Source organism: Ixodes scapularis, unplaced genomic scaffold, assembly GCF_016920785.2.
Source record: "Ixodes scapularis isolate PalLabHiFi unplaced genomic scaffold, ASM1692078v2 PGA_scaffold9__187_contigs__length_104089568, whole genome shotgun sequence".
Taxonomy (NCBI): domain Eukaryota; kingdom Metazoa; phylum Arthropoda; class Arachnida; order Ixodida; family Ixodidae; genus Ixodes; species Ixodes scapularis.
Window position 1 is genome coordinate 85308056 of NW_024609884.1, and position 117657 is coordinate 85425712.

Genomic DNA, 117657 nt, shown 5'->3' on the forward strand with positions numbered 1-117657 from the left:
TGTCTCTCCTTGTCGTATTTGCGCTGTTAATTCAACAATATGATCAACCAACTAGCCCACCAGATGATTGTGATGCAGTTTCTTTCTTCTTGGGTCATTGCTTCAGTGACACGGGCAAGTAGCTCTCTGACGTGCGCGTAGACTTCAAGGCGCTCGTCCTCGGGCATCATGCGGAGTTGGCGGAACTGAGGCCAGAGAAATGTGGCGGTCTTGTGGAGGAAAGAAATTTTCAGCTTCGTGTCCAGGAAGTGACGAGCACGGGTCTTGATCTTCTTGATTTCCACTGCCTCTACTGCAGACACCTGAGCGTTTTCAAGATGGTTCTTCAACCCGGAAGCGTAAAGCAGAACCAGAGGAAGTGTTGGACGTTTCTCCTCCTTGAGCGCGTCGCTAACATCTTTGGAGGGTTGCACGAACTCGATTTACTCGTTGAATGTTATCTTGTTCACGCTTTCCATCACTGGATTGTTTCTTGACTCCAGTAGAGCTTCTATCTCCTCGAACTGAGAGTAGATCGACGGACTTTAGCATGGAGGGAGGGGGGGGGGGGGGGGAGATACCTTTTGCGCACGCGGTTGTCAATCTCTTCTTTACGTCCGCGGGCACGGGAGGTTCAGGGCATTGAGATGATAAAAAAAGAAGAAATAAAGAATTGGGTTGTGTGTATGCTTACACAGCCTAGAACTGGGTCTGCCTCAACGGGCGGCGAGTCTCCCAGCTGTAGATGAGCAATTTAGCCAGTGCAGTAGAACCGCTAGCCTGGGGTCTTTATAACGTGCATTACGCAGTAGTAATACACGATCGCACGCCGGTACGATACTCATCCAGATCGAAACGGGCAGGGGTGGGGATTGAGCCCAGGATCCTGGGTTCTGCAGCGCGAGCTCTCGCTCCACGTGCTCCGAGCTGGTGTGTGCTTGCCCACTCGGCCACCGATCCCCCTAAAGAAGAAATACTTGCGCTGTTCGATGAAACTTTGCACATGTGACGAGTACGACTCAGATGAGATATCCCGGTTTTTGAACGAACGATACTGAACATGTCCTTTGGGCACCGACAAACTCAGAGTCCATGGCTGTGAGAAATTTTCCCCATGCATACACTACCAAAAAACGTGAATGTTTGAGCCACTTGTTTGATGGGGGGGGGATCGGTGGCCGAGAGCAATAATACAAAAAAGGGGGGGGGGGGGGGGCGGGATCGGCGTCAGAGTGGGCTAAGGTGCACACCCAGCTCGACGCGCGTGAAGCGAAAGCTCGCGCTGCAGAACCCAGGGATCCAACCCCAGCCCTGCCCGTTTCGATCTGGATGAGCATCCTACCGGCGTGCGGTCGTGTATTACTATTGCGTGATGCACGTTATAAAGACCCCAGGCTAGCGGTTGTACTGCACTGGCTAAATTGCTCATCTTCAGTGTAAACCAGTGTCGCCCCATCCTGGCAGACCGACCTTACGCTCTATAAACACTAAAACGTCCAATTTGATTTCTTTGGGTTTTTGTCTGATTTAAATGAAATGTACAGGGATTTTTTCTTTTTATGGTTGTGAACAGTACTGCCAAATTTCGTTAACCTGGGTGAAGTACAAAAAAGAAAAAAAAAAAGAAAAAAGAAATTGCTCATGTTTAAAGAAGAAAGTGGGCATGTCTGTGCAGGAAAACAATTGTTTTAAAATTACTTATAAATTCGTCGTTTTCATGTGTTATATTGCTTTAGGACAATTCAGGGCAGATAGTTATGGAGCTATATTTCTATATTATACCATCTTTCATGACAAAAAAGCGACAATCACAAGTACTGTTTTTTTTTTTTTTTAGATTTCCGTCCTTTGTTTAAAATTTTAGTTCTTGAGCATGAAAAATGATAAAAATTAGAAATACAGGCTCGTAGCTATTTTCCCCTTTAAATTTCACCCCAGGGAAACGCATAAAAATGAATCCAAGTTACATAATAACAAAATGATAGTTTTCCTAAAGTGAAATTTATGCCAGAAAGTGGAATGGAGAAAAATGCGTTCGAATTGCTCCAACCTCTACTTTTTCTTTAGCATCGGTGGACCGAAAATAATTTGTAAAGGGGGGCGGGGGGGGGGGGGGGGGGGGTGTCCCGTTCCGGCTGCCTTGTTGCTGTTGTGTGTTGCTCTATGTATTTTGTGTGTTTAGTGATGTATGTGTATCTAGCATGTAGCGCTAAAAAATCAAGGGAACATAAATATATATATATATATATATATATATATATATATATATATATATATATATATATATATATATATATATATATATTTAGGGTGTGCTGGTTAAAGAGAATTACAGGAAAACCCACGCAGCTGGGTGTTTTCACTTGAAATCGGGTAAGCTAAAAGAGTCTAATTTTTAATTTTGACAAAAAAAAATGTTTTGGGGGCATTTCTCACATGAAGGAGTGCGCAAACCGCATGTTCCCCAGATTTTTTGTTCTCGAGTTACGAAGCGTAGAAGCCGCGGTGGCAGAAATTAGTGTTTTTGAATGCCGTCGCAGTTCGCGTGTTTGACACTCTCTCTCTGCTGGCGCCAGTATTTTTTCTACACCATTTTAACTTTTTCTTCTCATTTAATAAATACTGTAAAGATACCTTGACGTATTCAAATACTTTTAGGAATTTGATTGTTTTCTAAAACAAATGTCAAACTCGTCACTCAGGTCGATTTTTAGTCAACTTTGGCAGGTCATTACTTTGTCTGTGTTTAAGGTAAATTTTCTTTTTTTGGCTCTATAGAAAGCCCAAAGCAAGCCCATTAGAGATATAATAATATCGTTATGATCTGTAGAAGAGCCGCTCCGCTACCTTCACGTAGACGTTGTAAGAAATAACTAATGTTGAGAGTTTGAGGTACATTTTCTCAAAAAACCCATTTTTGTAAATTTTTATTTGTTTAATTATTTTAGATATATTAGTCGACTACAAGAAAAAGAAAATCTAAAAATGTATTATTTCGGTTGTATGTCCTCTATTTGAGCCGCAATCGCGTGAATTGTGTGCTCATTTGACTAAAATGAGCACACATTTCACGAAGCTGTTCCCGCGAGGCGCACGCCGCCGCGCGGGAACAGCTTCGTGCCTTCCGACCCGGTCCACGCTCAACTTGCCCCGTCGTTGCCAAAAGAACGCAGAACGGTCCTGGTCCTAAAGTAATGGAAGCCTAAGAGCGCCAGGAAAGAAAACAACGTCTCGTAGAATAACGGAAACAAGACGAACACCCGCTCCCGTCGAAGCATTACAGTCGATGGAAAAGGGTGTGCCTGAGAAGGCTCAGAACCCGCACCGCCGTGACGCTGGCTCGAAGAAGCCTTTTCAAGAAAAATAATAGAATGGAAGAAGACGGACAGGGCCTCGGAAATACTGAGCACATCTTTTGGGACTGCCCGAGGAGCTAAAGTGAACGCGAGGCCGCCGTCGAATCACTACCGCCGCAAGCCAGACCGGGCCATCTGAGGGAATGGATCTTTCCAGAGGGTTCGTCGGATCACAGGAAGGCCATGTTAGACTCGCTGGTCGACTACATCAAGTCGGTCGGGTTTTCCCACTACATTTAACTCCTTCCGCCAACCCCTTCCCCTCACGTAAATGCCCTGTCACACTGAGGAGGCACGACAGCAACAGCAATACAACACGTTGTCCAACAGCCAGGCAACCCTTGCAAAAATGTGGTGATTTTCTGTTGAAAGGCTGTTGAAAGAAGTCATTAGGGGATCTAATATATCAACAACTTTTTATCTTACTTTCTCTAGATTTTCTGTTGACTTTCTTTTGAATATTGGTCCACTTTTTCAAACTAAGGTCAAAAGACTGTCTGTCGCCTCCAATATGCTTTTTCTGTAGCTTTTCAATTGAGAAGCTACAGCCGTTCAAAACAAAAAAGAATGCTTTACACCTTAGCTATTCATTCAACAAAGTTTTGGATGCTTACTACGGTTTTCGAATCTTCTCCAAAATAGCTATCGCAAATTAACAAAAAGAAAAAGCGCGATTTTTTTGTAAGGAAATGGTGTCCCTGTGGTATTTGAAGGCTCTACATACATTCCACAAATACACATTAGAAACGAACACAAACACCATGGAGCACTAAATACCTGAATCACAGTTCAGGTGACTGCTTCAGAGCCTTATATAGCCTACATTTTGAAGGTAATCAAACTCGCGCTGCGGAACCCAGGATTCTGGGTTCAATCCCCACCCCTGCCCGTTTCGATCTGGATGAAGATCGTACCGGCGTACGGTCGTGCATCACTACTGCGTGATGCACGTTAAAGATCCCAGCCTAGCGGTTGTACTGCACTGGCTAAATTTGTCATCTACAGCTGGGAAACTTGTCGCCTGTTGAAGCAGACCAAGTTCTAGGCGTTCTAGGCTGTATAAACATACACACACCTGAATTTTTTTTTTAGATAATCATTAGCCCGGTGATCACCTCAGCCCTTAATAAGGTTCCAAGTATCCGATATCCTTCTCGGAAGTCTGCCAAAGGGAAAACAGTGTTTTAAAGATCGGGGAAACTATCTCTTAATAAAAAGCATTGGTACAGCTAATAATAATTCGGCGCAGTCGCTAAAAGTTCATGCTCAAAAACGGCTCCTGGAATAAATGTTATCGCTTTTCTGCATAGCATCACTCAGGACGAAGGGAGTCAAGGCAGTTGCTCCACTTTAAAATAGTTAATTTGCTTTTCTTTACTACTTCACTTGTTTAATATGGTCAATAAAGCGACTATAGCCCCAAAGTGAAAACTGCAGGGCGTGTCTTTAGAACGCCTGGCCTCCAGCACGCGCCCCATGTCTTCCGTCATGCTTTGACTGCGCGCTCGCGGTCGAAATGCGCGAGACGCCGAAGCGTTGCCAAGGGTAGAAGGCTCTTGCTAGAGGCGGGACAACTGACGGCCCTCCCTACTGTTCTCACATTGTGAGAGACTCATGAGAAACTTCGTGAGTTTTGACATCTAGTCATTATGTACGATGCTCAATAACAAGTGAACGGAAAGTCTGTAGCTTTTCTATTGAGACTGGCTACAGATTAGGGATGCAAAACTATCGATACTATCGATAGTTTTCCCAAAACTATCGATAGCGTCGCAGAACTACCGATAGTCCACTGTCGATAGTACTAGCGATAGTTTTTCGCTAGTCGTCTATCGATAGTCTTTTTACTATCGATAGTCAAATATCTGGCGACTATCAATACTATCGATAGTACTATCGATAGTTTTGCACTTTGTAGTAGTATTCGCATGCGGAGCGAACACAGTTGCCGCACCGCCGCTCGCCTCCCTTCCTCCTCTCTTCGCTCAAACTCCCGTCTTCGTCATTACTGAAAGCTGAACCAAAGTTGGGATGATAAGTGCTTAAGCTACTTAATATCCCATTCGAAAAAAAAAAAAAAAAATCGAGAGAGAGAGAGAAGAGGGAGCGACGCAAACTACTAGTGTCGCAAAATTATCGAACCGTCGACAGTACATCAACAGGTTCACGATAGTCGACTATCGAAGTTTTCCGATATTCGACTATCGATAGTTTTCCGATAGTCGATTAATGATAATTTTCAAATAGTCCACTATCAATAGTACTATCTATTGTTTTTCGACAGTCGACTCTCAATAGTACTATCAATAGTTTTTCGATAGAACTCTCGATAGTCGACTATCGAGAAGCTATGGATAGTACTATCGATAGTTTTTTTTTACTATCGATAGTCAGATTTCGGGCGACGATCGATACTATCGATAGTACTATCGATAGTTTTGCAGCACTACTACAGGGTCAATTGAACATTTTCAACACGAAGGAAATAGAACGGCTGCAGTCTTTCCGATGACACTGTCAACAGGAAGTCAACAGAAAAAAAAACAACGTGAAGGTAATAGCGAATCAATAGCTCTTCTTATGACTCAAGCTGAAGAAAATCATCAGAAAAGTTTTGACACAAAATCAACAAACATTCTGTTGACCATGTCAACAGGAAGTCAAAGTCAAAAGAAAGTAATGAGAGTCAGCAAGTAGTCAACACGTTTTCAATAAAAAGTCAAAATAATTTGTATAGGGGGACTTGTTGCTCGCTCGCCGTGTTGTCCGACAAACCTGTCACATTGCGGCAACAGCAGCACAACATGGACGATAACGAAAATGTGGCCTCGGTATGGCAGCTTTCGGCAACAAAAACAGCAGCGACTTGCGTTGGACAACGCGTGTTGCCCTGATCGCTGGCTGAGCGAATTTTGGGCCGGCAACACAACACAGATAGCTTAGATGGCAGAGCTAGTTCTCTATCAACGTCTTTTTTACGAGCTTACTGAAATAAATGCTTGGAAAACGTTATTTAACAATAAGTAAGGCTGGCGTGCAGCTAAAATAATTTGACTAATCTTTATACTGCTTAGATACGGAAGGCGATTGTCGAAACGGTAACAGCTACGGTCACGAACGTTCAGACTGATGTTGAAATTAGAACTGCTGAGAGACCAGGTGACATTAGTGCTAGTGAAATAAGATGGCAGGCCTACTCACCCGCTGATAAAGTATAATAAAAATAATCCAGGAAAGCAAATAATAAAAAAATCGAAGCATTAAAACGACCACTCCAATCATGATTGTTAATGCTTGGAACTTGGAAACAGCCGCTAACAGACACCTGCATTGATTAAAAAATCTCAAGGACACTTTGGGGAATGAAGCGACCACATAGCAGGCGGTAGGCAAAGAGACAGCGTTGAAAAATATTTATTCCACCGATTGTTATGAAGGCCGATCGTGTCGGTGTCGCAGTTTTTAAGCACTGTCAGTTCAGCTGAACACCACGCTACAAAAGACGCTTTGGGGTTCTTCCGGTGCTAAGTTAATTTTAGAGTAGAAATAGAAATCGCATGAATGAAAGAACCGGGCAGAAACACTTAATGCGGTTGCGAAAATCCCGAACGTATATCAACGGTCTCACTTTCCTCGTTTAGGGCTATCTGCTTTGTCAGCGAATTAAGAACATTTTTGTAATATAAAGGGTGGAAAATACCTTCCGTGACAAGCTTTATAAATATAGTCACTGTTCGATGTCTTCCCGTGGTAACTTCCGGCCCTTCGAACGCACTAGTACTTTGCTGTAAATTTGCAAAGGTGTCAGGGGTTTTGGCATGGAGATTGGCCCGCCAAGCCCACTGTTTCTGAACGTGTCACGTGGTCCGGCACGCCGGTGCGGTACCTTAAAGTTCCACTGGAAAAAACCGCGACAACGAGGAGTATTGGAATGAGGAAGCTCAAGCGCTGCGCGCAAGGGCGGATAAGGGGGGGGGGGGGGGGGGAGGTTTTTCAATTCATTCATTCATTCATTCATTCATTTGTTTATTTTCTGTGCTCATGAACAGCTTGACGCCTTGGTAATGATGCACAGGTTAGTTACGAAAGTCTTAAAAGCTACGAAATTTTGGTTAAAAACATCAATATCTGCTCCCCTGAGGGTATTGTAGAAGTGTTGAATACGGGTCATGGGACTGGTTTGGATGATGTGATTAACAGGAAAAGTTGGAGAAACCCACAAAACTCGACTCGAATATTTACGCGTGCCTCGGTATGCAACGCCATTTTAGCTGCGAAGGTATGGTACGTGCTGCAGGTGCTGCACTATTCGCGAGTGAACATCCAGCGCATACACCGTGTTTTTGCTGTGTTTACTTGGAGCTCGACTTGGGAGAGAACGAGCCGAATTTATCTTTTCCGGCGTGTCAAGGATGGCGGGCTGGGTCTGTCGCATCTTTTTGTCAGACAACTCGTTAATAGGTTTTGCTTTCTAAGGGAACAAAGGACCCTTTTCTGGGTGATTCCACGTCAGTTCATGCAATGATGGTCCGGGTCATAATTTAGATCTTTTTGTTAAAATATATATGAAAGTCATGTTCTTGGGGGGAACATTCTGCTATATATGAACGCCGTAACAATTGTTTTCGCTGAGATATAAAATAAAGAAGCTCGAGGTGTGGACATTGAAAAGTTTTCACCATGCTACTTTGCAAAGTCGTTATTTCTTCATCAAAACGCTCATGTCACCATAACGTTTTTAATACATTTTACAGAAAATATACAACCCACACACAAAAAAATTAGAAATATCAATAAAATATTTTTATGCGAACAAAATTATCAAACATGACATAAAAAGCGTTTTAAAGACATATTCACTTTTTTTTGTTGAAAATCAACCATCTTTTATATTACTTCACAAAACATGTCAAAATGCGCGTCTTTAAATATTTGTTACGAATATATGAAGATAATATGCCCACCCTTAATTGTCTTCTTGATTTCTCAAAATGTGGCATGATTGGGCGTCGATATTTAAAAAAACTCCATCTTTTATTTTTTTTTTAACTCCCCTTGGCACTTTGCTGTGGCTTGAAGTAACTTGCAATGGCAAGACATTGAGTAACATATGACCTCCAAACGGGGAAAGCTACGACAAACCCTCACTAGGAACGAGCCGACGTCTTCGTCATAGCGGCTTTGCCGCACGCACCAAACATTTTGAGCGTTAGTTATGGCATGTAATTTATATTTTTCAAAATCTTTTTTTTTTTTTCAAAAGGGGTGAGTATAACTGACGCAAAAAGAAACTTTGAGCTGGAATACCATTAATTAGCTTACAATTCACAAAAACAAAACTGCCCCACTCTGCAAATTCGTTAACTATATGCATACATAGGCTTAAAACTTTCAGTTGCGCAAGTGGCCATGTATACATCCGGCCACTCGGCATATTGATGACTTCCACAGGTGAGATGCCTGGATTCCTCTCACAGGTTTTACGGTGGTCCACTCTGCTTGCTTCACCGCACGAAACTCTTGAACTCGTTCCGCAGAGAGGTGGAACATGCAGACATTTGTTATTTTTTCACGTAGCACTTCCACAGTCTTTATAGCGGTGACAATCGTTGAGTTGAGCGAAGACCTCAAGTTGGTGAGCGTTGCGTGGTGTTTAAGAACACCATCTACTGCATCACAAGCGCTTTTTTCGGTGTCCGGTGACTGAGAAGATCCATCTTGCCGAAGAGTACGGCTTCCGAGACAGTTCGTGCAATTGGAAGCGATTCTTGAAATGCGCCGCCGCTCCGTCTGATACAAAAATTATTTCAGAAAAGACTGGGTGATGTTGTTGATACAAAAATTATTTCAGAAAAGACTGGGTAGTGTTCATCAACATACTCGTCTATGGCCTCTGTGGCTAGAAGAGCGTGAGCTGTGTCATGTGTCATGTCATCGCTGACAACGGCAAAGCTTTACGTGCCTTGCGTGGACGTAACCACACATGTGACGAGAGACGCTTGAGTTTTATTTCGATGAAAACTGAATTTCGGTTGGGAAGATTACTGCCCGATTTTCCGCAAAATTGAAGTGGAACATCACTGCCTTGGTTGGTAAGGCGGTTCTTGTGTCACGTATCAGGATTCGTTCAAGGTCACGGATGGAAGAATGCCTCATATACGTTTCGCTCCACGACTCCAATTCCCGCAGGAAGGCGGAAGTGTCCATAACCTTTTTGACGAGTTCGCCGGCGTCCCATAACGCCAAACAGATCTATTCGTCGAGATGGAGTGACTGCAGCAAAATGCTCTGCATTTTTTGGCACTTTCCGCAACGGCGCAGGAAGCAATCGTTCTGTGGAGCGCTTGAGGTCGTCTTCAGTAAATTACTTCTTTGAGGCTTTTTTTATTGCCGTTAAAAGCAACTGGAAATTGACGCAATATATGCATGAGCACACCTCGTGCTCGGGACTCATTTTTACACATTTGGTCGTAGGGAATAAAATGTGGAGATGCCTAGTTCTCAATGGGGATGGTCTTTCCTAAACAGCTGGTAAGCTTCCTTAATAGAGTGGGTCATAAACCTTTTTACGACTTTGGTCTTGCTGTCGTTGATCATGGCTTTGACGACGTCCTTTTTGTTGGGGCTTTGAACAGAGCATGCGAGGTCGTCGCGTGTGTAGTACTCAATCGCAACCCCCACGTCTTCGGCATTCGCCTTTTTCCCTATGTAGAAATCAGGGGTTGCCCATACACCACCTTTACGCTTCAGTTTTCTTGTTTGATCAATGATGTTGGCAGTCGCTTCCGGCACCAGACGCAATATTTCTTTCTTCCAGATGCTTGGTGGTAGAAGCGTGTTCAATCGCTTGCGTTCCTGGTGGGAACTCCATGCCTTCAGTGCCTTCGCGGAACGCGTCAAACCACTCCGTGCAGTGCTCACAACTGCCTTCGCCGGTTTTCACGTCATAAATTCTTGACAGCTTTCTTCTAATCGAAGAACTCACTTGAGCTTATTTTTTCTTCAAATACGCTTCGCGCCTTATTTTTTTTAATGGTTTTACATAGTTTCAATAGGGTTCAGCCGACGGACTAGCAGCACACAAGTCTTAACTCACTTCAGACAGAATTTCATCAGAGTCCCGGAAAGAGGAGTTTCATGTACTCACGTTGTCAGGAGAAGCAATCTTACTTTTGAGGTACTTGTAGCAATGCTGGCATAAGAGCTCAGATTCGGTCACTGTTCATGCAGCCAGTAGCCTTTCCAACCGCACTTTGTTGAGTGCGGTTCAAAAATGGGACGTATACACGGCCACTTGCGCAACTGTGAGTTTTAAGCTTATATATGCATAGTTAGCGACTTTGCAGAGTGGGGCCATTTTGTTTTTGTAAATTGTAAGCTAATTAATGGTATTCCAGCTCAAAGTCCCTTTTTGCGTCAGTTATACTCACCCCTTCTGAAAAAAAAATAATTTGAAAAATATAAAATACATGTCATAACGAACACTCGAAATATTTGGTGCCGTGCGGCACAGCCGCTATGACGAAGACGCCGGCTCGCTCCGAATAAAGGTTTGTCGTAGCTTTTCCCGTTCGGAGGTCATATGTTACTCAATGTTTTGCCATCACAGGTTAGTTCAAATCACTGCAAAGTGACAAGGGGGAGTTACAAAAAAATAAAAGATGGAGTTTTTTTTTTTTTTTTTTTTAAATATCGACGCCCAATCTTGCCACATTTGGAAAAATCAGGTGCATTTCCGCGTTAATAACAAAACGACAATTAAGGGTAGGCATATAATTTTATATATTCGTAAAGAATATTTAATGCATTTTGATATGTTTTGTGAAGTATTATGAAGACTGGTTTATTTGCAAAAAAAAAAAAAACAAAAAAAACTAGTGAATGTGTCTCTAAAACGCGTTTTTATGCCATGTTTGATAATTTTGTTCGCATAAAAATATTTTATTGATATTTCTAATTTTTTGTGTGTGGGTTGTATATTTTCTGTAAAAATGTATTAAAATGTTATGGTGACATGAACGTTTTGATGAGAAAATGACGACTGTGCAAATTAGCATCGTGAAAACTTCTAAAAAAAAAATTGGGTTGTGTCATGTTTATATAGCCTAGAACTTGGTCTGCCTCAACGGGCGACGAGTCTCCCAGCTGTAGATGAGTAATTTCGCCAGTGCTGAAAACTTCTAAATTTCCAAGCCTTGAGCTTCTCTAGTTTATATCTAAAAAAAAAATGTTACGGCGTTCATATATAGCTAAATGTTCCTTTCAAGAACATGGCTTTCATACATATTTTTAACAAAAAGTTCTAAAATATGACCCGGACCATCATTGCATGAACTGACGTGGAATCACCTTACTGTGTTCAGTCATTCAGGTGCGGCTATGCATGAGCATTGCCCGAATTTATTGTCTCAACTGATATTCATTCCACTTATGGTTTACGCGGTTTTCTAAAAGAAGTTGTGTCTGCTTATCAGTTCTTGGCAACGCAGTTTCCGCTCGAGTACTACTTTACCACAGAATACATATACAGCCAATCATTGCGTTGCGCATAAACAAAATACCGAATAACCAGATCGAGAACACGATTCTCCATACAAACGAAATCTTCACAGACGGTATCTTCGCACGAAGACATTATCTCTGTCTTGTAAACAGCTGGAATCATGCTGTCGATCGCGGTGATTGGCAATCTGCGTGTCCCGCGGAAAAGCGAACCCCCAGGTTTTCTTCATAAACAGTGCGGCTCTTACTCGAGTAAATACGGTATTTGTCGAGTGTGTCGCAAAAGCGTTTGACCAAAGACTTGATTTTCCCATTTTTTTCTACTCCACTGTACCGCTGCTTGTACAGTGCGGGATGTGGTCAAGATGTTTTGAAGCGTACCAAGCAAATGAGGGTACCCCTCTTCACGGAATCTTTTTTCTTCAAACTACACAGCGAAACCCTGCCGGTCAAAGCTTTTTTTAGAGGGAAAAGGTATTCCCGTTGCATGGTCGGTAAACTGTTTACTTTGTAAAATGCCAGAGACGATAGAACACGTTTTTCTTAACTGCTGGGACGCAGTGTTTCTTTGGGACGTCCTTCAAAGGACCCTTAACACCTCACGGAATTCGTTATTTGCCTGTTGATGGAGGAGACAACATTGTACCCTGTGACATGATCATGCTGGTCGGTCTCAATAGCTTGTGGCGCTGCCGCCTGGCTGTGAGACACGCGGACGTCGACGTGCGTCCCGCACAGAAGTATTTTGTTGAAATCATTTATTTTTTAAAGAAATGTTTAAGGTTCAGCAGCCACCCGCGGACGTTTCACCACTTCTTGAGGAGCTGATGACCATCACAGGTCTGTGAAGGTGTTTGATGAGCTTGGTATTTGTATGTGCACAATAGCCTTTCAGGCTTTTGTTTTAACCTTTTATTGTATGTGTGATGTGTTTGCCACCTAAACAAAAAAAGACAATAAATTAAAAAAAAAAGAGAGGGGTACGGGTCCGGCGTCGCTGCGTTGTTGCTGTTGTGTGTGTGTGTGTGGGGGGGGGGGTGTTCTGCTTGTGTTCCGTGTATTCTGTGTGTTCATTGATGTATGTGTATCTACCATGTAGCGTTCATAAGTCGGGGGAGCTTGAAAAACAAATTGGCGCTTCTTAAACATTTTTTTTTCGTTTTGAGCGCCATCTGGTGGTAGCTATATTAATTACACGAGGGGAGAAAGTTTTCTCCATTGGGCGAAAAAACGGTGGCAATTTTCCTTTTTTCTTAGGGGAGGAAAATTCGGGCCCGTTTATATAGATATTTCGTAGCGTGAATATTCACTTAAAAAAAAGAGTAACTCACGTGTATCACATATTGCTATAAAAAGGAAGGAAATTTGCTCCTACAAGACGGGGAGGAAATTTCCTCCTTAAGAAGGGAGGAAAGTTGTCACTTATTTTTGCTCGTGGAAAACGTTCCTCCCTGACTAGGCAGATTTTTTCGGACGCGCACCAGTCACCTAGCTGTGTTTGGAGATTTATGTTTGTCCTCTGTCCCTCTTGTTCCCCTTCTCCAGGGTTATTTTCGTCATTCTTGTCCAGCTCGCTTGCACCTTTGCATTTAATTGCATTATAATCATAACCTTAAAATCGCAAACTTTACCCTTGTTGGTGTTAGACTGGTGGCAGCTGATAAAACCCGTTTGCTCTACTGACGTCTAACCCCTAGTTAGCTCAGTTCGTAGAGCGCTCCACTGGAAATAGAGAAGTCCCGGGTTCGATACCCGGGCCAGGCGGATTTTTTCGGTCGCGCACGGGTCACCTAGCTGTGTTTGGAGATTTGTGTTTGTCCTTCGTCCCTCTTGTTCCCCTTCTCCAGGGATTATTTCTGTCATTCTTGCCCAGGTCGCTTGCCCCTTTGCATTTAATTGCATTATAATCACAACTACCATCGTTGCTGAAAGGAGACGGCCCGTACGGCTCTGCAAAGCGGCGCGCATGTAAACAAATCGCTGGGGCGTTCTTCATGGCTTCAGGTATGCGGTGAGAGCCAACTTCCAGGAAGATACGTTTGAAGTAAAAGAGTGTCACCAAGGTCCACGTAAATACCTGTTCGCACTGGGAGAGAGAGAGAATTACTTTATTTTAAAACAACTCTTAGTCCGAGTCGTTGCTACCTAAGGAGCCTGGCTGGACCCCTGGCTGTGGTGCTGGGTCCGGTTGACAGGATCCCCTTATGTGTTTGATGTGGGCTACCAGCAATGGCCACAGGGTCGGGCGGAGTTCCTGGGGTGGAACGGTCCAGCTCTCCCAGGAATAGGGAATGGAAGATGGGATGTGAGATCGGGTAAGAATGTGGGGGGAAGAGAGGGCTCTAGGACATTCCCAGTAAGTGTGAAAGGCGTTGGGGTAACCGCCGCATACTTGACACGCCGGTTTGCCCGACCTGTTTTCAATGTGGTGCTGTATGGCGTCGTTGGGTAGCGTAAGTGTCTGTGCCTGACGGATCAGGGCTGCGTCCTCTCTAGTGTGTGTGTGGGATGGTGAAGGAAGAAGAAGCCTGTTAGCTTTGGCTTCTTTGAGCCGGGCGCGGCGTTGTTTCCGGTGTTCGGCTCTGGCCTCTCTGGGACAGTAAGTCTCTGGCCACCTAGTGGTATTGCTCGGTGTTAAATGGTCGCGAGCTAGTGCATGAGCTCGTTCATTGCCCTCTATCCCCTGGTGACCCGGGATCCACTCGAGGAGGACCTGAAGTGTAGGATGTTTGTGCATGTATTTAGTGAGTGTTGTGCGAGTGTGATCTGGGAGTATGTTTTGTGTGAAAGCTCGCAGCGCTCCCTGACAATCTGTGCGTATTGTGATGGTGTCAGTGTTGTGTGTATGTAGGCAAACGGCTTTTGTAATGGCCTGTATATCGGCGGCGATAGGAGAAGGTACTGCTGCGTGACTGCGGATAGTCTCGTTCCTCGGTCCCACAACAGCTGTGGTGGTCTTCTCTGAAGTATGTGCGGCGTCCACACAGTAGGTGTCGTTGTCAGGCGTGGCTAGATGGTTAGCACGTGCTTGTCGTCTGCCTGGGTGACTGTCCGCATTCATATTCTTGGGAACAGGTAAAACCTTTATGTTAGGAATAGAATCCCAGGGCGGGGGTGCTGGCGGGATGTCTGGTAGGTGCTTAATGTCATATCCCAGATCTTGTAGAATGGCCCGGCCTTGAGTAGACGTTGTTAATCGATGGTGTTGAGCTTCGTTATGGGCGTTAGTCTTTTCGTCTAGCGCGTTATGCATCGCGGCTGCGTCTATATCTGTGTTTTTGGCATACGGTGGGACTCCGAGCTGTACTCGCTGGCATCTACGTACCTTGGCTTCGAGTTTCTTCTGCTGCGTTTTGTTGAGGCGAGTGTAGGGGTATGCGTACATGATTCTCGAGTAAATAGTTGCCTCCATGATTTTGCCGATTTCGTGTTCTTTAAGGCCCGACTTGCGCTTAGTGATTCTGTTTATCATGTGTACGATCTGGTGTACCTGCTGCGTAGTGCGCTTCATCCATTCTGTACTGCTTCCATCTTGTTGCCAATAAAAACCTAGAATTTTTATGACACGTCTCCGTGGGATGTGAAGTCCGTCAAGATGTAGCTTGATGAGGTTTCTGGTGGATTCAGCCATCTTGTGGTAGGTGTTGAGGACTACAACGCATTCGGATTTCTCCGGGGAGCAATGTAGGCCAATACTTCGTGCATGTGCTGAAATGATGTCGAGGCCCTCTTGCACGGTCGATTCTTGCTCTCCGGCGTTTCCTTTCGTACACCAGAGAGTGATGTCGTCCGCGTAGATGGCATGGTTAAGGTTTAAGACCTGATTGAGCTTGTGAGGAAGGTTCTTCATTGCGAGATTAAAGAGCGTCGGCGAGAGTACCGCACCCTGGGGTGTTCCGCGATGTACTGGAAACGCATCGGATGGTTGGTTGTCCGGCCCCAGAATGCGGATAGTTCTGTCAGAGAGAAATTTTTTGATGTAATGAAGCATTCGTGATCCTGGGTTAGTCTCTGTCAAATTTTGTGAGATGGCGTTGTGAAAAACGTTGTCGAAGGCCTTTTTGATATCTACCCCTACTATGGTCCGGAGTTGTACTGCGCTGGGTGTAGCATAGACTTCTTCGTGTATCATCAGGGCCACGTCCTGGGTACTGACGTGTTTCCGAAAGCCTATGAGAGTGTGAGCCAGTTGATTCGTGTTCTCGAGATGCCATTCTAGTCTTGTGAGGACCATTTTCTCCATGAGTTTGCCTACGCATGACGTCATGGAGATGGGGCGTAAGTTCCCTGGGTCGTTGAGCGTTTTTCCCGGCTTGGGCAGCATGGTTACATGCGCTTCCTTCCATGCAAGCGGTATTTGGCCAGTCTCCCATACTCGGTTGATGATCTTTAGAAGTTCTGTTTGGTGGTTGTCTGGTAGATTGCGTAGGATGCCATATGTGATTTTGTCAGGTCCCGGGGCAGTGTTGCGCCGTAGCTGCTGTAGGGCCATTTGAAGTTCCGCTTGGGTAAATGAAGAGTTTATGCCCGTGTCCTCTGAAGTATTCGCAGCTGGAATGTCGATGGGCTATGGGTCAAAAGCTGGATAGAAAGTGTCCCTGATCTCCTTGATCAAATCTTTCATCGTACAGCCTGTTTGTAGCTGGTAGCGTTGCAGGGCGTGTCGTGGCTTCGCTTGGCCAAACAATGCTCGAAACATGTGCCACACCCTTGCGGTGTGCAGTTGCCCGTTCATTTCGTCACATAATTGGTTCCAATATTGCATTGCTAAGTGCTCTGCGTATTGTTGACTTTCTTGTGTAATCTGGTATACACTCCGTGCGACGCGACCGGCGCGCCGCCGTGCGGCCGTTACCGAAGGTAGGCAGTGAGAGCCCCTGCGAAAGGAAAACACGCCGCGTACATTGGGACGCATTGAAGTCGGAGCGGTGCGGTTGCGCTGGGCTGACAACATGAACTGCTGCGTCGTTAAGTGCTCCAATAGTTATCCGTCGTATCTCGTGGGGACGACGTTTCAGTTTTTCACCTCGCCGATGTTTTGTGGTACAGCGACAACGATGGAACCGTGCCGTACGACGCGAGAAATTTGATCTCCCGATCACGTCTGCCCCTGTGTCGGCACGGCTGACATATCCTACACTGCCGCTTTGCGCTCTGCGTTTGTTTTCGTACCAGTAACGCCTACGCGTGTCAGCTCGAACTAAAAGGCCATCCCACACTCGTGGGTATGCAGTGCGAATTCTGTTGAAGGAATGCCCTCCACAGAAGTTTCGTCCCCATTGTATGTGTCGATGATATTTTCGGACCAGTATGGCACGCAGTCTGGTACTTCATGAAGAAAGATTTGGACGGTACAAAAAATGACAAATATGAATTTAGGGAAAACTACAATGAAACTTGGAATCACTGGACAATCGATGTTTGAGTATTGAATTTAATGTGGTGTGCTTTCTTTTTTTATCAGCCTCCTTTTGGATGTGGAAACGCTGACACCCCGAGTGTTGTAGAAAACAATTTTTTTTCTCGACTTTAGAGCCACCTATCGCAAAGTTGTTCGAACTGGAAGTACCGTACTCTGGTCCCTTCATACCCAGGATTTAAAGTTTGGGGGCCTCAGGGGGCCTTGACCCCCACTGATTTTAACGGATGGTCTGAGACCCTCCTCCACAGCCCCAGAATTAGTGAAATCAAAATCATATCTTGGAATAAGATAGCTTGTTTTCAGGGATGTGATATTTCGGGTTGATGGTTGCAGGTACAGCGTGGACAGAGTAAGCAGTGTGGTTTATTTTATGTGCATCTATTACATCTCATCAAAACTCCCCCCCCCCCCCCCCTTTCTCCTACCTTCTTGTAGGGACCCCCCCTCAATTTACGGAGACTTTAAGCACTGTTCCTACCTGTAAAGTGTGCATCTCCCGGCCATGATGAGTAGTATTCTCTTGACAGCCTTTGACGGTCAAAACCGATTCCCATTTAGTTACGCTGCCCAAAAATATTTCCACCTGGTTAAACTATGCCACCTCTTTTAGATATAATAAGTGTTTTGTCAAGTTACGGTTGTCAAAGTACCTGCATGCGTGCCGAAAAATCAGCACCTCGCACAATCAAATTACTACACAACAGCTGACCGCAAAAGCCTTTGACGACCAAACCGCGTGTTAACCGCCAACTTGGTTTTTTCGGCTTTGAAGCCGCCTTTCGTAAAGTTGTTTCAATTGGAAGTACAGTGCACTAGTCCCCTCTTACCTGTAAAGTCTCCATCTCCCACAACGAGTGGTATTATCTTGACAGCCCTCTCACGGTAAAAAACCATTTTCTATTCAGTTACGCCGCCCAAACCTAATTTCCACCTGGTTTCCTTATGCCACCTATTTTTCGTATTATAACTGTTCTGTCAAGTTACGGTCATGTCCAAGAGCCTGTGTGCCCAAATCTGCACTTCGCACAGCCCGGTTATAACACATTTTGGGTCCAATATTGTATACTCCTGACAGCTTTATTCGTTCGAACCATAACTTTCACACCTGCTGTCTTAATAAAACTTGGCCCACTTAGTGCACAAACTTAGTGAACATCTCACTCGCCTCCAGATATCATCGCCCCAGCAGTCCTATGTTTACAGCGGCGAGCGAAACAAATTTCCCACTGAGAGCAATTCAGGTGGCGACTTTCTTGCTTTTCGGAAAATTGCTCAAACCCCTTTTTCGACCGCAACTAAAGAAATTACCTTTAATAACGACTCAAACTCCATATATAAGAAGCGGAGAACAGCTAAATGCCCTTCCTAAATCTGCCCCAGCAGGCATGCAACGTCATTCTTAACTTATCGGCTCGAAAAGCAAAAGTTTCGTCCGTGGGTGCTACCGCCGCCACAGCTCCGCGCGCGAAAAGGCGCCGCTGGCTGCTGAGCGCGCCTCACTGTCGAACGCCAGCTCCTCCGCTAGCGGCGCTACGCGCGCTTTTCAAAGCGCCCCCTATAGTTCCCGCACGGAGCGTATATTCTTTGCTGTATGTTTTGGTTATGCTTGTTCTTTTTCCAACGTTGGATTAAGCATCGTCGTTTAGTCCAAAGGGCTAGAAGATAGTTGTCGACATGGGAGTGGTCTTCAGTTTTGCATATCGTCTTCGTATGCTTCTGGATAGTAGTGTGGATGAGTCGCGTCCATTCCTCCGGGTCGTCGACGGGATCATCGCAGTCCTCAAGTTCCCTGCGGGCTTTGGGCCAGTTCACGATTTTTGTCCGGTTGTAGTTGGCACTCGGTGCTCCGCGTTTCTTACGCAGTTGGATTTGGATCTCCAGGATAAAATGGTCACTTCCCAGAGAATCTTGGGTGTTTTCCCATGTCGCCGGGAGATGGCTCCTGATCCACGTGAGATCGGGTATTGTATCTTGTTCTTGTGCCGTGTCGATTCTTGTAGCTTGGGTAGTATCGTTCAGTAGCGTGAAGTGCTGATTGCTTGTGAGGTTGTCTAGTTTGCGGCCTAGTGAAGTTGTTTGAGTATATCCCCATGCGACGTGGTGGCTGTTAAAGTCCCCCAAAAGAAGTGTGGTACGCTGCCTGCTGGGCCTGGCTTGTATAGATCTGAGTTGTGCCACGGTGAAGTCCCGTTGATTTGGAATCCAGTAACAGTTGACAATATTGAGCGTGTGTTGACCGATATCTGACCGTGTAGCAACGTGCTCAGCGGTGTGAGTATTGATGTGTGCCGTCTCTATTTGGATGGTTGGAATGGATTTTCTCACGTATGTGGTTGTCATGGTTGGGATGTTGGGTACGATTGTGCCTCTTTGCTTTTGACGGATACTTGGTTCCACAAAGTGGTTGTAGCCACGTATTGGGAAAATTCCTTTAGTTTCCTGGAGTACGATGATATCAGGCTCAGTCGCCGTGAGAATCATGTGTTGCAGCAAGTGCTCCTTCTTTCGACGTAAGCCTCTGCAGTTCCATTGACAGATTATGAGTGTCTGTGGTACTGTTGTGTGCTGAGGTGGTGTCGCTTGTGTAGGGTTATTTGTCATTCTGGTGTTCTACGGGCTGTATCGCGGGGCGTTTGTGTGGTTGCGCCTTCTCTTCTAGGGCCTTTATACGACTTTGAAGTGCCTCAAATTGTTGTGTGTAAGGGGCAAGTGTTGTGCTTATGACGTGTGTAAGCTGCTCCCTGATTATGCGTTCAAGAGTCTGCTCTACTGTTTGCTGGATTATCTGTTTGAGCTGGGCGGTGAAAGTTTCAGAGTATAGAGAAGAGATGGAGGTGGGTGGGAGGGAGTGGGTATTGGGTTGAAAGGTGGGAGAGCCGGACCACTCACAGGATCTGTCGCTGTTGATTGCGACGAATGGGGTTCGATGACCGGCAGGGTTGGCCATTCCTTCCGCAAAGTTTCAAATATTGGGGTCTCCGTTACTGATTCTTGAGAGTTGTTGCGGGTACGCCGGAATGGTGCCGACGCCACTCGGGCGGCTGATTTTTCCCATGATGGATTCATGGCTTCGGCGAACGTAACTTTAGGTTTTAAAAGTGGTGGTATCTTTTTCTTGGGGGTATGCCTGTCTTGCACGCCGCTGGTCCTGCTCTGGCTGCGATTGCGACTGAAGCTCCGACTCCTGCTTCTGCTTCGATGGTGAGATGCCAGCAGTGCGTAGCGATTGTTTGTGGGCAGGTCCGGCCAGTCTGTCAATGAGTCACGCTGGGGGGGTGGCCGGAGTGGCTGTAGTCGGCGTGGTTCAGCTATTCGCCCCGCGTTATTGTTAATTTCTGTTCTGCGAGGGCATTGAGGGTCTGTGGCAGCGTGTTCACCCTGACAGTTTATGCACTTGGTGTCACACTCGTGGGGGGTCGCGGACAGGTTCTGGGAGGGCGGAAACTTTTGGCCGCAGTTGGCGCAGCACACATATTCAGTTCGGTTTAGGCACACATCTGAGCGATGTTGCTGGCTAAAGCAGTAAAGACATAGCCTGTTCAGTGGTTTTGGAGGGTAAAGCTTGTAAACGCCGGAGGAAAAGATGGCGTACCTCGGGATAGTAGGGCCTTCTACCGTGAGGAGAACAGTGTACGTCGTGCCTAGCCGCCAGAAGTTGATGATCCGTCGGCCCTGGATGTAGAGTTCCTCTTTGATGGTAGCATCGCTGACGTCCAGATGCCGTGAATGACTGCCCGGGCGTTGTTGGGGTCCTTAGCTATGTATGTTGATAGCGGATGAAGTTTATCTTGAATTGCAATGTGCTGGAGAGCCATGATCTTTTCCGCAGCGGTGGGGCGGTAGGTGTCGATGGCTATCAAGTTTTGCGGGGCCCGAAGCTTTATGTAAGTGTCCAGCCGTTCTTGTTTGGTGAGTTGGGCAGTCGTACGTATCTGATTACTAATCACAATGAGTGGGATAGCAGAAGGGTTGAAATTGTCGGTGGTTTTCATTATGATAGTCATTGCGGTGGTTTGTCGAGGCGCCAATGCAACTGTTTTCTGCGAAGTCGTGCCTTCGTAGGTTTCCATGCTTTGAGGTGACGAGGCAATGGCAGCTGGATCGGTGACAGACATAGCGGTGGCGATAGCGGCGCTGATGGTATGCGGTGCGGTGCGAGCTTTTATCGCAGCTGTAGGTGAGTCGTTGGCGCTGGCTGCCGTATTCCCCGCGAGGTTTAGGGCGGTGGCACCGGCTGCAAGGGGTGTACGGTACTTTTTACGGTTTTTCCGAGGTCCGGAGCCTTGAAGAAATGGATTCCTGGGTTGCCGAAGGCGGTGTTTGACCCTGTTATCTATTTGGAGTTAATCCTAGGATCAGGACCCGGAATTTACAAAGTTTTTCCGGGGCATAAGATTCAGCGTTCTACAGCTGGGGCACTTCGTCTTCCTCCTCTCCTCTGTTCGCACTGGGAGCGGAACCGCACTGTCACCGCGTTCTTGGTAACCGCTTCTGGAACGATCTTTTACAACCGATGTTATGAAGCGCTGGGCCTCGGAGTCTAGACCAGGGGTGGCCAAACCGCGGCTCGCGAGCCGCATGCGGCTCTTTGCTGGTCCAACTGCGGCTCGTAGATCCCTCGTAAGGGGACCCCCCCCGCCCCTCCCCCCCCTTCCCGCATTTTCCCAGGAAAAAAGAAGGGATTTCAGGCAGAATGAAGTACGGCTCGCGGTTTGGCGGCCTTGTACCTCCATACGTACTGTCGTACAGCCTTGTGCACTCATACGTACAGTCAGACTCTAAACAGAATTTAAACTTGCGCCCCCCCCCCCCCCCCCCCCCCCCCCCGGTGGCTCTTAGAAGGTTCGTGGTTTCATTTGCGGCTCTTAGGCCTGGTGGCCACCCCTGGTCTAGACAATCGCAACAACGTGCTGACGTGACACTCGGCAGAGAAAGATTGGACCGCAATTGAGTCGCTTCCAAAAACTGCTCTAACTCGACATATGTTGGCGTACCATCATGTCGGAATAAAATGGACATCTAAAGTCGTGTACGTACCCATGTTGCGAAGGCAATCCATATGGTGTTTATTTGAACTCTATAACACAAAAAAGGAGATTGCATCGAGGAGAGTGTCACTTTTCGACGAGAGCGTTCATCGCCGCTGCATCTTAAAACAAGCTAAATACGACGCGGGAAAAGACTGGCCTTCTTACCCCAAAATAGAAGTCAGGGTTGAAACTATTCATACGAGAAGTGCCCACAAAGGTCGAATGTGCGTATTCCATTCATTAAGCTAGCCGGTCGCGTGCAGATGATCTTGTCCCGGGTCGTCGAAGTGTTTTGCTAAGCCTATAGCATTCCTAAATAGTCTTTGGTGGTCGCTTGGTCGGCGGGATCGTTGTCGTTGTATCTTTTTAGGGATCCATGGTTCTAGCGTTTGTTTCCGCCGCGGCGTTCAGTTTCAAGTACCTTTTGTTTTTCTTTCGTTTCTCTCGTTGGGACGCGCACAGAGAGCACATAAAAATGCACGTTGGTCGCGACGACGTTGGTCGCGATGACAGAAGCGAGCGATGCTGCTGGCGATGTAGATTTGATCATAAAAAGTGCGTAAAGCTTTGTAGCTGTCGTAGGCGTGGTCGTGGGATTTCATCGTACCGTACGAAAAACTTCCGATAATTTCGCTTCGTGAATGCACGTATCTCTTCTTAGGTTTTGCTGTAAGATCGTTTTGTGAGCAAACTTTGTTAACTGTTGCGGACGACGAAGACAAGACAGACGGGTCGTACAACTATACGACTCTAGGCCGAATCGCCTCTCGGCCATCATGGCCACTGGTGATGTAGCGGCGTGGCGGCGTCTTCCTTCTTGTTAATGTCGTCATACCCACCGCTCTCGTCGCGTTCGTTGGCGACCGTTCACTCGAGGCTGCTCCGCCGCTCCGCCGGCTCTGCGATATGCTACAGCCCTCGGGTACTTCGACTAAGCGAGATTGTAACACGTTGACGCCTCCAAGTGGCAAGACTCATAACTACGGTACGCTTGGCTTACGAGTCATGATGACGTCAAGACCGCGCCGGATCGACCGGATCTGCCCAGATGCATTGCGCTCTTCGACAGCTGATTTGTAAGCGCTCGCCGAAATCTAGGCATTTAGAACGAAAAATACAGCCATCCGCTTAATATATGACTATGCGACTATCAGTTACAGGCTTATCCGATCCTATTTGAGTTGTCTCTAGACGTTTTCTGTATATTTTAAGTTTCAAATCAAATCAAGTTTTATTTGTTGTCACATCTCCTTACACGACAACAGGGGACTTAGGACAAAAAGCTGCTGGGTAGCAGCTTGACGAAGGTCCCAGCCCCCGTGCAATTCGGAACAGCAAAAAGGTAAATAAAAAAAAAAACCAAAAAACAACTAAATGTTACATAAATGTAGACACATCTTATACAAATGTTTGGTGTAATGAGCACTTTAGGCAAAAAAAAAAAAGAAGAAAAACACAATACCCGGCAATAAACCACGAGAGCGGTCAGCAAATACACAAAGTACACAGGAAAAAAGCAACGCCAGTATTCAAGAAGTCATTGAGAAAAAATCAAATTTGCTAACCCTTTATGTGAAAGTGCCTCTAAATTTACTCTTTTACAGAGTGTTTAGTATGGTGGACAAATTAAAATGAAGCGTCTTATCAAGGTAATTTGTGCGGGATGGACGGATTACCCGGGGCTGATTTTGCCTAAGGTCGCGCAGGATGATGCGATGTTTTAGGTTAGCTAAGTGAATGTAATGAACGTTGTTTTGCTGAACAGCCCTACGATACGTTGTTAAAAGTTTAAACGCATATATTTGCTGAATTGTTTTTACTTTTAGGGCTTTAAATAATGATGCAGTGGGATGGAGAGAGGGAACAGAAGATATTGCACGTACAACCCTTTTTTGTAAAAGGTGATACTTTGTCAGGTTTGTTTTGGTTGTGGTGCCCCAAATAAGGTTGCAGTCACTTAAATCGGAACTAACGATTTATAAATAGTTAATTTAATATGAGTAGGAAATATTGTTTTAAACTTTGTTATTAAGCCAACGCTCTTGTGGATAGCTTTGCTTGGACATGATCTATGTGAGCATTCCAACTCATCTCTTGTGAAAACAACACACCCAGTATTTCAATACAGTTTACAAATTCAATTTGTTCATTATTTATTTTAAGACAAAGTGGATCGTTTATCTTTTTATTTCTAGGTTTAAACAAAATAGCCTTGGTCTTATTACAATTTAATTTTAATTTGTTGTTGAGTGTCCAGGCAGTAATTTGTTCTAACACTTCTTGCATTGCGGAAATGGAAGTGCGGATAAGGTCATGGGAAGAAAAAATGCTCGTATCGTCCGCGTAAATTACCAGTTTTACATCAATGTTTTGAACCACGTTTGCGATGTCGTTGATGTACAAAATGAATAGCAATGGTCCTAAGATGCTGCTCTGTGGAACTCCCGATGTTATGGCTAGCCTATCTGAATCAAAATTTGGAAAAGACACGTACTGATTCTTATTTAATAAATAGGATTTTAAAATATCATGCGCTATGCCTCTTATTCCATAAAATGGTAATTTTGCAAGTAAAATCTCATGAATAATTTAATCAAATGCTTTTGAGTAATCGAGGAAAACGCCCAGTGTTATATTTTTTTGCGTCGAATGCTTTTACGATGAGTTCTTTTTGATTCAGCAATGCCATTTTAGTAGATCGATGCTTACGAAATACAAATTGTGATTCAGAAATTAAAGCATATTTATCGAGATGTGTTAGGAGTCTTTGAGGTAGAAGTTTCTCGAGTGGTTTAGAAAATACAGGAAGAATTGAAATGGGCCTACAGTTGCATATGTCGAACATTTCACCGCCTTTATGTAGGACACTAACTTTTGATACCTGCATTTTATGTGGGAAAACCCCGGTTTCAAGAGCAAGGTTATGTATATACATGTCAGCACATGGTGCAATTTTATCAAATATCAATAACATATTTTATAGGCTTTATCTGCATGTTGTCGGCGTCAATATACTTTTACTATTTTTTAAGATTCATGATGGTTGAGCAGACTTATGCCTCATCAGTGGGTAACAAAAACATTGTATTCGTCTGCGACGATTTCATTAACACTAGGGTTTTTTTTTTATACAGGAGGGTGACACGCACGTTGACGTACCAACATTTGCAAAGAAATCATTAGAAGCATTTGCCACGGTGACGTCTGTTACTTGAGCGCCGCTTACTGTTACTTCACAAGGTGCGTTTTGAGGTGGCTTATGGTTTATTAAAGATTGGATTATCTGATTGGTGTTCTTTCCTGATTTGGGCACGTTCGTCTCCTGGATCGTACCCTCCATCGTTGTAATCTTCCTCTCGTGCTCGACTAGCCGGGCCCGATCGCGGACGGGAGCGTAGCCGTGGTCGTGGTCTTGCAATGAAGCTGTATCGTCTTGGTCACGGAGAACGAGAAGGGACGCGCGGGCGAGTCGATGCACCTCTTCGTTGCCGGGGATTCCTGCGCGCGCTGGAACCCAGGCTATTCTCGTAGTCGTGCCTCTTGCTAGTAGCAGTGAGGCGAGTACCTTGATGTTGCGCACTTCTCCGCTGGGGCTTCTTGATTTTCTGCATTCTTTTACCATTTCCTGAGAGCCCGTAAAAATCCGGAGATGCTCAGATGGGGGTTCTGGTAATGCAAGGGCCGTCTCGAGGGCAAGGCGGACTGCTGCAAGTTCTCCCTTTTTCACCGAGGTGCGGGCTGGAAGGTGCTTGGTTGCGCTTGTGCCTAGTGTTGGAAAGATAACGGCTGCAGTCTTTAGAGTGACTGGGCCGTCTATCGAAGCAGTGTCCGTGTATGCAGCCACGATCCCGCTCGCTCCTTTCCACGCTTCCGTCATCTTGATGTGTGCCCTGGCGAGGCGGTCTTGTTCCTTTTTGTGGCCCTTCCGCGTGCTTGGTTTATTGTCAGTGATTTCTGCATGATCTTCCCATGGCGGGAGTTCCTCTGGTAGCTTGGGTAGGTCTCCCGTACATCTCAATAAGAGTTCCAGGATCCTTTTCCCTTGTCGTGTGTGCTTAAGTGTTTCCCCGTGTGGCGACCGCGCGGGCAACAACAGTTTCGTGTAGGGAGTTAATCTGAGCGTGTTCGTTCAGTTTGCCCAGGGGTCAGAACTTGGGCAGGCCCGCGATTATTCTTTTTGCTTGGTTGTTCAAAGCTTTTGCCATTGCGCCTTGGTCAGCCAGTAGTGTCGAGCCCCGTAGCAGACACGCGAAACTACTAAAGCTTTGACCATTCTTCTGGCAATATCTCCTGTCACTCCGCCCCTTGCGCTACAGATGCGCTGAATGGCCTTAAGGGAAGAGTTGCAATGTTTTAGTGTGTCCTGGAGTCAAATGTCTGCCTTGCCGGTCTCCTCGATCGTGGTCCCTAATATCTTGACTGACGTGGACGGCTCTATTCGCTTACTGCAAGAACGAGGTTTAGTTGTTCTGCTATCTTGGCGAGACGGTGCCTTTTCGGTGCGATTACGGTGTAGTTGGTTTTCTCCAGAGAGGCTTGCATCCTTACCTTGCATAGGTGGGCTTCGGTTGTATATAGGCCCGCTTGTATAGCGTCTTGCTGTCTTGCAATGTCGTCGTTCTTGGCCCATATCGAAACGTCGTTTGCGTACACGGTGAAGCCCCAGTTGGGGATCTTTGCAAGTTCGTGAGGCAGGGATGCCATCGCGATATTAAAGAACGTTGGTGAGAGCACGGAGCTTTGTGGGACTCCCACTCGGTTCACTCTCTGTTCGCTGTCGTGTGAGCCGCAGCGTATCGAGAACGTTCTTCCCTCCAGAAAGTTCTTGACAAAATTCAGCGGCCTTCCGACTATGCCGAGTCTTCGGGCTTCGTTGATGACTGATCCGTGTGGGACCGAGTCAAAAGCTTTCTTGACATCAATCGCCACGATTGTTCTGATGGTTGCGCGGTTGGGGTTGATGTTCCGTATTACGTCAGCCGATATGAGGGCGAGGCTTTCTTGCGTTCCGAAGTACGGTCGAAACCATGTTTGTGCCGGGTAGCAGGTGACCGTAGATTCCAGATGCCATACGATGCTTGCAAGTAGCATTCGTTCCATCAACTTGCATGTGCATGACGTTGGAGAGATTAGTCTGTAGCTCGAGAGTGCACCTTTGTATTTTCCAGGCTTGGGAATCGGAATGACGAGGCAGTGCTTCTATTGCTCGGGAAGTTTGTCAGTTTCCCAGATCTGGTTGATCAGGTCTAGGAGTTGTTCTTTCGTGTTGTCTGGGAGGTTTCGTAGCATAGCCATGGTGATTTTATCTGATCCCGCGGTGCCGTGTGCAACTTCCCTTGATTCAAGGCGCTCTCGAGTTCTCCGCGGGTAAAGAGACTGTTCATATCGTGATTGGGAGCCAGAATTTCTTGATAGTAAGGGGAGGGCAGCCGGTTAGGTCAGGTTGAGGAAGGAAGAGATCTCCCGACATTCTGGCCAGCTGTTTCTCAGATTTGTCCAGTTTGAGAGCTAATGTCTGCGTCGCTTTTTTAGTCCTCTTTTTACCGAGCAAGGCTCGACTCGTAGCCAAGAGCTTCGTGATCGAGGTCTTGTCGAAAGTGAAGCACTGTAATCTAGCCAGCGGCGTGAGTATAGTTTTTGGGCGTACATCTTTGCTTCCACCGTCGCTCTAGTAATGGCTCGCCTGCCTTGTGGGGTTTTGTGCCCCTTTTGGGTACTTTTGCACCGCTTGCAGTCGCTTGGCTCAGAGGTTGAGAACAATGTTGTACACGTTCATTAAAAAAAGGAACGAAAGCTCGTTCCTCGTTCCTTCTGAGTTTTGGAACGAGTTCTCGTTACAAGTTCCAGCTGTGAAAAAGGAACTCGTTCCCGTTACAGTTTAAAAAATGGAACGTATCGTTACATATACGTTACATTTCTATTTTACTAATTAAGTCAAGCAGAGTTGTTTTTTTTTATCTATTTCATCAATAGGCAACATACGAGTTTGGGTGTCGTGATGGAAGGGCACCATGGAGAAGAAAACAAGCGGGAGCAGGGTTTCATTTGTTGATATATCCAAGTTAAAAATATCAGCTTTTAACCATATTCATGTTCTGTAGTGGACGATTCAGACAAGCCGAATTTACTTTTACCCCACATTGCGCGAGCGTTTTACAACAACCTCACACGTTTCAATTTAACAAAGTCCCTTGTAAGAACCTAACAACAGTTGCTTCCCGATGTTGCTGTCCGCAAGACGAGCAAGTGAAGGAGATCGAGGGTAGGGCTTTTGGAAGGTCAGTCTTGAAAACTACAAATACTTTTTGTGAAGGTTGGATTTGTTGTTCAGTTTGAAAGTGGAGGATAAGAGGAGGAATAAAGATTTTTTTTTTGTGTATCTTTTAAGTAATCAATGTTTGGGATCAGACTTGTACACGTTACTGAAAAATAGTAAGGAATTACATTTACAATTACTCGAGGCTAAATTGTAATTTATTACAATTACAATTACCCTCCCATGAAAGTAACTGACCGTTACCCCAAAAAGTAATCCGTTACTTTTGTGGCGGTACTTTTAACATTATTCTCCTCAAGTAAGAAACAAAGGGACGAGGGTTATTCAAGTTCTTATTGTTGCCACCTGTTCCATTTAATGACCTTGAGTAGTTTGAGCAACAGCTGGCTCTCGAAAATCTCGTCAGACATTTTGCGTTATTTCTTACTCAATATGTCGACTGCTACGCTGAACACCATTTGAGCTGAGGCACTGGATGGGAGTGCAATGTTGTTCCTCACGAATGCTTCATGCTCTGCATTGAGCTTTTTCAGCGAAGCGAGGGAACTACTATTTACCTCGAATCTAGAACAAAGCTTCGTCGTTGCAGCTGTTGCCTGCTATTCGAGAGATTTAGTAGATCCTTTCAATACCTTCGATAGCCGCGATAGCGGTACCAGATAACGATATGATGCATACGCAAAGACGGCGGTGAAGTATCGGATATCGTTATCGGAGTCATCGGACCGATCTACAAAAATTCTCCATTGTTTAAATCTCGGAACTGTAGAAGTCATCAATAGCAAAACATAGTTGTAACAATAAGGTGATAATTAAATAATAAATAAGGTTTGGCTCGATATTCTTCTTCCTTTGGTTCTGAACAGTTCGAGCCTCACTGGAGATGTTGGGGAATAAAAAAAAATGTTTTCAGTATATAAATATAAGTAATAAAAGAAAAAGGACACTCATAACAACAATTAATTAGAACGTCGATTAAAACAAGGAAATGTAAACGCACGTCTGCCGTGTGTACCTTTCTTGGTGCCATTCAAAAACGCACGGAGCACGGACCGATTGCAGTTTACTCCGGTGCTCTCCATATAGACGTCCGCTGATGCCACGGGCAGCAGAGGGTAGACTACTAAGTAAGCCGCGCTATGACCCCACTCACGAATTTCACTCTCTTCAAGCCCAAAATACCAAGCTTACGTCAGCCACCATTATGTTTTATTTGTAAAAATATCTGCTTGAGATAAGATGCGTCCTGCTGGGGCAAAACAGGACGAAGAACAAGAAAGGTAGACTATTGGTGAGGAGATCGAACTATAGGGGGCGCTGCGTTCACCAAAACAAATACCGCCTGCGTGGAAAACAACTCCCGCGTCCCAGTGTGCTGCCGTTGGCTGCCGTGTTGTTTCCGCGTTCCCTGCAGGTTTGTTAGAATATAGTACGCTCTTGTTGCGCACCGCAGTGCTCAGCGCATGCTTTAGAGCCTGAAATCAGGTTTCACCGCTTTTCTGCCGAAAAAAACAAACAAACTCAAATCGCAGTGGATAAGTAAGAGTAGGGAAGAACTTGAGTGCGGTCGACGTGGTGTGATCGTCACTTCTCAAGCGATGTCTTCCAAACAAATTACGCTAATGGACGAGGCATGTACGCGCGTAAATTACGCTTGCATCGACATCCGTTCAAACCGTACATTGTATTTCATAGGTAGTCGATATTCTGCCGGCAGGCGGCAGAACAAACCGAGCAACGAAAAAAATGGCCGGTAGTTGTTTTTATTGGGTTTCGTGTAAAAGGAATAGTCAAAAGAGGAACTTCCATTGCGTGAGTAACTGAGTCGATTCGTGTTTCGGCTGCCGAGCAGTGCGGACGCACGGATGGCGAGCTCCGATCGAGCGACGATAACGGTCGTTGCCGGCCGTGGTGACAGGGCGTTTTGTATCCCCGCTGATTACCGGATTCTGTTGCCGACGTTGCCGGCGGGCGATAAAACGAAGAACCAAGTTTATCTTCACTGCGACGTAAATGCCAGGCCGCTTCGAATTGGAGACTTCAAGGAACCGTTGGAAAAGGTCGACATGCTCAAAGAAGTTGCAGGGCTCGGCGTATGCCAGATGGGACACGTGTGGCTGTGCAGCCTGAAGAGTGCGGCGGCGAAAGAGCGGCTTCTCAAGCTGGGCTGGCTTACCGTCAAAGGTAAACTGTGCATTCCCGTGGACCCCAACAGGCAGGAAGTGCGGGTCAAGCTGCATTGGGTACCTTTCGACGTCCCCAACGACGTTCTCCGAAGAGCCTTGGAAGAGTACGGGACTGTCAACGAGGTGAGCAAGGAAAACTGGCGTGTGGATGGCTTCGAGGATATCGAGTCCACCACAAGGATTGCCAAAGTCACGCTGAAGGAGGGAATGACGCCGGACAAGTTGCCTCATCAGCTGAAGCTTAACGGGGGCACGATCCTTGTTGTCGTCCCTGGACGAGCGCCGGTTTGTCTGCGGTGCAGCAGGGCAGGACACATACGACGTGACTGCCGTGTGCCCCGGTGCGGCCAGTGCCGAGGCTTCGGCCACGTGTCCCAGGAGTGCGTGCGCTCGTATGCTAGCGCAGTAGTTAATCGAGCCACCAATGAAGATGACGAAATCATCATGGACGAAACAGAAACGGAGGAGGCGGCGACGCTGCCTTCGAGCCTACCGGAGACAACGGAGCAAGCTACGACAGGTGATACAACTAACGGTACCAACGCAGCAGAGGTGACGGCCAAGGCCTCGACGCCCGACGCTGAGGAACCTGGAAAGGAGACGCAGGCGACGACGGCGGGAGGCACAGACGCCGTGGACAAGGGTGACGTGAACGAGCCACTAATGGAACTGGACCTTGCGAATGTGAAGCGGCGACTGGATGATGAGACCAAGGACAACGAGGCACAGGAGCTACATCGCCCACAAGGCCAGTGGAAACAAATCGGAAAGAAAGGTCGTTACGCCACCAAGCTGCGGTCCTCGTCGCTGACCCGCGATGGGGAACTGTCACAGAGACCCTCTGCGCCATGAGCCGAGCTCTGCAGGAGCCAAGCGACAGGTAAGCACCAGGAGGTTGGTCTGTCGACACTAAAAACAAAAACAAAAACAAAAAAAAAATGGTAGGGCTCACGTCCGGGCTCCGTATTGGAACTCTGAACGTTAGGGGCTTAGCGGCACGTCGCCGCCAGTGTCAACTTAGTCGCCTACTCACGGAGAACGACCTGGACGTACTTGCTGTCCAAGAAACAAAAGTTGAGTGTACGAGTCAGACCGACCTCATGGTGCGACCGTTTATGTCGAGGTACAATGTATGTGTGAGCCACTCTGTCGGTAGGTCAGGCGGCTGTTGCCTGTTTTTGAAGAAAGCATCAGGAATCGTGGAGGAAAATGTTATTGCATGCGCGTCGGGTCGTTTTGTTATTTGTGACTTTTCTTTCTCCAATTTAAAGTGGAGGGTTATATGCATTTACGCCCCCAATGTGGAAAGCGAGCGATGCACTTTCTTTGAAAATATTTCCATTTACCTCCAGAGTGATAGAATCATGGTATTATTAGGAGATTTTAATTGCATCTGTTCACCTGAAGACCGATCAAACCGACCACACAACAGGGATAAATCCGGGGAGCAGCTAAATAATTTGGTTAAAGATTTCGAACTTGAAGACGTAGCGCAATGTACGTCAACCGGTAATCGTGTGATCTACACGCACCACCAAGGTAGCAGTCATGCGAGGCTGGACAGAGCGTATGTTTCGGTCGACATTGTGCCCGACTGTGGTAGTTACGCAGTCAGTTACGTGTCTTTCAGTGACCACAGCCTCGTGACTTTCACGGTGGGTCATTGCAATAACCGCTCTAGCTTCTCCTGGGAGTTATGGAAGCTAAACGCTAAGCTCTTGGACGATAAGCAGTTTACTGAAAAGGTTCAAAGTAGGCTGGAGCAAACAAGCAGTGTAACTGATAATGAAGTCTGCAGGGAGTGGGAATTATTTAAACAACAAGTGAAGCTTGATGCGATAGAGAGGGCATGTCAAATTAAGCGTGAAGAGCGAAAAGTAGAAAACAGTCTTCGCGCGGATTTACAGAGGCTGCACGTGGAGGAAGGAAGGACACCCGGAATCTTCAAAGATGATATAAGCAGCATAAAAGCGCAACTTGAACAAATAGACGAAGAGCGATATAAGGGGGCGATTGTTCGTGCCCGAGCAGAGAGGTTGCTTTTGGGGGAAGCGCCCACCAAACGGGCACTTGTCCTTGAAAAGAAGTATGCTAGCGGAAACCAGATAGCGGAAATAGAGTACGAAGGCACAATGACTAGCGATCCGGCCCTTATCCACCGTGCATTCGTTGAATACTACGAAACATTGTTCGACAAAAAAATACCAAAAAAGACGGGTCTTGATACAGAATTCCTGCCAAGTCTTCCACGGTTAGACCATGATGACGAGCAAGTTTTGGAAGAACCAGTCAGCGTAACAGAGATCGAGAAAGCGATAGATGAACTAAGCGCAGGCAAATCGCCGGGCCCGGATGGATTGAGCGCTGCATTTTACAAGAAATTCAAACCAGAAATAGCGCCGTTGTTGCATCGGGTTTTTAACGAGTCTTATCGGAATCATAGGTTACCGGGCTCCTTTTTGTGTACGCATACAGTCTTGATACCGAAAGGTAACGACGCCTCTAAGCTACGCTTCCCTAGCAACTATAGACCGATCACCCTTGCTAATGTTGATTATAAAGTTCTCATGAAGGTGTTAGCGAGGAGGTTGCAGAGTGTAATTTGGAAAATTGTAGGACCTCATCAAACCTGCGGAATTAAAGGCCGGAGTATTTGTACGAATATACACACAGCTAGGAGTGTGCTGGAGTGTTGTGATGCTGAGTATCGGGCAATCGCACTGCTCCAAATCGATTTGGAAAAAGCCTTTGATCGTGTATGTCATGACGTACTTTTTCAAGTTTTAGAGCACGTAGGAATCGGGTCTCTCATTCTCGAAGGAGTAAAAATGGCTTATTTAAACTGTTCAACAAAATTAATAATTAACAGAGAAGTCACTAAGCGGATAAACGTTCTTTCTTCAGTACGGCAGGGGTGTCCTTTATCCCCGTTACTTTTCGCGATTTTTTTGGAACCTTTCTGCCGCTACATCATTCAATGTAAGGACATTAGGGGTTTCACTTTGCACGAGTGCGAAGTAAAAATTTTAGCATATGCAGATGATATAGCTGTTTTTTGTTCAGACTCTAGAAGCGTCACAAGGGCGGTGGAAGCGACTAAGCGGTTTTGTGACGTCACAGCATGTGCGGTCAACTGGTCGAAGTGTTACGGGCTATGGCACGGAGAGTGGGCTTCTGCGCCAAACTTTTTTGAAAATATCCAATGGGCTCGGGAACCCCAAAAGTATCTAGGTGTCCCGTTAAAACATTATCGCGAAAATAACGACTACTGGCGGGAGGAAACTAATCAACTGAAGGCAACCGCGGAAAAGTGGGTAACGAAAGAATTGTCGATCTTCGCACGTGCGACGGTTTGTAACTTGTTCTTTATGTCGAAACTATGGTACGTTCTTCAAGTATTACATTGTTCTAGAGTCAATATTCAGCGAATTAACCGGGTGTTTGCAGTATTCATTTGGGCGTCTCAATGGGAACGGACTAGTAGAACCAATCTTTTCCTTCGACCCCGAGATGGTGGTGTTGGTCTGTGTCACTTCTTCATCCGTCAACTCGTTACACGATTTATGTTTGTGCGCGATCAATCTGACCCATTTCTGCGCACGGTAATACAAACAAAGCTCTTTGATGTGTTGCCCAGTTATGTGGTTTCGTCATGCCGTGTTCGTTGCGGAACATTGTCGCGTTTTTTGAGAGAAGTTGTATCATCGTGTCGTTTCCTTTTTGTACGGTTTTCTCGGGATTATTTGTCTGTTGTATCGCGCAAAAGGTTGACGCGAGATTTGGTGGATGTGTTAATGCCCTTGCCACGGTATAGGTCCATATACGCTGGAGCCCCCGGACAGGACGTGCTAAAACGTGTTAAAAAAGCGTTGGTTCCCCCTGGGGTTAAAACGTTCTTTTTTAAATTACACAGTGAAACACTACCCGTAAAAACTTTTTTAGAAGCTAAAGGAATAAATTTGTACTGGACAGTAAACTGCCAATTATGCAAGCAGCCAGAAAGTATCGAGCATGTCTTTTTAGATTGTTGGGATGCTTTGCTATACTGGGACGTGCTCCAGCGCACCATCAAAAAAGAACTACCGTTAACACCGTATGGGATTCGTTTTCTAACGGCAGACAGTGAACCGGTACCATTTGACACAATCCTGCTCCTGGGGCTCCACAGTATATGGAAAAGTCGAATGGCGGTACGTCATGCAGACGTAAACGCCCGTACTGTCCGCGAGTATTTCATTGACAGCGTTAAACGCCTCCGGGAATGCTACAAAAAGATCAACAGTGACCTTGAGTGGCTGCCTGTTCTGGATGAGCTGGCAACTTTAAAACCCTTTTAACTTCACTTACTCTAGCAAGACAGGCTAGATTTCACTCAACTTTTTATATGTGTGTTGTGTAACGCGTGTCTATTACCGTCCCCAACATACAGTTCTTCGCATTTATTCTGTATTGTTTTATGCAAACCTGGTAATAAAAAAAAAAAATTAAAAAAAAAAAAAAAAAAAAGCGTGAGTAACTGAGTGGAAAGGTGTCCGTTTCACGTGCCGTGGGTCCCAGGTTCAAATCAGGGTAGAACTTTTCTTTTTCTCGTGAAACCTTTGGCGATTAATATTTATCTTTTTTAGAATAATCATTGCCGTTCGAAACTCCCCGCAATTTTTTTTTCTCTCGAGTGGTAGTGCCGGCTGCCGGCAAAATATTCCCACCCTATTTCACGACAGGGCACAAAAGGATGTTCTTGATACGGAACACCGTTCCGTCGGAGTATCTTTCGAAGGAATCACGCGACCGGGTAGTGAGGCTTCGGAAGCCACCGAGAGGCACTGCTATCATTTGATCACTATTTTATTTAATGCTAGCTTTTACACTGGAACATATTAGGTAGCAGTATCAGTTCGATATTGTGATATTTACGCAATTGCGTGAATCATTTTGCGATTCCTATAATTTCGATTGAGCAATGCAAATGTGTGTATGACTAAGGCCTCGTCGTGCAGAACTCATTGATATTTCATCGTGAACCGTGCACCTTTAAATAACCGATAAATTAAACTGAAAAAGACAACTTCTTACATTTAATGCCAATATGCAGTCTAATTAGCCACATTCTACGTTATAATGTTCACCAGTGTGTTCTGTATTACGCTGCGCTCGGTTACGTGATCAGATTTCAGTACGTCCTCGCCTTCAACGGGGCACCTGTTGCTCTCGCCGATGTGGCTGGTGATCGTTGCAAGGGACATGGACACTGAAAAGCAATGCGTGTTGTTTCGTGAATACGGTTTCTCCAAGCTAGGAAGCGCACAAATATCGCCACACAGCGTCAGTCACGCACGACCTGGCGCGCGCAGCCGGAGCAACGCGGCCGATCGCGAGCGCCTACCCGTGGGTTGGTATTTGCTTCCAACGAGAATGCGGCTACGTTTAAAGCAAGATGAGACAAGCAGAGACTATGCTACCCCTACGCAGATGCTTTTCGAGCAGATAAATATTATCCACATACCTTTCACGAGCCTCAAGTCCTCGACCTCCATGGCTGAACGAATACTAGCGGCGGGATTGTTATTCCCGCAGAATAGTTCCGACGGCGGTCGCTAGCTAGCGCCACCGTTCGATCTTTTCCCCAATTACCATTTTCTAAGTGCTCGCAAAAAGCTGACTCACGAAAAGGGTAGGGTAGACGGAGCGTTGTCTCCTGCTGTGACATTATGAAAATGGTCGTGGCCACTATAACCGAGAAGGACATTGTTAGTTATTGTCAGTGCACTTACCTCCTCGAGCTTCTCGAAGAGGCGCACAATCACTTGGTGTCCTCCTCTCCCCGTCTTCGATCGCAAAGAAAAAACAAAGGGACTAAAAAAAGCGAAAATAACTTCCCCCCCCCCCCTTTTTTTTTGTTGTAGAATTGTTTATTTAGATTTTTTGACATTGATGTTAGGGTCTAAAAAAAAGATAGATTCAGGGGCTTGGTGTTGCAAAAAGAGGCTTTGCGGAACTGAAGAGCGCCAAGCCTCCCTTTGCGCTGTTCGATTCGCGTGACAGTGTCACTGCGCTCAACTTTACAAAAAAAAAAAAAAAAAAAAAAACTTCATTTGGAAGGGGGGGGGGGGGGCTGGTTCTGACAAAAAAAATGTAACGGATTACAAGGAATCCGTTACGTGAGAAATGTAAGGGAATTACTTTAAAATTACTCTAGAAAATATGTAATTATTCCGTTACTAAATTACTGATAAATGTAAGGGATTACAAGTAATTTCGTTACTTGTAATGGATTACGTACAAGTCTGTTTGGGATACAAGAGTGCGTTTGATGTCTGGGAACCTGTGGTTTTGTTGTAACTAGGTCTCTTTATGGAAGTTCAGAAATGGCTGTAGTAGGCCTTAGGTTTCTGGGTGTATGAGGATTCGTGGAACCAAAGAAAGTAGCTGAGTTTGAAACGACCCTCTTTCTTTGACTTTTCCTACGACTAAAAGTTTTGCTTTTTGTACCGTAGTTTCGGGCACTCAAAAATGAATCAATGTCCACCAGCTGTCCTGCACCCGAAACTGTTACCAAGCGAGGACCACACAAAATGATGGCGTCGTCTGAGGGGGAGATGGAAGCGGGTTCCTACTCCATATGTGGGCGCAAAAACAAATTGATCTGACTAACTTACTGACTGATAAGATTAGTAGCCAAAACGTTAACGAGATGCTGCACTTCGTGAAGATATTGTTTTTGTAATTTCAAAATTTCCCTGTTCGAAACAAAATAAAAATTACCCCACTGGACGAAAAAAAGGAACGCCGTTACTCTTTCCGTTCCAGTAAAAATGTATCGCGTTCCCGTTCCAGTTCCACCTATGAAAAATGGAACGGCGGCGTTCCTTCGTTCCTCCTAAAAGGAACGCGTTCCAGGAACGCCGTTCCTTGGAACGCCATTCCGTACAACACTGGTTGAGAAGGAAAATATCAGGGTTAGGAGCGTCTTCGACGTTTGTCTTGATTGTGGTTGCCTGCAGGGCGCTGTTGAGGAGGCTCTCGAAGCTGGACTCTTCTGATTTGTCTTCCCTCAGGGCGTCCCTGAACCTGTCCCAGTGAACCGTCTTGGCTACTCGTTTCTTTGTCATGTTCTTGACCTTCTTTGTGGGCGAGAACTCGAAGAGGATAGGGAAGTGATCACTACCCCATGGGTCCAGGAGACACTTCCATTTTCGATGTTTATCTACAGATTTGCCGTCCATGATAGATCTGGTGTCGTCCTTTTGTCCGGCTCCTCCCAGTCTTGTCTTGGTTGCTTTGTTGTTTGCCAATTGCAAACAGAATGTTTGCATCTCACCTATTAGATCTTCCGCTCCTGTCGAAGACTGTGCGTAGCCCCACGTTTGGTGTTGGAGGTTGAAGTCTCCGCCGTAGTGCTTCTGCAATCGGGGGTCTAGATCGTGCAGGTGAGCGATCCATCCCTGGTTTCTTGCATGCGTCTTGTCTCTAAGCGGTCTGTAGTAGATGGACACAAAAATGTGGTTCGTCTTCTGAACCTTTGCGCGAACTGCAACCACTTCTTGTTTTCATCACAGTACGGAGTAAGGTCGACCTGGTGTTGATACCACTCGCTCCTTGCGTAGACGATAGCTTTTCCTCGGAGGGAAGCCGAGGGGCCTGGGCGCTTGGATGTGATTGATGGACTGGAGTAGGCCGTGTAGCCGCTAAAGTTGATGCTTGACATGTTAGTTTCCTGAAGTAGCATTACGTCAAGACGTTCATTGGGCTTGTCCAGGAGTCGTATCCGAAGCTCCGCCGCCCGTTTGCGAAGCCCCGGACAATTCCGCTGGAGTACCTTAATCATTTTCCCATAAATAATTGGGCTGCGAATGCCCGTTGATGATTGGCGTATTCTCTGTACTTTTTCTTTTCCTCCTGTAGAGACTGGACGATGGTGTTGAGCCCGTTTAGCTCTACCTTGAGGAAGTTGCACGTGTTGTGCAATTCTTGTGCTTCTGCTGTTGGAGATGGTAACGGTGGTGGCGAGAGACCCTGCTTGACCTTGTTGGCCCATAGGTTCTCACTGGGCGGCACTGGGGTCTTGACGGCTCTGTTTGCTATCTCCTGTTGTTGTTGCAGATTCTGCTGTTCTCTGAAACTGTTGATGTCTCTCCGCACGCGTTTGTTGGTTTCCTGCCATGTGGGGCATTTGCGGTCGGTTCCGAGGTGGCCCTTCTTACATCCCTGGAAGTAGGGAGTAGTGTTGGTGCACTCAGGTCCCTGGGTCAGGTCTTTTGGTCTTGGATGGTCGGTTCCGCATATAGGGCATACTTCCGTATTCGGGCATATACCGAACTTGTGTCTTAGACGGTAGCGGTGCCCGCAGGTTACGGCTTTTGGTTTGAAAGGGGATACCCGCATGTACCTCTTGCCGTAAAGAACGGATTGAGGCTCTTCTCTCCGTCGAACGTGAGGACCGCCGTGTTTGACTTGCCAAGTCTTGGAGCGGCCACCACGTGAGGCTTTTCCGACTCAATTTCCGAGTTGAGGACGTCATCTTGCGGGTCCTCTTTCTGGGGAAATATGTCATAAATGACACCCTTGCTGTGTGTATTCCCATAACTCCTGAAGACTTGTATGGGGTTTTTTCTTTTCTCTTCACTGCCGATCTCTGTGATCTGCCCAAGAGTCTCGGCTAACTCTTTTAAATCTGTGCGGACCGAAATCGTGTTAGCCTTTTTTATAAGATGCATTGTGAAGGCGGTAGACATGTGAGTGCCCGTGAGGTGCATTTTGAGTATTGGAAGTAGGGGCTTGATCGAGATTTGTGATCGCGTCAAACGGATCTTATACAGTCAAACCTCATTATATCGAACACGGATATATAGAATTATTGCTTATATCGAATCGTTGTTTAACTGTCATAAGAATCACATGCATTTTAAATTTTTTATAGCAAACTCGGCCGATTAAAAAATGAATATATCGAACTCCGCAGCGCCCGAAAGCGTGCGCTCCGGAGACAGGCGGCAGACTTTCCCGCAACACATCAAGGGTTTACGGCGGGCTTTCCCGCGACACATTGGAGGATATCGGTAGCGCAGCAGGCGTTCGCGACTTTTAGAAGCGCATGTCTGCGTAAAGCTTTATGCCTATGGTGCCGGGAGCGCCATCCAGACTCGGCGGCATTCGGGCTCAGTCAGCTCAGTCACGCTTGTTGCGTAGCTAGTTTCGTTCTTCCTACGTTGCGTCAACCGTGCGTGGCGTACTAATGACATCAAACGCAAAGAAACGTACGTCGTTGGCGTTTGCGACGGAGCTTGAAATCGTCCGCCGTGTTGAAAAAGAAGAAAAGAAGTCCAGCGTTGCCGTAGCGTACAACATACCGCGAAGCACTGTGAGCACGCTGCTGAAGACGAAAGGTGACATCAAATCGAAGGCTGAACACAGCAAGCACTTCGACGCACGCCGTGCTCGGACACCGGCCTTCGAAAACGTGGAAAGATCACTTCACAAGTGGTTTATGGACGCGAGGGCTCGGAACATTCCAGTGTCGGGTCCAATGTTTCAACAGAAAGCAAAGGACTTGCTTTCTGTTCCGAGGAAGATTTGAAGAACCAGCTCTCAACAAACCATGGAGCGAATTTTCACATTTTGTGGGTGCTGTACCCCACAGCATGACCATCAACGATTGTGTCGGTGATGATGAAGCGGGGACCACGGCCGAACTAACCGATGTGGAAATCGCCGCAGAGGTCACCCGCCAGCTGGTTCCAGAAGAGATGGCTACCGAACCTGTCCCTTCAAACGCCGAGGACCTCGCTCCGCTCCCGACTTCGGACGAAGCTGTGGCCGCTTTGACGCTTTTACGCCGCTACTGTAGCGCAATCGACGGTAGTGGTCTGGAGCTGGTGGACTGTTTAGAGACCGTGGAGAGGGCTGTAATAAGGCATGCGATCAACTCCAAGAAGCAGTCTACGCTGCGGCAGTTCTTTTCGCCGGAATAAATAGACCACCTTAACGCTTCACGTGAGTAGTCATTTTTGCCGCTAGCTTTTTAGGGATTAAATCGCGCTGGACTTTCACGCGTTTTTGGTGCGATTTTGTATATCGAATTTTGGTTATATCGAATTATTTCACGGTCCTCGCACTGTTCGGTATAACGAGGTTCGACTGTACTCGTACTGCCAGCGCCGGATTGGCTTGGCTTACTCGGAAGTTTGCTGTGTCGGGTCCCCTCGGACCCGTTTCCTTTTCTTTTTATACGTCACCTGGGTCCAACCAACCGTGTAATCAGGTTCCTCTTGTGTAGCAGCTGGCACCTCTCTGACCGCGTTCGTTGGTGGTGCCAGTGTCACCGCAGGTATCGAACTGGCGCGCTTGTTTTCCACTGCATGCGGCGTTGTGTCTGGTATGGGTGTGGTGCCGACTGTGGCTGGCGCTTCTTGCGTTTTTTTTGTACCTAGAGGGTTTATCGGAGCTTTCTTTGAAGCTGATTTCTTCTTCTTCGGTTTGGTTAATACAATTTCGTGGGTTTCTCCAAGAATGACCTTGAATATGTCTAAATGGTTCTCTCTCGGGACACTCGCGAGAAGAGACCTTAAAGGAGCTGTGCAACGATATTCAATTGGAATGTTTTTCTCTCTACACGAGCTTAATGGCACACCTGGGACTCAAGGATGCTCACACGCAACGCCATTGTCAAAGAAACTCCTATGTTGCGGTGTAATTTCAAGGACAAAAGCGATCATTTTCATTCAATCTCTCCTTTGCAAAATTTGATGACGTAACTCGGGGATCGCAGTACACCCAAGTGACGATATTTGAATGCGGTTCATAGATTGGACCCGAGCATTGCGTGGGCACTCGACTTGGGCTCGTGACAATTGCTAGCTCGAGGAGCATTCGGGTTGTGAGCCGTGTCCAATCGCTGCAACGATGACAACAGCCGAGCCATAACAACGTCTGGAACTCAGCGCGTGTCCTGCGCTTTGCCAACCCCAGCGCGTGGCTATGATCAACACTGGCGGCATATAATCGGCTCCAGATCACGTGGCCGCTTGTTCTGGGTGCGAGTTGAGGGGGTGAACGCTGCTCGTTTTTCTTTAATTTTTTTCTGGGACTTCTATTGCGTGGGGTGAAAAACGAACGCCTGTTTCATAGGTCATTAACGTTAGGGATCCGTTTTAAGCGGTATTTGCGCAAAGTACAAAAATTGTTGCATCGCTCCTTTAAAGCTTGTTCAACTGAAAAAGCCGTGTTTGGAATTGTGGAGGGCTCACCGATGCATACAACGACGGGGCACTCCATCGTTGGCTTTTTCAGTGTCCGAGTGGCAAGACTTGCCGGTCCCGTCTCGATAGGGCCGGTTTCGGCGTTGCTCGCAATCTTGTCCATGGCTTCTGGCTGACTGCTTACATCGGCGGCTGGAACGTTGCTCGAAGTAGTGGGCCGTTCTTCTGGTCCTCCTGGTAAGAAAAACCCTCCAGGAAGGCCGAACAATGAGCCCGAAATTGGCAACTCGGTGCTGGTCATTTCGCTCGGGGAGCTCAGAAAATCGCGTCCGATCTCGTCGTAGCTTCTTCTTTCTCCAGGTTTCTTCACTGGTTTCCTTTGCTTGTGTTATAATTTTGTTTCAATCAGTAATGTAAAAGAAGACAAATATGTAATTTTGGGTTCATTAATGTATAAATATTCGCTTATTTTATTACTTTAGGTTTAATCTAAATTACTGTTCCAAACTGCTTTTTGTTTCTTAGTATTCTAGGGCTAAACTTTCGTGAGAATGGACTTTAATATTTTCCTTCCATTAGGTTATTATGTAGCCATAGTGGTTTATGGTCCGCTCAGTGATAGTGTCGCTTTATTTCCAGAGGTATACTTTCCCCTGTATTTCCTCCAATACACCTCTAAGTAATTCAAGACGAAGTCATATTCAGGGTCTCGCCTTGTTCACTCTATATATATAACAACCAACTCTATATATTCCACAACAATGATTGGCGGTACTTGAAGCGTCAATTTTATCAAGTGACTTTACCGCCAAAGTTCCTCGATAAAATTTACGCTTACAGGTACCGCCAACCACCGCGCAAGAGACGTGCCACGAACCGGTCCTCCGCCTCCATTCGCTTCCAAGTTAGGTTGTATTAGAACTGGGAGGTGTGCCGACCGCGTCGGGCTCTCCATAGGAGCTGGGTGTCGTGTGGCCCAATTCTGCCGCAGGGGTCTGGAGTGACGCTGCCTGTCGCAGCGGGGCCAGGAGGCCGGTCGGGCAGCGTTTAGCGATTCTGCGTTAGGACGGGTTGGTGTGACTATTTCTTCTTGTTTTGCGTTATGTGTGAAGCGATACAATATTCTGTGACTTCTAGCTATGCCGAAAAGACAAAGGACGCACAACGGTGTCAAATACTGTGAAGAAAAAACAAAGCGGTGGTGTTTTGTGCCGGGGTGCAACATGGGCTACAACACATGCATGCTAGGAGAAACACTCGTGTTTTTTTTTCGGACGCCGAGCGATGCGTCTCTGTTCGCGGAATGAGATCGTCTGATTTATTTATTTATTTATTGTACATACCCTCAAGCGCCGAAGCATTGTAGAGGGGAGGGGCAAAGCAAAAATAAAACAAACTGACAAAACAATAAAAAACAAACAACAAGAAATTGAAATATCAAAAACACACAGCCATTGGCAAAAGCGGCAAGCAATATATTTTACGGAAAAAAATAAACAAAATAAAATGACTCATGTTGGCTCACCAAACAGAAATGTAGACAAAGATTGGCGAAAAAGAGAATAATCAGGTGTAGTTGCGATATCTGCTGGAAGGTGGTTCCAGTCGTTTGATGTATGCGGGATAAATGAATAAAAAAAAGTGTTTGTTTGGCAACGTGTTAATCCAACTTTATTCCGATGGTCCAGACGGGAAGAGTAATAGCTAGGCAATGTAAAGAAATGGTCTCGCAGCGACTGATGATGATACACTTTATGAAACAGGCAAAGTCGAAAAAACTTTCTGCGCAATGACAAAGAGGGTAACAATAAACTGGATTTCATTGATGATATGCTAGCTGTTCGATTATAATTAGACAGAATGAAACGAACGGCGTTATTTTGAACTAGTTCGAGAGCTTTATGCAGAAACGTGTGGTTAGGATCCCAAATAGAGGCTGCGTATTCCAATTTTGACCGTACAAGAGTGTTATAAAGAAGAAGTTTTAAGTTAACTGGGGCCGTTCTGAAGTTTCGTCGTAAGTATCCTAACATGCGGTTAGCGTTGGCGATTATTATATCAATATGAGGCTTCCAGGTTAATGTCGACGATATAGTAACACCCAGATAACGGTATGAGTTTACAGATTCAAGTTGAATGTCGGTTAGTGTATATTTTGAAGGGCGTGCGCCTTGCCGGGAAACGCGCATTAGTTTGCATTTGTTAGGGTTTAATTCCATACGCTATTTTTTGCACCAAAGAGTAATATTATTTAAATCAGATTGCAAAATGCGTACGTCATCATCATCATGAACTTCCCGATAAATTACACAGTCATCTGCATATAAATGCATGGAGGAAGAAACACAACTTGGTAAATCATTAATGAATATTAGAAAAAGAAGCGGGCCTAAAACTGAACCTTGGGGTACGCCCGATACAACATCAGTCAGGGATGAATTAACGCCATTTAGAGTTACATATTGTGAGCGGTTGGTTAGAAAGCATTCCAGCCAGGTTAACAAGTTAGGATCTAGGCTTAATGAAGAAAGTTTAAGCATTAGTAACTTATGATTAACCTTGTCGAATGCTTTAGAAAAATCGAGAAAAATACAGTCAGCCTGATGGTTTTTGTCCAGTATAGCATGCAAACAATGGGTGAAATGAAGCAGCTGCGTTTCACAAGAAAATGAGCGACGGAAACCATGTTGAGCAGGAGCGAAAAATGAATTGGATTCTAAGTAATTGAAAATATGAGAGTACAAAATGTGCTCCATTATTTTACAAGGAATACTTGTTAGTGAAATGGGTCGATAATTTAATGGAGAATGCTTGTTACCGGACTTATGCAGTGGAACCACCTTCGCAGTTTTCCATTCTATTGGGAGCGTTCCACACTCAAGAGATTGCTGGAAAATTTTGGCCAAAAAAAAGGATGAGTACATTTTAGTTTGTCTTAGAAATTTTGAGTTAATATTATCGCTTCCACATGACGATGATACTTTCAAAGAATCAATTAACTTTACAATTCCAGTAGGTTCCATGGAAATTGGAAACATAGGGCTAAACTCACAACGTGGAACGTCATACGATACATTTCCATCAGCTACAGAAAAACTATTTGAAAAAACATTATTAAACACTGATGGATATTCTGCTGGAGGGATTAACGCCCCAGACTCATCGCTAAGAGAAATTAAGCCGTCGTCATTTATATTAACAGTCTTCCAGAACTTTTTGGGGTCATTCAACAATAGACACGGTAAAGTGTTCTTAAAAAAATTCTCTTTGACGTCAGATACAGCTCGGGAATATTCGACCTCAGCTGCAAAGTATGCTTCCCACCTATCAATCGTGTTACGTTGTTTAGCTGAACGAAAAAGTCGCTGTTTTTTATTGGAAAGACGTTTTAGGGTGTTAGTATACCAAGGTGCTTTAGCATCAGATTGAATACGCCTGACGGGTACATGCGCATCAATCAGTTCGTTTACTTTTAAACAAAATAATCTCCAATTTTCCTGCACGCTTCGCTGATCAAATTCTGGCAGATATGTGTCCAGATAGCTGCACAGTTTTCCATTAATAAGATCAAAATTGGCTTTATTGTAATCAGAAATAAGCTTTACTTTTTTACTATTGATTGGGGGAGCAACTTTGAGATCAAAATTTAACAACGAGTGATCACTTAAGCCTGGAAGATACGTATGGGAAGATAGAAGGTCAGGGTGTGTGGACAGAATTAAATCAAGTGTGTTCGCTGTATCATTGACATACCTTGTTGGTTTCATTACCAGTTGTGTCAAATTAAAACACGCACACAGATCCAAAAAAAGTTGACTCTGAGTTGAAACACGTTGAAAAGAAGGTGGGTCAGACCACATGATATCAGGAAAATTAAAATCTCCTAATAAAAAAATAGGAGAACTGGGATACTGACAAACAATAGAATTCATAACGTCATGTAAATCATCAATAAATGTCACTGCGCTGTTTGGGGGGCGGTAGCAGACGCCCAATAAAATTCTTGTGTTATTTAAAGTGATACAAGCCCAAACAATTTCTAGATTGGAAGGAACATCTACGCAAAATGAAGGTATGCTCTGTGATACGGCTATGAGTGTGCCACCCCCATGTCTACCATCTCTGTCAAAACGATATACATTATATGTTTTATCTCCTTGGAAAATTTCAGAGCTGCAGACATGTTTACTAAGCCATGTTTCCGTAAGAAAGATTAGGTCTGCGTTCGTTGAGCTGACAACAGAGTTAAGCTGATCTCGTTTATTCATAACACTTCTTATGTTAGTAAACGTAACTGAAACAGATGGAAAGAAAGTAACATGTTCGCCACCACTTCCTGCACGTAGCTATGACGCTTCTGACAGTGTCTGCGAATTCGAAGATGTCGCTGCCTGATTTTTACGAGCACGGGTGGAATACGCTTGTTCATTTGAACGTACTCGGTCACGGTCGCCCGGAATAGATTTGGCCACTCTTTCGCGTGTGTGTTCGGGCAGCCTGTCACCGTCCCTACCTCTTCCGGACTGGGAAGTGCTAGCAAGATGATCTTGTGCGTCGTTCACGTCATCAATCCCAGAGCCCGTAAGCTTACATCTTCGACAATTTACGTCATCCCACACATACACGTCCTGATTAATAACCAACTTATCATACTTAAGATATACTTTATCTTCGGGTTTTCTTTTATCTTTAACTGTAGCGAAAGCTTTTAAGCGAAAAATCTTCCGAGACTGAAATTTTCGTTCCCTTAAATTTCCTTGAGTTTCTTAGCAGCTCCATTTTTTCGTTAAAGTCAAACAAACGCAAAATTATAGGGCGAGTTTTGTTTGGTGTCTTTTTACCCAAGCGATGGATACGTTCGAGGCTGCTGACCATAATGCCCAGCTTTTCCTCAAATATTCCCGACAAGACAAATTCCCGGAGAGAACTTGGCGTTTCAGTTTCACGTTCATTTACCCCGTATACAATCAAATTATTCCGTCGACTGCGGTTTTCGAGATGCCAAGGAAAAAGAAGAAAAAGAAAACTAATGAAGATAAAAAAGAGTCGCCTGTGTGTCATGTCAAAGAATACAACTTTCTCCAAGTGGGATTTCTCTTCAATAAAGACAGGGGTTAAAGTTGCTCCATTTAGCTTGCCAGTCTTTGCGTTTATTTTCAAAATATACGTACTCACTAGATCAAATCAATTGAGATTTTTCTGGTCTATAAGCTTTTCCTGAGTATGCAAAAGTCAAGAAAAGCTATTTTCATTAATTCATGCTACAAAAAAAAGATGTAATAACACCAGAACAAAAATTAGGTATTTAAAGGCCTGCAAAATGTACAGCTCATAAAAAGGTAATTAAAAAAGCTTTGACACTAAAGTTGACAGGAAGGCATCTCATATCATATCATACTCGAAATTGGCTTTCTTAATAATACTGGCATGTTCAAGTTCATGTTCATGGCCCTCAAGCGCATTCCTAGGAATGTATTACATGAGGTAAAGTGCGAAAAAACAAAGTCTCAAACACTTTTGCAACATACTAAGAAAGTTTACAAATATTGTCACGAATGAAGGCAACGAGAAGATAAACAGTGAACTGAAAAAAAAGTTCAATCGCTAACTTGTGCCAAACTAAATGAAGGACGAGCGTCGAGACAGCAGAAAAGCGAGCATCGATTTGGCGGCGTAACAGCAAGCGAGAGTAAGACTGACTAGACAAGGTCACATGCAGATCCTTGTCTAGTGTGCTTCGACATCGCGAAAATTTGGCCCAGAAGGCTCGAGCATCGAGCGTTCGGGGTGAATGAACAGGCACTTTTGAGAACAAGACAAAATGATAAAAGTTACGCCCCGAGTAAGAATCAGTGCGAATCTTCTAGAATTCCGTGACCGAGCGCTGTTTGTTCGGACCTGCGCACGGCATTATCCCCCCCCCCCCCCCCTCCTTTTTTTTAAAAAGCGCACTGTCCCGATGCAACGCAAAAAGAAAACAAAACGGCCAAAAACATTACAGTGAGACGAAATAGACATGCAGCGTCACAATCCTAACGCGCGTAGAACGCCGAGTTAAACTACGTGGACCACTTCGGGTCGTGGCTGGCGGCATTCTGATGGTCGGGTTCCGTCGGGGAGCACCTCGTAGTTCAAGTCCCCAAGGCGGCGAATGACCTTGTAGGGCCCAAAGTAGCGTATTAAGTTTCTCGCTGAGGCCGCGGCGGCGAATGGGTGTCCACACTCTCACCCTGTCTCCGGGTTGAAACTCCACGTCGCGGCGGCGAAAGTTGTACTGGCCAGCTTCGACACGTTGTTGCTCCTTTATCCGAAGGCGGGCTAGCTGACGTACTTCTTCTGCCCGTTGGGTGACCCGCTGGGCATCGTCAGTGCCGTCGTTTGTCATGTCGTGGGGCAGCATGGCGTCGACCACCGTTGTCACCTTTCCGTGCACCAGCTGAAAAGGTGTAATCCCAGTGGTTTCTTGAACCACCGTTGTACGCAAACGTGACGTAGCGCAACTTCCATCCTACGTCTTGTTTACCTCGTCCACGTACATCGAGATCATCTCGGCGATTGTCTTATTTAATCCCTCTGTCAGCCCGTTTGTCTGCGGGTGCTATGCCGTTGCTCGACGGTGGTCGGTGTGGCTGAGGTGGAGTATCTCTTGTGTCAGTTGCGCCATGAATGATGAGGCTCGGTCCGTAATCAGGACTTGGGAGCGCCGTGTCGGAGGACGATAGACTCAACGAATAACATGGCTACTTCCAAAGCTGTTCCCGACGGGAGTGCTCTTGTCTCGGTGTACCGGGTGAGATAATCAGTGGCCATGATTATCCAACGGTTTCCCTGCGTCGATGGAGAGAAAGGTCCAAGTAGATCCATTCCCATCTGCTGGAACGGTGCAGTCGGGAGCGCGATCGGCTGCAGGAGGCCTGCGGCTTTGTCGGTGGTCTCTTCCGTCGCTGGCACTCGTGGCACGATCGTGTGCAGAGGTGGGAAGTCTTCGGGAGCCTGGGCCAGTAGTACTTCTTTCGGATCCTTGCGAGAGTTCTGCTCTAGCCTAGGTGACCAGATTTCGGGTCGTCATGGCAGGCTTGGAGGATCTCTTCTCGAAGGCCTGTAGGGATTAACAGGAGCCACGTCGAGTTGCTGTCCTCGAAGTTCTCTTTGTACACGGACGGACGGACAGCGAATGTTGCTAGGGCACGTGAAAAGGCTCGGAGAATCGTTCCCCCTTGTCTCTCCACGTAATAGATCAGTGTGCGAAGTTCAGGATCGTCCCGTTGGAGCGCTGCCATGCCGTTAACACTTTAGTTAACGCTCTTTGCGCGAAGAAAGCCATCGTCGTCCTCGTCTTTGGCGCAGCCGGTAGCTAACTCGACGAGGGCTCTGGACAGGCCGTCGGCGTCGCTGTGTTTGCAGCCTGAATCGTAGACCACGGTCACCTCGTACTCTTGCAGTCTAGGCTCCATCGAGCGAGGCGCCCCGATGGGTCCTTTAGGCTCGCTAACCAGCATAGCGAGTGGTGGTCGGTGACCACTCAAGGGCTCCCGTATAAGTATGGTCGGAATTTCGTGATGCGATCCAGACGACGGCCAGACATTCCTTCAAGGCCGCCGAGTAATTTCGTTGCGCGTTCGACAACATCCGACTACAGCGTAGGGGCGTAGGCTATCATGCGCTCTGTACCCTCTTGTCGTTGGACCAGTAACGCTCAAGTCCTTTATTGCTGGCGTCTTTGTGATCTTCCGTTTCGGGTGATTGGTCGAAGTGGCCGAGAATCGGTGGAGACCGGAGTCGTCGCTTTACTCTCTAAGAAATGCTTGCGCGTCTACTTACCCACAAAACACTCGAAGAGCCAGTCTCTGCGATCTACGAAATCGGCTCAGCGAATGATGAGGCGAAACATCTGTTTTGACCCAAAAATGAAGTCTGCGCTGTGGCATTGCGCAATGCAAGCATGACGCTTTGCATTGCGTAATGACACAGCACAGACTTCATTTTGATGTGTAAGCGGATGTTCCGCCCCATTATTCGCTGAGCCGATTTCATAGATCACAGAGATTGGCTATTTGTGTGTTTTGCGGGTAAGGAGACAAGCAGGCATTTCTTAGAGTGTAGCTCGTTCAATGCCCGGTTGTTGTTCTCCCCATTTGAAGTTTACGGCTTCTTTCGTGAGGTGCGTGAGTGGCACAGAAAGCTTGGTGAAATTCCGAACGAACCGTCGGTAGTTTACGCGCAAAGTCCCAGGAATATTCGGACGGCCTTTTTGTTGGTTGGCGGAGAAAATTCCCCTATATGCCGCGAGTCTTCTCAGTGTCAGGACGAACACCTTCGTTGCTCACAACGTGACCTAGGAGCTTCAGTTCGCCGTAGGCGAGGCACTTCGTCGGCTTGAGGGTTAGTCCCGAAGGCGTCGCAGGCGCTCGTCAAAGTTGGCCGAGAATACCACGACGTCGTTGAGGTAAACGAGACAGCTCTGCCATTTGAGGCTATGCCAGTACGGTGTTCATTACGCGCTGAAAAGTTGCCTGCGCCGTGCACAGTCCGATGGGCATCACCTTGAACTCGTACAGTCCATCGGGCGTGACGAAGGCAGTTTTCTCTCGGTCCTGTTCGTCGACTTCGATCTGCCAGTAGCCACTCTTCAGGTCCATCGACGAAAAGTATTGGGAGTGGCGCAGCCGGTCCAGTGTGTCGTCGAGCGAGGGAGCGGATACACTTCTTTCTTCGTCGCCGTATTGAGCCGCCGGTAATCTACACAGAATCGAAGCGTTCCGTCCTTCTTTTTCACCAGTACGTCTGGAGAGGCCCACGGGCTGCTTGACGGCTGGCTGATGTCGTCGTTGAGCATTTCTTGGGCTTATTCATAAGTGGCCTCTCTTTCCTTTGGGAAGACTCGGCACGGCGGCCGATGCACAGGGAGCGCATCCTCGTTGGTAACGATGCGATGTTTCGCAACTGTTTTTTGGCGCACTTCGGACGTTGTCGCAAAGCAGTCGTTGAATTCGGCGACAAGGTCTCTGAGCTCTCGTCGTTCCGTGGCACTAAGCTTGGCGTTAACGTCGAGCTGCGGTGGCGCTGTACTGTACGGCTGAGATGGCGAGGGTTCATTGGAGATCACGGCGATCTCGGCGGCGTCCCTTAGTTCCTCGACGTGGCCTACAGCGGCACCTTTCGTGAGGTGCTGCGCCTTGTGTCGAAAGTTCGTCACGAGTAACACAGCGCGTCCATCCTGCAGCTCTGTTACGCGCCTTGCGACGCCTCCTTCTCTTCCGAGAAGCAGCTGGACGTTGCCTTCAAGAAGAACTTCCCCGCAGGCGACGGCATCGGTCACGACGGGCACAAGAACACTCGACCGCGGCGGCAGGTTCACGTGGTCCGCAAGGACTCGGATGCAGGCTGGCGTCGTTTTTGAAGCCTCCGGAGGTAGGACGGGCTTCCGCAGCGTCAACCTGTTTGCTCCAAGGTTTATCACGGTACCGTACTCACACAGGAAGTCCATGCCAAGGATGACGTATCTCACACAGTCCTGAAGGACAACAAACTTGACTGGACTGGTCTCACCATGAGTTTCGACGCGAGCAGTGCACCTCCCAACAGGCGTGATGAGGAGTCTTCCGGCGGTGCGTATTTGCGGGCCGTCGCAGGGCATCGTGACTTTCCGAAGGCGGCGAGAGAGCTTCCCACTCAACACTGAGCAATCTGCTCCGGTGTCCACGAGTTTCGACACTTGACATCAAGCCATGTGACGTCATTTTCTCCACTAAATTTAGCGGGCAATGGGGTGGAGAGGAGTATAGGTGGAGTCGATGGGGTAGATGGGGTGGATAAGAGTGGAGAGCCCTGGAGGCAGAGCTCGAGAGGAAATGTCTGGAGGTTACTAGCGCTAAACCAAGAACGATATTTTAGTTGTACGTTTTTCTATATAGATGCCTATTCATGTTTATGTATTTAGTATTTCCTCACTTATATTCACATGTTTATTTTCCGGCCCTCGAGACTGTGACAGATCCCTAATCCGGCCCCTTAGCCGAAATGTTTGGAAAACCCTGGGCTAGACCATTGTGCTTTCGCGCAGTGAACCGTAGCACCGCTCAGGCAACCACCGAGCGACTACGGATGTCACACACGTTGCACACTCGTCCCCTTCTCTCCGCCATTCGAGCGTCGGCTCCGGCGAACACACATCCCGTAGATTGATTTACGAAATCACTGGTTCGCATTGAAACACGTTAACATTGCCCCCCGATACGTTTTCTACGAGCCCCAGCGATTCAAAATGTAAGCTGTCCCTTTACCACCATTTTCGTATAGGTGAGAAAGCTGTACTCCCTCGAACGCTCTAGCCTCCGTTTTTCTTGTGTTTTCATGGAGCTTGAAATTTTCAAACTTTCTCTCATAAAGAGATTCCTCTCATAACCAGAGCTTCAAGTCTGTAGTAAGTTGGAGTGCGGTAAATGATGAGGCAAGGGCCGTGGGATCTTATTAAATGCACCCCGAATCGATTCGAGTATACTTCTTGCCGCATCAAGAAAAAACAAAATTTTTCGCGCATTATTCGTGGGTTCCGCGAAGTATTTCTTGCATTATTTGATTGTGGAATGAAATAACGATGCTTTTGGCGCTTAAAACGTTTACGTCTTGATAAAATAACGTAGTTAATCTAAGATGCACCTACATATATCTTAATTTGACACACGAGGGGGGGAGTTAGTGGTGTTTTCTGACGAGCCGGACGTGTTTTTTCTTTGGTTCTTAGGGTGAATAGGGAGTAGTAAAGAGCTTAACAAAACCATGTAATCCCTCCGAATATTTTTCTTGCTTTAAGAGACATTTTACACCCATAATTCGGTAACGAAAGTGTTCTAGAGATTTACTCCTGTGGCAGCACCCATAGTTTGGATAATACATTATTCTTGATCGTATGATATGGTGCCGTAGATGAAGCACCGTTCGTTCTTGAAGGGTGTCACAAGGGTGCGGAAAATAGTTCCACGTAATGCCAACACCATTTTTGAAGGGTTTTCCACTGATATTCGCTTCGAGCAGCTTTCGCGTAGTTAGAAGTTGAACAATTATTGCCCGTGCTTTTTTTTTTTTTTTTTTTTTTTACTTTGCGATACGTTTCTTGAACTTAGGCGTGAAATATTCACGAGAGCAAAGCCTCTAACCGTTATAACTGCGGTCGTCTGCGAATGAGTGGGTAAATTGAATTGTCGAGTATAAGGCGGTGGAGAAATGAGCCGAGTCATGATTTCTCTTTCGTGCGTGATTCACTGCGTAGGAATTTGCGTTTCTGTACGTGTAGAGCTGCATGTGGGGCTTCTTGCTTGTAAACTTGTTGCTCGTAAAAATATACCTATGAGGCTGCTAATATAAATCTGATTATACCTTATTGCAGGGGTGGCCGAACCGCGGCTCGCGAGCCGCATGCGGCTCTTTGCTGGGCCAAGTGCGGCTAGCAAATCCCTCGTAAGGTGACCCCCCCCCCCCCCAGCCGCGCCTTTCCGCGTTTCCCCAGGAAAACAAAGAAAGGAATTCAGAATAAAGCACGGCTCGCAGTTTGGCAGCATTGTACCCCCATACGTACAGTCATACAGACTTGTGCCCCCATACGCAGAGTCAGACTCTGAACAAAATTTAAGTTCGTTCACCCCCCCTTTAGAAGTTTCGTGATTTCGTTTGCGGCTCTTAGGCCGGGTCAGCCTGGCCGCCCCTGCCTTATTGCAATATGCACTACTTATGATTGTGGTCTCAACTATACGCCGGAGCTGTGGAGGGGGTCTCAAACCACCCGTCAAAATCGCTGGGCGCTACGAGACACCCTTCGATTTTAAGCCCTGCGAGTTCCAACCAAGGCTACCGCAACCGAGGCTGCGCGCCATGTTCAGAGGCATCCCCTTGCATCCCGTCCGCCCTTTGCTCCCGATCCGCCGGGACGTCGTGCGTCGCCCCCTGGCGCCGCTCCTGCCTCGCGTGGGGAGCGCGCATGCCCGGCGATCAATCGGGCGGGCATGGCCACCTCCCTCGACGCCGCCGTCGGCCCAAGGAACGGCAGCAGATAGCGGCGGCCGGAACGTGAAGCGGCCCAGCGTCCACACAGACGTCTAGAGGTGAGCGGCATTTGCCTCGATAAGGTACAAGAAGTGACGCTGCGCGCGAGATCCGCCACTGCCGGGTCTAGGGCTATACGCGCGGACGGAGTCGCTACGCGCCGGGTTGTTCGCTTCCCTCGGGCGAGGCGTTGCGCCGGTGTCCATCCGAGTGTGAGGGGGGAGCTCGCCTTGGCGCTGCTTTGGCTGCGAGCCGGCAGCGCGGTTCTGGACTACGTGTCGACAGGGTTGCTCTTCCAACTTGGACGTCCGATTTGCTTGCGCGAACGCCAATCGCAACGTTTTTATGTGTGCGCGCTGTCAGTCGGGAGTTTCGGTTGGGGTGCCCTTTAGTTCGCCGTGGTGTTTTCTTTTCGGGGCTCGTTATTGGATAACTGATTTCATCGATAGACGCCGTCACTCCGATCCCGCGACAAAACGCTATCGATAACATTTCCTTCGATATGAAGTGGTGGCTTCACTGCTTCGCGCGAGTGTGCTGCAACGATGCATCCCTCTGCCGAGCCCGCAGCGTACAATTAACAGCGACACTGCTTTAATTATTTTCTTTTTCCTCGGTGGTTAGCGTTTTGTTCGAACTACTTCGCAATAGCAAATTAAGTAGGCTCACCAAAACTTTGAGTCTTGTTCGGGGTTACATGATCGAACGGAGATTTTGCGCTAGATAAGCTATGCCCAGTAAAAATGATTTGATTCCACAACCAGTTGATCGTTGCAACTATACAATTGTTAACGTTGTAGCACTAACTGCAGCGTAATCAAAGAAAGTGTTTCGTTCTAAAATGGTTGTGCTTCATACTCCTGTGTTTGTGCCTGTCTAATGTTTTTGTTGTTTTTGAAATCGTGTGCCTTCGGAACTAAACCATGAAATGGTATAAAAACATTCTGAAAACAATGTTAGCATATTAACACAACCTGAAAAATCAAGGACTGGACCCGTGACAAGATGAACTTACCTGCGAACTTGTATTTCACGATGCCAATCATCACATTAAATTTCCAAACATCAATTCGTCCTAGATTAATGCATATATTATCATTACGTTTGATCACTTAAATGCTTTCAAATACCTTCTAGTGTGAGATGTGTCCAGTAAAATGTGCAGAGCTATTAGGGCTCGTGCGCAATCGTAGCTCTAAAAATAATTTTAAGACTGCAATCGTCATTCTTTTTTTAATGGGATGGAGATACGAAACGCAATTTCGGTGCGCATGATCCCAGCTTTTGAACCAAAGGCTGTTTTGTGCTGGCTAGCAATTCCGGTTAGCCTATGCTGTTGTTGGAAGGACAAGTGCTGTTTCCAATTGACTCTTTTGTCGGATTACGTTGTCAGTCTACGAAGCTCTACGCATAACTTACTGCTCCGCGCGCAGTAGACTTTCCCTTTTTTAATCGACGACCTCTTCTCCCGAAAGTTTCGCTCAGGCTTGTATTTGTTTTGATTGACGTTTACGGCAACACATACTTTCTTTGCGACAGGCGTTTATGTTTTCGTGCTGGTTCGGAAATGTTGAGGACGCGACACGCGTGCGCACTCGTGTCACGCATGCTATTTAAAAATTATAAGTGATGTGCTGAAATTTTATACTCAAGTTTGATGCTGGGTGGATCGGTGGCCGAGTGGTCTGGCGCTCACCAGCTTGCCCATAACAAAAACGAACACGTTTGAGATATGTCCAAATACATTTAGAATGCATTTCAAAAATACCTCTTTTAATATGAAGTTTCTAAAAATATACGAGAAGTGTATTGATTAAATAGTTTGGCCTAGGGCGTTATAAACAAATGTTTATAAAGAGGCTGAAAAAATTATAGATCTAAGTAGACTCCTTGTACACTTCAGATATGTTGAAATAAATAAATTTAGTCTTAGTATGTTAGAAATTCATGTCGTACGCACTCCTCAGTATATCAAGTAAATACACTCAAAATATACTATGACTGTGATCAACACAGTAGTTAATGATATTTAGGCATTGAAATGTCTAAATAGCACTTAGTATTTTTTTAAATATTTTGAAAATACGTTTCTCTAAATATGAACTAAACGCATGTAAAATGGTTTTGAAACCCAAGTGGTCGGCTCTCGAGGCGTGATTGCTACGTCGCTGCTCTGCCTACACTGATGACATGTGCACTGCCATTCGAAACAAGTCTCTCCAGGCTGTACGCGGGATAAATAGACGAGTCCTTGTGCAATAGAGTGTCGTGACAACCTGGCAAGAGGAGTGCTCACCTCAAGAGGGGCGTAAGCAGCGGCGTAATGTCCGTCGACGCCCGCGTCGAGAACTAGGAAAAATATATTTGAAACACTTTTTAACACCCCAAACAAATATCTAATTAATTAATTATCAGGTGGACGCCATCTTATGGACGTCCTATTGCCTCACTATACTGCGAATTCCATAAATCGGCAAGCGCTGTTGCTGATATTTTCTCTTTTATAAATACTAAGATATTAAAGTCGCTTGAGCTTCTCCAAGTCCACAACCCCATCCATGTGTTGTGATCGTGGTGCACCGGTTCTTTATGAATGACAGCAATATAAACTAAACTTACGAATGAAAAAAATAATATATTCATTGCCCAGAAAAAAGTTCTCGCAACTCGCCAATATTTTTTTTTGGAAGGGTTGTGTACATGTAACGAAAACTGTAAAAATTCTTAATCAACGAAATTATACATGCCACGAAGATGCAAAAGTTCCCAAAACTAAATTTAAAAAAAAAAGACGCAAATTTAACATTTCAATTTATGATGTGTGTTATACGACGTAAAACAGAGGATCCTCAAACTTATCGGTTTGGTTTACTTTTGGGCCGGGCAGTTTTTTTGCAACTCCAAAAACTAGTCTTTGTGCAGCGGTCCTGTTCACTCGGTAATAACAGCAGAGTAGACGCTATCCGTGTTTTAGGCCAATCGTGTCTTCGGTTAGGGTCACTTATATACACTCTCCAAGCTGCCGATAGGGTAGAGCACGCCACCTGCCTAGAGGCTAAGGTCACGTAGATAGCACCCACTGCACTCTCAACTTTGGGACGAAGATGCAATAAGATACAAGTGAATAATCCTCTCTCCGGTGTGTTTTCAGCGCACACAGTTCGGTTCTTGAAGCAGCTCCGCTTTTCTACTACTCCTCCCTTTTTCTCTCTCTCCCTAAGCTGAAAGCGTAGTAGAAGGTGCGCACTCGCCGGACCAATCAACAGTAGACTTTTTATTGCTTGATTCCGCTCTCTGCCCACGGGTAACGGCAGGAGCGGGATCACGTGGTACAAGGTTGACGAATGGCTCAGCAGCGGCTCCCAATCCCTGAATGTCTGCTTGCCAGACATGTACGTAACGCGTTACAAGTAGCGAGTTATTTGTACACATCGCGACACTGTTAGCGCGAACACGACATCGGCGTATTTTCACATTTTACTTCTAAATAGTATTAGCGAGCACGAAGTTTTATCGCTTATATTATAGAACTAAATGAGCTCTTTCCGTAGCAATAGTAACATGGATGACATCCCTTGGTTTCAAAGAGAAAAACTGGAAAAACCAATGATCGCTTGTTCACGCTAACAGTGTCGCGCTCTGTACCTCGTTACTTTTTTTCGGTAACGAGTAACGTATTCAGTTACTTTTTTAAAAAAAGAAACGAGTAACGCATTTAGTTAGCTTTATAGAAAAGGAATGAGTAACGTATTTAGTCACTTTTAAGGCCAAGTAAGGAGTAACGTTTGAGGAGTATACGTGTGCTTCAACATTTAAACAGCCTCCTTTTATTTCTAGCCCGAGTATGCGTTTATTGCGACACAGGCAGATGGGCGACCCGGAAAACAACTCAACAGTATATGGCAGTATAGCAACTTTTATCGCTGAACACGCCAGTCGAACTCTACAGCTGACAATGTCCTTTACCCAGAGAACACGATAAAGTCTTTTGGTTGACCCGTCTAGAATCGTGTACAGACCGAACGTAAACCCTGAGGTTGCCAACGCGGGAAGGCACAGAATCTATTGTCAAGTTAGACCTTTAGAAGCAGAGAGAACAAACGAGAGGGCATACCAAATTCACCAGCTTTTCCTGTACCACAACACTGCCGTTCCTTTGAGTGCGTCAGTAGAACCACTCTTCAGCGTCGCCGGAGTTGTATTCGTCTGCTTCGTTGCAGGTTCGTCTGCTTCTTTCGCAGGGGTTGTGGTGAAGTCAGAACGCCGAGTTCTAATTGGTTAGGAATGAAGGATAGTGGGTAGACCTCAGGCAGCTTGCTTTAAGGTCTGTCGACTATCCTTTATTCAGAGCCATTTAGATGTCTTTCTGAGGTTACCGCAACTCCTGTGTGAGAACCAGACGACCTGCTTTCCGCAATCTCAATGAAGCGGGGAAACATAACTGATGAAAACATCGAGAAGCAGCTAGTGCTTAAATGTAACGAATTCTTAAAAGAATAAAAGAAACCATGAAACAAAAGCAATTGTGTATTTGGTCGTCAAAGTAACGAGGAAAGTAACTCTCTACTTTTGAGGTAAAGTAACACGTTTCTTTTGAGGATCAGAAAGGAGTAACGCTTTTTAGTTACTTTTTGGGGTAACGTATACATGTCTGCTTCTTAGTGACCTAGTTTCGTGCGTGCTGCGTCCTGCTTGGCTGCCCTACAATGTTTTCGAAGTCTACCAAAGCCATCGGTGTTCGGAAAGTCGTGCGCGTATATCGGCAACACGGGAAAGTTCTTCAAAGAAGCCAAAAACATTATTGTGATGTGTTTAGTATTCGGTTCGACAAATGACAGCTTGTTCCTCATCGCGTTGAACCTTCACGGAGCCATTCCTTCTCTTCTTTGTGTGGTTGTTCTGCAGTGCCTGCCGTCGACATATATCTCGGATTACATATTTCAAGTCTGCTTTTTCCATCGTTAGTGCACTGCACCCTTCTTCTTGGCGACGATTGACCGTTCTTCTTCGGGTACTCTTCCGAATTATCTCTTGAATCAGGCAGTGCCTATTCTCCCACCGCCAGAAAAAAAAAAATTTTTTTTTTCCGAAATTCTACCGGCAGTGGCCTGCCTATTAGCTGTTTGAAATCCACTGACAACAGCCGGTAGAATACTGACGTTCTTATTTTCCCGGCATTTCGTAGAAACACGTTTCATAGACAGCTTTTCGAGGATACACGTTTCATGAACATGTGTCGTCGACAACATGTCATCGGCACGACCCGACCCACTCGTTCACGCCGCCTCGCGGCGACAGTCCGCGACGGCTCATTACATAAATATTAGAGTGCTGATATTCGCATCGCTGCATCGTGTATGATATATGAAAATTTAAAAAAAAAACATATATATTGTCTGTGCATTTATAATACTATTTGAATGCACGGCGTCTATATTTATAGCTCGCTTAAAATGTATTTGCAATATAGTATATAAAATTGCATTCTTTATGCACTTAAAATGTATTCCGAATGTATGCTGAATGCTGCCATAGATGTTATTAATATGTAGTAAATATGTGTTAGATACATGTGGAAAGTATTTCAAGTACACTCTGGTTTCGCTAAGAGGGAGCGCATGAAGGGAAACCTCACGCTGCAGAACCCATGCATCCAGACTCGCAGAGTTCAATCCCCACCCCTGCCCGTTTCGATCTGGATGGGCATTGTACCGGCGTGCGGTCGTGTGTCACTACTGCGTAATGCACGTTAAGGACCCCCAGCATTGCTCATTTGCAGCTGCACCAGACGCCCACTGAGGCAGACTAATACCCGTGTCACAGAGGCAACTCGAATGCCATTTACAACGAATGGCATTTGAACGATCGGCCAATCAGCGCGCGACACTCCGAGCGTGGGGCGTTCCACGCGCGACACATCGCGAGCCGATTCGTTGTTCAGACGAATGTCATTCGTTGTAAATGGCATTCGAGTTGCCCGTGTGGCACGGGTATAAGTTCTGGCGGTATAAACATACACACACTAATTATTAATATTAAGTTTAACGCTTTCATATTTGTGTGTATCTAAGTTTCTAATTTGTGAGATCGTCTTTCGTTTTAATTTAAAAAAAGAGCTAAGGATATTTATGTATTCGGAAGCCACCTGCATTGCCTATGTGGCTATACACATTTAAACAAATTTCACAGAAGTACTTTTAAATTCGTACCTTTAAAAACGTTTTTCTAAATAGGAACAGTGGTGAAAAGCCAACAAACTGGAAATACTTATGCCGACAATCATTTGTAAATTTGCAGTTGCTATACACTGCGAGTTTCTAGTATTTTGAATGCCAGTACAAATCGGAATTAGCTGCCCTATAGGGCAAAACCTAAAACGCTTTCGTTTTTTTTTTGTTTTTTTTTCAGATCGGCAAGCTTTTTTGACATTCGCTGTGGGGCTTGCAACGATATTCAGTCGGAGTGGTTTTTTTTTGTTTTTTTTTTTAAAGCAAGGTTAATGGCATTAGTGGGGTCCCAAGGATATTCGCACACAACGCCACTGACCAAACATATTTTTTTTTTTTTTGTTTCGGTTTAATTCCAAGGATAATAGTGGACGTTGCCTTTCATCCTCTACTTTCCAAAACCTGTCGCACTGCTGGCCATCGCCCCCCCCCCCCCCCTCCTTTCTGTGAATAGATTTGAACGTGGCTCGTGTATTGAACACGAGCATTTTGTGAGCGCTTGGTTAGGGTCATGACAATCAGTGGCTCAACCAGCACACAGTAGTGGCTTCGGTCACATCGCTGCGATAACGGGATAGCTAAACCCTAACAATGTCTGGAATCCAGCGCGTGCTTTTCACTTTGTCAACCAGCGCGTGGCGATGATTAACATTGGCGGCCTATAATTGGCACCAGATCACGTGACCGCTTGTTCTGGCTAAGGTTTGACGGGGTGAACACTGGTCGGTTTTCTCTCTTCTTTTCTCGCGACTTCCGTTGAGTAGTGGGAAAAAAGAAACGCGTGTTTCGTAGTTTATAAGCATCAAGAAATGTTTCTAAGAAGTACTTACTGAAATCACAAAAATCGTTGCACAGCCCCTTATTTCTGTCATATTTAAAGTTATTGTTTTTTTGTTCTTCTTTTTTTAGTAAATTGCAATATTGTCTTCTCAACCTACGGAGTAGGCGCCGAAAGCGTCAATATATCGAATTTGCGATTCGAAAAATTTATCATTAAATTTGGCTAACTTTTTCTCAAGGGCGTCACCACCCTCAATATCGCGGCGCCGACGACGCCGTCTCGAGGTTAAGCCCTTGTGATACTGGCTGGTTAAGGCGCGGCGCAGCAGCTATCTGGGCAAGAAACGTGGCAGGGGGGGGGGGGGGGGGGGGAACTTGGTTAGACTTGGCTGGTGACTTGGCGAGCGGAAGCAAGCAGTCTTATGGCAGGCCATCAAGTTGCATGCTTAAAAGAACGGCGTTAAAAACGACAGGGAGTAGAGTGCCTTTATACAAACACGCGCTTTTGCTTGACCTCCTTGTTGATTGGTGACATCTCAGTCATTTTCCGCACAATCGTTGTTTTATGTCTTTTGAAATTCGCGAAAACTCAACGTTCTTATATCTATCACTTGACAAGCTTCACGAAAAAGCGGCGTTAGAAATCCGGTCTTGCACGCAAGCAGGTGCGGCGGACGTAGGGTTATTATAATGTACTCTAGATGTCCAACTAGCGCCAGTATCTATACGACTTCCGAAAGGCAAATTGAAGCAGACAGCATCCAGTCTACGTTGTGCGGTGCTCCTGTGCATTCCTATGAGACAACGCGCATGAATTTTGTCTCTTCGCCGGAAAATGACAGTAATAACTTCTGTCATTCGGGTCGTACAGAGTAGTATTATCTTTATTAACTTTGTAAAAGTGTAACTGTTTTAGTTGCAACATTTTTGTTTTACCAGTGAACGACGTTAAACTTCGCTATATTTCATGCCCAAACCTCTGTCCCCAGGAGGCATATAAAAATGAGCGAAGATTCTAAACAAAATGAGAATCGAAAGGAATGTAGAGTGTTTTCAGGGTTCGCCAGCATTCTGGTGATGCTTATATATTGCTAATATGCAAGTCCTGTAACATATATGAAAATGACCTTGTCCTGCATCTTTACGTGCGGCTAAAAACATTCAAATCGTAAAAACAAGTTTGTGGGGCATGAAAGGTGTGTCTTTTTTTTATTTCCTATCCGCCGGGCAGCATTTAGCGGGCACCTGTTCTCTGGCTTCTCCCTATCTTCAAAGATTTCGAGCGTGCAAGTGATGTTTTGAACGCAGAGCAAGCATATTCGCACATATTCATGAGCAGAAAGAATAAAGCAGGCCTGCATGCGCACGGAGTTACTGATCCAGTGTTACTGCGAAGTTCTAGCCGTTTGTCATAGTTTTCCACATGTCCTTCGTTCGTTTGGCACGTATATCCTCCATGCTGGAAAGCGCCGACGCCGTGTTCGCGCTAACAGTGTCCGAAAGTGCACATAAATAATATATGTACGCTGCCGTTTTAGCACCGTTTTTAATGCAATGAATTTGAAATGAAAATGCCGTAACTGACCAATTATTTCGTCTACGTGACTGAGAACTGTTCCAATCTACCTAGTGTATACGAACGAATTATTCGTGATGTTTGCTCTTTCAATCGAGCGCAGGGAGAAAATGCACTTGCTTTTTCCCATAGAAATGCATTACCGGAAGTCAATTTCCGACTGGTTGCGGTCGCGGTGGTGGCGCGTCGGTCGCACTTCCGGTCTGGGACTGTGGGCAGAAGTCCCGATGCCAGACGTGTACTTCTGCGTTATTTTGAAAGGAACCAGACAAAAACCTGCATTCTCGTCAAAACACCGCGACTGGAGCCGTACCAAAAGTGTCGAGAAAGGTTTGAAGGTTAGTTTTCACGTGCTCGGTGCGTCCGAGGATCTGCAGTTGCCGTGAAAAGGGAAAGCGTCGGACAACGATTGCTTGGGCGGGAAGCACTTTGGGTGGAATTCAAGGATAGTTGTGGTCATAAGATTTATTTGTTTTGTTCCAACATGAACGCCAAAAAACTGTCAAGTTGTGCGGACCACCTGCGGACTACGTTCAGTGCGTCTTCAAGTTCAAACGGCCGCCTGATCGTTCGAACTGTCGTCTGCTCTTTCAAACGTTTCTGCTTGTCGTCTGCTCTCTTAGTCGACGCCGGCCTGTAGACCAAATCTTGGCCCGGTATTTGCAATAAGAGGTAAGTGCAGGCCTCAATAGACTTAAATTTGAAGGTTGGTAAGCAGGCTCGTTGTAAACACTAGATACAAGCAGGTGCTGATCATTGTTACCAGTGACCATCACCGACTTGTTATCTCTAATCCACTTGGTCCAATTCTGCTTGCGATTTTCAGTATCGACGTCGACCATCTCAGCTACGGTTCACGCTTTTGCAGCCCGAGCGGCGTCGCGACTGAAAATTGCGAGCGAAATCTCATCATGCGAATCAGGCTTCAGCGTACATACTGCGGTGTCCACGCGGAATGAATCGCCACATGTTACATTATTCACGCGAAGTTTTGTGTCTAACGAGCCTCGGTAATTTCGCTGACGCCGCTCAAGTAGTCAGACATCACCAGGAAGACGTAGAATCAACAATTCGAACTCGAAAAAGGGCAGTGGGACTCACACCGACGCCGACAACATCGTATTCCAATGGTTTGTTTATGGGCGACGGCGAGCTTCTTGCCCACACCCCCATCACGCATGCGCTGCGCCGGTGGCGTCCGCTAGGGGCGCTCCGGTTTGTTTGTAAACATGAGTTGGTGTCAGGGTGTAAGATAGACAGGTGGGGAAACGGCCCATAGAGCCCTACCGCAGCGCCGTGACCGGATTGTGTACTCGTCTGCTTGCGGGTACCCCCGATTTGCGACAGATGGCGCTGCGGCGAGAGGAAAAAAATTGGAATCGAATTTGCATAGAACTTTATGGGAGAGTGCGCAAAATAAACCGAGAGCACAACATTCCTTCATTGAAAATCCACGAGAAATCATCTCCATCAGGTTAACCTGTCGCCACCGGTCGCCCACCCGGAGTGAGAGTTTGCGGTGCTCCACATAGATGGCGCTACAGAAAAAGAGAAACCCGAGGGGGACACAATCCGGTCGCTCGTTTGGCTCTCGTTTCCCCACCTGTCTATCTTACACCCTGGTTGGTGTGTAGCGCCATTTCGGCATCTACATTAGAATACCTCTATGCGGGCGGATAGCGTTCCAGCGCCACCGGCGCAAACACCTCCATGGACAGCGAAAAAGGACAATTTTCGAAGGACGCTCTTTTTAGTGGCGACTTTAGCTCAAAATCTATGTTTACCATAAGGACCCCGATGGGATTCCTTTCCACCGCAGGTCATCTGCATCCAATGTACCACCGATTCCGCAGCTTCTGTCTATTGGGCAGGTTGATAAGCGAGCGGCACCGAGCGCACGCGCCACGAAAAGGCACCAGGTGTTTTGGGAAACTTCTCAACTGACTTTTATCTAGAAACGTTGAGCAAACCTGTACGACTCAGCTCGAGTGCGTAGCCTTGGCTGATGAATAGACGCCACTTTACCGCACAAGTCCCGCACTGAGCGCGCTACACTCTAAAAAAACCCGTGCGTCTATCTTTCCCGCACAACACTCGGAAAGCCAATCACCGCAACTTACGGAGGCAGCTCAGCGAATGACGATGCCGAAACATATGTTCAGACCAAAAAACTCAGTCTGAGTTGTGACATTAAGTAATACAAATCGTCACGCTTGCATTGCTTAACGTCACAACCCAGACTGCGTTCTTTCGTCTAAACATATATTTCGCCATCGTCATGCGCTGAGCTGCCTCCGTGATTGGCTCTCCGAGTGTTGTGCCGCAAAATATAGACGCAGGGGCTTTTTTTTTAGAGTGATAGCGTGTCACGCCTTCGCTGGTTCACTCAGTGAAACAAACGATGTCTTCACCCTGAAACAGACAGGCATGTTTCGGTTCAGTTTTAAATCCGCGATCTTTGCAGCAGCTTTGCAGCGCGAGCTTTATCTACACGTGCTACCGATCCCCGAGCCACCAGCCATCGCGGTCGAATTCGAGCTCTAGAGGAAAACAACAGCAAGATAATCCCCGGTTTGAGGCATTTATACTTCATTTCAGCTTCGGTCCGAGCGCGGCCGATGTTATGAGCCGAAGGGCCAATCATACAGCAAAAGAGGCACAACGTCATGGCGTCCTCTCTGCAGTTGGTAGGACCAGCCGGTATTCGCCGTTTCTCTGTGCGTGCTCCTCTGCCGGCTAGTTCTATAAAGCGCAGAGAGCACGCCACGACGCTGCGCTTTTTGCGCTGTTTAATTGGCCCTTCGGCTCATAACCTATAGGCCGCGCTGGGACCGAAGCTGAAACGAAGTGTAGTACTAGTGTCGCCATCTCGTTTGACACGTTTAAAGTGAAATTAACAGGGCGAGTTTATTTACACAAATGCGCAAATACAACAATATTAAGGTTTCTCTTCATGGTCTTAAGATTAAGATTAGAGGCACCCCTACACTCTAATACCCTTGTTACACGGGCGCACTTAACTACAGTTAAGCTAAGCCACAGTTAGCGCACAATGCTTGCGGACAACACTCTGCGGCTATGCAGTCAAAGCTATCGGCGAACGTGCGCTTGAGCATCTTGAGGGCCCATCGAATCAGTGCACGCGCGCTTTTCACTTCTTCTGGAATAGCTGTCCGAGAGTATAGTGCGGTAACTGTGGTGCCACGTAAAAGCAGTTAAAGGTTAACCACGGTTAAGGGTGCCCATGTAACAGGGGTATAAGAGATGCTTGATCGTCTACTTACCCGCAAAACACTCGAAGAGCCTATCTCTGCGATATACGAAATCATCTCAGCGAATGATGAAGCGAAACATTGGTTTAGACCTCAAAATTAAGTCTGCGCTGTGGCATTACGCAATGCAAACATGATGCTTTGCATTGCGTAATGCCAAGCGTTTTATCACGCTTGTCTTCTAAAAATTTTACTTTCAAAAATGTCTCAAAACGCGCTCATATTAGTCAAAACCAGACTTGTACACGTTACTGAAAAAAAAGTAACCGATTACAATTACAACTACTTGACTGAAAAAAGTAACCGATTACAATTACAATTACAGGCTCCAAAAAGTGATCGAAAATTACTCTAAAGTAATCGATTACTTCGTACGTTACTTTCAACTTTTTTTATTACGGTAGCATTATGCTTGGAATCTCGCGCTCAATTGTTCCAAAAAAAAAAAAAAAAAAGTCTTCACCGTTTTTGTTTCAAGCTGAGTGAGTGACGCCAACACACCCAATCCCTATTGTGAAAAAAAAATAATAAAATAAAAAGAGCGTTGTTTATTTACATTAATCACAAGAGGCTGGATAAGGTAATATTTTACACCCAAACGTAGTCTCCGCTGTCAAAAAATAATAATAATAATGTACCCAGGAAACGAAGCATAGTGAAAAAATCGACTGATCCTCGAGGTTCCGTGCTTAGTGATTTCGAAAAAAAAAAAAAAAAAAAAAACACACACAAAAAAAAAAAAAAAACACGTTACTAGAGCAAGCTCAGTTTTGCAGCTCCCTATTCTCGCCTGCAGAGGCGAGTGGCCCATGTGGCGGTCACAAGAACTAGCGGCGCTGCAGTCGGATCTTGCTTCCCTGTCTCGCGCGTCGTCTACTACCACCGCGTTGAGAGCTTCCTTTTCTTTTTCTTTTCTTCTTTTTTTTTAGTTCCATTTGTATAATAGCAAAAAAAAAAAAAAAGATGATGCAGATGAAGTGTACTACACCACAGAGATCAGTCAGCGCATTGTGAGTGTTCTTTCTTTGAGTGTTCGAAATTTATTTTTGTGTGCGTCTGTCTTTCCTTGCGCTGTGAAGTGTTAGTATGAATCAAAAACTCGCCCAAGCTCACGTACTGCTATTCAAACTTGGCGGGCTAGACAATCCGGAAGCAAGTCTCGACTGCAGTGCTGCTACTTCTCATGACCGCCACTGAGGCCACGTCTCAGGCGGAACTGTGAAACTGAGCTTGCTCCAGTAACGTTGGCCCAGAGCTGAGTGACTCCAGCACATCTAACCGCTAACCCCTCCCTCCCCCCTTCCCCCGCCCCCCCCCCCCCCCCCCCAAAAAAAAAAAAAAAAATTGAGAAAAATTGTAATGGGGAATTTTGTAATCGATTAGACCAAAGTAATTCAATTACAAGGATCGTTACACATTAAAGAAAGTAATTAAAGCGTTACAAAATTACAGTAAAATGTAATCGATTACAAGTAATCCATTACTTGTAACGCGCTACGTACAATCAAAACGGTCATATTTCTGAATTTTATTAAAATCTCCACGCGTTCAAGGAAAAAATCCAAGGGCCATACAACCTTCATTACGTCTTGATAATTAACCTCCAAAAGAATGAGTACTCTCGTGCATTCCTGAAATTCAAGTTTGTGTAGCGAAATCTGCCCCTTGAGTGACGAGCGAGTGAATACCCCTTAATTTCGAGCATTTCTGTCCCTAGAAGAGCTGCATAGACACCAGGAAAACCCCTCTGAGTTGGTTGAATTTTGCCTTTATTCCAATCTTCAGGAGCCTGCAAAAGCGGAACAGTTACTTCTTGCGCGACGCTCTCTTCAAAGCGGATTTTTTCACGCCAGACTCCCCAGCCCCGTTGCGCTTTCTGGACCTCCTTTTCGCAGCAGGTTTCTTGCTCGCCCTGACTTCCCTGTTCTTCGCTGGGGATGACCGACCAGTTGTGGACTTGCTGCGCCTAGACCTTCGCCTCTTGCTCTTCCCTGCCGCCGCCGTCCTTGTCCTGGACCTCCTAGTCGTGGCGCTGGCACCTCTGGTCCCCGAGCGCGATGACAGGCGGCTCCTGGAGCGCCTCGACGTTCTTCGCTTCGCCGGAGTCGCCGAAGCCCTGTTCCTCTTGCGTCCCCGGGCTCGGGAGGGGAACGCCATGGAGGCGACCTCGCTTACCCCGCTGGTAGATGCGGTTTCCATGAGGAAGAATTCAGTCCGCCCGGCGTGGACTTCCTCTCTGTCGCACGTCTGGGCCTAGTTACAGCGGTCTCGCTTTCAAAACCGGGGACAGTCGAAGGACCTCTGCAAGAATACATGGGAACCACGACGGTCGGTCTCGAGACATGCGACATGACGTTTGAAACTGTTAAACTCTTTCACGCACAAACAAAAATAAAATCCACTTACTTTATCCGGCGTAACATAGAAAATTACTTTATCACTGTGAACAGCACACTCAAATATGGCGTCAAGTAAACACTTCCTATAGATTGAATTCATTGGACGCCAGTTTCTTGTTCGTGGTTCAAGCAAACTATATTCACGAATGGAATGCTCCGCGGGGATAAACTGAGGGAGAGGAGCAGCGGCGATGTCAGAGCGCCGAGCTCTGTTTGAGTGGATCATTGGGTAGGTGCAAAGGCCTTTCTCTCTCCCTACTGTCTCCCTTCAATCAGAAAGAACAAGAGCGTCGTCTGCTTCTCGCGCAAGGCCTGGCGTTCGAACGCCGAACATCAGGCCCTGCGCGCTCTCCAACCGGAAATTCGGAAGATCCTCCATTGACACCGAGAAAGCCGTCTGAATCAAATAAACTAGACTCGGGCCTGCCTATCATGCCAAGGCCTAGGCGGTCTTGGCATACGACCTCGGTCTACTTACGGACTGGCTGCTGCTTGCAAGCGGGCCGGAACCTCGCGGGCAGGCGACGTCGGGCGCCGAATTGAACGCGGAATCCCCTTGGATGTCGGCAAGGCGCGCCAAGGACGTCGCAGCCTCCTCTTCGGGACTGCTAGCCGGTCCGCGAGCTTCCAGCGGGCCCGAACCTGCGTCCGACCCCTGCGATTGCCCTCGTTCCGAATGCGACACTGGGCCCGCGGTACACGCGATCTCGCGCTCGCGCTTGTTGCGCCTTCGTCCTCTTCGTCTCAGATTCTCGGCGTCTCGCACAGCTTTGATCTGCGCAGCTTTGATCGCTTCTCAAGGTGCGCTCGCGCTAGCGCTCCCGTATATGTTGACACATTTGACTGCATTTACCACAAAAAGATATTGCGAATCGCCATGTGGTGATTTTTATGGCATTTCCAATAGTCAGGATACATTGGGATCCGCGGCTTCCCATATCCCTTCACCCCAAGATAAAAAAAAAAAAGAAAAAAGTTTTTACTATAAAAGATTCAATTTCGAGAAGCCTGCACATTAGCATGCCATAGAGGACGCATGCCATAGAGGACGACGACGCTATGCTGTGCAAAATATATGTAACACTATAGACGCCTCGCAGCAGCTGTGCATGGGAGCCGCCATGAGGCCCATAACTGACTTTCAGTTTTTGTGTTCGTCTTATTACATTTACTTCACTTCATCATTACCACATCATGGCAGGTTATTGCCATTTTAGGTTCTACTGTCTCCTTCTCTACAGCATGTCTTTGTGGGGGTTCGTCAACGCCCGCTTTAGTGGCTCGGCATATGGGAAAGACAAGAGGTCAGCAATAGACCCTTTCCGGAATTCAGTGCCATCTGGTGACTCAAGTGGCAGTTTATCTTTTACTATACTAATGGCGGCAATGAACCTGAGGTCTGCAGCATTTAATAGGGCTCCGTCACTTAAAGGTCAACGGTAAACGAGAATGTGCACTTCACGACAATTATTTTTCAATCTTTTTGAGTGTCGATGGCGAAACAAGTGCAGCCAGTCGAAACGAAGCGCCAACCCACATAGACGCCTTGATAGAGGCGTCTATGTGGTTTGATACATCAAGTGGCTTTGAAGCCGAGTGAGTGCTACTAAAAGATTGACTGGGACCGAGTTAGAAATGAACGCTTACGCAGCTCTTGCGTCCAATTCCTGCTTCACGCCGCGCTAACATCTGGAATGTATAGGCCTCGAATCATTTGCTTAGGAGCATCTTCAACGCCAATAGTGCAAAATGCACGCTGCAGAAGGTCCGTGCTCGGTGCAAGCCATGTATTTGAGAGACACAAATTATCCTTGTTAGGTGGAGCGTCGTGACGAACGGCGGGAACGTCTGGCACCACGAAGACCCGCTTTCTGGCGAGAGTGTTTTTGCAAACAAAGTGGTTTCCTGCACCACGCTTTCTGGTGTGTGCGGTAGATGCGGGGCCGAGCAACCTTTACAACGCAGTATGTTTTTAAAACTACCTAACCCCCTCCCCCTTTTTCTTTTTATGCCTGAGGGACTCCCTGTCCACCACTTGGGAGTGTTAATTCGATAATTATATTTTTGACATTTGTTAACAGTAATCCTCCCTTGATTTTATATTGCATACAAAAATTGTTAAGTTTAAACAAAATATGGTGCTGGTTGAAGCTTGGGGAAGAAGTTGAGAACGACACTCCCCTTCGGCTGTCCCCCTGAGGGGACTAGGATCTTTGTTTTCATGTATCTCTCCCGTACACACGTCGGATTGATAAGTCACATTTAGTCCTTTCAATTCTTCATGTGATTTCCCTACCCACTCCCCTTACGTCGGATTGATAAGTCACATTTAGTCCTTTCAATTCTTCATGTGATTTCCCTACCCACTCCCCTTAGTTTGTTTAAGCCTCTGAATACACCCCTACGCAAATCTTCCGCAAAACAATATAGACATATATAGTATATATATAGGGTGTTTTTTTAAGCTTTACAGATTTGTTTAAAAAAGCCGTGAAAGTTACACTTATGCGGTTTGTGCTTGTGAGTTATACGGCCAGGGGGACATAGTATAGGAGGCTAATCGTAACGATCACTCGACTAATTAATTAGAATTCGGTAATTAACTTTTTAATTAATGAAAATAGACATATGGTTCCAATTAGAAACTCGCTGAGCGTCATCGAAAACCACTAAATCAGTAATTATCAGAAATACTTTGAGCGCGTGAAAAACGTAGTAGTGCACTAAAGTTACCGCTCGTGGAGCAGGTACAAGGCTGGCGGATGCGGCAAGGCGCCCGCGCGATTTTTCCGTCTCTTATCTAGCCCCAGCCTTGTACCTGCTCCACGAGAGGTAACTTTAGTGCACTGCTACGCTTCTCATGCGCTCAAAGTCTTTCCGAATATCACTGATTTAGTGGTTTTCGACGACGCTCAGAAAGTTTCTATACTCCGTTTCACTTTACGTTGTACCGCAGACAAGGCTAGAAGCGCGAGCTAATAGCGTTGGGAGAGCTTGTGCCGCCTTGATGTGCCCTAGAGCAAGGAGCTCGCGCTTGTAGCCTTTTCTGCGGTACATCATAAGGTGAAACAGAGTATAATTGAAACCATATGTCTATCTTTAGTAATTAAAAAGATAATTAACAATTTTTAATTAATTAGCCGATTGATCGTTACGATTAGCCCGCTATACAATGTCCCACTGGCCGTATAACTCACGTGCACAAAGCGCATAAGTATAACTTTCACGACTTTTTAAAAACATATCTGTAAAGATAAAAAAAAAAAACCTGTGTATATATCTATAGTTATGGCCTTACGGGGTGTTTCATCTCAACTCAGGCATGGGTTTGGAGTCAAATTTTTAATTTGACGAAAAAATATTTTTTGGGGGGGAACTCTTTTGTGACAGGGAGTGTAAACCGCAAGTTCGGGATAATTTTAGTTCTTGAGTTATGCAATTTCAAGCAGCCGAGGCACAAACTGACCTTTCTCTCTCCTGTCGGGCGTGTCATGTTTAACTCCTTTCTCCTTTTTGCCTTTTCCTGTATAGTGCAATGTAACCTTTTCGGCCACCCTCAGAATAGGGATTATTTATGGTCAATAATTTTATTGTGATTATTTATCTTCACTTTGGTCTTAAATATTTTCAAAGTTTGACCAGCTCTTTCTATTGATAACAAATTTAATGTTTTGTGTGAAAGAGAAAGGGAAGTGTATTCTCGTAAAGCAAGGACTATTTCAAAATGTTTGCAAATTCGAGGTCAATTTTAAAACAAACACCTTTTATTTGGCAGTTTTGTTTCTTTAGCTAGCTATTGCAGTGTTTTGTAAGGTATAAAATAGAATATTTTGTTCGTATAGCAGCTATAAAAGCTTGAAGTCCGATTTTGTTTTGCTGTTTTGTCAGTAAATCAACTTACTCGCAAAAATACACTAATTCAAAATTTGTGCCTCTTATTTTTTTAATAGATACCTGTGAAGACACTTATTCTCTGACTAATAATTTTAACCCGATTATTTGTATGGAATATATTTTAGAAAATTTGCCAATATGACGTTTTTGGACGATATTTGTCAAAGTTTACCAGCTCTTCCGTGTGACCTATATATGAGGTGTCTTAAAGGAATACTGAGCCAAAGGATGAACTTCTTCCAAAACCGACGCGCCCCATCGCAGCGAAATACCACGCAGTGCACTCTGGGAACTAGTCGGCCACTCAGTTTCGGTTTCGACCGAGCAACTTCATCTCATGCTATCACACCGCGACCGAACGCGCAGCTTGCGTTTTCGATTATCTGACTTTTCACGAACGTACAATACACTCATTCTCGAGCGATACAAAACGAAGACCGGGGCACTTTTCTTGGTTCCCGAAACACCGGATATTATAAGTGCGTGTGCAAACCTAGTAAGACGTGGCTTAGTCACCTCACCCCACGAGTGCATCTTTGAGTTCAATCTCAATGATCCCGTCTAGTACCAGTGAACTAGAACTGAAATTTGGTCATCTGGAGCCTTACACGTGATTTGTTTGCCAAACGTCCGCTTCTTGTTACTTCATTTAGCGAAAAGCAAGCCGCATTTTCACAGGAGAATCAAAGTTGAGTCCAGCGTTGACGGATGAAATTTTAAGGAAACGCAATATATTCGACCTCACTACTGCACATAAGTTACTATGATGTCTTCCTCGTGTCATCATATATCTCCCACTCAAATTTTATGCTGATGGAAGATTAAGTTTTCGCAAACGCTGAGATCGGCTAGCTACGACGGAGGCCCTAACAAGCGTGTCCTACTCCTCGCTAAGCCTTTTTGGGCGAGCATTACTGACGTCCAAGATCTGTGCCTGAACGGTGTGTCTGAAATTATCTCGGCATACTCAGGCAGGAAGAAAGCAAACGCATAATAATTATTATGGCCATTAGCAACCGTCAACCGCGCTTTGAACAGTTTCGTTCGTTTGGTTCATGCCCGTCTGGCGCACTTCCGGCGAACGGTGCAACATTCTTCACACAAGTGCTCGACCTTTGTTTTCTTAAAACGGTCTGTATGTGCGAATGTGCCTATATGATTGGGCAGGATAACTTTATGCGCATACGCGATGTTGAATATTAGTGGAATGCAAGCGGGTGGGGACTTCGCTTCGTGCAGTGCTGCGAGTCAGTACAGATAAGAGAACACCAGCTCGGAGCACGTGGAGTGAAAGCTCGCGCTGCAGAACCCAGGGATCCTGGGTTCGAGCCCCACCCCTGCCCGTTTCGATCTGGATGAGCATCGTACCGGCGTGCGGTCGTGTATCACTACTGCGTGACGCACGTTAAAGACCCCAGGCTAGCGGCTGTACCGCACTGGCTAAATTTCTCATCTACAGCTGGGAGACTCGTCGCCCCTGTGAGGCAGACCAAGTTCTAGGCTGTATAAACACACACACAACCCAATTTTTTTTTTTTTTTTTTTTTTTTTTTTTTTACAGATAAGAGATAAGAAGTGAGTTAAAATTGAGCTTTTCAAGGGCGCCTCCGAGTTTTACCTCGCGTACTCTGGCGTATTAAGAAAAACAGTAATTGCAAAAAGTAATATTTCGTCTATGGACGCGCGAAACAAACAAACTTTCTGATCAACAACACCAGTGTAAAGGCGCGAGCTCGATGTATGCATACTCATTGGTTGCTACAGCTTGTTGATTTGTACACAAGCAAGATCCCCGAGCTTCGCAGCGTCGAAATTCTGAGCACTGGCTAGTCCACATACCTTGATTGGAACGCTAACAGAAAGGCTCAAGTACAAAAATACAACACGCACGCATGTGTTAAGACAAGCTATACGTCTCGGGCTTGTGCTAAAGCTTCGAGGTCTGGCCATTTAGGTTAGTTTAGAGGCCACAAATGACGCTCTCGGGACAAGAAAACATGAGATAACGACCGTTAATAGTCCACGCTCTCTGTATAATCTCCTGTCGACGTGCCGATCGAAACCGAAACCATGCCACCCTCCTCCCTGGCCAACTAGTTCCCAGAGTGCAACACGCGCCGTGTTGCATGCAGGGCTTTATGGAAGTAGTCTATTCAGTGTCCATAATAAGTGGCGCACGTTCTTTCCACGAGCCAGCAGCCGCCGGTGTGCGCGAGCACACGCAACGAAAATGACGTCAAAGACCTCCATTCGCGCTTAAAAGGACAGTGAAATGCATGGGCTTCGGGCCAGAGGAGAATAAATACAGGCCTTTCATCTCTACAAGTGAAAGCTACGTGCTTCTTAGACCACTTAATCGCTTACCTTTTACACCAGACACCACTGTGTAGATGAAAAACTTGTCTTTATTCTCCTTTGGCCCGAAGCCCATACATTTCACTGTCATCTTAACCGCGAATGGAAGTCTTTTACGTCATTTTTGTTGCGTGTGCTCGCGCACACCGGCGGCTGCTGGCTCGTGGAGAGAACGTGCGCCACTAAATTATGGACACTAAAATCTTTGGTTCAGTATCCCTTTAACATATTTGGTATTTTCAGAACGCTTAGAGTATACTCCTTCTAATGATAACAAAATTTTATGTTCTGTCTACAAGAGAAAGGGCAGTATTTTCTCTTAAAGTAAGGACTATTTACAAAAGTTTGCTAATTGGAGGTTGATTTTCTAAAAAGCCTACTTTTTATTTGGCTTAATGACTTTCTCTAGCTACTTATTGCAGTGCATTATAAACTAAAATAAAGAGAAAATTTAATATTTTGTTCGTATGGCGGCTATAAAAGCTTACATTTTGATTTTTGTTCACTTGTCGCCCAGTAATACAATTGGTGACGCACAAAAATACACTAATTTGTAATTTACGCCTATGAAATTTTAGTAGCTACCTCTAAATTCCTTTAATAAAAAAATTAAAAGGGCGAGTTATGCTAATTAACCGTCTAGGTCATAAGACCTTTAATGTTTTTTTTTTTTTTTTTTTTTTTAATTGTCAAACCGCCTCTCTGCTACAATATTTGACGAAGTTCAGCAACCTGTGCTGTGTGACCTAATCAATATATTTTTATGATCTTTACATCACCGTAAAGCCCCAATTAAGTTCTTTCTTTTGAGTATAGTATGAATATTTTGCGCTAAATATATAACGCGGAACATTTGCCTGAAACAAAAAACCGAATATTTAGAAAAACTTGCAAGATTAAAGTCGATTAAAAAAAAACTTATTTTTTTTTATTCACCGTTAGGTAATATAGTAGTATGTCAGGAACTACCAACAGAAAGTGTAGTATGTTGTTTGTATGGACGCTATTAGGACTCGAATCTCGCGCTAAGAGAGATTTGAACGGGACTTCGCATAGACGTTCAGCTAAGCAGAATTTTGACTTATGTAAGGTTTTCTATTTAATGTTAGTACTTACCTCGATATCTGAGCGTAAAAGCCAGTGAAGCAACAATATTTCTCCTAACTATATTTATTCACTTGGCACTGGGGGGATTTGCAAGGTGTGTGAGCTTTGCCCAATGGATTGACGGAGAAGATACGCAACATCTAGACTCCCGGACAAACCTAAGTCATGAGGAAAAAGTCTAAGTAACCCGGCATGAATCACTGAAAATAGAAATGAAACCTAAACACATGACTAATATATTTGAAGCCTTACACGCTACGAAATGCTCGTTATCTTACGAAAGTGTCCGTATGTGCACAAAATAAACCGTACTTCCTAAGCCTCGGATACTAAATCGTACATAGGTATATGCACTGCATATCTGTTCGACATAAGAAAATATAACAATTACAAATCAAGTTCGGTATTTCTAACTCAAAGCCGTAAGCATAAGGCCCCAGAGGAATTCTCTGACGATCTGCATTCCCCCGTATTGGGAGGAAGTAAGCGCAGCACCCGCACTTGTGGATACGGACTTCTAAGTAACTTTTTTCAAGTGGAATACTCCAAATGTCATTAATGTTTATGGTTGGATATTAAGGTAACTGATAACGTTAAATTGAAAACCTTGCATAGGCCAAACTTCTGTTCAGCAAAGCGGCTATGCGAAGTCCCCTTCAAAACGGTCATAGCGCGAGATCCGAGTCTTAATAGCGGCCATACAAACAATATATTACAATTTCTCTTGGTAGTGCCTGATAGAGTACTATGTTACCTAACCGCGAATAAAAATAAAAGAAATAAAAGGTGATTTTTGTTTTAGGAAATCGACTCCAAAGTTGCTAGGTTTTTGAAATATTGGTTTTTCAGGCACATGTTGCGCATTATTGATTTAGCGCAAAACATTCAAATTATACTCAAAAGAAAGTGTTTAATAAGAGCTTTAAGGTAGTGTAGAGAATATAAAATATGTTGAATAGGTCACACAGCACAGCTTACTGAGCTTCGTCAAATATCGTCGCAGAAAAGCGGTTTGACAATTAAAAATACAAACTATAAGGATCTGATTATCTAGACGCTTAATTAGCATAAAAAAGCATATCTCGAGTGTGTTTCCAAAAAGTTATTTCGATGTAGCGTACAAAATAGGGAAAAGGGATGGAGTGAACTATGGCACCCCCGATAAGCTGGAAAAACGTGTTTTCACCTTGGCAGCTTCAACGGTCCATAACTTGAGCACAAAAAATCCGACGAACTCGCTGTTTGCGTCTTTTTTATTATAGGAATTGCCAGAGAACATGCACGTTTTTGACAAAAATTAAAAATTCGACCCAAAATCCGTGCCTGAGTTGAGATGAAATCACCCATATATATATATATATATATATATATACAAGGTGTAACAAAAGAAAAAATTACACGGTATTTTTTACCGCAAAAATAAACTAGGCATCGCCGAACACTCATTCTCCGCCCAAAGGTAGAGCTAGAGGTCACAACCAGATGCCAAAGTTTCAGCCCGATCCGATAACTTAATCAAAAGTTATATGTGATTTTCTGAAAATTTCAATGGGAAAATGGAGCCCATTTTTGACCGTTTTCGGTTTCTGGTGCCATAGAGCCCCATGTGTCCGAAAACTCCGTCGGCCGCCATTTTCCCACTGAAATTTTCAGACAATCACTTATAACTTTTGATTAAGTTATCGGATCGGGCTGAAACTTTGGCGTCTGGTTGTGACCTCTAGTTCTACCTTTGGGCGGAGAATGAGCGTTCGGCAATGCCTAGTTTATTTTTGCGGTAAAAAAGACCGTGTAAAGTTTCTTTTATGACATCCTGTATATATATATATATTTTTTTTTTCTTTTTCCCGCTTGAAATCGTTGTTTTTTGAGCGCGCTGGCTGAGAGGTGATCGTCGGAGGGGCATCACAGCACAAGCCGTTTCGTCGCTACTTAGCTCCTTGGCTCATCCTTTTCTTGACGTGAAGGGGAACAGAGGAGAGGTTAGCCCGCTCACGCGCACCACGTTAATACAACCACAAAACAAAAGAATCTGTCGTGACGTTAGGAAAAGGATCGTAAGAGAAAAGTGGAAAGGAGAACTGACTCTTTAATTATCATACTTAAAGTAATTGTGTTGTCATCATCATAATCATCATCATAATTCCTTTATTTGTGCCACTGAACAACCAACAAAGGTCTACAATGTGGCACAAGGAAAAAGTTGCACGGCTATAAAACATGCCCGACTGATAAAACTAGCATGCAACAAAACACGACAGTACATTTTTAGCGACGGAAAATAATCTCATCTAATTGTCTACTGAGATTTACGTAACTTTCAAAAATATCAAAATTTTCATGCCCAAGATTGTTTACACTTGTTGGCATTCTTGTTGTTGGTGATATCATGTGTTGATTGTGGGGATAAAAAGTGAGAGCTTTCGTATTTGAGCGAGTCGGTACGTTAAGACTCAGTGTGAACGAAAGTGTAATGAGAAAATTAGCGCAAATACAAGGAAGGAAGAACGTTAGGACAGGAAAGAGCTTTTAATTTTAATTTTAATTTTAATTTGTATTTTCACCTTAATTATTTTCGCTCTCTGTATCACTTCTTTTTTGTCAGTACTTTGTTCCCCTCTCCGGGTTTTGTTTTCTTTTTCTTTTTCTCTTTTCTTCTTTTTTCACCTTATAATTAAAGCCAGTTGTAAGTAGCGCTCTTTCCTGTCCTAACGTTCTTCCTTCCTCGTAATTGCGCTAATTTTCTCATTATGTTTAGCCAAGTAGCTCAACAGATGATTTTAATGAACGAAAGTGTTCAGTCAATGTCCCCGTGAACTATTTTATACAAGAAGGCAACATCGCCCGATAATCTTCTGAGGGATATACACTGTAGGCCAAATTTGTCGAGCAGGAGTTTATAGTTGTAAAAATGCCTTCGGCCAAGGTATTTGTCATAAATTATGCGCACAAGGCGTCTCTGAACTGACTCTATTTTAGCTGCATCACGTAGTGTCAGTGAATTCCACACCGCAGAGCCAAAGTCTAGTCTCGATTTGATAATAGAACAAAATAAACGAAGGAAACAAGCATAGTTCGCAAACTTTCTGGTTAATCGAGTAATCATTCCGAGTAATCTAAGTGCAGAACAGGCAGTATGGGCGATAAGGCAGCCAAACGATAGAGTAGTGTCCAAGTACACTCCGAGATCACGAAGCGATGATACTCTAAAAATTGTGTGTTTGTTGAGACGACGGGAAGCGAACCAGCTTCGATGGGCGTTTCGTGCCTCGCTGTGGGTGAGAGCAAGTGCAGTACGACTGTATAGTCGTCGTGGCGCTCGTTGTCTTTGCGCTATGACCGGCTGAACCAATCACGCACGCTGAATGCGCCGCCATCTTTTCTCTGTGCGTGATCGGTTGAACCGGTCATAGCAGAAAGAAGGCCGTGGAGATACGCTTTTGGCTCTTTTTGATTGGCCCAAACAAGTTGTAGCGCAATCTGCGGCCGCACTTGGTCTGGAACAGAGTCTCGTAGCGAGCCTTCCGCGCGTCTGAACAGTGTTGAGCATACGTGGTTGGGAATTTCTGGTACGTCTTATTCTGTTGGTGTGTCGTGATCAGCTGCATAAAAGCGGGTGTTCCACAACGTGTGTCAGCGCGTGTGTACGCGTACCGGTGCGGCGGTGTATGGTTGTTCCTTTTGTATAGGCTCACTTTATTCCCAGTAGTTTAGTGCATATTTACTCGTTACTGCTTTACGTTTTTCCCAGTCTCACTTTCTTCGTTCGTTAGTTTAAATATTTTCTGACATCAAGTTAAAAAGAATTTCGCTCGAATTCTAAAATGATCGTATTTTTGTTTCGAAACAAATAAAAAAAAGTTAAATTATAAGCATATGCCATATTTCTAATTAAGAAGAAATACCCATAAAACAGTTTGTTTAGAACTTTTAGTGAATGTGGTAACAGATACTGTGATTTCACATCGTCGTCTTCTTTGTTACGTCGGAAGACAAGGTGCGACTACAGTTTATTTACATAGAGTGGCCCCTTTTTCTACCCTTAGATAACCTGTTATGATAAGTGTTCGCATCCCAAAAAGAAAACTTTTACTTTCGCTGACGATTCTTCGAAGTAGTGGAAACGTTTCTGTGATGGCAGATTCTTCTTCAGTCGGATATATATATAAGTATATTCGTTATTGAAATTTCTTGTAGGATCACAGTATTGATATCGTGACTAGTATTTTCTGATGTTGCTTTTTGATTTATTTTATGCTTTCTTACGGAAATTTGGCATTCTTAATTGAATGTTTAAACTGTCATTTTTAATGTAGTGTTCCAGAAAATCTGTCGCTCACTACACATGCATCTCTGTCCCCACGCAGAAAAAAAAATCAACGGAAAAAAGTAAAGTAAATGGGGCAAAAAAACATTACCTCCTTGTGCCACCAAATTAGTTAGTGACTGATGCTTTTAGTTTTTTTTTTTTTTTTCATTCTTTAACTACAATTAGTTTCGGAACATAACGTTGACTGGATCAAATATAGAAGATTATAACTAAAATTTCCTTTGATCCAAGTAACGGTACTGTTTGCAACGTGGCATTATTTCAGTGAAAATCAGCTAGTAAATCCGAAAGCCAATATTGTTTACTTTCTTCCTCGCGCCCTGCCCGGTTCTAACAAAAAAAAAAAAAAAAAAAAAAAAAGAAAAAGAAAAAAAGAAAGCACAGTTATTTTTTTTTTATCTGAGTAATGTCATGTCCGCATACTTGCACATTCGATCGCCATCCCTAGCATCATATTGAAGTAGGGTTCCAGATTTCTGCAACACGTAGTTTACTTATCAAGGGTGACAGGGATTTCTACTTTTATGATTGAGCTATGCCTATAAAAAGCAAAGGGCACACCCCGAAAAGAAATCTAAAGCAGCTAAACAACTTCAACAACCTCTCAACTTTGAGAGATTTTATTCACAGTTTTTCAATACTGCTATACAATTGGTATTTGTATTATAGTTTATTTTCAATAGTTTCTAAGGAAGATATTTACCGTTTTCTGATTCTTCGGAGAAGTAGTTACTAACTTATACGTAGTAAGTACTACTAACTTTTGTAGGTCAAAGGTTCCTTCGAGATTCTCACTAGGTCTCCTCGTAGATTCCATTGTCTCTTCGAGTGCACAACGGGGAAATTAAACTGGCCGTCAACTTTTAGACTGTGTGCGCTCCTGCTATAGATTATTGAAGATGTACATACTCGTACACGCGGAAAACTCGCGCTGGGAACGGAGCTTCTGAAGCATTAACTTGTATCTGACTATAGTATTTTTTCGGATGTGCAATTAGTATAATAGTATTCTGAACTCCAAATCGGATATCTGCCGAGAAATAACCGAGCGCATGTCGAGAAGAGACGGAGTGCTCGCGTCACGTCCGATTCGTGCGCAGCATTTGGTCACGCGTCTGGAACCATTTAGACTTGAGCGGATAACGATAAAGTAAAAAAAGACATTCTGGAAAGGAAGATGATCAGTCTATTTTTGGATTCGAAATTTCAGTGGAAATCAAGTTTCTTGCTCTTTGCCGAGATATCGCTTGTCTCTACGCGATATTTAGATACACTTATGGCCAACATTTTGTGGCAATGAAGCCAAAGCTGTATAGGCGCCCGTTTTGCTCGAACACCTCGAGCGTCAATGACAAGTGTGCGCACTTTTCACTTCTAAAATGGCACAGAAAGCTGAGTCCAAATATTGTCCACTCCTGCGAAATCGACGGCACCCGGCTGCTAGAACAGAGAGCTGTGGCGGCAGGTTCGTTCTCCAGCCTTCTCGAGCGAATCAAATATTCACAGCGCCTGATGGTCTAAAGACGAAGCCGTGAAAGTAGGTTCGGAAACACGTGGTGAAAATCGCCAATAGTAAAGTTCGAATATTCAGTACCGCTTCATGGTCCCTTTTAATCACTCCGGGTAATTAAGGGCACAGTTGAGTATTGTATAGAGAATAAATACTTTAAGAGGGATTCACCCGCGATTTATTTGTAGCCTTTTCCTCATAGATGGCGCAGAATTTTTTCCAGAACAAACGAGTTTCATGCTCGCAGCTCCTTCGCATGCAGGTCGTGCGCTCGGGGTGGGCTCGGACCACGGGCTATTCGCCGCCGATCTCGAGCTAGATCTTCTTCGCCCTGCGTCCGCCGCTGACGGAAGCGGCCAACCGGCGGCGCAAGGTACGAGCCAGTCATGACGTAGATTATGGTGGCCTACACAACATAGAGCAAGCTCTGATTTCCAACTAGATTCAAGGTTCCAACCACGTTAGAAATTATCGGAAGTACAGGGTGCGGCGTTGCGGCCGTAAGGATTGGCACATTTGGCACGCCTCACAAAATTTGAATTCCAAGCGTACACCTGAAACTGGGCACGGAAACGCCGTTTTGAAAACAAAACAAAAAAAATTGTAGGTATTTTATATAGCTCAAATCAAAGCGAATGAAAAAAAAAAAAGAACTAAAACGACAGTTTTGCACTTCCTGCGTTCTACATCGGCCTGAGTCTTTGTCTGCATACCGGTTTGCAAACTCGCTCCCAGGGGGTGTGAAGAACGCAAAAACACCCAGAACGCTATAGCAAAGGCTGGCGACGAGCAGGACAACCGCGATAAATAATAATCTTAATGAAATATATGAACATTGATGCAGCTTCACTTCACATTTAGAAACAAAGAAACTTTTCTGTATGATAAAAAAAAAAATCTTTGGAAAAATATTTGTTTTATTTTATCGTCTGCTGTCCTCTCGCGCATCTCTGCTGGGCGCGGAAGACGCCTAGGGAGGATCTAAAAATGTTATACAAGTAAAAAATTAACCCCCCCCCCAAAAAAAAAAAAAGAAAAAAAAGAAAAAAAAAAGTTTTTTTTTGTGTGTGTTTTTTTTTTTTTTTTCTTTTTACCGCAAAAATAATTCATGCCTCGCCGAACACTGATTCTCCACTCAAATGTAGTGCTAGAGGTCCGAACAAAATGCCAAAGTTTCAGCACTAACCCTTATCTTATTAAAAAGTTATTAATGATTTTTTGAAATTTTTATTGGGGGAAATGGCGCCAGACCGAGCTCTCGAATACAGGGAGCTATATAGCGGCAGTTACCGACGCCGGCCGAAAATTGGCCCCATGGAATTCCCATGGAAAATTTCGGAAAATCACTTACAACTTTTGAATAAGATAATTGGTTGGTTCTGAAACTTTGGCATCTGGTTCGGACATCTAGCCCTACATTTTGGGCGGAGCATGAGCGGTTGGCGATGCTAAATTTACTTTTGCAGAAAAACAAAAAGAAGAAACACACACACCACACACACACACACACACACACATATATATATATATATATATATATATATATATATATATATATATATATATATATATATATATATCTTTTTTTTTTTTTTGTGGAGGGGGATTTGGGGGGAGGGGGCGGGGAGGGGACAAGCTTTTGTTTTTGGGGAAATAACACCGTGTTTTTTCTTCCTGGGTAAATAAACTATATGCATCGCAGAAAGCTCAAACGCCGTGAGGACGTGATAGCCGTTGGGAAAGAAAGCGGAAGTTTGAGAACATGACGCTACCTGCATCAAAAGACAATGGACCTCTTTCGAGTAACGAGCGCCGTCCGGGGAGTTGTCTGTGAACTACAATAGAAGAAGAGCAGCCCGTCATGCCTCCGCCCGTCAAAACACATTGGCATCTTGACGTTGTATTGGCTTTCAATGTTTCTTATACCCCATACTACCGCTACTAATAAACAAAGCGTCAAAATGGACTAAATACGCGCAAAATAGATGCTGTCAACGTTGCTGTTGCCATTTTCGCAGGGCACCGCGTCCCGGTGTCCTGCGAAAATGGCGATAGCGGGAGTGTACGCATGCGCAGAAGCTGACTGGAAAAAGGCCCATTGAGAGAGACGAAAATTTTCTCCGAGTCGACGTCCACCTAAGCACATTGCCAAAACAAGTAACACTGTACGCTCCTTAGCACCTATTTCCGTAAAAAAAAAAAAAAAAAAAAAAAAAAAAATATAATAATCTTATCTTTGTTGCTGACAAGTGTTTTTTACTGATATAAATCCCACAAGCGTTAACAATGTCAATTTTTGTTTCGACGATACTAGGCTTGAGTAGACATCGACTCAAAAACAAAATTCGTGCTTCTCGATCTTTTTTTTTTTTATTTTCTAGGTAACGTTACGTTTTTAAGCTTTCGCGTCTATCTATCCCAAACGCTAGCGTCACCTTCTCACGAAGTTTGAGCATTCTGCGATGCATCGCTCATTTATCCGGACCGAAAATCGCGGTTCTTTTTTCTCGAAAACCTCCTTATTTTGCTGTCTAGTGGCACAGTTCTAAACTTAAGAGCTACAGGCCTATACTTCTGTTTTATATGTTGTGTATCTCCCCATATGGTCGCCATTTTGTTTCATAGTGTGAGCAGTTTCTCCTTGACTTCTGCATTCTTGGTGAGCTGATTCGAAATTGAGGGGACAGGTTCTTTATAAAGACATTTCTTGCACCACCTAGATTTTGTTATTCACACACAGCTAAACAAGGACGCATCTTCGCACCTCCAGCACATGGAGCGTCGTGGCTAGGCGGCATTTAAACATGATTTTTCTGCCTTGAAGAACAACGTCATTATCAGAGATCAGTCTAGATAAGCATGATTGATAAATTGATTTCATACGTAGTGCCAAAGGTGTTTATATTGGCGAGGAAGGCTTTCACACAAATGACGTCAAAGACCCTGCCTACTTATCATCAGATGCGACAAGTAAGATGATGTGTTTAAAAAGCAGAGTAGAAGCTAGGAGCCATCGTGTTTTTAAACCAGCACCGTCGAAGTTGACATTCGGACAATGCTCTTATATGCCCGTGATTTAGCCAATCGTGAAAAACCATATGTACCGAAGTATATTTTAGGCTGTATTTTTTATATCGCTTACTTTCGACGGTCGATGAATCTCGCCGCAATTTTCAAGAGATCATAACCCTCTGAACAAAAAGTAATGTTTTTCAATCAATGTTTATTTAATGAGATGAAGATTTTAGCCCCATAATTTGGGGCCGGCTACTTCAAGGCTAGTAATGGGGTAAAGTATAATATGATATGTTCAATAATTATGAAATCTGGGCATAATGAGTAACAAAGTAAACTATTAACGTGCTGCGCTAATATCACAAGCAAGTGCACTTTGAGAAGTACGACATGTACAGTCGGCTGCAGTGGTACAAAATATGCGCAATTAAATCCTGCTATACCAGTAACTCATATTCATTGAACTTAATATTAGGCTTCTATCTTTGAGTCCTTCAGAAATGCAGTTAGTGAGGCTAATGCACGCTTTTGTTTCTTTAAGTCAGGCCAAGGACCTAGAACTTTGGCGAGAGAAAATGGACGATTGTTGAGTATCCCGAGACTAATCCGTAAGTGAGCGCGCCACTGATCATATCTCGGGCAGTCCATGATTAAATGTTCGACGTCTTCGACCGGGTTGTCGCACGTGCAACTCGGTGTTTCTACTTGTTTTATCCTTGAGAGGGATGGAGGTTGTTCAGAAGAAGATGGAAACGCAGTGCACACCGAGGTTCGTTTTGGATGTCTTGTTTCTGGTCATACGTGACAGCCGGATCTGCTCTCCAAATATAACACATGTTTTCCACTGCTTCAATGTCGACTATCCTCGTAGATTCCAGAAGTTGAAGGTTCTGCCGGCAAGTGCAGACTAAAGTCTTTCAATAACATTCACGCTTTCAAGTACCGCCAACCATTGTTGTGGAAACGTGCAATACACGCGGCAGGAGCTGCTGCTCTCCTGCATGCTTTTCGCTTCCAAGGGCACGGGTGCTATGTTGCGCTTTCTGGACTCCCAGGAGACTATAGGGACAAGGAAGTGACGTCAACGATACAGCAAACGCTGATTGGATGTTGACAGAAGAAAACAAAATCAACATCCAATCTGCATTTGCTGCGTTGTTGACGTCACTTCCTTCTCCCTAGTCTCCTGGGAGTCCAAAAAGCGCAACATAGCACCCCAGCTCAATTCAGTGCTGTGCCGCCATCTGCTTTTAAGGACCGCTCGTGGCACGGGCCTCGTGCGCTGGCGCATTTAACACTACTTGATAGACAAGCGCAAACACTACAAAAAGCTTTCTTAAAAAAAAAAAAAAAGGGGTTGTAGTAATGTTTATACAGCCTGAACTTAGTCTGCATTAAAAAACGACTTGCCTCTGAGCTGTAGATGAGCAATATAGGGAGTATTCACTGGACGCCATATTTGTGGTATACTGTTTAGCCGGCGTTGAAGGCAAATCGCTGCGCCCAACACCCAAACACTTATCCTACACTCTTAAAAATGTATGTGCGTCTACTTTCACGCACAACCCTCGGAGAGCCAATCAACGCAACTAACGGAGGCAGCTCAGCGATGGACGATGCCGAAACATGTTTAGACCAAAAAACGCAGTCTGAGTTGTGAAATTAAGCAATGCAAGCAAGACGTTTTGCATTGCATAATGTCGCAACTCAGACTGCCGTTTTTTTTTTTTTTTTTGGTATAAACATATGTTTCCGCATTGTCATTCACTGGGCTGCCTCCTTAAGCTGCGTTGATTGGCTCTCCGAGTGCTGTGCGGGAAAGTAAACTCACGGTATTTTCTTAGAGTGCTCGTATTTTCGCAGATCATCTCTGTGAGCTCGACGGCTTTTTGAACACTCTTGGAGTCTACGCAGAAATCGTCACGTCATTCGCGTACGCTAAAATAAGCACCTCTGTAGCTTCCAACGTAAACCTACGATTACAAGTACACTGAACTGTACTAAGACAAAACGCTTCAAGAAAAAAAAAAAAAAAAAGCAATCGCGAAAGCTGACAGCTTTGTCGCACCGAAGAGAAAAGGCGAATACGCTCACTTACAGGCTTGTTTACCGCAAGACAAGTGGCGCAGTTTTGGTACGCCATGCGTACATCGTCGCACAAGACAGACTCCAGTATAACATGTTCTATTATAGAAAATAGAATTTCGTGTGACACGCGCGGTCGACACACACCACCCCGCCATGCACTCGGCAATATCTCTCCCCCCCATACATCGCTTCACCTTTAAATCCAGACACAGCCGACGCCTCGAGCTGATGGGACCAATCAGACTACGTCAAAGAGCACCATCATGGCGTTCGTCTTATTTTTGTACGTGTTTAATTATTTGTGATAAAATCGTAAATAGAGAAAGCCCATTGACTTGCGCTTTTGATGCTGCTTGATTGGTCCCATTGACTCGTACACTCTAAAAAAAGTTTGTGCGTCTGCTTTCACGCACAACACTCGGAGAGCTAATCACCGCAACTCACGGAGGCAGCTCAGCGAATGACGATGCCGAAACGTATGTTTAGACCAAAAAACGCAGTCTGAGTTGTAACAATAAGCAATGCAAAACGTCACGCTTGCACTGCTTGATATCACAACTCAGACTGCGGTTTTTGGTCTAAACATATGTTTCGGCATCGTCATTCGCTCAGCTGCCTCCGTGAGTTGCGGTGATTGGCTCTCCGAGTGTTGTGCGTGAAAGCAGACGCACCGACATTTTTTAGAGTGTAGCGTCTGCGCGCCTGGAATTAAGCTGAAACGAGGTATAGACCTTTGCAAAAATCGCCTTCTGCGCGCTGCCATCTTTGTCTGCTGGGCTGTGGAACGCCTTCTGAGCATGCGCTGTTGATCTGTTGTGCGGTACATCAGACGCTGTGCATGCGTCCACAGCCCACCGGTCGCAAAACCGGTCGCAAAGTGGGGATGGTTCGGCTGTTTTTAGGCATTCGTTTATCTTTTGAAACTTTGGCACCCGCGCCTCCCCAGGGAACTTTTTTTAAAACAACGCGCTTCCAAGCTAAAAACATATTATAAATTTTAGAGCCCTGGAGCCCATCCTGGAACTATGGAAAATACTAAAAACCGAATCCTTTTTGAGAAAACCGGTATCAAGGTGAGGATGGTTCGGCTGTTTTTAGGCATTCGTTCACCGTTTGAAATTTAGGTACCTGCGCCTCGCCAGGGAACTTTTTGAGGACAACCTAATTCCCAGCTAAAGGCGGAATATAAAATGCAGTACCCTCTAGGCCATCCTGATACTATTGCAAATACTCGAAAACGAATTTTATTTTAGAAAACCGATCTGAAATGGGGGATGTTTCGGCTGCTTTTAGGCATTCGTTCATTATTTTAAATTTTGGTACACGCGCCTCGTCAGGGAATTTTTTGAGGACAACCCAGTTCCCAGTTAAAGACAGAATATAAGATTTAGAGCCCTCGAGCCCATCCTGGTACTATGGCAAGCATACCCCGTCAAACGTCACTCATGAGGGCCCTCACTCACCCTCACTCACCCTCGTCTTCACAGGTGAGGTGAGGGTGACTGAGTTTCTGAACCAGGAAAATTCATGAGTGTGAGGGTGAGTGAGGGCCGTGAGGGCTGTGAGGACCGCGAATGCGTGAAGGCCGTGACACGGTGAGTGCGTGAGGGGCGTGAGGGGTGTGAGGGCCATGAGTGCGTGAGGACAAGTACTTGAACACGAGTCCTTTTTGAGAAAACTGGTCTCAAAGTGAGGATGGTTCTGCTGTTTTTACAGATTCGTTCATCTTTTGAAATTTGGACACCCACGCCTCGTCAGGGAACTTTTTGAGGACAACCCAATTCGCAGCTAAAGGGAGAATATAAGATTTAGAGCCCTCGAGCCAATCTGGTGCTATGGTTACTCAAAGACGAATCGTTTTTGAGAAAACCGGTCTCAAAGTGGGGATGGTTCGGCTGTTTATACGCATTCGTTCATCTTTTGAAATTTGGCACCCGCGCCTTATTTATAAACATTTTGAGGTCGGCCGAGAACTTAGCCGGTGATGAAATACAAAGTTTAGGGCCCTCGACAATAAGCTGCTGCCGGGGAAAATCATCTAAAATGAGCCATATTTTGTGTAAACTTGTCTCGAAGTGGACATGATTCGACTATTTTCAGGTATATGTTGACCATTTCAAATTCAGGCTCACGCACCTCTTCCAGGAACTTTTTGAGGTCGGCAGAGTTCTTAACTGCTGACGAAATACACAATTTATGGCTCCTCACTATAGGGTGCTGCAATTGCGAATCCTCTAAAAAGAGCCATCTTTGAGAAAGCTTGTCTCGAAGTGGACATGGTTGGGCTGTTTTTAGGCATTCGTTCATCATTTCAAATTAGGGCACCCGCGCCTGATCTGGCAACTTTATGAGATCGACCGAATTTTTAACTGGTGACAAAATACAAACTTTTAGGCCGCCGAATACAAGCATCTTCTATTGCAAAATCTTGGGCGGCAGCTTTGTTCGAAGAATGTGATATTAAGTCGAATATTTCAATGCGCTCATTTCCCGATTTTGTCTTTTTTTGTTGTTTGTGTTCAGGATGATTGGGATAATAAATTTAATATAAATATTTAGTACGTGCCTAAATTTTACTTTTGTCATCGGAAGGTTAAGTTCAAAGGAACGATCATCCTCTCATAAATCGTTTATTCACCGCTGTGCTTCCATTCTTTACGATAAAAATGTCACTGTTATAATCGCATAACATTAAGAATTAGTGAAAGCATTTTGAAAACGTATTTCATAATTTTATATTATTGTAATACAAACAGTTGTTTTTGTTTTCGAGCTCATTTATGTCAGCAGCAGAATACTGGAAATCATCGTAAACGTCTAAACGAGAATGAATCATCCTTATTTGGCAAATTGGTATCAGGAACACAATAAAATAATTTTGAGAAAAAAAAATTGCCCAGCAGATTATCGATCCTTGTGGTTTACTGTGGTCGAATGTCACATCTTGTGTTTTTCTATTTTTAAATTGTACTCATTTGAACCTTTTTTTTTTTCCGAAAAATTGGTATGAGATGCCTCCGAAATACATTTTTCAACAGATGTAATAAACTTCTTAGACACTGTAGATTTTCACCGTAATATTGGGGAGGGATCATAGTTCATTTATACAATCATAACAATTTATATATACCCAAAAATAAACTGTAGACATCGATTAACTTGGATAGTATTCGTAGTGGCAATATATCAAAAGGAACCCGCAGTTTTCACGTCATCATCTTGAAATTTTTGGCACAAGAAAAATGGTATATGATAGAATAGAGTCGTAGCATGGGAAATTGTTCATACCGTAACGTTCCGGCGTTGTGGCCCTATTAGTATATAAAATATATGAGCTCCTATGGGAGTCCTGCCTTAACCCAACATGAGATGGCGCAAGCATACGATGGCACACATTTCTGGGGATGATTGAAAGAAATCTCCTTTTATCCTCGCGATTTAACCACGACCAAGAAACGCCTGAGCCAATGCCGGTCCGTGCGAGTATACTTGGGCCAGAATGTCACGAATATTCCAGCCCAATATTGTTTCATTACCCCTTTAAAATTGCCCTGAGGAGGTCTCTGAGATCGCCTAAATATGGCAATACCTCACTCTGCGGGCTCGAAGCATTCTAGAAATTAATAAATCAGAACGATGCGCGGCCGATTTTCCTATTAAAAAAAAGCAGTCAAAGACCGAGCACACCAGGGTCATCTCCCATGGTGCTGCTGATGCACACCCAACCAGGAACCGGAACCGCAGTGCACGCGCTAATCCGCAGTAGATAACTGCGGTACAAGAAGCGCTAACAAAACGCTACTGAAGCGCTAACAAGGCGCTGCTAAAGCGCTAACAAGGCGCTATAAAAGCGCTAATCGCACGCTATATTAGAACTAAAGCCTGGTTCAGACAGTTGCGTTTGACTGCGTTTGACTGCGTTGCGGCAGCGGAAAACCAGGACATCCCAGCTGCTTATATTGCGTGCCAAGATGATTCCTTGGATTGGATTCCACGCTTCATACGAAGCGCAGATGTGCCGGTGACTAGCTTTCCGCACTCGACGCAACGCAGTCAAACGCACTCAAACGCAAGTGTCTGAACCGGCCTTATATATGTCATGCGCTAGAAAGCGCTGCACGAACGCTCTTTCTAGCGCTCACGTGGCGCTGACTTAGCGCTCCGCTGCATGTGTGAACAGGCCTTTAGGACACCTTTAAAGTTGCCGCCACGTGGCATGAAATGACCTTGCGGTGATAACCAAATCGGAGCATCGGCACCGTTAAACCACACTCTAAGAAATGACTGCGCGTCTACTTACCCGCAAAACACCCGAAGAGCCAATCTCTGCAATCTACGAAATCAGCTCAGCGAATGATGAGGCGGAACATCTGTTTAGACCTAAAAATGAAATCTGCGCTGTGGCATTACGCAATGCAAGCATGACGCTTTGCATTGCGTAATGCCACAGCGCGGACTTTATTTTGAGGTCTAAAAAGATGTTCCGCCTCATCATTCGCTGAGCTGATTTCGTAGATTGCAGAGATTGGCTCTTTGAGTGTTTGGCGGGTAAGTAGACGCGCAGGCATTTCTAAGGGTGCAATCGTGTACAAGGATGCTCCAGTGACTAGCGCTTTTAGTGTGTTCGTGGTTGTATGAGTGCGTGCATTCGATTACGCTCGGACAATGGATGAAACGAAGTATAGAATATTCAAAGCCGATGCGCTAGCATTTCGACGTCATCACTGTGAGGGCCATCGAAGACACAGGGTGGACACGTGAGCTGCGTCAGCACACGTTTTCACTATAGGTCGTGTGTAGCGTATAGTCGCACTTTTGTGGCGAAGCATAATTTAAGCGTGCTTATGTGTATTTTGATCGCGATATGCTCACAAGCTGGAGCCAGTTTCAACATGCATCGAACGAATCAAACGAGAAATATAACACCAGTGAAAAATTTCCACAGTTCAGGTTCTTACTTAAAGAAAAACAAAACGCATAAAGGTCGTAGCGTTTTATAAGTCGCCCACTCCTAAAGAACGACTGTTTTCATCCCCCGAAAAGTTGATACTGTATAAGTCGCCACCTTTGTATGAGACCCCGGTCCCATATTGATTCTGACAATTTAGGTGCTCTTCGGCCGCTCGCTACTCGTCTCGTTCTGAATACTGTGTTGAATAATTGGTTTTATTTGAAAGGTAATATAATCCTTTTTATTCTGATTTATCTTATGTTCAGTTTTGCGTTGTTTGTGGATACTTGTACCTTCGCCAATGGGGATGCTCGAACTTTCACTTGCTCCGCTAGTTCTCGTTTTGTGCAGAGACCATCCAAAGTAACGCAATTTTGATAATACTGTTTAGGTAAGAAGATATGATAGCAGATGGTGGACGAGGGCTTTTTTAATTTTGTATTGCTTCGTTTGTCACAGCTTCCAAAATAATGCCCCAAAATCACATATTTCAGCACGGATATCTGTTTGACTTCTAAAATTTGCTACATATGGTAGTTCTTGGCATTTTTTTTTATATCCAGGAACATTGTCAAACGCCGGCCTACTGTTTTTTATTAATTATTTATTTGCAAACATAGCAATATTTTATATTTCAGGTGATGGCAGTTCCCATTTTACCAAACAGATAATTGAACTACTGTAGAGTATTTGGTAAAGCCTGAAGCTCCGGAGGTATTCGAAGAGGGCTTTTCTTCATTTTCAAATTAATACTTTAGCATTCAATTAAACCTCAGTTTATTGCATCTGCTTTATGAAAGTGTTATTGTATAATTATTCACATCTAATTCCACGGGTTGAAATCAATATACATATATTGCTGATCATTAGACTTCCCTCGGGGTTGGCACCCGGTTGCCTCATTTAGATGGAACTTAGATTTTAAAAAAAATGTTTTGATGCTTTACTGCGGCACCTGGCAACTGCTGATTCTTGAAGTTCAGGAAATCAACTAGGGCGGATATGTGGGCGAGTTGATTTATGTTTAAGCAATATATGAAACAGCGCGCGAAATGCGCACGACGAGCGCTGAACTGACAACTAAATATTTATTAGAAAATACCCAACGATACCCAACGAAGTAAACCACCAAATTACCATCGTGCCAATACGTGTCCAAGTAGGCTATCCCTTTTTTATGCAAGTAAACAGAAGTTTGGATTAGGCTTCATCATCATTGTCATCATCTCTTTCGTTATCATTGTCAATGTTTTTTTTAGCTCGACAAGTCGAAATGCTTGCACGGTTTATTGATCAATTAATTCTTCAGATAATGTCTGATTAATAAATTGAATGTATTAGTTTTATTATTCTTTGAAGTTAGTAATCCTAGTCCCTGAAAAAGGGACAAGAGAGATTATGTTTGAGTTTATTAGAAATAATACTATGGTGTCAACCTGCTTTGGTCACGATCACGGTTACAGATTGCGGGAGCGGCGTGTAGGAGCCGATAGCACGAAAGGCAGTCAGGAGTCTCGTCGATTCGTCGGCATTTTTTTTTTTTTAGAAATATACGGATCTCGAATTTGCCTAATCAGCAACCCAATGAACTCAACTAATGCGCTTTCGTAGTTCAGGTTCATTATGGTGGGCAAAAAAGGGAGTTGTGGAGATCGCTTGCTTGTCCTAATGGCCGAGAGCGGTCCCGCGCTTCATTACTCAGGTATCGCTACCATGGTGGCATCTGTAAGCTGGCAGCAGGGCCGCAACGGCAAAGACCAGGTAATTCTTCTTAAAGTTGGTTCTAAATAAAATGGAGCAGGCAAATGAATAACATACAAAATGATAACGACTCGTGTTTCAATTTACGGCTGAGCAATACCTCCACAGAATGGAACAGAATGCTCAGTCTGCCCATTTTTGTTAAAATTTTCTTTTTTTGTTCTAGACCTGGAATGCAAGGAGGCGCTGTTTCCAACATACTCATTATGCTGCGCTATGGGCTACTGAAAGACCTTCCTACGGTTTCCATCCTCTCCAACCGACCGTTTAAAATCTATTTACGCTAACAAATGTCTTCAGTGCAGGCAACGTCACGGGCGCCTGTGCACAGTGAAACGCTTTGCTTGCACGAGAACTTGCACATATGATTTAACTAGGACTCCGTGTTTTCGCAGTTTATTTATCAGGGAAAAGAATCGTTGGCTGAGTGGGCTAGCGCACACCAGCTCGGAGCGCGTGGAGCGAAAACTCGCGCTGCAGAGCCCAGGCATCCTGGCTTCAATCCCCACCCCTGCCTGTTTCGATCTGGATGAGCGTCGTACCGGCGTGCGGTCACGTATCACTACTGCGTGGCGCCCTCCGCGAGATAACCTCTTCACCTTTCCAATAAACCAATTTTTTCTCTCTCGCTGTTTGGCGCAAGTTAAAGACCCCAGGCTAGTGGTTGTACTGCACTGACTAAACTACGCATTTACAGATGAGACACCGCACACCTTTTAGTTTTGACTAATTCCGGATGTATAAACACTCGCAGAACACAGTTACAGTTAGTTTATTTCTCGTTAAAAGCGGAGGGTGTTTTTCGGATTTTAGTTTTCGCTGAAAATTTGTGGTTCATTGGAGTTAATTTTTGTTAGACTCCCAATTTTCAGAAATTTTGAGTTTAATTATATTGTGCTCCCAGTTTTCTTTAGATTCTAAAACAAAATAAATATAGTCCTGACAAAAGCATAACCATAAATTTACTGGAACTAACCTGTATCGAATTATATTTCTGTAGCTGAATCTGGCATTGGTCATAATATCCCATGACGAATATTGCTGAAATGTCTCGCCTCAGTAAAGTCGATACTTTTAAATAACCAAACTTCAGGACGTAGTTGGTGAGAAGCATGGAAGCTTCAGCTGCCCTCCTCCTCCATTGAAATATGCGAATTCGTAGCTTTCACTTTTATAAAAACACTACCCCTCCTTCCCTCTAAGAAGCAAAAATAGTATGGTCCAAAACCTAAACAATGACTTGTGTAGTGACCCAGGGGTTCCATGACTTGTTGTCCTGAACGATCCTTGACGAGGAAAAGGGCGAATACCATTTTTGTCAGTAGCTCGACGTTTCGGAAACTAAAGTGGCCTCTCCTCAGAACCACTGCCCCTTTGCTGATATTTTTTTCCCATCGTAACATTGAAATTTTGAGTCTTTCGATGAATCCGAATTGACGAAAATTTTATCGTCGAGTGTTTTTCAGATTTTTTTTTTTTAATTTTTCCGAAATTACGTAACCCTAGATATAAGACACTTTCTAAAGCCACACACTACAAAACTTTTACGCCCTTCAAGCCCGTTCACACACTTCTGATTCCTTAGAACCGAGCGCCTTCAAACCTCTTAAAATATCTTGCGATGAGAGAACTCATTGGCACGCAAGCGCCATCAGTGCGGTGACCCCGGAACTGCATTTTACTAAAGCTAGGGTTTCGCGGGATTTGCGAGGTCAAATATACTTACTAGTTATGAGAAATGTTTGTTTATAAGATTGACAAAAAATTTTCGAGCCAAGAAATAAAGAAGGATGCGGGAAAGAAATAGAAAATATATTTGATCGCCGAGTGTTCCAGTGCTACCCGATAGGTGGCGCCAATGCGTCTTTTAGTCGTATAAGAGATTTTAAGAGGTTTCAAGGCACTCGGTTTTAAGAAGTCGCAAGTGCGCGAACGGGCCTTAAAGGGCGCAAAAACGTGGCTTTGGTCTTATACACCCATGAATTTATCCTTTCAGCGCCCTTATTTTGACCTAATACACACTTTTTAATCTTAAAATAGGGTGCTGTTGCTCTGAACACCCTTTATTTTTGAAGGCTGTAAAATGGGTGTGAGAAAGGGTGCTTTAGTGAAGTAAGCAATCTTTTTATTTGTCTATAACCTCAAAAGCATATAGCCTGCACTGATTCTATTTAATTTGAGGTACATTCCTTGAACGTAGACATATTATGCATAACACGAAAGATTGAGGAGAACAAAGCAACACGTGTAACCTTCGTAATCGTGGAGGTGATCAGCTGCGAATGAGTGTTTTTGGATTGTCGACTACATGAGGCGAAGGAACAGTCACCAGGTTCGTGATTCCTTTCTCGCGCGTGATTTATTACGTCTGAATTTCTTTTTCTGTACATGTTACAATTGCATGTGGTGCATGTTGCTTGTAAACTTCCAGCTCCTAAAAAAAATTCTTAGATGATATAGTAAGATCGCCTGTACCCTGATTTTAGGGTGTTCGCCATGGCGAACACCCTAAAATCAGGGTACAGACGATCTTACTATATCATCTAAGAACCCTTATGATGCTGCAGCATCCTAAGGGTGTTGCGTAACACCGTTAAGGGGCTAGCCCTGGAGCGCTTACGCCCATTTCTTTGTCAGCACTCAAGCTACTATACTGCGTTCTTAACCTGTTACTAGGATAGTTTGGTGGAAAGTGCTTACTGGGAACGCTTAGTCACTGGATCCTGGGAAGGTATAGCGCCATCCCCTTCCCTGCCTACTAGCAGGACGGAAATAGGTACTAACATACAGACGACCAAAGCCCCACAAGGCGATTGGCTCAATGGTGTATTTTGCTATGGCAATCGCCATTTCGGTCCTTTCGAAGCTTCGAAAGAATTATTCAGAACCAGCGGCGCCAAGATGGGGATGGCGCGTCATCGTACTGAAAGCGTTCCTCGCCATTGTAAAGCATGCGCTAGTGCCTTGGCCGGCACTAGCGTATGCAATAAACTGATCAATCTGGCTTATGTCCACAAATGTTTTACAATCATATTTTTTTCGCTGCGTATTTCACGTTAGGAAAATTATTTTCCGATGCTGCCAAGCACCGCGACGTCGCAGTCTTTATAAAGCAAGTTCCCACCGCGAGTCTGGATCGGATCGCCAAAACTGGAGAGGTCAAAAAGAACCTGCGCATTTCACTGATCAAAATGGCGACCATACGAAGACCTTGGCGCTACTTTCCCACCATCCGGTGACTTTAGGACACAAACCTAAGCTACAAGAAAACAGCGTTTGCTAGATCGATCTTGTCATATAGTTCCTAAACTCTTCACACTCTTACATAACTTATAAATGGCGTCTGAAAAAAATGTTTTCGCGGACCTTTTATTTAGGAACTTTAATAAACTACCTTCAGCGCATTTTGATGAAACGCTATGTTCTGTGACACCCAGTCACATTTCAACCACCATAAAATTGATAAAGTAATTAGAGTCCCATTTTCAACCTGCGTCTTAAAAAAAGAGAGTGTACTTTAGGTTGTTTTAATTATAAATCTAACACGATCAAGAGATACAAGACACGCAAACACAAACGCTAAAAGCAGAAGGCCATGGTGCATGCTGTGTGCTTCATTGGTTTGACCGGTACTAGAAGATGACGCTTCTTGGCGTGGTGTTTTTTGGTGCTGCCTGATTGACCTCATCCGCTTGCAGCGTGGACTGCGTTATTTACCACGAGGAGTATAAACGTTTATGCCCTGATACTTCATAACGCCTCTCACGGGTCGCGCCGACTAACCGCCATGAAGGGACACTTTTTTTTTTTTCTGGAAGAGAATAGTGTTTTTTAGTCCACTGCTCACGCAATACGCCACAACAATATTCCTAAAATTTCTACCATTATGAAGTTTTAACGGGTGTTTTTTTGCAGTCTCATAACAATAAGGTATGCATGCGCAAGGGCGCGGCGGAGTATCGAATATAGTTATGGGAGTGATCGAAACTATATCTCTCTGTAACTACAAAGCGAGATCTTAAGCGGCACCTCAAGAAACACCGTTCTTTGTAAGCGCACCTTTTATAGGCACTTTAATTTAACCAATATGCACCGCCATGCTGCTGAAGAATATTCTGTTACATGCAGTTGCTTTGCGATTGTTATTATATTGATTAGATAAATCGATCGTCAAGCGTTCTCTAACCGAAGCCCTTGTCAACCCGTAGAAACAAAAATTTGGTATATTTTTATGCCAACCAAATATTGATTTTAGTCAGCTAAATATGAATAAGGCAAGCAGAAAAATTTTTAATCACTGGGTGATCTTTTTTAATGAAGGCGAGTCGCAGTTACTGCGCCCCGGACCAGAAGCCCATATCAGAGAATAAAAGCTACTCGGCTTGGCGTCTTCCGATAGATGAGCTGGCCTAGCTGGACTGGCTTAGCCGCTGTGCAAACTGGGCTGCTCTGGCACCGCGTGACGCGGGCGAGAACACGCGATGAATGTGCAACGGGCACAAAGGAGCGGCACGAAGGAGGAAATTAAGAACGGAGGAGGGGAACATGAGTGCCACGAGCCGTGCCACAGTTTCTCGGCCACACCATAGCCACACGGATCAGTGCCACCATCTACTGGTTCAACCAGTGGCTTGTTCAAGATGACTGCCGTGAGATCGGAGCCTTAACGTCCACTTATATGTATATATGTACAGTCGGCGCGGCGAAACTGCGTTTTTATAAGCGTGCATGTTTGTCTGTGATCGTGATGTATGCACAAGCGGGAGACAGTTTCAACGTTCACGTCAACGAATCGAACGAGAAATGCAACCCCACAGGCAAATTTTCACAGTTAAGGTTTATACTTGAAGAAAAACAAAGCGCACGTAAATCGCACCGTCATAAAATACAAAAAAGAAATTAAAAAAAAAAAACGCTACGCACATTGGGGTAAATAGGGTAATTTGAAAAGATGGCACGTTTTCGATTCGTGGCGTGACAACGACCCCCTTCTGTAACGACGTTCGACTTTCTTCGCCCATGCATCGGATAAACGAAGGTTTTCTTTTAATATCGGGATCTCAGTACAATGACAGTTTTCGTAAAATAATCGACTTCTATTTGCGTATTGTCGCGTGGTCAGGTGCGGGCGTTTCTACACTAAGGTTGCAATCTTCTCTTGGATGCAGCGAACTTTTTCTCACAAAGTCCTATGCGGTCGCCATTATTCATGATGGAATTTCAAAGCTGGTGTTGGCCGTAACGCGTTACAAGCATACTTGGGTAGTAATTAAATTACAGTAATTTAATTACATTTTCTTGTAATTTGTAATTGTAATTAATTACTTTAAGCTAAGAGGAATTGTAATTGTAATTTAATTACTTTCTAGCGTCAGTAATTGCAACATTTCAGGCAGAATTACAATTACTTTGCAAGATTTTACGGCGTCGGCACTTTTTCTCCCCTGACCACGGGGACAGCAGTACAGACTAAGCGACAGGGGAGAGTGTGTATCCCAACCTGCTCAAAAGGGAATAAAGCAGGAATGGGAAGGAGAGGCTGGGATAGAACAAAATGAAGCGTTTTGTAAACTGTAAAACGATTTAATAAAAATTTTGAGAAATAATTTTATAAATGAGGGCTACATTCACGTCGGTTTTCGTTCGGATAGCAGTTGAAATCTGTTTCTTCATCTCGTTCGCCTCCTGTTGCTCGTGTTCCTAGGGGTCTCTCTTGTTTCTCATTCCCCTCAGCGGGAATTGGGGTTCGAAGTCGAGCTGGTAGGGCTCCGATCACATCATCCGGTTGAGGTGAAAGGTTCAAGGTTCTCCTTACGCGTCTTCGTCGCTAGCATATTCGCTTACATATTTCAGTCAAGGTTGGGGATTTTACCGTATTTACTCGAGTAATAGCCGCACTATTTATGAACAAGGCCCTTGCGTCTACTTTCGCGCAGAACACAAATACAGCTAATCATCGCTTTGCGCGTAAATAACACAGTGAACAACTAGATCGCGAACACGATTCTCCGTACAAATGCAATCTTCAGAAATTGTATCTTCGCGCGAAGGCGTTATCTCTGTCCTGTAAACCGCTAGAACCATGCTGTCGATCGCTCTGATTGGCAATCCGCGTGGTCCGAGGAAACGCGGACCCTCAGGCTTTCTTCACAAACAGTGCAGCTAATACTCGAGTAAATACGGTATTGTCCATGAAGTTATTCTCTTTTCTTTACAAGTTCCTCACGTCCCTCTACTCTAGCTTGTCTGTTGGTACCACTTGCAGTAAGTTGTGCTGCTCTAACATCGAGGCGAAGAAGCAGCAGGTCTCGTTAACACGACTCACCCCACCTTACTTCCAACCGTTGTTGCTACACTGCTCTTCCCTCTCCCAATCTTCGTATACCTTTCCGCATAAATTTTCATTATTTACTGTTTGCTCCAACCCCCCTTTCAACCGTTTCTCAACCTGATTGGACGAGATTCCAAAACTTTACAAACCGCGGTTCCAGACGGTCAAGAGCTTGTTCTAAAATGAAGTAAAAATGTAATAAAAATCTATCTTTATTTATTGCGAATATAAGAATGCAGGAGTTTATTACTCCAAACTGTTAAGTTCTATAATTCATTTAACAAATTTAATAAAAGAAAAGTACAATAGGTGACATTTATACAGCGGCCATATAACTCGTTTATAGTTACATTGGCGAAGGTGGGTAGCTCTCAGAAATAAGTAATTGTAAAGTAATTACATTACTTTTTAAAAGTAATTTGTAATTGTAATGAATTACTTTCGCGTAGTAGTAATTGCAATTGTAGTTTAACTACTTTTGGAGCGAAATAATTGTAATTGTTATTAAATTACATTTTGAAAGTAATTTACCCATGTATGGTTACAAGTAATGGCGTTACCGGTAATGCGTTCCTTTTTTCGGCAACGTACCCTAGTAAAAAAAATCATTTCTATGAGAAACTTCTTGTGTCCAATAAACACATATGATTCATACAAGGTATATAATAACATATAGGAACATATAAGAACCATATGAGAACTATATAAGAATTATACAGCATATATAAGAACCCCATAAGAAACTTCCCAGTAGTTTCTTATATGGTGCTTGTATGTTCTCACATATCTTATATAGTTCTTATATGGTTCTTATACGGTTCTTATATGTTCTTATATATCTTGTATGATTCATATGTGTTTATTGGACACAAAAATTTCTCATACAAATGAGAATTTTCAATAGGGTAGTAACGCACTCGTTACATTTTCAAAGCTGTAACGAATAATGTACTTACGTTACTTATTTCGAGTAACGGATAACGTAATTACGTTACTCGTTACATCTACCCAAGACAAAAAAAAAAAAAGAAAAAAAACTACACTAAACTTTTTTCCCTGTTTCTAGACTTTGTTTTACCTTAAGTCCAGACGCAGACCACGCTATAGAACTCATGTGACCAATCAGGCAGCGTGAAAAGGGCACCATCACGGTGTTCGTCATGTTTCTGCACGGGTTCTATCATCGCTGAACCAAATCATAAACAAAAAAGGCCTAGTGATTTGTGCTTTTGACAACGCTTGATGGTTCCCATGAGCTCATAGCGTCGGCTGCGTACGGACTTAAGCTGAAACGAAGTAGAGGCGCCAAATCATTTGTTATTGCACTGATTTCACAGACCTTAAAAATGTTCTTCCCCACCCAAAAAGTCCCACTTGAGAAAATCCCCAACGCCCACGCTCCTTGTCCCAATGTAAAAAAAAAGGCTGTTATTGTAAATTAATAAATAAAAAGTAACGCAAAAGTAACGTGCGTTACCTTTTATGGGTAACGGTAGCGCGTTCCTTTTATTTTGATGTGACGTAGGTCACCAACGCGTTCCTTTATTTTGCAAATAACTAGTAAAGTATTTCGTTGCTTTTTTTTAGATAACGCCTACAACATCTGTTTTGGAACGACCAAAGATGGCTATGCCGATACATTTGTATCACGATAATTCCCAGCCCTGGTGCAAGTGTGTGAACGGCGCTTTAGACTGGCGCACATTTCCTGAACATTCAGACGTCTTTTTCCTCCAAGAAATCGCACGTGCAGACTTGCGATATAAATTTAAGTGTTGAGCTATAAGCTCGCTCAAGGTGTATCCACACGATGGACATGTCCGCGGACAAGTTTCTACAAAATCACTGACGTCACCTTTTGTGGGGTTCGAAATCCACCATGTTTCTGGAGAAAACGGCTGGCAAAACTCGGGAGCGTTTCCCCGGACACGCTCCCGAGTTTCGCCTGAATCACATGAACAAACGTCATTAGTCCGCGGGCCTCCCGGACCACATTTTTCGAGATTTTCAGCGCGTACTCATGTAGGTTTTGTCTGGTTCGTGGTGGTTCACTGCAGGGTCATTCCATGCCAAAAGAGACGGCAATTTTCGTCATATTTTGGATATGCTTGAAAAAAATAATATGAATAAAGACACATCTGAAAGTAAGGATGGCTAAGTTTGAGGGCTGTATCTAGTTTATTTTTGCTGACGTCATGCTCCAGAGTGCGGGGAATAGGAGAAAACCTTCTGTACTTCAAAAAATTGCTGAAAAAAAGCCATTTTTACCACACAATTTTACATTTGCATGCAAAAGAGCACTAATATATTCTATCTTACCTTGAAAGGAAAACACCTTACGCCGCCATTTTGGGTCCAGACAGGCACTCCAAACTGAAATTTGTTTTAAAGATTTCTTGCATTTTTTTGTCAGATTGAAATTAAAATTTGATTAAGAAACTTTTTTACTTATTTTTATAAACCTTATACTCGATTAGGTTGCATTACAATTGTAAAAAATTATTGGGGCAGTTTTTAAATAAATAGTGAATATGTCAGGGTGAAAAAAAAGCAATGTGGGCAACGGTGCTTGCATTTTCTGATATAGCCGAAAGTTCAACCGACCCCATCTGTTCAACATATCAAAAAATTGGAAAAGTACTTTTTGTTATTTTGGAGAAATTTTTTTTAAATATGAGGCTGAACGGCATCACCTCCAGGCGTCCACCTCATCGGCAACGCACGCCGTCTGCTACGGTCGAGTGAAACGCTGCACGGGTTACTTAATTTCTTAATTATATTTGTATAGCTAAAGCTGAGGATCTTGACATTATGACATGTCTTTTTATAGTGACTAGAGGGTGCTTTTTTTTTTTTTTTTTTTTTTTTGCTGTAAACTATATGTCCGGTGCGCTTGCAAGTTGAATAGCGACAACTCTAAATATTGTTTGGGATACTTTTTATCAAAGCCGAAACAAAGCACATTTGCAGCTCAATGGCGTTTCTGTTTCTTCTTATGTAAATAAATGGAAAATATAGTCCAGAAATAATATATCACATTTAGAATATCAGTGTGTCATTAGCTTTCAGTTCATGTCATAGGCTAGAACACTGCACATGTCTGGAACGCCACCGGTGTGATCCGTCTGCTGCGATGTCTTTAAATTCGCATGCAAAACTCTTCCTGCACGATAGATGTGGGTGTTATTTTAGCTACCACGTAATAATATTCTTTTGGCACACAATTTGAAGGCGTTAATGTCACTTTACATGTGCTCCGGTCACGGGAGACAATGCCGTCGACTGCTAAACGAGTTTGTGAATGCAGACGGTTCGTCAGAATTGGTTAGCAGACGGCACGTCTTCACTTTTTGGTCATACCGCATTTACTTGTAAAAAAAATGAAATAGTGGATGCGGGAGATCGTCAACAATGCCGAGCGATAACGGTGATTTGGCTTCCTCTTCAACGAAAAGGTATTGGGGTGCAAATGCATAGTGCAACTGAAAAACAGAGAGTGAAACACTGGAAGAAACAGAACATTCAGGCTAACGGCCATTCGAAGGTTATAACACAACAGAAACATGTTGCGTGTTTACCGCTTGTAAGATATATGTCTCCCCTATATAAAAAAAAATTTACGTGTTGTGCACCTATCGGAAACCCCTAAATATGAGTATTCGCTTGCCCTTTCTGGTATATTGAGGTCTTATCTGAGTGACATCTGTATATAGTATTTCTAAACTATATATATACATTACATTCATGTACATGAGAAAAAGAAATGTCGGTGAGCTACAAATGTGATTTGTTTCGGCTTTGATAAAAAGTATCCCAAACAATATTTCGAGTTGTCGCTATTCAACTTGCAAGCGCACCCAAAGATATCGTTTAGAGCAAAAAAAAAAAAAAAGCACTTTCTAGTTACTATAAATAGACATGTCATAATGTCAAGATTCTTAGCGTTAGCTATACAAATATAATTACCAAAATTAAGTTCCCCGTGCAGTGTTTCACTCGACCGTACCAGACGACGGCGTGCGTCGCCGACGAGGTGGATACCTGGAGGCAATGTTGTTCTGCCTCATATTAAAAAAAAATTTCTTTCCAAAATATTAAAAAGCACTTTTCTAATTTTTTGATATGTTGAACAGAGGGGGTTGGTTAACCTTTCGGCTATTTCAGAAAATGCGAGCACCGTTGCCCACATGGCTTTTTTTTTTTTTACCCTCTATGTGGCCGTTTTTGAAGAAAGTGACATATTCACTATTTAATTAAAAACTGACGGAATAATTTTTGTAATTGTAATGGAACCTAGTCGAGCATAAGGTTCAGAAAAATCAGTGAAAAATTGTTTTTAGTAAAACTTTAATTTCAAGTTGGCTAAAAAAAATCAAGAAATCTTTAAAATTTGCTTAGGTTTGGAATGCCTGCCTGGATCCAAAATGGCGGCGTAAGGTATTTTACTTTCAAGGTAAGATAGAATATATTAGTGATCGATAGCATACAAAAATAAAATTATGTTGTAAGAATAGCTTTTTTTACCAATTTTTTTAAATACGGAAGGTTTTCTCCGATTCCCCGCACTTTGGAGCATGACGTCAGCAAAAATAAGCGTAATTCAGCCCTCCGAACTTAGCCATCCTTACTTTTAAACGTGTCTTTATTCATAGTATTTTTTTAAGCATATCCAAAATATGACGAAAATTGCCGTCTCCTCCGAGGATAAGCCGCGGGGACCGATTGCGCCAAACTGCCCGTGCTATCTGTTCGGTGTACGATCTTTTTTTGATGTGGACCTTTTTCAGCGTTCCTGCTTACACACTAAAATATTTTGCTCCCTTAAGGGTGTAAAAGGCCTGTTCCAGAGACCCACCCCCTTGTTATACCCTTTCATAACCAATAGTAATTACGTTTTTTTTTTTCTCGTTTCTTCCCCCCGATTATCAGAATACACTGAATAGTAATGCCCGTGAGGCGTTGTAGGTACAGTGTGAATAAATGAAGAAACTGAGAAATAGTATCTGTAATAAATAAATATATTAACATTTTACCCCCCAAGGTGATCTAACTTCTACTCTATGCGCCGTGAAACTGAGGGAGAGGGTGACGACGAGAGGGTATGTCTGATTGGAAAGCTCTGTTTGGAAAGATTAGTGGGTAGACCTCAACTGCCTTTGTCTCCACTGCACTCGTCGAACGCGTTAGAATGCGGATGCCGGTGTCCTGCTCCCCGTCATTGCCTCTATTTCAGAACTATTCCATAACTTATCTAAAAAAAATTATTCTCCCCGATTAAACGCCACATGCATACGAGTTTGCCACGAAAAGTAAGATCCAAGCATTTATCAACCTCGCTGACTTTCATTGGCACATTTCAGTTCATCGAACCCGTCAGATACATCCAGGGCGTATTGCCAAATCACGAACTAACTTTGGGCGTGAAAGAGATGACCATACATTTCCTGAACTATTACATCATATCACATCGCTAGAAACTCCTGGGTGAAACAAAAATGAGGTTGTACGAAAATGTGCATTCTTTGATCGATGGGTTTTTCTTATTTATTCTTGCGCAATCATGCATTGTTGCTTTCCTGGAAGGGGTACGGATCGAGGGGCGAGTGCTCGTCAAGCTGCATAAAATCGGCTTTGTCCCCTCGGTCTCCCCCGTCGCTGATGAGGAAAAATGAACAACGTTTCAAACGGCATTGAATAAATCGACGAAGACCATGCGAACAGTCACGCAAGCAGAGCCGCTTCATGTCGGCGAAGAACTCCGAGAAAGGCGCCGTTCCGGGAATCGTCGAAGCACTCTAGAATTCGTGAAAAAGGCTCATTGACTCCTCCCAAAACTCTATTCTCGAAATCGCGTGCCCAGTTTGTGGCAGGCGCTGATTTTATAAAGGGGCTTTAGTTTGTGGTTCTCTCTCTCTTCTTTGTTTATAACCGTTTTAAAGCACGAAATTAATTTAACGAAACCGCCCAATTCCAATATGTTGTCCGTCCGCACATCCGTTCGTCCGCCCGTCCGCACATTTCCCGCTCAATTTAGCGGGGAAATTGCCGTGGCGTGACCTACATACAAGTTCGGTTTCCCCGCTGAATCCATACGAAAAAAGTGATGTCACGTGATTTCACGAGACCTGCAGACCAAATTCAGTTTCCCCGCTCAATTTGGCGGGGAAATTGAGGTCACGTGAACTATACACCAATTCAGTTTAATCGCTAAATTTGGAGGTGAAATTGGTGTTGCGTGACCTGACGTCACGTGACCTATTACAGCAATATATTTTCCTGTTCAAATTATCTCGAAAATCGATGTCACGTGACCTTTGTACCACGTAACCTTTGTACCCTGTTACATTAAACGGTGAAATCCATAAAAAAAAAAAGTTTTTTCTTCACTCCCCGAAACGAATGTTTAAAGGGGATTCACCCACTCGGTCGCTCAATGGGCGAATTTCACTACACAAACCCAGTGTTGTGCCAGTTACAGAAAAAGAGTAACGAAATAGCTTGACTCGTTGGCTTTGAAAAAAGTTAATGCCTTACAGAGCTACGTTAACATTTTTGCAAATGTAACGAAATACCGGCGTCATTACTTCCTATGACTAACGGACGTTACTATTACGTTAGTTTGTTATTACTTTGTGCTTCACTGTTAATATATGAAGCTGTTTATAATAAACCGCCTTTATAAACTTTGCCAACAATACACTTGTTTAGACAGATTATTTATTTATTTATTTGTACAGTGCAGCGCCGAAGCATTACAGCAGGGGAGTGGGGTACAGATCACATTTATACGTTGGAAACTCACACAAACAGCATAAAGCGGCAGGGATTCTCAAATAAGGGGACGTCTTTCTGGTGACGGTCGCCGTTAGATGCTGCGATAACCTTGCCACTTGTTAGCTGGGCCAGCTTGTTTGTCTGGCCTCGGCAGGATGTTTAATGTATATCCTCAGACGCGTGACGCTTCGCGAGCGCGATTAGGAGAATAGACCTATTGCCTAGTTACCCAAGCATCGAGGAGAATGCAGGGATTGGTGTTCCACGTGCCGCACGTGCTGGCCTCAGCAGTAATAACTTTTCTAAAGCAAATGCCTAGAACAAATCGCGTCTTGCACCCGCGTTCGTCAACGCTTTCTTTTGGTTATTTACTTCGAATGTTCTATCGGGGAAGGCGAGCGCGTGTGGCACGTGGAACACCAATTCCTGCATTCTCCTTGATGCTTGGGTAATTTAGCGATACGTCTATTGAACCTTGCCCATAGCACCTGCCTGGGAAGAAAGACCGCTCTGAAAAGAACGGCCGGACGCACATCACGTAAGGAACACAAAATAGACCTCGTCATGTAATCAAAGTTAATCCGGTAAAATAAACGTTATTTTATTCCTTCAGAAACCAATGTCGCATTTCCAATTAACTACAAGCGTGAGCACCCGGCCACCGCTGACACACTTGTTTTGGTCTAAAAGGAGGGAACGTCAACGCTTCCAAACTTTATTGTCTCTTTCCAGCGAGACGGAGGCCCGAACCCTGAGGGTACGGCGATGGTGATTCTAGCAGCTGCTATACAAAGACTGCACCAAGGACGCTTAGGGGTTCCGCGCAGCGTTAATATCGCGCCTTTTGGGCCCGGTCGTGGGCACGTGAAAAATGTCTTCCGAAGGAGTTTCAAATGACGCCGCTTACACATAGCTTTCTTGGGGTTTCTTTGCCACTTTTACGTACTGTACATAATAAAAAAATATATTGCTTTTAAACAATCACGCAGGCGTTTTTAATCAAAAGTAACGAGTAACGGGTAACGAAATTTGAGAGGAGATACCGTAAAATAATAACGACATTACTTTACTCGTTGCTCATTTGGGATTCTAACGAGTACGTTTCGTAAAAAAACTAACGCGTTACCAGTAACGTCGTTACTTGTAACGCGTTAGTTCCAACGCTGCACAAACCTGAGTTCCAGGAATGCACCAGAGTATTGATTATTTTTGAGGTTCATTATGAAGAGCCAATGAAGGTCGTACGACCCTTAATGTTCCTTTTCAGAGCGCTGTATATTTCAATAAAATCCAGAAATATGACCATTTTGACTGTTTTGTGCACATTTTAAGACAATTTTGAAATTAAATTTACTTGGATGATAAAGTGACAACACGAATGCTAGTACGGACTAGAAGTGTCTCCCATCTTAATGTTAAGGCTCTGACGGAAAGCCCAAATGTCTTAATATTTTCGTATTAGTGTAAATAAACTAGACAGTGCCTTTTTCCCTAGATTTTTTTTTTTTTTTAATGGGTTCAACGAGATGGCGACACCAGCACCAAATGACCCAAGCCAGTGCATTTGTTTTGTTGCTGTTTTCACGAGTTTGCACGGACGGCGACTCGCGGTACGAGTTCTTTGCTTGACATGCCGAGATCGGTTTTGCCGTTTTGCTGGAGAATCCTCTGTGTGGGATCTCTGTCTATAGCTGCTGCACCACATAAAAAATACAACCAATGAGAGGCGACGCATGCATGACGTAGTGATGCCATGGCAACATGCTGTCTTTCGCCCTCGCACGACGAGCTTTCACTTTCAATTTTAGATTGCCCTCGGCCAATGCCACGACCTATGCGGACAATGTGCCACGTAACCTATCCCTCCGCAAGTCCCTAGGTAACACCGAAGAGTCCCACGCCCTCAGGAAAGCCACGTGATGTGTTTGTTTGTCTTGGAAGCAGAGTCAAATCATCAAATACGCCAATGCACGAGCTGGTGCAGAGTGCGACGTTTGGACGGAAGCAAATGGCGGCGCAACACTAAAATGAGCGGCTATGGGGCGGCCCCTGAAAGGAAACTGCGGTGCCGCTCTCGTTTCTGGTCTCGTAGAACGTGTCTCTCGCGTTCACCAACAGTGGTTGTCGGTACTTCTGAGAAACGCCAAGCGTGAATTTTATCCAGAAACTTTAGCTCACAGCGCTGATTAGGCTTCCCTGGCTTTTATCGGCCGCTTCACATATTGGTCATCTTGTGGCCCATCTTATATTTGCAAAAAAAGAAATGCGATGTGGTGTATCTGAACGTCAGAGCTCAGGTCATAATTCATTTAATTATGAATCTGTGTAGAAATGCCCTGTCTTTCCTATTCGGTATATGTGCGTGAACCAAGGTGGACGTTGATGAATCCGTGACAACCGTGAATATGGTAATCCAACTCAGCGCTTTGACTCTGCGGTGTCACGTAGCTCTAAAGAGAAGAATACACAAGCTCGGTCCGAGTTAGCGCTATAAATGGCTTGCACGTAACGTCCTTGCACCATACCGGTGTGCATTTTACTTCTTTCCCCCAAAAGAAGAAATGCGATAGTACACAGTTTACACTGCAAAAGATACACGCTCACAAGCAAGTCCACCACAATGGCAGCTGGTGTGACGTCAGTGCAGGCCATAAAACCATTTCGCTCGTGCCTTCGGGCTCCCTTGCAGTTATGGTGAAATAGGGCCTTATGTACATAGACGCTTTAGACACGCGCCAGATTACAACCGCCATTGCTGACTTTCTCTTGTTTTACCGAGATACCAAGTCACTGAAACGGGCGTTGTCGAGCCTTCACAAAGACCAATGCTGGGAAGGACACATGCAGTAGAATCTAAAATGGCAATAACCTTACGTGCTAGGGTAATGATGAAGTGAATTATTAGGAATAAGAGGAAAGAAAAACAGAAGTTGTATGTTATGGCGGCGGGCATGCACATTTGCCGAGAGATGCAGAAGTCCGAATAATCAGACATATAAACAAGGGGTCCCTGAATAGCCGAGATGTATCATACGGCCGCTACAAGCCATCAGAGTCAATCCTGCACTGAGGGGATGGGACTGTCCGGGTTCGCCTTGCGATTCCCGGAGCTCTAGGTCACATGGTGCTGGATGGGCTGTGATGGTTACTCTGGAATAGCTCACGGCATCAGCCGCGGTCATATGCTCCTGAAAATGAAAGGAGGATGGGTGGCAGCACAAGGCATTGCGCGTTGCCATGGCATCATTACGTCCTGCATGCTGCATGCATCCTCTCAAAACCATTCTCTAGACGACAGTGAAATCTCGAAGTTCTCCGGCAAAGCCATGGGGCAAAGGGGACCTCGGCCGCAGCCGGTGTCAAGCAAACGGCACGCAAGGAATGAATTGAGATGTATTCTTTATTTTTTAGCGATATGCATCTAAAAAGTTTATTTGTATTATTTACAAGCACTCTAAACCTCTGTCCAATCTTAGAATCGATGGTCCCAAGCATGCACGACAGTCAACGTCGCTTGTTTTCTTTCCTCACACTGGCGCTAGCCTCTACAATTGTTTATCCCTTTTAACCTGCAGCGCCCTCAGGTATGATTGCAGGGGCGCGAACAAGCGTACCATTTATGGCAGGTTGCTAGGCAATTGTGTTGCATATGTGAAACGTTCTAGCATCACAAACGGTTTGTGGTACTCTGAGTTTCAAGAAGCCAGACACGTATACGTTCACGGCGCTCGCATACTATGTGTACACTTGATATTTGTCCCAAAAATGAAGCGATACTACCGCTAATCTGGCTGATAAACCTGGCGATCTTCCAGCGCCTTTCCTACTCTCAAGCTCCTCTCCCTCAGCTGGGACTGGTGGTGGAGCTCCTCCTCGCCTACATTACTCCTCCTTGCTTACCCTTCTGGTCACATAACTTCCCCATTAACCAATCAGCGTCGAGCACGAGCACCCCACTCCTCCTCTCTCACCCGTAAACCAATCAATGTCGAGCCTCACGATCACGCTTTTATCTGGGCTTCACGAAATGCCGAACACCTAACCAAAAACCGTTTCAAGTAAAAAAAAAAAAGAAAAAAAAACAAAAAAAAAACAACGTTTTCACATTTGCGGCGCAAACAATCTCGCAAGGCAATGCATTCAATTCATTAACAATCCTCCCCCCCCCCCCCCCCCCCCACAAAAAAAAAAGAAATTTAGCCAACTTTGTTTTGGTACGGATTGTTCGTATTTTATGAATGCGGCCTATTTTCGTTGTAAAATATAATCGACCCTTTCCGAAATGCAGTGCCATCTGGTTGCTCAAAAAGCAGTTTCCCTTCGGACATACTAATGGCGGTCATGCTGTATTTCAACGGGCACCGTCACTTTAGCACGTCAGTGGCACATGAGGATTGGTTCTTCGATCACCTCATAATGTTTTCTTGATTTGTTTGTTACTGTTTCAATGTACTCTTTAAAAAAAAGCCCGTGCGTCTGCTTTCCCGCACAACACTCAGAGAGCCAATCATCGCAACTTACGGAGGCAGCTCAGCGAATGACGATGCCGAAACATATGTTTAGACCAAAAAACGCAGTCCGAGTTGTGACATTAAGCAATGCAAGCGTGACGTTTTGCATTGCTTAATGTCACAACTCAGACTGCGTTTTTTGGTCTAAACATATGTTTCGGCATCGTCATTCGCTGAGCTGCCTCCGTAAGTTGCGGTGATTGGCTCTCTGAGTGTTGTGCGGGAAAGCAGACGCAGGGGCTTTTTTTAGAGTGATAGCGCACATAAGAAATGAGCAGTACAAAGCGGCGACCCATAAGAAGGGTTCCGTGTTTTAGGCGTTTATTTTCCCCACATAGTTAGTGCATTTCGGTGTCAATGTTCGGTCCCAGAGACGGTGTTTATCGTGGCTGATGTTAAAGAAATTGGGACACGGGCATGCGGTCGCCCAACCTCTATAGGACATGCATGCGACCCAAATATGGAGTGTCCCAAGCGGACCTTCCGCTGTAAAACGAACCGTAAAAATCGGCGCCTGCACATAGAAAGCTCGAACTTCGGTCGAGTGTGAGCTGATCAGGTCAATTTTAGCGTCTGAAATTTCAAATCGTTGTTCTCTGCCTGTAACAAAAAAAAATTAATAAAAAAATTGTCAAAGTCATGGTTGGACGCTTTCGCAGACGACAGAGTTAGCGACGCTATTTACTTGTGGCGCCATCTTCCAATACATAGTTTGCACGTGACGTCATTCAAAGAGCGCTCCGATGACCACCAGAGAGGAGGGCAGTCGTCGCTATTCTCCCCCCAGAAGATTATAGAAGATTATCCCGTCACTCAAAATTCTTACAAAAGCAGTTTCCCTCTCCTCCTCTTACATGGAGGCCAAAAATATGCGACGTGACGTCAGTGCAACCTGTGTTATTATGCAGCGAGCAGACGATGCGCTCTGTCGTCTGCTCACTGCGCCTTCCGAAGATGGCGCCACAAGTAAATAGCGTCGCTGACTTGGTCGTCTGCGATCATAATTATGAATTAATACATTCAGGCAAGGGGGGAGACAAAAAGGGGACATACACACCACCGTCTCAAAAGGTTGAGTGCGGTCCGTGACCGCGCTCAACCTTGAGTTTGGTAAGTTTGTGGTCTATTTTTTTTTCTTTTTATAAAAAAGATAATAAGGTTTGAACTTTCACACACTAAAACTGACCTGCTCAGTGCACATTCGATATAGTTTTAACTCTCTATGTCCGGGCGCCGATTTTTCCGGCTCGTTTTATAGCGGAAGGCCCGCTTGGTACGCCCTATATTTCGAAAATGTCCCGGTGCCAATAAGAAAAAGAAACGAGATAAGGAGTTCGGTTCCTTGAGAAAAAATCAGCCTCGTGCAAAGTTCGGTGTGGTTGAAGCTTGGTTTTTGGTTATACGTGCCATGATCCCTGGGTTTTTCTTATACAATCACATCTTCGATTCGTTCTTTTTTTTTTTGAGAGGGGGGGGGGGGGAGGGGGTTCCGATTTTGATAAAACCGGGTCGGGAGTTAGTTTTCGTGATTTATCGGTATTTATTGAAAATACGAAAGCCGAGCCATCAGCTCCTTGATTTGATTTCCACCATCAAAAGGCTGTAGAGCCAAACCTGTGAAAAGAAATTTATTGGACCACATTCCGAATTATACGCGGTTACACAGAAATCGCATCGAACTAGTCTGCCGTGTTGTACTGACGTCTCTAGCGTACAAGGAAACAAACAACGACGACACACGGTGGGGCGTTCAAGGCCCGCAGCTCGCAGACTGGCCGTTGGCCGTCCGACCCTTGAAACACTGCCGGCCCGCAGGCCGCGCGTCGTCGAAGCCCGAGGCTACGGCGGGCCATGCGGGGTCCCGGCTGACATGTGGAGCGAGGGACCAAGCCCGCTGGCCGGCGGCACCCCAACAGCCCCGGCCGTGTGCCTCCCTCTGGCGGCCGCCTCGCCCAGCACCGAGGGCATGGCCCGCTCCCCCAGCCACGAGTCCTTCGGCACGGACCTGTCGCTGCTCTCCCTCTCCAGTCTCGGCTCGGAGCTCGGGAGGCTCCGAGCGGGACAGCGCGCCAATCGCAGCTTGCTCCAGGTGACCGTTGAGGAGGTGTCTCCTGCCCGCAAAACGAAATCGTTTGGCACCCGCGAGGGTGTAATGCTTATATACAGTTCTCGTGGTGTCTGAAAGTGATCAATTTGTTAGTGTAAAGTTGTTTGCATTTCTGACGGCTGTGTAACTTACTCTGTTATTAATAACGCTTGCTGTAGGACTCTGTAAACTTCTGGACTATAATTTATCTCATTGAGTTGCCTGCGTGGCGGAAGGGTTCTGTTTCGCCCACCAGAGGTAGTGCTCGAACGCTGGAGTAGAAAGAGTAGTGTTCGAACGCTGGATGGTCCCTTCCCCAAGGAGTCTTTTGGGGTGTCACTCATTGCCTCAATTGATTTGTGACGTAAAACGTCAATTTTTTTTTCCTTCGTCTCACCCTACGATTGACTGAAGGCCAAATCTCCGGCCACTAGGTCCAGTCAGGAACCAGTCAGAAACCACTTATTGCTCTGACGTCCGTATCAGTGCTCAGGGGCGCGGGCACAATCTATACCCGTTGATTTCTAGCTGGCTCGCGATTGGACCTGGCGCTCCGTAGCGTTGGCTTTCAGTCCGTCGTCGGTTGAGACGACGCATGGCGCGAAGCATCTTTGTAAACTCCCGGATTAGTGCCAAGATTAGAGAATGACCGTTGATCTTTCCAAATCAGTCTTTATGACGATATCAACAAAGATCAAACCTTACGTAGTTTATTTATATAACATTAGAAATACCTGTATGCAGACGGTTTTGTGTGTGTGTGTGTGTGTGTGTGTGTGTTTGTGTGTGTGTGTGTGTGTGTGTGTGTGTGTGTGTGTGTGTGTGTGTGTGTGTGTGTGTGTGTGTGTGTGTGTGTGTGTGTGTGTGTGTGTGTGTGTGTGTGTGTGTGTGTGTGTGAAATATTGAGAGCTTTTATCAGTAACCTGAAATGGAACGACCACTTGAACAAAATTTGTTCTATATTAATTGAAAAAGTTGTTCTTCCTGCGAAGGAAATTAAAAGGGTCTCCTCGAATCTAAAGTTTGAAGCACATCGTGTTTCATGTTCGACGAGTACGATGCGCCTAAATTTTGTAGAATTCGTGTCACGCTAACGACAATACGTGGTTGGGCGTATCCAACACCATGCTCCTAGGTTTATCTTGCCTGACTATTGACCTTCATCACCAGTAAATAATATATGTTGAAGCAATGGGGTTGGAGCCGTTCCCATATACGCCCGCAGATCTCAAGGCGAAGATTCCTGTATTTGCTCTCTCACAGTATAAATGATTTGTCAAGTGAAACACGCCTATTTTATGTTCTCGTTAAGTCAACAAGTGTAATATCCAATTTATACGGTCAGCCTAAATGTATCTACAGGGTGTCACAAAAGAAAATTTACACGGTCTTTTTTACCGCAAAAATAACCTAGTCATCGCCGAACGCTCATTCTCCGCCCAAAGGTAGAGCTAGAGGTCACAACCAGATGCCAAAGTTTCAGCCCGATCCGATAACTTAATCAAAAGTTATAAGTGATTTTCTGAAAATTTCAATGGGAAGATGGCGGCCGACGGAATTTTCGAATAGATGGGGCTCTATGGCACCAGAAACCGAAAACGGGCAAAAATGGGCTCCATTTTCCCATTGAAATTTTTAGAAAATCACTTATAACTTTTCATTAAGTTACCGGATCTGGCTGAAGCTTTGGCATCTGGTTGTGACCTCTAGGTCTACCTTTGGGCGGATAATGAGCGTTCGGCGATGCCTAGTTTATTATTGCGGTAAAAAAGACCGTGTAAATTTTCTTTTGTGACATCCTGTATAACAAGGATCATTTTGCAGTCGGCAAATCAGCCCGCGCCCTTGCGTCGGAGCACATGCCACGCGCGGATGATAGCGAACTGATTCGCTGCCGGACATAAAGGTACCTATCTTGTAGATCCCTTTATGTTCGTGTAAATGGGGTATAATACCTTGTTCACACGATCATAAAGATACCTATAACATAGAGACTTTGATGGTCGGCGGCAAATCGGCTCGCTGTGCTCCGTGCGTGGCACGTGCCCGCAAACTAAGAGCGTGGACCGATTCACCGATTGCAAAGGAACCTGTATTATAGTACCCTTAGGTAACCCCTGAAAAGAAAAGAAAAACATTTTAAACAGTTTGGTTGGGACACGCGTGTCAAAAAATTAGTTTTACGGGAAAAAAGTTTGAGGAATATTGACGGGGCGAGATTTATTTTAAATTCTGCGCGCAATGTCCATGACGTCACGGTATGGTCATACACTCTTCCCACCTCAACGAGAGGGGGTCATGCGTACACTCCCTCCATCTCAACGTGATGGCCAAACCGATCCACCTCTCCTCCACGCTCCCGAAAAGCCGAGAGAGAAAACAAGGGGAAAGGAGGCCACTACCGACTAAATCGCGTCTCGCGCCGCCAATATTGCTCAAGAAAATAATTTTTTTTTTCGCGTATAATTAATTTTTTGACACGCATGTCCCAACCAGTCTGTTTAAAAAAAAGCTTTTTTTTTTTGTTTTCAGGGGTCCTTTAAGCCGGATTCACACTGCTTATACAGCATACAAAATACATTCTGCATACAGATTCGAACACGAGCTACCACGAGATCGGCTCTTCGAACGCCGCATGGCAGTGCGTTCAAGGAGAAAACTTGGCACGCGACATTCGAAGCATGGATATTGCGGTGGCTGATATTTGCAGACTGCCTTTTGTATGGTGTATGAGTAGCGTGAACACGGCTTTAGGCTGGCCGTGTGAATCGAGCATAAATCACTCCAAAGTAATACGCCTATACTTTGACAGGACAACATTCTTCGAAAAATCGCTTTTACTGATAAAAAAAACCCTTTTCAAAAGTCCATCAAGCAACATTGGCAGTCGCCATTGCTTGGACACGAGGCGCGTGATTGGATCCGAGTTCACGCCGAACGCTGACGTCACCCTCGTTTCCCAATACGTGCTCACACTCTAAAAAAAAAGCCCGTGCGTCTCCTTTCCTGCACAACACTCGGAGAGCCAATCAGCGCAACTTACGGAGGCAGCTCAGCGAATAACGATGCCGAGACATATGGCTAGACCAAAAAACGCAGTCTTAGTTGTGACATTAAGCATTGCAAAACGTCACGCTTTTTCATTGCTTAATGTCACAACTCAGACTGCGTTTTTTGGTCTAAACATATGTTTCGGCATCGTCATTCGCTGAGCTGCCTCCGTAAGTGGCGCTGATTGGCTCTCCGAGTGTCATGCGGCAAAGGAGACTCACGGGCTTTTCTTAGAGTGCAGAGTATACTATATGAGCAAGCAATGGCGGACACGCGTTGGCGCAGACTTTCGAAAAGGATCTATTGAACAGTGGAACTGCTCGCCCCGATTGCTCCTCAAATTCACAAATGTGTTCCTAATGATCTAAAGCCTATTTAAATTCTTCCTTGCACGCGAGAGATTATGTGCGTTATAGAGACTTTGAGGCATACTTGGTTCCACTTCGAGCAGCAAAAGCTACACGGACCCGCACATTGAACGAGCCTGCCGAGAACGCCCGCTCGGGCAGGGTTCGCGTTTGTAGCTTCGGCTTCGCTCGCACTTGTGATGAAGTCTAGTAGCAGCTAGCAGAGAGGCGAGCCCAACGAGGCCCTTGCTAAGGACGCCTCATCGACTCTGGTGCCCAGGTGCCCGGCGTGTGCTTCGGCTCGCGGAGGCCCATCTCGGGCGAGGTGTTGCTCGAGGAGGAGTCCGAGGCGATTCGCAGCTGCGGCGCCCTCTCGTCGGTTCTGGGCCTGGTGAAGAGCTTCAGCACCGGCGACATCAACCAGACGGCGGTAGACGAGAACGACGCTCCGCTCCGTGCCAGCGTCTCCGAAGTGGCCTTGTGCGCAGCGCTGCCTCCCCGAGGCAGGCTGGACTACGCGTCGCGGTCCTGCTCCACCTGGGTGGCCGTGGGGGACGTGTCGTCCACGTCGCAGCTACCATCGCCGCAGGGGCTGCCGGCGCCGACCAACGCCACCGGCGGCGACGCGTCGCCTGGCTTCACGGCGGCAGACCTAGTCCGCTCGGTGAACAAGAAAGTGCGCCAGATGTACATTCGACGCCGACTCCTGTCCACGTACAAGGCGCTCGAGCGACTCACCAAGAGCGAACTGAACTTGAGCGGCCAGCCGAGGGACGACCTGCCGCAGGTGCACGTGACGAGCGAGCTCAACCGCTGCATCCGGGACGAGTTGGACCTGTCGTCGCTGGGCTTTCGGGGCGCCAACCGCACGCTGTCGCTGACCGTCAAGGACGTGGAGAGAGACCGGGGCAAGCCGCTCACCAAGTTCGAGCGCAACATGATGATCTTCAACTGGCTGCAGAGCCTCGACGAGAACACGTTCGAGCAGTCCTAGTCGAGCGCCTTGCCCACCTTGGGGGCAGCGGCCCGACCCGGTCCCCGACCATCAGGTCCCGGCCACACGACGGCCTGTAGCGTGCCTCGTCTTCCCGGTAACCAGGTACACATCGCACCCCGTGTTTTGGATCGTCACCGGCCGCTCTTCGATGGAACACACCTTTTGGACGTGAATTGATCAGACCGCCCATATTCCGACCGAACGAGCGAAATGATGTCTTTGCAATGTCGGTCGGGCACCGCTGTGTTGACAATAAAGCGGTAGAGACCGATTAACTACGCAGTCGCGTAAAAACTCGCAGCTCGTTAG

At 45.0% G+C, this 117657-nt stretch overlaps 1 protein-coding gene and 1 pseudogene across 1 annotated transcript; both read left to right on the forward strand.

Annotated features, from left to right (window-relative positions):
* Positions 1 to 40390: 40390 nt before the first annotated feature.
* LOC121832930 lies at positions 40391 to 105056 on the forward strand (annotated as a pseudogene).
* A 7649-nt stretch (positions 105057 to 112705) lies between these two features.
* LOC8027663 lies at positions 112706 to 117345 on the forward strand. The gene is made up of 3 exons (XM_042287455.1): positions 112706 to 112956; positions 116632 to 117161; positions 117228 to 117345. Exons 1-3 carry the CDS (start codon positions 112738 to 112740, stop codon positions 117343 to 117345), a joined length of 867 nt encoding a protein of 288 aa, XP_042143389.1. The 5' UTR covers positions 112706 to 112737.
* The last annotated feature ends 312 nt before the right edge of the window (positions 117346 to 117657 follow it).

What these genes read in the sequence shown, in the direction of transcription:
- LOC8027663 (XM_042287455.1), top strand. Translation starts at nt 112,738, where the DNA reads ATGTGGAGCGAGGGACCAAGCCCGCTGGCCGGCGGCACCCCAACAGCC. An exon ending in CCAATCGCAGCTTGCTCCAG is followed by an intron (nt 112,957 to 116,631) that starts GTGACCGTTGAG and finishes TCTGGTGCCCAG; the next exon opens with GTGCCCGGCGTGTGCTTCGG. An exon ending in CACGTGACGAGCGAGCTCAA is followed by an intron (nt 117,162 to 117,227) that starts CCGCTGCATCCG and finishes CCGCACGCTGTC; the next exon opens with GCTGACCGTCAAGGACGTGG.